The sequence below is a fragment of the Leuciscus leuciscus genome (genome assembly GCF_965113295.1).
Source record: "Leuciscus leuciscus genome assembly, chromosome: 15".
In the NCBI taxonomy this organism is placed as follows: domain Eukaryota; kingdom Metazoa; phylum Chordata; class Actinopteri; order Cypriniformes; family Leuciscidae; genus Leuciscus; species Leuciscus leuciscus.
In genome coordinates, this window is record NC_138739.1 from 17,547,932 (window position 1) to 17,669,827 (window position 121,896).

The 121,896-nt window shown below is 38.5% G+C and overlaps 5 protein-coding genes and 1 long non-coding RNA gene across 11 annotated transcripts in view; 4 read left to right on the forward strand and 2 right to left on the reverse strand.

Annotated features, from left to right (window-relative positions):
* The window catches only part of LOC309476376, a 4,622-nt gene extending 848 nt beyond the window's left edge, over positions 1-3,774 (forward strand). The window contains exons 1-2 of the long non-coding RNA XR_014198078.1: positions 1-1,206; positions 1,364-3,774. The exon at positions 1-1,206 is cut by the window's left edge and continues 848 nt beyond it. This is a non-coding gene — a long non-coding RNA (uncharacterized lncRNA). The remainder of the gene's footprint in view (positions 1,207-1,363) is intronic.
* The window catches only part of LOC309475967 (uncharacterized protein), a 136,940-nt gene extending 103,382 nt beyond the window's left edge, over positions 1-33,558 (reverse strand). The window contains exons 1-11 of one of the 2 annotated variants that reach the window (XM_082138996.1): positions 32,914-33,523; positions 21,170-21,490; positions 20,098-20,256; positions 19,375-19,404; positions 15,381-15,431; positions 14,274-14,588; positions 10,774-11,076; positions 6,666-6,971; positions 5,969-6,265; positions 4,512-4,820; positions 3,924-4,187 (exon numbers count right to left, since the gene is read on the reverse strand). In XM_082138996.1, the coding sequence (XP_081995122.1) occupies positions 4,090-4,187; positions 4,512-4,820; positions 5,969-6,265; positions 6,666-6,971; positions 10,774-11,076; positions 14,274-14,588; positions 15,381-15,431; positions 19,375-19,404; positions 20,098-20,256; positions 21,170-21,490; positions 32,914-32,959 (2,235 nt within the window). In that variant the 5' untranslated portion in view covers positions 32,960-33,523 and the 3' untranslated portion in view covers positions 3,924-4,089. Of the gene's footprint in view, positions 1-3,923; positions 4,188-4,511; positions 4,821-5,968; positions 6,266-6,665; positions 6,972-10,773; positions 11,077-14,273; positions 14,589-15,380; positions 15,432-19,374; positions 19,405-20,097; positions 20,257-21,169; positions 21,491-32,913 lie in introns of those variants that run through there. The other variant, XM_082138995.1, reaches the window with a different exon arrangement.
* A 5,093-nt stretch (positions 33,559-38,651) lies between these two features.
* LOC309476184 (SLAM family member 5-like) lies at positions 38,652-93,297 on the forward strand. 3 transcript variants are annotated; one of them, XM_082139431.1, is made up of 4 exons: positions 38,652-39,712; positions 40,356-40,688; positions 92,237-92,545; positions 92,637-93,297. In XM_082139431.1, exons 1-4 carry the CDS (start codon positions 39,667-39,669, stop codon positions 92,777-92,779), a joined length of 831 nt encoding a protein of 276 aa, XP_081995557.1. In that variant the 5' UTR covers positions 38,652-39,666; the 3' UTR covers positions 92,780-93,297. The 3 variants fall into 3 exon arrangements, with proteins under 3 accessions (XP_081995557.1, XP_081995559.1, XP_081995558.1); XM_082139433.1 differs by lacking the exons at positions 38,652-39,712; positions 40,356-40,688 and adding exons at positions 77,493-78,246; positions 91,576-91,890; XM_082139432.1 differs by lacking the exons at positions 38,652-39,712; positions 40,356-40,688 and adding exons at positions 90,903-91,252; positions 91,576-91,890.
* On the forward strand, positions 60,921-71,215 carry LOC309476226 (uncharacterized protein). Its single transcript, XM_082139496.1, has 5 exons — positions 60,921-61,139; positions 65,720-66,052; positions 66,148-66,471; positions 69,700-69,736; positions 69,839-71,215. Exons 1-5 carry the CDS (start codon positions 61,103-61,105, stop codon positions 69,843-69,845), a joined length of 738 nt encoding a protein of 245 aa, XP_081995622.1. The 5' UTR covers positions 60,921-61,102; the 3' UTR covers positions 69,846-71,215.
* An 8,793-nt stretch (positions 93,298-102,090) lies between the features above and the next one.
* LOC309476237 (uncharacterized protein) lies at positions 102,091-105,332 on the forward strand. The gene is made up of 4 exons (XM_082139507.1): positions 102,091-102,249; positions 103,780-104,088; positions 104,276-104,410; positions 104,998-105,332. Exons 1-4 carry the CDS (start codon positions 102,201-102,203, stop codon positions 105,216-105,218), a joined length of 714 nt encoding a protein of 237 aa, XP_081995633.1. The 5' UTR covers positions 102,091-102,200; the 3' UTR covers positions 105,219-105,332.
* A 2,685-nt stretch (positions 105,333-108,017) lies between these two features.
* On the reverse strand, positions 108,018-121,664 carry LOC309476025 (uncharacterized protein). Of its 3 annotated transcripts, XR_014197907.1 has the most exons (9): positions 120,539-121,664; positions 118,670-118,738; positions 117,308-117,637; positions 116,891-117,217; positions 114,693-114,821; positions 113,873-114,175; positions 113,302-113,583; positions 110,263-111,681; positions 109,159-110,189 (listed from the first exon to the last, which is right to left on the reverse strand). XR_014197907.1 is itself a non-coding variant. In XM_082139126.1 (8 exons), exons 1-8 carry the CDS (start codon positions 120,573-120,575, stop codon positions 111,602-111,604), a joined length of 1,557 nt encoding a protein of 518 aa, XP_081995252.1. In that variant the 5' UTR covers positions 120,576-121,664; the 3' UTR covers positions 108,018-111,601. The 3 variants fall into 3 exon arrangements, 2 of the variants coding, with proteins under 2 accessions (XP_081995252.1, XP_081995253.1); XM_082139126.1 differs by having other exon boundaries at positions 108,018-111,681; XM_082139127.1 differs by lacking the exon at positions 118,670-118,738 and having other exon boundaries at positions 109,159-111,681; positions 120,539-121,662.
* Between the last annotated feature and the right edge of the window lie 232 nt (positions 121,665-121,896).

Here is a 121,896-nt window from a genome sequence, read left to right on the forward strand (position 1 = left end):
GACTCCTTTTCACTTCTTAACCTCCATTTCCATTTTACAAGACTAGACATATCCTTAAACACAGAGCAATATAATGCACTGTGATGTCAGGTCAAATTGATTCCCGCGTCTCACCTGAAGATGGTGCCCACTGCCTAATCATCCATCCATCTTCCAAACTGCTGGTCTAATGTGGCTAACAGTGTAATATCATGCAGGCATAAATTGCTTTTTAATTGATTATTGAATTGTTTAATTAAGGTTTATACATGCATTTCCATGATAGAGATCAATATATATCTTTTCATCTTACTAGAGCTGCCAGTTTGATAGTTTGCTAAGTTTCAGATTATTATTAATAAGCAAGCACTAACTTTCAGAAAACTGTTGCTACGGCGATAGAGACCTTTGCCTCCGAATTAAAAATGAAGGAAGACGGATAAGTTGAGTAGAGCAATAATCTTCATTAACACGCTATTTTAACACAGATATTTAAAAGGACAGGATGGATTTCTTCAGTTGAGTGAAATTCTTTATTGTCATTCATACACAAATTAATATCTTTACATGAACGTTTATTTAAATGACTTACAAATGGGCATAATACTAATTCACAATAGTGAATAATCAAAGGCACAACACACATTTCTTTTAAGTACAAGAGTTGAGCAAGTGCAAACAAGCTTCTTTTTTTTTAAGTGCAATAAGGCGGTTTATCAGGCAAATACTTAATGAATACAAAGGCACTTCAGATCACATTTACAAATTTACATTCAGATTTAATGACAAAAACATGAGCATAAATATGAGCCTGAGCATTAACCCAATACTGGTGTTAAAGGTATTGTAGGGCTGAACAAATATGGGCAGAACTCTTTACTGCCCTAATACTTCAGAAAGCATTTTAAAGGTAAACATTTGAATTAAACAAGGCACAATGGCCTTCATAATCACAGTATGCTAATGCCTATGTAGTGCAAGGGTTTCATCAATATGCTGATTGAGCGCTGTTGGGACACTCCAGGCACAGGATGGTTCTGTCGGGAGAGACAGAGTCGTTTGCACCTCAATGACACGTCTATACCATTCGCTTCACAGGACATACAGTACTGTAGATGCTTTCAACTACATACTGTTTATTTACTAGTGTGTTCTAATATGTAACTATGCCATGTTTGGTCTCATCTGACAGCTTATAAACTGAAATGAATGGTGGTGAACTTAAAGGTATAGCGGAGGATGTTTTACTTCCTGGTGGGTAACCTATACTATTGGTCCTCCTAATTGTCAATCATTCTGGTGAATCAATCAAACTTTTCAAAAAGTGGAGAGAGCGGGTCTTATCTAAAATTTGGAAAGATCCTCCGCTATACCTTTAATAGAGATATTAAAGTATCCTAATGTACAATCTACTATTGGTTAAACATGTATTGAGGAGAATATGTTAATGTTCTTCTCCCCCTCTTGATCACTACCCATTTGCCTCATCTTTTGGTTTCGGTATTCCACTCATGTTTAACAATGCTTTGCTCAGGGTATAAGAAGGAATCTTTCCTTTTATCACTGATTATGTTGAAAGCTAAAGTGATTACAACTTTCGTTATTAAAACGTTCAGGTTAAATCCTACGTTTTCCTATCAGTTCTAAGAAACACTTTTACCTTTAAAGAATAAGAGGTTAAAGAATAACAACAACTTTAATGGAGTCAGATTAATTATATTGGAGTCAGATAAATATTTGAATTATACACGTCATCCTTCAACTGCCTTTTGTTCCGATTATTGGTTCAAAATAGCAGCGTAAGCTTCCAGCCTTACAGTATAGTTCACACAATAATTACATTCTGTCATCATTTACAACATAACAGGCTGCTGTCACTTTAACCCTTAAAGCAACACCAAGGAACTTTTCCTCCTCGGTCGCCCTACAGGTTGGAAGCGGAATTGTCCATTACTGCTGTCGTAAATAATTTCGCCGCCCGCCGCCTACTGTCACACGCACGCTCGCACTCGCTGTTTATCCAGCAGCTGGCATCCACAGACAAGGTAGAGTATGTTGCATGATTTTATGAAAGTATGATGTATTGCGACATCAGAAACGAAGAAAAACTAAATAATGACTATTGTAACGCTTGACGTAAAGCAAGTCAAATTTGTAGTTTTCTTATGTCTCATTAGAACTACAGAAACGCGACCCGATCATCTGGCAATCTTACATAGTGTGGTTATAGCAGATATAGGGCTGCAAAGTGGAGGCATAAGTGCCTTTCACCCTGTTACGACTTGATGACCCACTGATACGATTTTGGAAACATTATTTTAAGGTAAAACATGTTACATAGTGTTGCTTTAAAGACCTAGAACATTTTTGGGCCACCTGACTCGTCTGTACTCTTTTGTTTTTCTAATCCATTATAGCAGTCAGCATCAAGTGCCATATATCATTTTAAACAGGAGAACTTGAAATTTCAATCTAGCTCATTCAAATTCCCAATTTTAAATGAATTTTGTCTAAATGTATTTTACTTTTCTTAATTATTAAGAAAAACATAGAAAGTTATAACATATATAGAAAGTTATACTTGGATATTCTAGATGTCAAGATGAAATTATGTCGACATTTAACGATCCCTAAGCAAGGTTTGCTTTTATTACAATATTATTATAATTATAGGCACTTTTCAGTGAAATTTCAGTTATTTACTGACAATGTAGATTTGTCCAAAGAAGCTCAGAAAGTAAAGTAAATGGAAACATTGTTATATAATAATTGTAATAATAATAATAATAATAATAATAATATATATATATATATATATATATATATATGTAGTGTAAACACTTGTGAAAACTGTCTTGTGCAACAAAAATACAAACAAGTATAAAATATTTTCACAAACTATATAAGTATTATTTAAATTTAGAAACGGAACTCTTGGCTGCGCCAGTTATCTCCATTGGACGCAATTCCACTGGTTCACTGTGTAGCGACTCGTTTGAAAACATACATTTCAGTGCCTCATTCGATGTGTAAAGCAGTTGTATAATTGTTTTTGATTTGTGTTATGCTGTGTCAAAGAGTGCAGTTAAAACGTCCAAATAAAGATTCTAATTGGTGGTGCAAAAGACCAAAACCTATGTTCATTGGGCGAGTAGATGAAAGTTAAAACCAATCTGGGGACGGGGTGAGATTAAGCATTAACAATTGTTCATATTTGGCTCAGAGGAACAAAACGCACGTGATTCTTTGACAATGCTGATCAAAACTTGATGACGCAATCACGTTAACTACTCTTCAACGAATCTCCTTTACAATACTTTTTTAAAACATACAGATTGGATTAGCAGTTCAAAAGTTAAAACGTTTAAGAACAATGGTTATTTGACACCACATGTGGCTGTTTCTATCTTTAAGGATGTCAGTTTAACTGTAAAATTTGCGGTCCAACTGTGCCTCATTTCAGTCCTCATAATTAGCAGTTGAATTAACGATGACCCAGCGCTGAGGGAGAAACTTTCTCAATTTTACTGCCTGTCATGATTCCTGTCTGTGTTCCCTTGTCTTTTTCCATGTTTGATAGTTCCCCGTCATGTTTAATGTTTAACTAGTCTCCTCAGGTGTTTTAGATTGGCCACGCCCCCTTGTCATCTTGTTTAGCTTGTTTTCCTGTGTATTTAAGCCCTGTGTCTTGTTCAGTCTTTATGAGTTCATGATGTTGTATGTAGGTTGTCCTGTTCCCTAGTCTGTGTCTGTCAAGTTGAGTTTATTTAATAAAAGATTTCTGCTGCACGTGAATCCTGTTTCCTCCTATGTTTCAACCTCATCGTTACACTGCCACTTTGTCTTAGTATATATATTACGAATATGATGGGAGTTACAGAGTTAACCAATAAGAGTACATACCTTCCATCATATAGGAATACGATACATTGAATAACAAGTCCATATATGGTCAGTTTCTGTCTAGCTTACCACTAGTAAATCTGCAGCTAAGAGGACCTTAGTCTGTATTATAATAGGGAAAAATAGGAGACCATTACCCATCATAATGAAGAACAGATGTGTCCCCAAGCACAAAAGTGAAATGCCTATCATGCTAGTGTCTTCTGATCAAACTGGACTCGTGACCTGCTGCATATTCACTCCAACAGGAACCTCTCCATTTATCTGTACAATTGCCGAATTATTCAATCGGTTTCCTCTAGAATCTGAAATACAAAGACATAAAAAAAAGGAAGATCTGTAGTCAGATATCAAAACTTATGACATCTCACACCAAGTAACATGACTTTAATAGACTTGGTATTTAGTGCATATGGACTTCCTGGTCCTTTTTGGAGACTGACACTAAACGGAAGAATATACTTTCATTATTTAGAAAAAAGTAGAAAGAAGATACTTCCACAGAATAAATAAAGTTAAGTTTAGCACAACATAAGAGCAAGTAAACGATGACAAAATGTTTATTTTTCAAAGAAATGGCTGAAGTCACTTTCTTTAACTGATAAAAAAAGTCATATTGATTTACTCACCACTGACAGTAACACTGAATTCCCAGCAAATGTTCCTTCCACTGCAAATGTTTAGATGATAAACTCCAGTGTCGCTGGTTCTGGTGTCTTTGATGGTGAGAGATCCAGTTTGATGGTGCAGCTCCAGTCTGCCTCTGAATCTCACATCAGCACCGTAAAAAGTCTTACTGATGTCTCCATTCATTCCAGTTGTGAGAATTTTATCTTCAAATCTCCACTCCACCTTTTCATCTCTTTCTATGTTCAAATCAGTGATTAAAACTAAACATTCTCCCGCCATCACTGACACTGTCTTGGGACCGGACTCACCTGGAGAACAAACAGAGTTACTTGTACAGACACTGATATAAAATTGTCAGGTTCAACTGATATATCACTTGATATTAGGGCTGGGTATCGTTCAAAAAATTTCGATACCAATACCGATACCGATACCTTGATTTCAATACCGGTTCCTGAACGATACTTTTTACGATACCAATTTTATGAAATCCATTTGAACAAGATTACATAACACATTACCTCAGAAAAACTTTGGTTTTATTTTTTCAGTTTGACTCATGCTCCTTAGTCAGTCCAGAAAGGAACAAAAAAAAAGCACAAAGGAACAAAATATTTTTTTATAAAGAGCTCATGCTCAACAAACCTGAATTTGTTTGATCAAAAATACAGTAAAACTTGTAATATTGTGGAATAGTATTACAATTTAAAATAGTATTTGAATATATTTCAAAATGTAATTTATTCCTGTGTTGTCAAAGCTGAATTTTCAAAATCATTACTTCAGTGTCACATGATCCTTCAGAAATATGAAAACAGTTTTTGGAAACTATGATACATTTTTTCATGATTCTTTGATGAATAAAATAATTCAAAAGAACAGCATTTATTTGAAACAGAAATCTTTAGTAACATTACACATGTTTTAAGGTCATTTTTGATAACTTTAATGCATCCTTACTGAAAAAAAAATTTTTTGAACGGCAGTGTACATTCAGTAGGTCATTATTGCAATATAAACACTGTCAGAGTGATCAACAGGTATCTCTTCAGTTACCAGTCGAAGACGGAGCAACTTTCTGTTCTTATGTTTACTCTGTGCACTGTCAAGGGCTTCATCATATCTGTCGCGGTACCGTCTTTGCAGCCATTATTTTACCGCAAATACTGCATCGCACGCTTGGCATCGAGAATGGAGAAATGTTGCCACACTTTTGATCGGCTTTTCCACATCTTTAAGGTATTGTGAGTGTGTGTTCACTGTATGCAGACCTGATTAACTGATAATCAAAATTGTTGTAGATCGGTTCGTTCAGTTGTTTTTGCAGAGCTTTTCATGTTTTAATTTAATTAAGTGCAAGGATGGGACATACATTTAGCTCATTTATTTAGCAATTATGTATTGCAATAATAATAGTACTAATAAAACTTTCTTAAAAGGAAATGGAAAGACTCACAACACTTGAAAACTCTGAATTTCCTGTATGACATCCTCTTGCTGCTGATGATCTGTAGATTATAAGGTCCAGATGTGATGTTAGTGATGGTCAGAGATCCAGTGTTCTTGTTCAGCCTCAGTTTGTCTCTGAATCTCTCGTCTGCATCAGCATATGTCGTCTCTCCGGTCTCTCCGATCAGTTGAGCGATGAGATTGTCTTGATCTCCAAACATCCACAGGATCAGATCATCTCTCTGTACTTCAGTATCAGGGTATAGAGTCACATTCTTTCCCCTCATCCCTATTGTCTTCAACACTGTCACATTTGTGACAGCAGCACAAAGAACAAGAGAAATATAGAGAAAAAGTTTCCATTATAAGTTCCTGTACATGTGAACATCAGAGTTTGACAGTACTTCACAAAGATTATTCAGATAGGGATTTAAAATCAGCTTGAAAATTAACCTTACATATTTACTTTGCTGCCTCAAAGACCATTAATCCAGATGGGAAGACAGTAAAGTTTAGCTTTATTTACAGAATTCTGCTCTAAATAATAACTGACTGAAATACTCATGGAGGAACAGAACTGTTTATTTGACAATGCAGTTCAGTGGGAGATTTTGAAACTTCAATCTTAGGGTGTGTGTTCACACTTGGCAGGGTTTGGTTCAAATTAACAAATCAAATTAAAAAGAAAGACTTGAGATACTCACCTCTGACAGTAACATTGCATCTCTTGATTTTGGTCAATTTACTGCTGAAGATCCTCAGAGTATAAACTCCTGCATGTTCAGTTGTGATGTTTCTGATGGTCAGTGATCCAGTTTTCTCGAGCTCCAGTCTGTCTCTGAATCTCCCATCAGCAACGTCAAATGTGGAGATCTTTACAATCCCTCCTTTGATTTCTGCAATGAGAGTGTTTTCATCTCCAAACAGCCACAGCAACTCATCTTTTTTCCGTATTGCAGCATTAGTCTTCAGAGTGACAGACTCTCCCTCCTTGACTGACACTTTCTTCACTTTATATCATGGTAGCAAATAGAAACAAAGAAATTAGGAGATTGTGTGACATGTGAGTCAGTAAAGCTTCATTGAGGATGTGTGTGTGTGTACTGGTAGAAAAAACTACAAAAATATATATTTTTAACAAATAAAACATACAGGGCCCTATTTTAACGATCTGAAACGCAAGTATCAAGCGCAAAACGCAAGTAACTATGTGGGCGGGTCTTGGGCGCTGTTGCTATTATACCGGTGGGATAAATGACTCTTGCGCCCGACGCAAATCTAAAATGGGTTAGTCTGAAGTAGCTTCATTATTCATAGGTGTGGTTTGGGCGTAACGTGAAATAAACCAATCAGAGCGACATCTCACATTCCCTTTAAGAGCAGGCGCTCTTGTTCTATAGCGGATTCTTATTATAATGGCGGATTTGCCAGGCGCGCGCCAGGAGCGGTTCACAGCCGAGGAGACCAACGTTCTCGTCAGGGCGGTAAAACACAGAGAAGTGACATTGGGGATGGAGAAACACACCCAAATTAGCTTTGGTTAAACAGGCGTATGATCATTTGGGTAAATGTGTAAGCTAGATGTATGCTTTTATAATAATCTATCTATCTATCTATCTATCTATCTATCTATCTATCTATCTATCTATCTATCTATCTATCTATCGTAATAATGTATGATTTGCAAAAATGAAAACGGCTGCTTCTGTGTGAGAGAATCAAAGTGTATGCGCGTTGTGCACACGCTACATTGATTATGGCCAAGCATGCGCCCTTAAAAATTTTTTCGGTTAATGGCGGAATTGTTTTCTAAACCTGCAAAATAGCATGAGGGAATGTTTGCGCCGGAACACGCCTCCTCTTTGCGCTGAACCGCCCCCGGGAGCGCAAGTGTATTTCTTAGTTAACCGACGTGCGTCTGTGGAGGGAAAAGTCCGCTGTGCGCGGGTGCAAAATAGGAATGATACATGCGTCAGTGTACAAAGTCAATTGCGCTGGGTGCAAGATAGGGCCCATACACTGATGAGCCAAAATATAAATGACAGGTCACTGGTGAAGCAAATATCTTTGATAAACTCCTAACAAGACCACATATTAAGGTCTGGGTAGATTAGATGGTAAGCAAACAATCAGTTCCCGGGCAGCAATAAAGATCTGAGTGACTTTGCCCATATAGAAAAAAAAAATATTGAAATATATTTTAAAGTGTCAAAAATATATGTGGCATATATTCCAAATACATTGAAATATATTTGCATTGTTGTCCACTTATATTTATCATTTTGAAATATATTCTGAAATATAACAAAAATATATGATGTTAAGTGTGAAATATATTTACATTTATAACATGTAATGTAAAATATATGACAAAATATATGGTCATAAAATGTTTAGCTTGCTAAAGAAGGGTCGAAAATGTATTTTGATCATAGTAATTCCTCTACCTTTTCCCCTATACACAACAGTAGGCTACCATATTTCACTACAGTATTATGACACACAGCTATAATAAATACTGTACTTAAATTTAAATGACTGCAATGTAAAATGACAGATAGTTGCTTTCCTAGGACTATTAGGCCATATTAGGTGGCACGTACCTAACACTAAGTGCAATTATTAGATTTATTGTTGTGTTTTATTGACATCTTTCCTGAAGTCATTTAAATATTGAAAATATGCACAATATTTATGATGCAAGTATAACAGTGACACTCCAACAGTGAAGTGCACTTAAACAATAGATAGAACTCAGTGTCTAACACTGTATACACACACTATTAAATAACTGTATTCAATTCTGTAAAAATAGGGGAAAAAACTCTGCATTCTGTGTGTTATTTCCTACATAAAATTGTCATTTTAGGCCAATAAAGTCAGTAAAGGGGCAGCCTTGGCCTACTGGTTAGGGCTTCCGGCTTGTAACCGAAGGGTTGCCAGTTCGATCACTGACCAGTAGGAAAAATGTGAGCAGGGGAAGTGGTAGAGCACTGCTCTCTCATGCCCACATCCACAGCTGAAGTGGTCTATCTAAAAAATAAATTGAAAATGTGTTTGTTTGTGAAAATGTTAACTTTTTACATTTCAAAATATATTTCAAATGAAACAATTTGCAAAAGTTAAAACATATATGAACATATGTAAACATATATGAAAATATATTTACATATATTTAACTAAAATATATTTATTGGGCCAATTTTGAATATTTGCATACAGTATATTACAAAAATATATTTTGAAAATATATTTCAAATATATTTCTTTTGTGTATGGGTGACAAGGGCCTTATTGTTATGGCAAGGCGAATAGGTCAGAGTATTTCTGAAACGGCAAGAAACAAATGCGTGTTCTCACGATCAGCAGTGGAGAGAATTTTCCAAGAGAGTGTCCAAGGAGGGACAAACCATAAACTGGCGAGGTTGTGCGTCAGGGGATCATACCACTTGAGCCTCTGGTGAATAAAAGCAGTAGCCTGACTGCTATGTTAAAAGCAAACTTGAGAAAAAGAAAGTATTAGGCCATGGTTTAACTGCACTATAGGCAGAGTCCTAGTTTACCTTACATGTGCACTTTGTAATTTTATTTTGTATCGCCTCTTTTGATCCCTTAGAAAGGGCTGTTGAAGGGGCCGTTTGTGTGACAAAGTTTTCCCTTTTATTGATGGACAGTGGTACATTGTGTGAGAAATGATTTGCTCCAAGTGAGAATGTTAGTGTGAAATTGAACACTACAGTATATGCCAAAGTTGTTTTCAATAAAAAAAACACATTTGCAGAAAGCAAGCTGATCCACTTTTCCATGTTGATAAGAGCATTAAAATGAGAAAAAATTATGAGACCAAAATAAATCAAGGGACATTTAGAATAGATAATGTGCGATTAATTGCGAGCTAACTATGACATTAATGCGATTAATCGCGATTGAATATTTTAATCATTTGACAGCACTAGTTATTAGTTAGAACTGTTTATACATAGAAAGTAGACAGTAATGAAAAGTTATTAGTGTTTGCCGTGTGGTTGATGTCCAGTGTTGCTAGCTGAGCATAAATACACAATCATGTTTCTCCTTGTCCCCTCAAAGTTGCATTGGATTTTCTCATCAGTGTAAAGATTGAGAGGTCCATCTATCAGTTTTCCATGTTCGTAGAGTTAGTATCTGGAGTAAGTATATAGGCTATAATCTGTGTGTTTACACAGCTTCTTTTTTTTTTTTTTTTAAATGGCGGGTACTAGTGTTTCGTGTGCGTTCGGCTAATCAGCGTACACCAACGTCACTGATAGTTCCAATTGTGCTGGTTTAGACCCTACCCTGAAGTAGGAGCTAAATTTGTTCCTCCAAAAGAGTTCCTAGAATTAAAATCGCTCCTATTTCCTGCGGTGCGAACACGGCAAAAACCGGGAACTTCCCCCAATAGTTCTAGGAACTATGAAAAGATTCCTCTGGTGCGAAAGCCCCTTATTATGACCGCTGTCCACCGTCAAAAGCACTAACAATGGGCATGTGAAAGTTGGAACTGGACCTTGTCAAATAGGTCAGAGTAGTTTTGGCAACAAATGGAGGGCCAGCCATTTCAGGAAGATGATCATAATGTTTTGGCTCATTATTTATGATTAACTGGGCCAGTAATTTCCTATACTGCATCAATTCATCATTTTGTACACCATAACTTTTAATAAATTGAGGAAAATACAAAAGGAATGACACATTACAGTAACTCAATGTGCACTTTAACTATTAAAATTCAGTTGTGTTCATTTCGATGAATCACACAAAGATAAATAAACTAAATAAACAACTACTCACAATTCATGGCAACTTTGAATCTCTTGTTTGTGGTTCCTCTTTTGCTGCTGATCTGTAGCTTGTAAAGTCCAGAGTGTTCAGTTCTCGTGCTGATGATGGTCAGAGATCCAGTCCTCTTGTCCAGCTTCAGTCTGTCTTTGAATCTCCCATCAGGACCTTCATGTGTTTCTCTGGTCTTTCCAGTCATTTGAGCAATGAGATTGTCTTCATCTCCAAACATCCACACTATCAGATCGTCTTTCTGTATTTCAGTATCAGGGTATAAAGTGACCGGTTCTCCCTCCACCACTGATATACATGCGACTTAAAATTTGTGACACATAGAAAGAGAAAAATACAAAGAAAATTTTTCTATTAGATCAAGTTTGCCAAGTGTAACCAGCTAGTCTATTTGAAGTCAAATATAGTGCAGAAAAATATATACTCGAAAACATTACCCCCCACATCTTGCCCAGTCCTTTCAATAAAGGTTTACATAAACTGACTCGTTCTTAATTATGGCATTTTCTACTCATTAGCATCTAGGAGTATTCATAAAATATACATATTCTTTTATCACTCCGTATTAAAACTGGCTTAACTCCCAAAAGTGATATTAAGGAGTCTCTGAACAAACTACCTCGAAAAATGTTATTCATGAGCAAAAATACAGTTCAATAGGGATCTAGAATGGGACCATGGAAAAAGATATGAGAATGTGTAGCTATTTGTTTTCTGAATTTTTTGTGAGAAGTTCAAATGTGCATATAAATACGAATAGTGTACACAATTACTCGTGAATAAGACCCAATGTTCCTTCGCAAGTACTGTACCTTGTAGTTACAGCATATCCTTCAACCGCTAGAGAGACACAAGTTACATAAGACCTGTCCAAAATACACACATTTGCAGTCTTAGCCATTTGAGAGCGTGTGCACGTGACAGGAAGTAAGTGTGAAAGACTCTCCCATGTCTTAAAATTGCCAAAGCGCAGTGCCCTAAACACACACTAAACCCACACACAGGCTAAGCGTATCCCATTATGCATCATGTTCGTGAACTCGCATGCCCAGAAATCATGAGATGCCGAGGAAAACATTTCACTGCAAGTTAAATTAATTAGACAATACATATAATTTGGTAGTAAAACAACGTTTTTCACATTTTATTGGTGGTTTTTACAACACTATACTGTAAGTGTGTCCCATTGGGTAATCAAAAGTTATATACACACTTGCAGTCTTTACGCCTACTTGAACACTTGGGCCAAATACATGAAATACGTCAAGTAGACAAGTGGTGAAGTTTGGTTATTTGGACAGGCCCATAGTGTGTCTCAAGTCTGCCTTCCATTCATCAGAGCTGTGCCTCTCCTCTCTCTCTCTCTCTCTCTCTCTATATATATATATATATGTGCTATACACAAATCAACTCAACAGGTGGAAAACTCAATCTGGCAATTTTACAGTAATTTATCAAGCTTAAGGCGAGACAGCGCAGGCAAAAACATAGATTTTTCATGCAGTGGTCAGTTTTGAGATTTTGGGCTAGTTTACTCCTTCAATATGTGTTCTTTCAAGCTGCTATAAAGAAAACGTTGAAAATATACATTAAGATGTTCATTTTATTACATTGTAGTCAAGTTTCTCCCGAATTTACCAAGAAGTTAGCATTCCAAGGCGACATGCCGAGTTCCGTCCGTTTACCGAAGTCTGTCATGACCAGTATCGTTGTAAAGCTCTGAGTCTCCTGCACAACGCTATGTAACCCAAATATGGGCATTTCCTTTCTATCAGTAACCAATCGTGAATGTCCAAAGGGGGATTTAAAGCTAATGACGAAATCTCATTTAGAGCTATTTAAATCTTTAAATGCCATTTTCTCAAAATGAGTTTTTTGTCATTCTCCAGTACAAACATCTCAGCCTATGTACACCAAACTTTCCAGTTATACACTTAGCAGTATTCTGAAGATATTTTCAGAGGGATTTGTTAATAAATCATTCCTGGCCTGATTTATATGACATTTTAATAAAAAAAAATATGGCGAAAATCGATTTTTTTAAGGCTATGGACAGTATATTTTGATTTCATAGGTAATGAAAGCATATATCCTGAAATCCCTCTGAATTTTTTTTTTTTCATCTTGTGTGTTAACAAAATGAAAAAAGAATTTTGCACCTGGCATTCTCATATGTTCAGATCTATCTACAAAATATATGCAAAATCTCGCATATTTAATGAGATAATGACTAATTTGCCTAATTAAACATACAAATTTCAAAAACTTGTAATATTTTTTTTTATATACTTGTGTAAGTAATCAACTGAGCAGGTTTCATGGCGATATCTATTACTTAAAAATGTTACCCTATTCACCTGTAGTCAGGGATGTAGTGGAGGCTAAACGCACGTAAACGCCGTTTACGCACCTCCCAAAATTTGGAAATAGCGTTTGCCCACCTCTACATTGCGTTTGCCCACCTCTACATTGCGTTTATCCACCTCTACATTGCGTTTATCCACCTCTACATTGCGTTTATCCACCTCTACATTGCGTTTATCCACCTCTAAATTTCACGTTATTTGAGCGGACTTTGCTTTTCCAGTGCGTGATCGCCGATCGGTACATGATTCGAGCATTTGGGCCGTTAACTACAGAGCAGAACGCGCAGCGCGCAAACACGGAGCAGAGAGCGCTGCGCGCCGACACACACACACACACACACACGGAACAAAGAGAACGGCGCACACACGTAGCAGAAAACACACGCTCGTGAAGTTATTAAACAAGCTGCGCGAGAATGAAAATTTTTCATTTTTTAAAATGAAATTTGTATTCATTACAGGCAGCTGGTTTAATGTAGAGAGCATGTCAAAACCCAACTGTACAAGAGATTCAGAGGGAATCAAGCCTGCACCAGGTTAAAGACTTTTCCCTCTACAGGGAAACACTGATCCACATTTTTCTGATAGACCAAACAACTAATCAATTAATCGAGGAAATATTCAACAGATTAATCAACTATGAAAATAATCCCAAATCCCTAATCATTATGCACAAGTGCATTGCATTGGAAGCCCTGGGTATAAGCCTCCCTCTCTATCTCTCTTAAATAATTTTGTTCTCTCTGTTTTGTCATTTAGTAAACTTGATAGATTTCAACCATATTATTCCAACCATATTATTCCTTTTTGAGTCTCTTTAACAATAACTTCGATTAATGTATGAATTGAATAGTGATTGTGTGACCTATGATGAGGGAACAACCAGTGATACCATCATACCCTTGGTAGTACCATCAAATGATAGCCTATAGTGATGTCATCAGGATACACATACACCGTAGGCAGTGGCCCACCTTACCGGGTGATCAAGTTGTGGTCCACCAGAATTTATAGTTTACCCACCTCTTTTTTTACCACTACACCACTGCCTGTAGTGTCTCACCTTAATGAGTGAAATAACTGCCAATAAAGACATGTGATCATTATTATACTGAAAAACCTTGAGCTACTCACTTTTGACAGTCACAATGAATCTTTGATATAAGGTTCCTCTGCTGCTGATGGTCTGTAGTTTATAGACTCCAATGTGTTCAGCTGTGATGTTTGTGATGGTCAGAGATCCAGTCTTCGTGTCCAGCTTCAGTCTGTCTCTGAATCTCCCACCAGCAACATCATATGTAGAGATTTCTCTGGTCTCTCCTTTGATTTCAGCTATGAGATTCTCTTGAGGTGCAAACATCCATTGTATCTGATCATCTTTTTGTATTTCAGCATCAGTATTTAGATTGACAGACTCTCCCTCCTTTACTGATACGGTCTTATCTTCATCTGTCACAACAGCACATAGAAACAGAGAAATGAGGAGATTTTTAAAACTGGGGATTCTTGCCTTCTCTAAAATGGCTTTTGTTATTGTAAAATTGTTATTGCTTTGAAAGCTGTAATTCTCAGTATTTTAAATAAGTATAACTCATCTTTATTAAGTAGCATTGGTCCTATAACCAAAACTATATTTTGTATCTTTATTATATTTAATTTCTTAATTTCTACCATTACCTGAATGACTTCAGTCCAAAACTGTTTTATTATTTAACAAGTATAAAATATATGAGAGTAATGGGCTTTAAGTTCACCGCAGCTTCTCCAACATCCAAAAGATAAATGATCACACTTAGAAGAAATTTCTGGTGTCATAAAATATCACACATTAATTTTCCAAGCATATTCTTGCCAATCTGAAGAATGCGTGATTCTTAATTTTTCTTTACAAATTTGTTTCCAATCTCCTTCTGTTATTTTATTGTCTAATACATTTTCCCATGTTATTTTAATATTATGTAAACCCATACACTTAATTATCTACTCTATTCATTTTACTAACTTTAATCAAAGCACAAAATAGGGTGAATATCATCCAAAGTTTTTACTTTAATTTCATCCTTTAAATAACTTCTTATTTGAATATATTTGTAAAATAGTATTCTAGACAATACATATTTTACCCCTATGTTCTCAAATGTCTCCATCTCATTGTCTTCATACATTTAATAAAATCTTATAAGCAATAAGAAACTCGGGAGTACACTCATTTTAATTTTTTTAAAGAGTTGAAATACTTACATGTTTTACTTGGCTGTTTAGGTATCATGTCTTCCTCGTTCACATCAGTGGCTAGAAACAGGGAAATTAGAAGATTTTAAGTGAGTTTAATGATGAAGATAATGTTTGGTTCACCACAAGTGCTTTTAATAATAAAGAATTTACGTGTTAACATTAGCTTTCATTAATGTGAATTAACAATAAACAACACATAAAAACAATGTATACATGTATATATTGTTAAATGGCCATGTATACATTTTTAATATTAGCAGTATTTAAGGATATGTCCATCATACTGTTAAGTATGTTAAGTGTCCAGGTTGCACCACAAGGTGTATTCAAGTAAATATTTCTTCGTTAATTAAAAAATTAGTACCTAAAAATGTCAATTTTGTCATCATTTACTTGACCTAATGTCATTCCAAACCTGTTTGAATTTCTTCTGTGGGACACAAAAGAAGATTAATCAATATCTTTCCTTTGGTGTTCCATAGAAAAAAAATAACAGCATACAGCATACATTGAAATGACATGAGGGCGAATAAATAATCTGCTATTCATTTAAAGGTGCAGTAAGCGATTTCTGAGAAATATCATTGATATTTGAAATCGACACCCAATCAAAACACTACTATTAAAGTGGGACATAGTTCTTTTTTTAAAGGCGACATTTATGTGATGAAAGTTTAGTCAACTAGTCGCTGATGCCATCTTTAATGTACTAATGAGCCTGAACCATTAATAAGCGCTGCTCACAAGGCTATTGCTCTAACAGCTTATTTTTATCAGTTCTTTAGGGTCATTATATTTCTCACAGATTTCTTCTCATTCTAAATCAGATACAGATAAAGTTGCCCAGAAATATTACATTTACCTAAATGGATTAGTGAGAGCGCGATTGGGTGTGAATTAATTCTCCCTGACAGCGTCTCTCTACTAATTTTGCAGCTGTGGGTTTAAGTTACTAACAAATGCTAGAACTTTTCAGTTAAAAAAAAAAATTTTTTTTTTTTATTAATAAATCACAGAACAGTGTTGACAATACATTTCTTCACAACTGAATGATTCTGAGCGTGTGCAATCTGCACGTGATGTGCTATGTGTGTGCGTTACAATGCAGCCTTCTGAAGCTAAGTGATGAGTTTGTGTAAGAACAATATTCATATTTAACATGTTACAAAGTGTTACGTTCCAAGTGTGTTTGTGTATTTTTCTTTTTCTTTTGTGTTTGTGTTTCTATTCGTTATTCCTAGGTGGTGTTCATTGGTTGCCCATAAGAGATGTGACGTCACGACGTTAAAATCAGAACTGACGTTCCACCAATCCACAGACGTTCTGCTGGTTTAAAAGGCCCAGTGACCAAGAGTGAGGAAGATCAGCGCCAGGTCTCAGCCAACTTCCCATGCCTTGAGTTGTTTATCGAAACCATGATCATGATCACGTTTACGACTGTTTATGGTTATGTTTTTGTTTTTGCTTATGCAAGGGTTCAGAGAGTAACATTCCTTTGGGGGTTTGTTAGTATTGCTGCCGATGGAATGCAGCCTGGGAAAACCCAGACAACTTCCGGCAAATTTAGATTTGCTCTGCAAGTAGTCTGGCAAAGAGCTCATTCGAGCCCATTTCTAATCCGTCAAAATCGCGGCACCAATCAGAAACGTTGAGGCGGGCTTTACACAATGACGATCGTTCTGATTGGTTTTAGGTCTATCCAATTGCGCCCAGAGGTATTTGAGTGACGTCTGTTGGTGAAGCGCACCAACTTTTAAATGCATTATTATATTCAAATTGCAAACACATGAGGACAGTCTCCATGAAAGACCCACTGGCAGATGAACGTGCTACTACATTTCTCTCCGAAACGGTAGGAAATTAAATTAGATTTAATAGAGGATTTTAACTGTGACAAGATGATTGACAGGGCAGTTTACGTGACAGGATGCACACGACAGATCCGTCCGATAAAGATGACGAAGTAGTATGTCCCAAAGCTTGCCTACTTTTTTGCTACACATTCAAAAGTAAATACCTTTTCTTCACAAAAAGAGTACATACTTTTATGGCGTAGTGTAACTTAGGCGAATTGGGACGCAGCATATGGCTTTACACGATGACGATCGCTCTGATTGGTTTTAGGTCTATCCAATTGCGCCCAGAGCCATCTGAGCGACGTCCGTTGGTGATGCCCCTTTGGAAATGAGTTATTAATGGAGCTTTGCCAGACCATAACTATAACTCAGTTACTACTGAGAATGGTCTGGTGTTAACCAGGCTAGATGGAATGCACTGTTTAGAGTTAGAACACTAGAAGTGTGTAGTGCGTGTGACCTATGCGTGCGTGTTCCATCTTTAAAGACCACGGTAGTTAGAATTGTTTTCTGTTATTTAGTTGGAGAGTGATCGCCACGCATTGAATTTTTTAATTTTTTTTATTTAGTCAGCGTAGTTTAAGGCGGCGTATACGCTGAAGATTTCAGGTTTTGTTTCTGCATTTTTCTTTTGGTAGGTAGTTTTAGAGGTTTGGGTAAAATAGTTATGGGAATTATGTTTTGATTATTTCATGTGATTTGGCGACACTTGTTTTCTTACGTTACGTTTTCCTTTTAGATTTTATAATTTTTCATGTTTTGTAACGTCATTCATACCTTTTTTCAAATTAAACGTTTTCAACGTTAACTTTGGTATTCCTGGTTGTTTCTGCTACTTGCACACATGGCAACAGTATCTCACGTAAGTGTTGCGCAATCATCCCGTTTACATCTTAAACTCGTAACACAAAGTAAAATTTGGTCCCATTGACTTCCATAGTATATATTTTTTCCTACTATGGAAGTCAATGGGACCAGAAACTGTCTGGTTACTGATATTCTTCTAAATATCTACCTTTCTGTTCAGCAGAAGAAATAAATTCTTACAGGTTTGAAACAACATGAGGGTGAGTAAATGATGACAGAATTTTCATTTTAAAGTGGAGTATCCCTTTAAATATGGATATTTTTCTTACACAAACTCATCGCTTTGCTTCAGAATACCCTTTATTAAGCACTTTTACGATGGATAGATGCACTTTTATGGACTTCAAAACTGAAACGGCCATTCGCTGCCAGTATAAAGCTTGGAAGAGCCAGGACATTTTTTTTTATAAAACTCTGATTGTATTCGTCTGAAAGAAGAATGTCAAATACACCTAGGATGAATTGAGGGTGAGTAAATCATGGGCTAATTTTCTTTTTTGGGTGAACTATATATTTAACAGTTTGACTACCAATATTTATTATCCTGTTGTGCTTTATATAGGCCATGACCAGCGACTAGTCGAAGTCAAGCTTAAGCGTCATGGCTGTGCATTGGCACACACACAGAACAGACATCTGGCAAAAATTCACTTAACTGTTTTTTTGGCCGTTGATTTCAATTTTCAACAGTATTTCTCAGAAATCGCTTGCTTAAAAAATGGCATATTGCTTAAATATTGATAATTAATACTACTAACCAGATATGATGAGATAAACCAACTCACTTAGTATTAACCGGAAGTATCAAATCATAAAAAAAACAAAAAAAGTGCAGCGCCATCTTCATGGTTTCTGTGTTAAAGTCTGAAAGAATAAGCCAAATGAAGCCACACACAATGAACAGCCACAGCAGTTTAGGGTTTCATGTTAAACATTTCTCAAACTTAGATTTAGTTCTGTGAGCTTCATAAGCAGTAGTACAAACATTACATGGATGTTAACATGCTCTGCCTCTAGAAACACATGCAGGCACAATCAAACAGTCTTAATGTATTTGTGGTTAATTTTGCATTCTATAACAGAAATTCAGTAATTAGTATATTAATATCATGCAACTCAATATTGGACAAGCACATGCTTCATTGATTATTGCACTAAACTAATCACAAACAGAACATGTGGTAAAAAGATGTAGAAATGCTGAATATGAAAACTACATTAGAACTCTACTGTCAGAAAATAATCAAATTTTTCTCACTATCAGGTTTAATACTTACACGGTTCTGATTTCAGTTTAGATAACTCATCTTCGTGTCAGTCAGCACATAGAAACAGAGAAAATAGGAGATAATATTGAGCAGATGTCAATTACACTGGAGAACTGAGAAGATATGGTGTGATTTTTCATCTTATTTCTTTCTTCATCATCATCACCATTTTTGAACTAATTTGATAGCTTTATGTGCAGTGGTTATTTGCTGAAAATATTTCACTTTGTTGCAACAATTAAATATTATTCTTCAAACTCAAACTTCTGTTGTGATTCACTATAAAAACATGTGACAACCAATGCAATTTACCATGAAAATGACTTATTTTCCTTTTTGACAGAAATGGTTTCTATCAACTATCGTGGCATTAAAAAGAAAGGTGATTCTTTTTGGCAGATTTTTTTCTTGAACAATCCCTTTAAGTATGGATGATGAACAACTCAAACTAATGACCAGATAAGAGGTGATAGATTCACTGACTCAAGACATATATCAGTGTCATTTACACAACACTCTCAATATCATTCTCTTAGTTTTCAAATACATCTGTGAGGCACTAGAGACTAGACCATCCAGATAAAATTCAAAATGGCCAAAAAAGACAGCAGGATTATGATTTTAGGCCAACTTGTGCAATCACAATCACAAGTAGCAGAACTTGTGGTAAAAAAAAAAATATATATAACTATTGACTTTGGAAAATCTTTTGTTGTATGAGTTGTTACTTACCCAATAAAGGGTTTGGAGAACAGATTATGTGGCGATAGTAAAAAACACCAGCAGCTGCAACTGCAAACACCAGCAGCAGAACAACAACTATTCCTGCTTTAGCACCTGAAGACAGACCTTCAGCATCTGGAGACAGATCTTTAGCACCTGAAGACAGACCTGGATATGTAATGATAAAGAGAGACCGTCAGTAACAAACACTCGAAACATGAGCAGGACTATATAACCTGAGAGAAGATCTGGTAAATAGATCTTTATGTTGATGATAGTTAATTAATTACATGTAAACATTAAAATCAAATCAGTGATGGATATTAAAGTTTATGTAGTCAGTATTTATCACAGATTTATTTACAGGTGTCAGTAATTTAAAACCATTCAAGCTTGTGGCCCAAGCTCAGCTGTGATAATATTCAGAACAGCATGAGGGTAATATTGTGAGCCTAAAATTCTGTAACAATGTCGAACACATTATTTATAATATTCGTTGGCTGCACTTGCAGTTTAATTCCGTTTCATCTGTGAAACAAAAATAATTCCTTCTTTTTTAACACTATGCAATGGTGAATATATTTTATAGCTATTGAGAAATAAATAAGTTTTAGTTTTATAAAAAGTAAACAATAATATTTATGAATTATTTTTTCTAAAAACCTTAAGACCACATTTTTGTTTGCTTGGTTGAATTTTTTTCAAACGCATCCACAGAATAAAACATGTTCCTCAGAGCAACAGAAGCATTACAGTCCAGTAAAATATGTTTAAATGACAGTTGATTCTTTCTGGGGGATTTTCACCTGATTTTTTGATTGATGACAAGTCTGTAATTGTGTGTAAAGGACTTGATCCCAGTGATTATTAAAATGAAATACATGTCTTGTCCCAACAACATCAAGATTTATTTCAGGTCATTTGTTGTTTAAGCACTGATCCCATTCTGACTGCCATTTATTTTGGTATATGCATTAATTGTTGGTTTTAGATCTGTTGAAGGTATAGAGCATTTTACTGGTTCTGTAGAAATACCTCTATTGAAAACAACTTATTCAAAAAATAATAAATGTGTCCTCACCAGAGACAGAAACACTGAATGTCATAAGTAAGTTCCCAGAGTTGTGGCTGATCTCTAGTTTATACAGTCCAGTGTCATTGATTCTCGTATTCTTGATGGTCAGAGATCCATTCTGATGATCCAGCTGCAGTCTGTCTCCGAATCTCTCAGTGAGATGGGGATATGAGATCTTATTTCCATTGAATTGAGCGATAATGGAACCTTCAAACCTCCACAGTATATCATTAATTCCCTGTATTTTAGTAGGATCAGGTTTTAGAGTGACAGATTCTCCCTCCGTCACTGACACTGTCACTGCATCTGCATCAACACCAAACACTCCTGCAAAACAAACAGAAACAGTTTCTCAGAGATTAAACCCATATAACACTGCTGCTGATATTAGTGAACAGATTTAACAGATCCTTTAGTCTTGTCTTATAGATAATTCATTTAGATAATTCATCTAAATGAATTATTCAAAACAATGAATTATTCAGCTGTAAATGAAGAACAGACAGTCTTCCTGCCAAACTAATGAGAGAAAACACTTATCTTATTGTTCACCTTCATCAACATGTGCTTTCAATACATTCCTGTTATCTCTCGGCAACGTCCGTTCATCACGCGCAATAGGCAGCGCCAGCCTGGATTCGTCCAGAAGACTCAGCAACCCCTGCTGCTCTCTCTAGCAATTTCTCCTTCTCCCACTCCCCTCGCCAGTCTGGGAGAGGTGGGGGTACAGGGCTTCTCGTTTCTAACAATTGCAAATACTCCGCGCTCTCTTCTCTATGCAACAACAACTCATTTGAATATCATGCTATTACACTTACAACTCCCATTAAGATCCATTTTGTAGTCATTTATCGCCCCCCAGGTCAGCTGGGTAACTTTGTAGATGAGCTGGATGTGCTGCTGTCCACTTTCCCTGAGGACGGCACCCCACTTCTAGTCTTCGGTGACTTCAACATTCATCTCGAAAAGCCACATGCAACAGACTTCACCTCTCTCCTAGCCTCTTTCGATCTCAAACGACTCATCACCGCAGGTACTCACAAATCAGGCAACCAACTGGACCTGGTTTACACACGCAACTGCACCACAGACAACATCTTGGTGAGACCTCTCCACGTTTCAGATAATTTCCTCATTACTTTCAGTCTACAACTCTCTACCCCTGCACCACCACCCCCACCACCAGTCACTTTCAGACGAAACCTGCGCTCACTTTCCCCCTCCCATCTTGCCTCTGCCGTGTCATCCTCTCTTCCCCCACCCTCACAATTCTCATCTCTGGATGTGAATACCGCAACGGACACCTTATGCTCCACTCTAATCTCTTCTCTAGACATTATCTGCCCTCTCTCCTCCAGGCCAGCACGCGCTACTCCCTCTAACCCCTGGTTATCTGAGGTTCTTCGGGAACACCGGACCGAACTCAGGGCAGCAGAGAGGAAATGGCACAAATCAAAAGACGCATCTGACCTGAGTATGTATCAATCTCTCCTCTCTTCCTTTTCTGTTGATGTTCATGCTGCAAAATCTTCAAATTCCACAACAAGATCAACAGCTCCTCCAACACACGATTACTCTTCAAGACATTCAACTCTCTCCTCTGTCCACCTCCACCACCACCCGCCTCCTCCTTAACTGCCGACGATTTTGCGAACTTCTTCACCAACAAAACAACAGCTATCAGCAGTCAGTTCTCAGCTCCACACACACAGGAACCCAGACCGACCCATTCCATAGCCAATATCCCTCTGTCCTCCTTTTCTTCGCTAACCGAGGAAGAAGTATCTACACTTCTCCTCTCCAGTCACCCTACCACCTGCCCTCTTGACCCCATCCCCTCACACCTTCTACAAGCCATCTCTCCCACACTTCTACCATCACTCACACACATCGTCAACTCATCCCTCCATACTGGCACCTTCCCTACAGCATTCAAGCAGGCTCGGGTTACTCCACTGCTCAAAAAAACAACGCTAAACACATCATTTGTAGAGAATTACAGACCTATCTCTCTCCTACCATTCATTGCGAAGACACTTGAAAGAGCTGTCTTCAACCAACTAACATCCTTCTTGTCTCTAAACAACCAGCTGGATGTCAACCAATCTGGCTTCAAGAAAGGGCATTCAACTGAGACTGCATTACTGTCAGTCACAGAAGCCCTACGGATCGCAAAAGCTGCTTCCAAATCTTCAGTCCTCATTCTCCTGGATCTGTCTGCTGCCTTCGACACTGTGAATCATCAGATCCTTCTGTCCACCCTCTCATCACTGGGCATCACAGGAACTTCACTCCACTGGTTTGAGTCCTATCTCACAGGTAGGTCCTTCAAGGTCGCATGGAGAGGTGAGGTATCCAGAGCACATCAGCTGACCACAGGTGTTCCCCAGGGTTCAGTTCTTGGTCCCCTCCTCTTCTCCATCTACACCACATCACTGGGACACATCATACAGGCACACGGTTTTTCCTACCACTGCTATGCTGATGACACGCAGCTCTTCCTCTCATTTCAACCAGATGATCCCACAGTAGCTGCACGGGTCTCAAGCTGTCTGGCGGACATCTCCACATGGATGAAGGAACATCACCTGCAGCTCAACCTGGCAAAGACTGAGCTTCTCGTCCTCCCTGCCAATCCGTCTCTACAGCACGACTTCACCATCCAGCTAGAGTCATCATTAATCACCCCATCAAGATCGGTCAGAAATCTTGGAGTAACGTTTGATGACCAGCTGACCTTCACTGATCACATTTCAAAGACAGCTCGATCATGCAGGTTTGCACTGCACAACATCAGGAAGATCAGGCCTTTCCTAATGCTGGGTACACACCAAAAGATTTTTTACATCTTATAAGATTTTCAAAATGTGACAGACCACAAACATGAGGACAAAAAATCCTAGATTTAAGCGTTTTGCTCCTATAGTGTGTGGTGTGCCATGATGTGACAAAGACAGCACACCACACACAAACAGATTTTCAACCAGAGTCTCGACTATGAACACAGGAAATCTCGCAAAATATCGTGAGACTTCAGAATAAGCATGACGGACGATATGCAGGAAGAAATTGCGATAGTGTTTGGAATGATTTTCACAGAAAATTCACGTGAAAAAACCATTGTACCTACCATTATATATAACCTTTTATACGGAAATATATTCATTCTTTATTGTCTTTATTTATTCTTTATTGGATTTATTGTCTCTTTAGAAAAAGTTATTTAATCCCTCTAGTCTATAGAACCTCACTGAACCCTTAACACTCAGCTTCTTTTTTTTTTCTTTTTTTTTTTATTGATTTTAAGAATTATACAATTACAGTCAGGGGGGTACAAAGAGTAAAGCCGATAAACAAACATAAAAATACATATACATAAACAGTGACAAACTTAAAAGTTAAACAAAAATTTGAAAATGTTTACAGATTGTAAACATTGTATTTGTTTATTGTAAAATTGTAAAATTTCTGCTCTTAAAATGAAAAACAAAGGCTTGTTTCCTCGAATTTTACACTTATGAATACTAAATCTTAACATTAAGCTTCCTGCAAGTGTGTGTGTGTGTGTGTGTGTGTGTCTGTGTGTGTGTGTGTGTGTGTGTGTGTGTGTGTGTGTGTGTGTGTGTGTGTGTGTGAGAGAGAATGACCGTGTCTTCCATCATCTCGCTTTCTGATTGGATATTGTTTCGTTTCACGTGATAATCTCCAGAGCGTGCGCGTGTTTGTCCTCGGAGTTCCCCCCACACATCAGGATTTCTGATCGTAAATATTAAACATGTTTAATATTTACGATTCGCGATCGGAGCGGCTCCGACGTTCTTCCGAGCAGGTTCGGACACTCTTAACACACCTCACACCAAGGGAAAATCTGATAAAATAATCTGTTAAACCATCAAGATAATCGGGACATAGCTAGGATTGTCGGAAGGGGAGAAATCGGCCCAAAATCAGCCCGATTATCTTTTGGTGTGTACCCAGCATAACTGAGCATGCAACGCAACTTATCGTCCAGGCCCTGGTCATCTCTAGGCTCGACTACTGCAATGCTCTTCTGGCTGGACTTCCAGCATGTGCAACCAAACCCCTACAGATGATCCAGAATGCTGCAGCTCGTCTTGTCTTCAACGAGCCCAAGAGGGCCCACGTCACTCCTCTGTTCATCTCTCTGCACTGGCTACCTCTCGCTGCTCGCATCAAGTTCAAGGCACTGACGCTTGCTTACAGATCTATCACAGGCTCAGCTCCCTCCTACTTTCACTCACTCCTACGAGTCTACATCCCTACCAGACACCTACGATCGGTCAACGAGCGACGTCTCGTGGTTCCATCACAGAAAGCCACAAAATCACTTTCCAGAACATTCTCATTCACAGTTCCATGCTGGTGGAACGCTCTCCCCACCCTCATCCGGAATGCAGAATCCCTGACAACATTCAAAAGACAGCTGAAAACCCATCTCTTCCGTGAGCACTTAACCTTATAAAAAAAATAATAAAAAAAAAATAATAAAAAAAAAAATAATAAAAAAAACCTTTCCCTTTGAAACATCACTTATCAGGCTTATGCTACTCTGAATAATACCTGAACTTCGTATTTTGAGCACTTCTTGCGTTGTTGTTGTTTTTGCCTCTTTATGATGACTCGCTGAATTTTTGTCCTAATTTGTAAGTCGCTTTGGATAAAGGCGTCTGCTAAATGACTAAATGTAAATGTAAATGTAAAACACTCTTCATCTACAATCTACAGATGTGCTACATTCATTCATTCATTCATTCATTCAGCTTTTATACAAAGCTAATTAAAATGATAAATTAAATACATTTAGCTGAGTGAATATCTGTAACTCTTTACTGCCCAAATACAACAGCAATACCTTTAATATTAGTAGCATATCTGCAAAAATCAGAGTCTGATTGGAGAAACTAGTTAGTGCAAAACAAATCACAATATTTTATATTGGGTTACACTGTAAAAAGGACATTGAAGAATCTTATAATATTAACATAAGCATGTTTGATGATGATAAACTGATAATTTATCATTTTAAAATGTATCACTGTTTGTACAAGTTTCTTTTTCAATAGTGAAGCAGACATGAATATTTGACATACAAAACACGTGACACTCAACAAGTTAAAAATATATAAAAAAAGCTATAACAAAATAGACCAACAACACATACTGCTAAAAGATAACTAAAAAATAAGTTCAGCAGCACAGATAAAACCAACCAGTAAAAACTACACCACAGCACAATCTATTCATGCTGCATTGCATGCTGGGTACCTTCACATATACACTGTAGAAATAAGAGTACGATACTGTTTACAGTCATTCGTGTTACCCAGAGTAAAACTAAGCTTTTTATAGAACAATTGTGAAAATTATTTGTAAACGTTATATATGATTACTTTGCAGTAATGCAATTGTTAACATAATCGTGAAAACTAATGTATATCCTGGGACCCAGAAATAGACTTTTGTCTACTGTAGTGGACATCATATTTTAGTGAATTTCTCTGACAGGATACATGTCACATCCTGGGTGTCCTGTAAAGAGCAGATTCAGGACTTTTCAGAGGTACCAAATATTTGGAGGTTTCACCATGAAAACAATTTTTACTTGGTCTTTAAAAATGCCTGACATTAATTTAGTGATCAAATCTAGCACTCTTATGGAAATATGATAATATATTGTACTTATAATTTAAATCGGACTAATTTTCAAATCGTATTTAAACCAACATCTCAGGAAAATGTTATGGGCTTTCAAATAAAAAAAAATGTAACAGGATCTTGATTTCATACGTGTCCACTGTTGCTACATATTACTCTAATTATTATGTATTACTTCTTTTTACATTAGCCTAAATGTTGCTCCAAGAACACATTAATGTGCAGATTAGATACAGTGTATAGATGCATTGCATTGAATGAGAATATTAATTCATGGCCATTTTACACACATATTGCTTATAGTAAAATGGTGTTTCAATTAATTCGGTTATATATTTCATAACATAGTTGAGAATCATCTTTATACAAATTTTAGTTAAAATAAATTCTGAAACCCCAAAATGTATGAGTAGGGGGAGGCTGCAGACCTGGAGCCGGTAGATCTACGCCCCAAGCAGTTTTACGCCCCTGCTGTTCCTGATGCGTCCAGTAGGGGGAGGCTGTACAGCGACACGAATTGAGGTATATTAAATAATCCGCTGAAGTTATTGTTTTTTAGCAATGATGCAACATTTATTATTTATAAACGATTAACTTGATAGAGCTAGGTAGATATCAATTCATTTTTATATATCAATGGATGGGTCTATAATTTATTTCGAGAGACAAAAAGTTCTGGACGGTCAGGTTGATGTTCTGTCTGGCTTAAATTTATAAGTTTAGCTGCCCCTAGTCTTCTCTACTCACTTTCAAAGTTAATTTTCTTTTGAATTTTCTTTTGTTGCCTGTCTTGATCTTGCCTCTTCTGGTAAGACCCTTTACTCCTTTCTGGTTTGAGTTGTTTCTTATAAAATGAGATGATCTAACTAGTATATCTAAATTTTCTTAAAATAGCTTACTGATCTGGATTAAAATGTAGGCTGTGTGCACTTAATGTGGGATTTATCATACTCTGTATTTGCCAAGTAACTTGCATGATGCATCCCATAAAGGTGTGTGTTTGCTTTAGCTACTTAAGGAAATTAAAATCTCTCTCTCTCTCTATCTCGAAACTTGTATAAACTATAAACAACCATCTCTTTTTTTAACTGCATTCCAAACCAATTCATGGGTTTCATCAGGTCCCTTTCCACAGGTGTCTAAAATCAAGCACCTAGATTATGAATGCAGACTGCATTGTGCTTGATTAATACACCTGTGGAAAGGGACCTGATGAAATCCATGAATAGCTTCTCTAGTAAATAAATGACTTACAGAGAGAGACATAAGGACATGTTTTTAATGTCATTTTCAATTTTATAGTTTATCTCAGTTGCTTTGGTGCATTTCTCAGATCACACCTGAAATCACATCATCTTTCACTTGTGCACATCATAAAAGCAATTTCTCATTTTATACAAATTGCAAATGCTTCGGTACATTCATGCAATTGATAATGTACAACTGTCTGCTGTTTCCTACATTATCAACTCTTTATGTCATGTTGATCAAAATATAGGCCTATTATACTAGTTCCTTGCATAAGTCATTAAATGCAAAATGGCTGACTAGTTGTCATAAACTGTTAAGCATGTTTTCAATACATTTCTATTACACTTTATTTTGTAAATGCGTCCTGAATTGATCAATTGCGGAGGTGTATTTAGAATTTCACTAATGAAGGAAATAATGAATTGATATAATGAATAATGATGAAATGTACCAAAGCAACTGTGATAAAAAATTAAGGATTCAGGAATTTTATACAAAATTTAACAGTGAGTCCTGCTGCTTGTGAATTTGACAAGATCAAATTCACCATGGATGTCCTTTTTACATTTTTTTATGTTTAATTTTTTTGTTTTTGTATCGGTGAGCAGAAGAACTTTGACAGGAGGATAGAAAAACAGTTAAAGAAGAGTGGCAAGCCATAGGGGAGCTGTATGTAGCTGTTTTGCTGTTTTGTAGCTGTATGATGACTAAGTGAATAGTACAGCAGATATTTAATCGAGAATCCATATGATTACACAGTGCTGTCTAATGGGCTAAATATGGTTAAAATCTAATTGTAACTTTATATAAATTCACAACAACATATTTCACTCAGTCTCCTGTATAAAAACATACAGTGAATATTCTATTATTAATTATTATTATTATTATTATTTATTCAATATTAATATATTCAATATTCAATGAACTATTCTACAGTAGGTCATATATAACTATTCTACAGTAGGTCATGTATCATTACTTGTCATCTGATCCAACTATGTGTGTTATTTTTTAATTCATAAAAACAAATAGTCTTCTGTATAGGCTGAGTGAAGCCCAACCTAATATCTACAGATATTTTAATCCATAGTGCAGATTTATACTAAAACGTTTATATTTAAATTAACAAAAAACACAATTTCGGGCAAAATCTATGAACGGGACGATTATTAATGTCTGTGTAAGTTTTGAGCGTCGATTTAATGGTGTTATTTCGCAGTATATCCCCCTACTGGACGCATCAGGAACAGGTAAAATCTTTCCGTGGCAGGGGCAGCTGCCACCGGCGCCTGTCACTCAACCTGCCACCGCTATATGCGCCTGTCACTCGACCTGCCACCGCTATATGTGCCTGTCACTCGACCTGCCACCGCTATATGCGCCTGTCACTCGACCTGTCACGGGTATACTCGACAGTCACTCAACCTGCCATCGCTATATGCGCCTGTCACTCGACCTGCCACCGCTATATGCGCCTGTCACTCGACCTGTCACGGGTATACTCGACTGTCCCGCGACCTGTCACTGGTATACTCGCCTGTCCCGCGAACTGTCACGGGTATATGCGGCTGTCCCGCGACCTGTCACGGGTATATGCGGCTGTCCCGCGATCTGTCACGGCTATAGGCCTACTCGTCTGTCACTCGACCCGTCACGGCCAGGGGCGGCGCCAGAGATTTTTTAACGCATGTGCTGGGGGTGCTAGATCATTGACAGGGGAGCTGTAGCCTATATAAATGAGCAAAACTTGCCCACTAAATATTTAATATTCAATTATTTTAATGACCACAAACAAAGTTTTAATTGTATTAAATTGAACAAGCGCAACATTCTGCATTCAATCAAATATAAAATATGTATTAATAATAATAATAATGTTATTTCAACATAATATCTCGTTATTCCGACATAATATGTGTGCGTGCAACAAGCGAGATTTTTATTAATAAACTAGTGCTGCAAATATGAAGTTGACGATCGCCATATTCGTAGTGAACGCGCCAATTAGGCCTAGAGAGAAATGCACATAATGGATTACATAATCATAGAGGATCGAGCCTTCTTTTCCTTTTGAATTATTTCGTTTAAAGACATTTCAAGCTTTGTGTATTTGATGTATTTCTCATGTCTGTGTGAGGCATACACTGAGTTTCGTTAAGTTAGGATGAGATGCGCTCCAGTTAACGTGCAATGCAAGTGACCGCGCGGGCGCCTCCATGATAATAGTGTCCGTTATATTTGCTTCTATTACTTATTAAATCCAGGCACGGTTGATGAAAAATTGATTAAAATTAAGATACAATTTATACAAAACGAAATTCACTTTAAAGAAAGGCTTTCTACAAAACAAAATTTAATGAAGTCAAAATCATGTCTGACCCGTTCCATGTCTCTCGATATATTGCGCATATCTTACTCGTGCTGTTCACTTTTCTTAAATCAACATAAATGAAAAAAAAAAAAAATAATACTATAATAGTTGAACAAATATGAAACTAAATCCGCTTATTTAATGGCTACAACAGTATATATAGACTCTCTATTTGTACAAATTGCTGTACATTCATTTAGCCTAATTCTGAATTTTGCACGTCAAGTTGAAAGACATTTGTTCAAATCAAGTTCATGGATAATTGTGCGTGCATTTATTAATCATTATGATACTAAAATCATAACAGTAGGCTATGCTATGTACAAAAATCAGATATGAACGCAACGTTTAATTACACGTTAAGCATTTTCCTCCCATAGAAAACCATTATAAGAACGCTTAATGTGGCTTAATGCAGATTAGAATGTCCCCATTATGTCGAAATAACGATTTATTATGTCAAAATAAGACTTAAATGTCGAAATAACGAGATATTATTTCTTAAAAATGCGGTTCAGGGCTTCCATAGAATACAGCCAAAATATAATTGCTTCCAGAAATTATTTTTGGGGGTGCTATCGGGGTGCTTTGGTCTTTCTTGGGGGTGCTGAAGCACCTGCTAGCCTACCACCCACGGTCACGGGTATGCGGCTGTCCCGCGACCCGTCACCTACTCCTGTCACTCGACCTGTCACAACTTTACTCACCTGTCACGGCTATATTCGCCTGTCACTCGACCTGTCACATATACGCGCCTGTCCCGCGACCCGCCATCACGGCTATGGTCCCGCGAGTCCGCGACCCGTCACGGCTATGCGCGCCTAGTCACTCACGGTTAAATAAAGATGTCTTGGGCTAGTTGTAATTCTACATGTAGCCTACACAATATAGTAGTAGGCTAGGCTTAGCCTAATAATAATTATAATAATACCAATAATAATATTGATAATGATGATAATAATAATAATAAATAATAATAAATCATATAGGCTATATCAAGCCAACCTCGCATGCTATCTTAAGGTAAACTTGCACTAGCTACTGTTGGACTGAGACGTAAGTCACGGCCAAGCTATTGTAGCCTATTTTGTTATTCAAAGGATATTCAAAAGATTTCAAGTCAGAAAGATTTCAAAATCACATCGATTTCGTAACTGCGCCACCTATTGGTCGAAAGTGATAGCCTACCATTTACCATCTTATAAGTTAGGCTACTGTATGATTTTTCAGCCATTTGCCCAAAATCCTCTAATTGCTGGTTGCAGTTGGTCTGTTGGCATGTCTTCTCGTCTGCTTTTCAAATCTTGCCTAAACAGTGTTACATTTTAATGACAAAAAAAAAAAAAAAAAAAAAAAAAACATTCAGAATCGGGATGCGGTTTCCAGGTCAACTTTGTTTTTTTAACAGTAACTTTGGGTCACGTGACACACACAAACAGTGGTTCGACTTCGAGTGAGAGGCGCATTTAACGCTCATGGGACGCAAGGCAGATGCATACAGCTGTGACGGGTCAAGTGGTAAGCGCTTATAGCCGTGACGGGTCGCGGGACAGCCGCGTATAGCTGTGACGGGTCGCTGGACAGGCGAGTATAGCCGTGACGGGTCGCGGGACAGCCGCGTATAGCTGTGACGGGTCGCTGGACAGGCTAGTATAGCTGTGACGGGTCGCTGGACAGGCGAGTATAGCCGTGACGGGTCGCGGGACAGCCGCGTATAGCTGTGACGGGTCGCTGGACAGGCTAGTATAGCTGTGACGGGTCGCTGGACAGGCTAGTATAGCTGTGACGGGTCGCTGGACAGGCTAGTATAGCTGTGACGGGTCGCTGGACAGGCGAGTATAGCCGTGACGGGTCGCGGGACAGCCGCGTATAGCCGTGACGGGTCGTGGGACAGCCGCGTATAGCCGTGACAGGTCGAGTGACAGGCGCATATAGCGGTGGCAGGTCGAGTGACAGGCGCATATAGCGGTGGCAGGTTGAGTGACAGGCGCATATAGCGGTGGCAGGTTGAGTGACAGGCGTCGGTGGCAGCTGCCCCTGCCACGTCTGCAGCCTCCCCATATAGAAATTTATTGGTGATGAAAAAAAAAAATGAAAAAAAAAATCCCATTGGTTTTGCCTATACATAGGCTATAATTTCATGTCACTTTATTTTAGTCCTGGGATATTTATTTATTTTTTTAAACCATTTGTTTCTTATGCTCTAAACAATGTGATGAGATGAAAAAAAAAAAACGATTTTTCTTTTTCTTTTTTTTCTGGGTCTCAGGAGGGTATGACAGGTCAGATACACAAAAACTATCCATGAATGCTTGATTTGTTGTTGCTTGCCACACTCCTTATAGTTCACATGCCAAACTATAAATAACTTTATAATTCCGCCACTGAAACACTCAAATACTTCTGCTGTGTCAAAGTAAAAACTGAAATTAACATAAGTCACACTTACCGCACAGTAGTAATAAAAACAAAACGGGATTTAAAGTGCTCTTCATACTGTTGTAGATTCCAGATCCAAAATCTGATTTCGATGGAAATTAATACATAATCCACGTTGTGTTATCACCCACCAGACTGACAGCGACGACTGTTAACAAAACCCACTAAACCGAGAGATTTTAAAACCGAATGTGACTTTCTATTGAATCAACTGATGATTTGCAACGAAAGAAAAACCGTAAGTTATCACTTTCACAGACACTGGAGTCTTCTTCTTCTTCTTCTAATGGAGTTTTATGGCGGTTGGCAAAGCAACTTTTTGTGCATTACCGCCACCAACTGGACTGGAGTGTGAAGCACTAATAAGCGTGTAGATAATGTTCTTTGGGGTATCTCTCTCATTTTTGATTTTCATTTGAATTTCATTTGAATACGTCAATTATTGGCATTGGAAATATCCACGGTGGTATACTGGCTATTATAACGTTTGGGCTAACATCACAATCTGCAATATCAGCTTCTTGTGCTTCCCTGTGAACACTCCATCCCAAGATTTTAATGTTTTTGTTCCCATGTTCCCAGCATTCTTCTATCACTCCCTTTACTGGATGACTCTCTTTATGACCTTTTATATTAACCCAATAATTCAGTCTTATTTTATCTCAATCTTATTTTTAAAGATACAATGGGAGATGTTCTGAACGCACTACAGCATTAAAGCTTGATTTTGTATTTCTTCAATCTTTTTAAGTTTCGATTGCAAATCCGTAAATTATACTTCCATAATCCAAACTTGATCTGATTAATATACTATATATTCTTTTCAACGATAATCTACAAGCTCCCCATTCAACCCCTGATAAACATCTTAAAATATTTACTCCTATTTTACATTTATTGATCAGTTTTTTAGTATAGCAAATGTCACCCTAGGTTCCATCCATACACCGAGATATTTGACTAGATCCTTCCATCATATTTACCAGTATCATTCAAAAATCTGAATAATTCCTCATTGAATTCTACTGTCATGAACTGCTCCGAGACACGAAGGTTAAGATCCAAGTGCAGCTTTTATTGAAGGGGTAATCCAAAGGCGTAATCCAAAGTACAGGCAAAAGGTCAAAACACAGGTAGGCAGTCCAAACAAACAAATAAAGAAACAAACTAACAAAACAGGCAGGGACCAGAGGCAAGAGAGTAATCCAGGGACCAGGGCGAGATATTCAAAAACCAGACAAGAAACCAGGGAAAATGCTCGGAAATGCAGACTAACAGTACAACAAGACTTCGCAGTGAGTGAATGAATGAACATGGTATAAATAGACAGACTAACAGGATGAGACAGGTGAATGCAATCAGTGAATGAGGTACAGGTGAATGTGATCAGTGATAAGTGATGAGTCCAGGCAGTGAGTTATGGGAACTGTAGTTTGTGAGTGAATAGGAGAGTCTTATGTGGAGTGCCCTCTGGTGGCTCTCAAGGGCACTCCAGCTGGTGATCGTTACATAGCCCCCCCTTTAAGGAGCGGATTCCAGACGCTCCTAAACTGTCCAGGAGGGAGGTGGAGCGGAGGCGGACCCGGGGGCGGGATGGAGGGCCAGGCCCGTGGAGCGGCAGAGGACCTGGATACTGCAGCAGGATGGGAGGCCAGGGCGGATCAGGCTGTGCAGGTGACCAGGGCGGATCAGGCTGTGCAGGCGACCAGGGCGGAGCAGGCTGTGCAGGCGACCAGGGCGGAGCAGGCTGTGCAGGCGACCAGGGCGGAGCAGGCTGTGCAGGCGACCAGGGCGGAGCAGGCTGTGCAGGCGACCAGGGCGGAGCAGGCTGTGCAGGCGACCAGGGCGGAGCAGGCTGTGCAGGCGACCAGGGCGGAGCAGGCTGTGCAGGCGACCAGGGCGAAGACCCTTCGGGCAGCCACGGCGGTGAAGACCCCTCGGGCGGCCAGGGTGGAGACGACCACTTGGGAGGCGACGACCCTTCGGGCAGCCACGGCGGTGAAGACCCCTCGGGCGGCCAGGGTGGAGACGACCACTTGGGAGGCGACGACCCTTCAGGAGGCGACGACCCTTCGGGCAGCCACTGTGGTGAAGACCCCTCGGGCGGCCAGGGTGGAGACGACCACTTGGGAGGCGACGACCCTTCAGGAGGCCAGGGAGGTGACCATGGCACAGGAACAGACATTGGTTCAGGAACAGGAACAGACACCGGCTCAGGGACAGACACCGGCTCAGCGGCGGCCATCTTGTCCGAAGACACTGGCTCGTTGGAGACCATCTTGTCCTGAGACACTGGCTCGGTGGAGACCATCTTGTCCTGAGACACTGGCTCGGTGGTGGCCATCTTGTCCGAAAACACAGGCGTGGAGTCGGCCATCTTGTCCGAAGACACAGGCGTGGAGTCGGCCATCTTGTCCGAAGACACAGGCGTGGAGTCGGCCATCTTGTCCGAAGACACAGGCGTGGAGTCGGCCATCTTGTCCGAAGACACAGGCGTGGAGTCGGCCATCTTGTCCGAAGACACAGGCGTGGAGTCGGCCATCTTGTCCGAAGACACAGGCGTGGAGTCGGCCATCTTGTCCGAAGACACAGGCGTGGAGTCGGCCATCTTGTCCGAAGACACAGGCGTGGAAAGAGGAAGAAGAACAGATTCAGGCTCAGGATCAGTATCAGGCTCAGGAACAGATTCAGTCTCGGCGGGACGAGACTCTGGACGGGCGGACGTGACGTGAAGCTCTGGCTCTGGCTCGGCAGGACTGACGTGAAGCTCTGGCTCTGGGTCGGCAGGACTGACGGGAAGCTCTGGCTCTGGCTCGGCAGGACTGACGTGAAGCTCTGGCTCTGGCTCGGCAGGACTGACGTGAAGCTCTGGCTCGGCAGGACTGACGTGAAGCTCTGGCTCGGCAGGACTGACGTGAAGCTCTGGCTCGGCAGGACTGACGTGAAGCTCTGGCTCGGCAGGACTGACGTGAAGCTCTGGCTCGGCAGGACTGACGTGAAGCTCTGGCTCAGGATCAGTGCGCTCTGAGCTTGACGGGACCAGCGGCAGCGAGGGCTTTGAACTGGGTAGGACCAGCGGCGAAGAGGACTTTGAACTGGACAGGGCCAGCAGCGAAGAGGGCTCTGAGCTGGGCAGGACCAGCGGCGAAGAGGGCTCTGAGCTGAGCAGGACCAGCGGCGAAGAGGGCTCTGAGCTGGGCAGGACCAGCGGCAAAGAGGGCTCTGAGCTGGGCAGGACCAGCGGCAAAGAGGGCTCTGAGCTGGGCAGGACCAGCGGCAAAGAGGGCTCTGAGCTGGGCAGGACCAGCGGCAAAGAGGGCTCTGAGCTGGGCAGGACCAGCGGCAAAGAGGGCTCTGAGCTGGGCAGGACCAGCGGCAAAGAGGGCTCTGAGCTGGGCGGCAGGACCAGCGGTGAAGGCTTTGTGCTGGGCAGGACCAGCGGTGAAGGCTTTGTGCTGGGCAGGAACAGCGGTGAAGGCTTTGTGCTGGGCAGGAACAGCGGTGAAGGCTTTGTGCTGGGCAGGAACAGCGGTGAGGGCTTTGTGCTGGGCAGGACCTGCGATGAACACAGCTCTGGACTGGCGTGAAGTGCAGGCTCGACTGGACTGGCGTGAAGTGCAGGCTCAGCTGGACTGGCGTGAAGTGCAGGCTCGGCAGGAAGATACTCAGGCAGGAAGGTCTCGGTGAAACATGATTTATGCAGGATAGTCTCAGCGGGACGAGACTCCTGCACGATGGCCCTTATGGCAACACGTACTGACCTCAGCGGGGAATCGGCCACACTGGATACCAGTCCTGGACGATAATAGACCGATCCGGTGACTAGCTTGATGGCTGGCGTGACGGGAACAGTCTCTGGAAATGCCCCCTCAACAGTAGAAGGCTCGGGGAATTCTGCTAAGACGTAACGAGGCTCTGGGCGGTCTGCTGAGACGTGACGGGGCTCTGGAAAATCTGCTGAGAAGTGACGGGGCTCTGGAAGATCTGCTGAGAAGTGACGGGACTCTGGAAGAACTGCTGAGAAGTGACGGGGCTCTGGAAGATCTGCTGAGAAGTGACGGGGCTCTGGAAGATCTGCTGAGAAGTGACGGGGCTCTGGAAGATCTGCTGGGAAGCGACAGGGCTCTGGAAATTCTGCTAAGACATAACGAGAGTACGGGGAGGTATAGCAGAATTCCGGTTCAACGGGTGTGGTAAGTTCATGGGAACCCTCATCCACAGGGCCCACAGAAGAGGATGAGCCGCTTATCCTCAGGGCGAATTCAATATATTGACCTAAAGTCCATTGAGGGGTGTTGTCAGGCATGAGATAATTTAACATGTCCTCAAGCCCATATCGGAAACTATCCTTTAAGACTGCATCGTCCAAGTCTACCCCATGGCAGAGCTCACAAAATTCGTCAACATATTCCTCAATGGATCGGTTACCTTGGCTGAGGCGGAAGAGACTGATTAGTGGGTCCATGGTGGGTCTCGGTTCTTTCTCGGCTGCTGGATCTGAAGTGGCGAAGTCTTCTGTCATGAACTGCTCCGAGACACGAAGGTTAAGATCCAAGTGCAGCTTTTATTGAAGGGGTAATCCAAAGGCGTAATCCAAAGTACAGGCAAAAGGTCAAAACACAGGTAGGCAGTCCAAACAAACAAATAAAGAAACAAACTAACAAAACAGGCAGGGACCAGAGGCAAGAGAGTAATCCAGGGACCAGGGCGAGATATTCAAAAACCAGACAAGAAACCAGGGAAAATGCTCGGAAATGCAGACTAACAGTACAACAAGACTTCGCAGTGAGTGAATGAATGAACATGGTATAAATAGACAGACTAACAGGATGAGACAGGTGAATGCAATCAGTGAATGAGGTACAGGTGAATGTGATCAGTGATAAGTGATGAGTCCAGGCAGTGAGTTATGGGAACTGTAGTTTGTGAGTGAATAGGAGAGTCTTATGTGGAGTGCCCTCTGGTGGCTCTCAAGGGCACTCCAGCTGGTGATCGTTACATATTTGTTTCTTTTCCTTATATTTCCTTAAGTGAATAATTGCTCACGCCCCTTTCCTTAAGTGACTGAACAAACTTTAATCTTTCTCTATTGGGTATGCTGTACATTCCAGCAATGTATCCACATTTATCACAATTACCAGTTTCATGTTTCCCTATTTTATCTAAACTTTGATTTAGTGTTGTATAATCTTGTCATTATCACATCCTTTTTAATGTTATCAACAGTTCTTCTTTTCACCCCATATTTCTGTGTATAGGCCTACTGATGTCTTCCTCATATTTCATAGTGCCATATCCTCTCAGTCTCTTTTCACTTCAGTTCCCATCAACCCCTTCATTTCCTGTTTACTCATCTACACTCTGATGTTGATCTCAAGATCCTTAACAACGTCTTTGCCAGTTTATCATTCGCCTTTACTCCGACATGGACTGGAAGGGCTGGAACCCACAAACAACTCACCCTTACACCTAACTGTTTTATGCCATATCATTTCTGTAATGTTTCACATACAATATCTTGTCTTGCTGAGGATGTTCCACTTGCTAAACTTTCCAGAGCTGATTGTGATTCTGTACGTCTGCTGTTTGCATAGACCAAATACTTAAATTTCTCTGTTTTTCAAAGGTTTATAAAATATAATTTAAATATATATATATATATATATATATATATATATAATATAATATAAATAAATAATAAAAATAAAAATAATATAAATATAATATATTCAGAATATAAAAACAAAGGTAAAAAAGATGAGAAAAAAGAAATAAAGAGACAGAACAGAGTTTGCATTTGATTTCTCCTGTTGCAGTATTGCATTTTAATGGGACTGAATCCAAAATAAGTTCATTTTGTTTATGTTTAATGGCCAAGTGTGCAGTGACAACAATTAATTAAAGGGATTTTCACCCAAAAATGAAAATTCTGTCTAGATTTATTCACCCTCATGTCGTTCCAACCATGTTTTTGCGGGGGAGGGACACGTCATGTCATGTCAATGGAGGGACACAAAGCTCTCAGATTTCATCAAAAATATATTAATTTGTGTTCCAAAGATGAACGAAAGTCATACGGGTTTGGTACGACACGAAGGTGAATAAATGTTGACAGAATTTTTATTTTTAGGTTTATTTCTTTAATGAAAACATTTTGCATCCACACTATAGATTTGATGAAGCTGCTTTGTGTGTATGAGATGAGACGTGAAGTGTGTATAACTTGCACAAGAGAATGTGGGTATGTAACACTTTATTTTACAGTGTCCTTGTTACATGTATTTACCATAGTAATAACAGTAAAGTATGCATAGTTACACACAAATACCCCTCAACCAAATACTAATCCTACCCGAACCCTATAGCAAATACCTTGTTAATTAATATTACTCAGTACTTACACTGTAACAATGACACCTTATAATAAAGTGTAGCCAGAATGTGCCAGGTCTGAGGTCAAATTTGCTAGGTCAACATCACATCATACTAATATACTAATAGATACACATATCAATAAGCCCTAGCATAAAGAGGAAGTCAAACCAATCTTAAAATATCTCATGGGAGGAAGTCTGCAGCATCTTCATTTCTAAATAAGTCCATGCGAGAAGGCGTACATACTCTGAAAGGAGAAGCAGAGGTATTTATTCACACTGAGCACTTCCACTCAGACTGACATCTCTCTCATCTTTAGCTCTTCTGACGGTAGAATTGAAGTCTTTCGTTATTTGAAACGGTTCTGACGTTCAAACTGCTGAAGAAAATGATTCACCCGATTTTCCTCCATTTGTGCCTGTGGTGTTTAGTTGGTAAGTTATTGTTTTATGATGCACAGTGTACTATTTAAATCAGTATAGATTATGCATTAATATGCTGTTAATGTCATAAATTATGATGACTGTAAATCAATCAATCTGATAATCTGAAAATAAATCTTTACCTTTATCTTACTTGTAAGAAAATGTGAACTTATTTCAATTATGCATTCAATAGTGTCAAATGTTTGTGTTGCACTATTAAAAAAAAAAAAAAAATGTAGATATATATGTCACGGTGTGGGTTTTGTGTCTTGTTCCTTGTTCTTGTCTGTCATGTGATTCCCTGCTTGTCATGTGATCCTGCCATGTTTCTTGTCCCATGTTCAGCTGTTCCCCGTTATGTTGATTAGTCTTCCCAGGTGTTTCAGTTTACCACGCCCCTTGTTATCTTGTTTAGCTTGTGTTCCCTTGTATTTAAGCCCTCATGTTTGCCCTGTGTCTTTGTCTAGTATTGTATGTTTTGAGTTGTGTTTATGCCATGTCCTGGTTCTTGTTTTGAGTTACTAGTTTATAGTCTTTATGTTTATTATAATTAAAGTTGCATTTGGGTCCGCTCCATCTTGCCTCCAGAGGATTCATTCGTTACAATATATATCAAATTAGTTTGAAGCAATCATTTCTGTTTGTTCGGCAGGTGTTTTTGGCGTTGCAGATGAAGTGAAGTCAGTGTCAGGGATGGAGGGAGAATCTGTCACCATACAGCCTAATGTTACTAAAATACAGAAAGATGATCAGATAAGATGGACTTTTGGACATAAAGACATTCTCATTGCTCAAATCAATAGACAGGACAATAATCCAATATTTTATAATGGTAGTGCTGATGGGAGATTCAGAGGCAGACTGGAACTGGATCAGAATGGATCTCTGACCATCACAAACATCAGAACCACGGACTCTGGACTTTATCAAGTCAAAACCACCAGATCAGAGACGCCGCTCAACATATTCAATCTTATTGTCTGTGGTGAGTATACCAGCTGGATTATTCGATATATAGGATATGCCCAGACAGCAACGTCGGCTCACGGCCCAGATCCGGCCCACATCTGGTACGCGTTGAGTCCACAAGTACCAGATGTGGGCCGGATCTGGGCCGACACTATTTTTCTGTCTGGGTATTAACCTTTTAACACGTAAAACAAGGTCATAATTAGTCTGATAATGAAACAAGTGGTTTTGTGGTGACAGAATTTTTGCATGATTTTACAACATTTCTTTCTTTAAGAATTTGATTCAAATTAAATTCAAAGAAACGTAATCTGCTCTTTGCATCGTACATCTGAACAATACCCAGGCAGCAACACAGTTTTGGCCCAGATCCGACCCACATCTGGGACGCGTTGAATTCACATGCAGATGTGGGTCGGATATGTTGCTGCCTGGGTAAATATAGCTATCTGAATCACACTCTCTAAGACTGTTGACATATTATTTTTGGGCCTAAATGTGTGTGTGGCTGAATTTAAGTCTCTCCTTAAATTCACTGTCATGTTTTGACAAACTCAGTTTTCACTGGATTGCAATAGGAGCTTCATTTCCATAAAGTTAAACTTTTCACGACTTTCTCTCTGTCCTTTTTATATTGTGCCGAACAGTTTTTTTTTTTAAATAAAAAGTGAGCAGGTTACACCTAGCTTACACTGAGAGCATCCAAAAGCATCCAGCAACTTTATGCAAATTATTTGCAGAAAATAAATAGCCCTACAGCTGTGAGGCTCAGGTATGACGCTTGAAAAATGTAGATGAAAAAATGCAGATAATGATCGAGTTTTCTCTGGTTCTCTTACGAGAGTCCTCTCGTACTGCGTTTTGTAAAAACGCTACGGGAAAAGTCTCTTTTCACGAAATACTGAAGCAAAAAATTATCCTTAATTTTCATACATGTAAAGCGCGTTGCGGCAGTGCTTAGCTATGGCGAGACGGCTCGCTCGCTCATTGGCTGCTCTGCAGCAACTGCATAAGCCTATCGAGCGAGGCCTGAGGTGACGTCAGGCCAATGAGGACGCTTCGCGCCCTCCTAGCCATTTCCCGCCGAGATGGGTGTGGCTAGCCTCTATATAAGGAGCTCGAGAAGGCTGATTCACTTGATTTTCATCTCTTCAGCGAAGCTCACGCATCGCTGGATCACGAGGAAGCAAGCGTCGTTTGAGGCAAGCATTTCAGCGGGACGAGCCACTCGAAGCTGCTGGCAACGCCGCCTTCTACAGCCGTACCTGCTGCGCTTTCCGGCGCTATATATCCTTTATCACTCTGTTTGTGTGTGTGTGTGTGTGTTCGCCGCCGCGACACTCACCCCCTAAAAGAGCTGCGTCTTTTTAAAGATGCCTTCATGTGGCTCGTGCCGAGCCCCACTCGCCCAGGGAGACCAACACGTCATCTGCGTTTCCTGTTTGGGTGAGAACCATGCAGCACTCGCGCTCGCTGACGGCGGCTGCCCTCACTGCGACCTTTTGCCGATGGTGACTCTGCGGACTCGCCTGGCATCCTTCTCAGAGTCTGCACTCCCCGCCGCGCTGCCGCGCCGTAAGAAGCGCCGCTCGCAGCGGGCCCCGGAACCCGCTCCAGCTCGACCAAGCTCGCCGGTTTGCCCGCCTGCTTCACCGGCTTCTCCTGTTTCACTTCCTGATGCTCAGCGCCCGCAGTCTGCCGCCGCTTCATCAGAGGAAGTCATTTCTGAGGCCGCGTCGAGAGAGAAGGATTCCTGCTCTCTGCTAGCTTCAGGCAGCGAGGACTGGGCGAGCTCTGAGGACCTCGCGCCTCCTGCCCGCAAGCCCACTACGAGAGCCAACATAGAGAAGGAGCTCATGCGAGTACTCGCGCTGGCCGCGGCGAGCCTCGGCCTCGAGTGGTCTGCACCGGAACTCCCTTCTCGTACCCGGCTGGATGGTAGCTTCCTCCCTGGTGAGCGCACTTCTCCGGAATCTAAGCCCGCCCCCTTTCTTCCTGAGCTTCACGAAGAAGTGGCGAAGGCTTGGAATGCGCCCTACTCTGCGCGAACGCGCTCGTCTGTGTCGCCAGCATTTTCCTCCCTGGATAATGCGAAAGACCGAGGCTACCTTTCACTTCCGCCGGTGGAACAGGCGATAGCGACCCACCTTTGCCCGCCCTCTGCTGGACGGCGGACTAAACCGGTGTTGCCTTCTAAAGCCTGCCGCATGACGTCGACGCTGCTCGCGCGAATCTTCTCCGCCGCTGGGCAGGCTGCGTCAGCGCTACACACCATGGCTACACTGCAGATTTTCCAAGGTGATCTCCTCCGTAAGCTGGACGAGATGGGACCGGAGGCTATCTGCATCGCGGATCTGAGGAGCGCTTCGGATCTAACACTCCGCGCTACCAAGTCTGCTGCACAGGCCATGGGAAGATGTATGGCTTCCGCCACTGTTGCTGAGAGGCACCTATGGCTTACGCTCACGGAAATGGCTGATTCCGAGCGCAACGCGTTTCTCGACGCCCCGCTGTCTTCCGCTGGTCTTTTCGGTTCTTCTCTCTCCGAGTTCGTGGAGAGATTTACCGAGGCCCAGAAAGCGTCCCAAGCCTTTAAGCACTTCCTGCCGAAGCGCTCCGGTTCTGCAGCGAATCGCGATAAACAGAATCCGCGAAGCTCTCAGCATCAGCCCCAGCCTTCCGCCACACCTTCTCAGCAGCGACAGCAGCGACAGCAGCACAGCTCTAGGTCCCGCTCTCGCTCTACCAGCCGACGCCCTGCTCAGCGCGGGCCTCGGCCGAGGGTTGTGGTGAAGCCGGAAGCCCCGAAGAAGTCCTAGCACTCCTAGGGAAGCGCAGGTGTGTGAGCCCCGCTGCGGCCGGTCTCTCACCCAAGCGCACCGCTGTTTCAGTCCCAAGACTTGCGACTGTTCCAGCGTTTTCTGCAAGACGCAAGCCTGCACAGTTGCCCGCTCGCCTGCACACAAAAGCCGTTTTCACGGCTACCCAGATATATCCCGAAAAGAGTGTATTTTCTGGTGTCCCGGCCACGGCCGTTGGTGCTATAAATGTAGTGTCGATGCCCACTCCTCAGTGCCCATCCCTACACACAAGCACAGCCCTACACTTAGGGCTCGCGCACATAAAATCGACTCAGGTCGATTGCGCTTCCAATATAGTGAAAGTGCCCACTCCCCAGTGCCCACACACACTATGTCTCACAGACCACAGGCTCTCTGTAAAAACGAAACCTGTGCGCGCTCGCTCTGCTCAGACAGGCAGCGCGGCCAAAGCAGTAAATGTGCCCGCTTCCCGCCCACGTTTACTCGCAGACATGAGTCCCGCGGGGCTCGCTCAGACCTCCCTCACTCAGTTAAGCACTGTAGTAAGGTCGAGGACGAGCGCTCTGCCCGCTGTATTAAGCGCGCCCCCCGCCTCGAATGCCACAGGCATAACGCCTATGTTATCGCACCTCGAAGCACCTCTGTCGCACGGCGAACAGAGCGCGCTTCGCATCCAGCCCTTAGCCAGCCATGCAGAAGCATGGGCAGCGCTTCCAGGGGTTTCGGACTGGGTGCTAGGCATTATAAAGAGAGGCTTCTCGCTACAGTTTTGTCGACGCCCTCCCCGCTTCACAGCGCGCGTCGAGACTACGGTGAATTTAGAAGTAGCACACCTACTTCGCGCCGAAATATCAAAACTGATATGCAAAGGGGCGATAGAGCATGTACCCCTGGCTCAAAGCGAAGGGGGGCTATACAGCAGATACTTTCTAGTCCCCAAAAAGGACGGTGGTATCAGACCCATACTGGATCTAAGACGGCTGAACAAAGCATTAGTGAAACGCAGTTTCAAAATGCTCACGACCAGGAAAATTCTCGCGCAGGTTCGCCGAGGAGACTGGTTCATGTCAATAGATCTGAAGGACGCGTATTTTCAAATACAGATAGCGTCACGTCACAGGCGATACTTGAGATTCGCCTTCGAGGGTCAGATATACCAGTATACAGTCCTTCCGTTCGGCTTGTCCCTGGCACCTCGTACATTTACGAAATGCATGGACGCGGCGCTCGCTCCTCTCAGACTCAGAGGCATGCGAGTGCTGAACTATTTGGACGACTGGCTGATCCTAGCTCAATCACGATCACAGCTCGTGGAGCACAAAACCATTTTACTCGACCACCTCGAGAATCTTGGTATCACGGTCAATTGGACGAAGAGTTCACTGAACCCCAGTCAAACGATTTCGTTTCTGGGTACCATTCTGGACTCACAGTCTATGACAGCGCGGCTGTCGCCACAGCGCGTGCTGCACATTCAGCGCGTGGCGAGATCTTTCCGCTGCGGCGCGTCTACCCCGCTCAAAACGTTTCAAAGGATGCTAGGTCTCATGGCCTCAGCATCAACGGTTCTCCAGCTGGGCTTGCTCCGCATGCGCCCTCTGCAGTTCTGGTTGAAAGCGCGAGTACCGCGCGGAGCGTGGGTGTCCGGCCGGTTGCGTCTCAAGGTCGATCAGAGCTGTGTCACAGCCCTGACACCTTGGTTGGCAGACGACTGGTACCGATCAGGTGTAAGCCTGGGGACTTCCTCGAGAGTGAGGATGGTGTCGACCGACGCATCCACCTCGGGATGGGGAGCGCTGCTCGAGGGCAGACCGTTCTTCGGCCTGTGGTCGAAACGAGAAAAGCTCCAACACATCAACTGCCTGGAAATGCTGGCAGTGCACAACGCGCTAACGCGCTTTTATCCCCACATCAAGGACCAACACGTCGTAGTCCGTTCGGACAACACGGCCGTGGTGTCCTATATAAATCGCCAGGGCGGTCTGAGATCCACATCCCTGTACAGGCTGGCGAAACGCCTCCTGATATGGGCTCAGCACAGTTTGCGCTCGCTGAGAGCAGTGCATGTGCCTGGGCTCCAGAATGTGGGCCCAGACAGACTGTCCAGGAACAACATTCCCCTGGGCGAATGGTCTCTACACCCACAAACAGCCCGGCTGTTGTGGGAGAGATTCGGCAGAGCGGAGGTGGACCTATTCGCGTCCCGCGAAAACGCTCATTGCCCCGTGTTCTTTTCCAAGAACGACAGCGCGCTGTCCCACGTGTGGCCGCGCTGCCCGCTTTATGCTTTTCCCCCCGTCTCCCTCCTGCCTCAGGTGTTAGAGCGGGTCAAGGAAACGAAATGCTCAATACTGCTTGTAGCACCGTTCTGGAAGAACCAAGCATGGTTCCCAGTCCTGATGCAGCTAGCAGACATCGCTCCATGGCCAGTGCCATTGAGGAGAGATCTCCTCTCGCAGGCCGGGGGCTCGATTTGGCATCCGCACCCGGAGCTGTGGTCGCTTCACGTGTGGGCGCTCAACGGTTATCCGTTAACCTCGCAGAGGGAGTGATAAACACCATCACTCAGGCCAGAGCGCCGTCGACTCGGCGGCTTTATGCCTCGAAGTGGTCGGTTTTCTCCGGCTGGTGTACAGCTCGGAGCATATCACCTCTCAATTGTGAGGTGACGGAGGTTCTCTCCTTCCTACAGGAGCTGTTGGATAAGGGCAGATCCCCTTCCACGCTCAAAGTTTATGTGGCGGCTATTACAGCGTTTTCCAGAACAACGCTGGGGCAGTCTCTAGGAAGGAACGATTTAGTCATCCGCTTCCTCAGGGGAGCTAGGAGGCTAAATCCTCCCAGACCTCCTTCAGTTCCTATGTGGGACCTTTCTACGGTTTTGGCGGCCATGAAAGGTGCCCCTTTCGAGCCTATCCAATCTATTAGCCTCAAGCATTTGTCTTTCAAAACAGTGTTTTTGATGGCTCTCGCTTCAGTGAAGCGCATAGGCGACCTGCACGCGCTCTCTGTGAGCCCAACGTGCTTAGAGTTTGGACCTAATGACTCTAAAGTCATACTCAAACCTAAGCATGGATATGTGCCAAAATCCCTCAACACACCATTTCGGGCTCAGGTCATCTCCCTGTCTGCCCTGCCGGGATCAAGTGAGGAAGGGGACTCAAGTTTTCTCTGCCCCATTAGGGCTTTAAGAGCTTACGTGTCCCGCTCTGCTGTCTTCAGACAGACTGAGCAGCTCTTTGTCTCGTTCAGTGGACGTTCCAAGGGAATGGCTGTTTCGAAACAGAGCCTATCCAGATGGATAGTTGATGCCATAGCGCTGGCTTATACTGCCAAGGGCCTCCAGTGCCCGTTGGGAGTTAGAGCGCACTCCACGAGGGGTGTTGCCTCCTCGTGGGCTTGGTCCAGCGGGATTTCCTTACAGGATATATGTACGGCGGCGGGCTGGGCCTCGCCGTCTACATTTATTAGGTTTTACAACCTAGAGGTTCCCGCCTTGCAGGCTAAGCTACTATCGGTGTAGCCGATTCAGCTGTCTAACTAGAACACTGAAATCGCATGCGCAATGCGCTGCCGACTGTCTTATGGGCAGAATTGTGTAAGACCCACATTTCCCGCATTTAGCTCAGGTTTCCCCACCCTGTCTATGCTATGTCATATTCGCGTCTGCTGACGCAACCTTATAAGGACAGAGGAATCCCCTCTTGTCTCTAGACTCTCTCTGTGAGGTCATGTTTTACGTCCGTGGACGTTGCAATATGGGGAATTATGTAATCAGACTCTTTGTGAGTCTATCTGGTGATTATGCACTGTACACCTGGTTTGCTCCAGTGATTGGTGTCTTTATCCCAGCACGCACGGCGCTTTACAAGGGGTTCCCGTAGCGTTTTTACAAAACGCAGTACGAGAGGACTCTCGTAAGAGAACGTACTCGGTTACTAACGTAACCTCGGTTCTCTCTAGAAGAGGGAACGAGTACTGCGTTCTCTGCCGTGCGTACGGTTCACTCTGGTTCGCTTCGGCGATGAAAATCAAGTGAATCAGCCTTCTCGAGCTCCTTATATAGAGGCTAGCCACACCCATCTCGGCGGGAAATGGCTAGGAGGGCGCGAAGCGTCCTCATTGGCCTGACGTCACCTCAGGCCTCGCTCGATAGGCTTATGCAGTTGCTGCAGAGCAGCCAATGAGCGAGCGAGCCGTCTCGCCATAGCTAAGCACTGCCGCAACGCGCTTTACATGTATGAAAATTAAGGATAATTTTTTGCTTCAGTATTTCGTGAAAAGAGACTTTTCCCGTAGCGTTTTTACAAAACGCAGTACTCGTTCCCTCTTCTAGAGAGAACCGAGGTTACGTTAGTAACCGAGTACGTTTTAGTGCGTAAATCATATTCTATACAAAATGGATGAATTTGTTAGATATAGGCAATGCTAAATATTGCTGTTTGGTTATTTTTTTACGGAGACCCTAAACTTGGAACATGGTGATGGAAAAAATATTAGATGGGAGAAAAAAATATGTCAATACTTTGATCAATTATATGTCATAACTCTTCGAGTTTTTTGCACATTTTCTTAGAGGTACGTACAAGTTTTGTGAGGGAGCGCAAATTTCTCTTTGCGAGAGAATGCAATCTTCCATTGTCATATTTATTTTTTATATTCAATTGAATTTTTTTTTTTTTGAAGATAGTTTGTAGTTTCATCAGGCAGAAGTCGGCAGAAGTCGGCTTCAAGACTTCCAGTTTGTAGGCCGCTCTCTGTATATTGGGATGTGCACACCAGCTTTGTTTTTGGCTCTCTGTATATTCACATTTCTACAACAATTATACCCTACACCTACGTCATTACTTCAGGTTGAAGGATTCTGATTGGCTAAGAAATAGATAAACATAGAAACTGTCCACACATGGATTGATATGCAGGTGCATATCCACACTGATTATCAGGCTGACCCTGAGTTAGATATATGTTTTAACACATGTTGGGTGCCTTTCTCAAAAACATGGAGAGCACATTCCATTAAACTGACATGTAATTCTACAAATATCATATGCTTAAAGAAGTCGTTCAAATTGTTTAATATGTAGAAGGAAAAATATTGATTAATACCTTGATGATATTCACTTAATAGATAGGCTATACATTGAAGCAGCAGTGGATTCCAGAATCCAGGCCTTAACTGTACAGAGGACTTGTCTGATTATGTTGACGAGGCCCTCACAGGGAATTCTCTAGTAGACAGGATCTCTTGTTTTGGTCGTGTCTAGGTACAGGTCCAGCATCTGATCTGGATATGGTCTGGGTACGGCTGACTACGGTAACCTCGGGATAGACAGAGAGACTAATATCCACGTGGATGCCATTCGTCTTAATATGTGACAGTACATTGGGTGTTATGGGAAGTGTTCACGGTTCTGATTGATCTAATTTATGCAACCTAACAATCTTTTAACAAATGGGCATTACAGAAATCTGATAATGTGTTACGTGTATGCCAGTGTTGACAGAACCGGGCTAATACTGTGTTTCAAACATGAATCATATTTATGTTTTCTAATGTTGCTCTTTTCTTCTCTCTTAAGAAAGTCGCTGTTGTAATTTCACAGCTGTGATCCGATTGGCTCTCTCATCTCTGGTGGGCGTGGCTGCGGTGGTCGTTCTGATTTATGAATACAGAACCAGAAATCTTCCACGGCTGAAAACTTTGAAGAACGCAGCAACAAACACTGATCGACCAGATGAAGATGTCCGTGAATGTCTGGTGCCATTATATGACAAGAACTCCTTTGAGTAACTATCATTTCAAAGATTCTTTCTTTTTTTCAAAAGCAAAAAAAATTTTCATGCTGTTTGTTTCACACTCTTAAATCTCTCCATATGTGGTGATGTTTTACAGACATTAAAGGGTGCAAATCACATAACCGCAACTGCATTAATTTCACTTCTACCGACTGCAGGTGCTTATATGTCGTGTCTCATCAAGCAGATTAATATCACATTTAGCTTAATGTTAACTATCAATTAAAGGGACAGTTCACCCAAAAATAAAATTTCTTTCATTAATTACTCACCCTCCTGTCGTTCCCAGAAAGGTAGTAAAGACATCGTTAAAATAGTCCATGTGACTCCATTGGTTGAACGTTAATGATATGTAGCGACCCCAAAAATAACGACTTTATTCAACAATCTCTTCTCTTCTGTGTCATTCTCCTACACTGTTGACGTAGTGTAAATGTGTCGCATGTGTCGTGGTGCTCACGTGACTAGCGTCGCCCAATAGTGAGCCGGCGTTCTTACGTAGAACCCAGAGATTCTACGTCAACAGCGTTGGAGAATGACGTGGAAGAGACGAGATTGTTGAATAAAGTCGAAAATTGAATTTTTAGGGTCGCTTCATAACATTAAGGTTGAACCACTGGAGTCACATGGACTATTTTAAGAATGTCTTTACTACCTTTCAGGGCCTTGAAAGTTGTAATGACGTTGCTGCAATGGCTGGTTCAGAAACTTCTCGGATTTCATCAAAAATATCTTTATTTCTGTTCTGAAGATGTACGAAGGTCTTACAGGTTTGGAACGTCATAAGGGTGAGTAATTAATGACAGAATTTTCATTTTTGAGTGAACTTACCCTTTGATATACAGTATGTTTCTGTTAATATACAGTAGTTGCTGAAGCTCCACCTAGTGGTCTTTTAACTGACATCTCTAATCTCTCTCTCGCTGTGATATTTTAGTGAATTAAATCTTGAAAGTTGATAAACAAGATATTCAAAAATTGATTTGCAGTTTTTGATCATGCTGTTTTTGTAACGTTATGCCTGTTTTTTTTTTTTGTTTTTTTTTTTACCATATCAAATAAACATATCATCTTTAAATGATTTGGCCTCATTCTTGACCTGGAAAAAAGAACAACACAACACCATCATTCAGCTGTGATCATACATCTTTAGTCTGTTAGTCTCAATAATTTCAAGATCAAATATATCCATGAACAGTTTTCCTTTGTAAAGTGTTCTGCATGACTAGTGAAATCTAATATAAAAAGTGATAAAAAAAAACAAAAAAACACTTCAGCATGTGGTGTCAGGTTGCACACCCAATAATAACAGATCTATACACAATTCACTGGCAATTAAATTATTATTATTATTTTAGTAAAACAAAATCACTTCATATTGCTTCTTGATTACAATTTAGCAGACACTTTTATGGAGAATATACAAGAGACACTACCAGGTTATTCACAAGAAAACGGCGGCATACCTTAAATACATTATGGACGTGGGTGTTGCCATTAAAAACACTGTTCTGAGAAGTTTCGGAATAAAACACTGAGTGTGAAATGAGAAGACGGGAAAAAGACATGAGCAGCGCTGTCACACAAATAAATGTGTGAACATTTATCTTTATTTCTCATCATGATTATTTTAGTGCATATTTGCATTCAGGGCTGTTAAACCCCGTGAGTTTCCTGACATAGGCCTACTGATCTTCAGATGTTTGTCCTGATCAAGTCTCTTATTGTCCTTCAGCTGTTAAAGTCATTGTTTGATTTAGTTCGGTTTTGGTCCAGTGGTTTTCTGCTCCTTACAACCATAATGAAACTCCACAGAGCAACTAACCCAGCAACATCAGCTGCATTAGTCACTGAATCACTACAGCAAACGCTTTTCAGCAAGAGATGAGTTTAATATGACAATCTGAATGCTTTACATGTATTAAAACATATTTTGTGCAAATAAGTAATCAACTGAGAGCAGACTGAGAGAAATGTTTTGTAGTTTATAGATCAGGCTGCTCTATTTAACATATATCATATGTGGAGACAAATTAATTCTGAATTAATGTGATTCTTTTCTGCAGTATTACTATTTTAAATATGACAACTTGCCTTTTGTGCTGTGTATGTGTTTATCGTGAATACATTTTGAGCTTCAGATTTACTCACTTTAACTCAGATTAATGGTAGACAGTGTATCTCTCCTAAAGACCCCGCTGGAGCGCCAACTAGTGACTAAACTTAAAAACAACAGTGTAGAATCCTTTTGACTAATCTGTAGGCCCTATTTATGTTTGTTAAGTTCTCCTTCAAAAAGGCCTTTCAAACATATCCATAATCCATCTGTTTAAATAAAATGATTTGCAAGCTCCATATACACATTTTAAGAAAATATTACTTTATATTAAAGGCTTGTCTTCATTTAAAAGCTTTTACCAGTCAGTGACAGATATTTTTTTCTAATTAAACATCCTCTGTGGGCAGTTGTGGTGTAATTGTTAGATAGACAGACATGTAATCTACATTTCCGGCAGGGGAAGAGAATGAACATCGCTCTCTTACACTCTCATTACTCACAACTGAGGTGCCCTTGATCAAGACACAGAACTCCCAATCGCTCCCCAGGCGACGCAGCAAAAATGGCTGCCCACTGCTCCGGGTGTGTGTTCATGGCGTGTGTGTGTGCACTAGGATGGGTGAAATTCAGAGCATGGGACATCATACTTGGCTCCACATCACTTTCACTTTCTTCCAACCACTAGATGGAGCTAGATATCTCTAGATCAGGGGGGAGCAATCCTGCTCCTGTAGGGTCGCCTTCCTGCAGACTCCAGTTCAACCTGCTCCAACACACTCACTGTTAACACATTGATTTGCTGCTTCAAGTGTGTTTGATTGGGGTTGAAGCTGAACTGGTTGCCCTCGAGGAGCAGGAGTTATAGACCTCCGATCCAGATGGAGAGACGTCTGAATTATTATGGTGGAGTAATTAGACATTTTATTGAACAAAGCAGTGAATAATTATAAGTTTTTACTGTTTTATCTCTGAACATATTTAGTCAGATGGTTATTTAAAGTGAAAACATGTACTGTACTTTTTGTACATCAGTTATTGAATATACCAGTGGTTCTCAAACTCTTTCAGTCTGTAGGACGCATGATGCATCTCCTTATACTCTTGTCTGCAGCAGCCACGTTACACTTACGATTTTAATTAAACTAAACACATTCAATTATACAACGCTAGAACATCAATTCTGCTGGTTGGTAGAAAGTTAGCACTTTCATCGGAAACAACCAGTCCTATTATTGTAGAAGTTAGTGCAGCACCTGGACACATGATGAAATGTGTAATGACCCTAAAACGGATGATGTGTGAACGGTTTATTTTTCAGTGCATTAACAAACTCTTTTCAAACTTTTACTTTATCTGTCCAAAATAGTGGCAGCAATTGTAATGAAAAGAAACAAAAGTTGTTACTGCCTTTGTGTGGAAAAACTGATTGTGTTTAATGTTGTTTTTCTCATTTGTCCTCTGGCTTTCTCATGCTCAGTGTCATCATAAAGATTTAGACCTACTGTACAAGTCTTTGTTGTTTAATGAGATTCTTCTTACAGCCACTAGATGGAGATATAGATATCTCTAGATGGAGTGACAGCTGAATAATTATGCTGGACTAATTAGCCATTTTATTGAACTAAACTAAGCTTGGTTTCTTCTGTAAGTTTATAGAGCAGCACCTCCAGTTCACTCCTCCTGCAATGTCTGACTCAATTTTGACTTCTTAGACAAGCAGTGGCTTCATGTTATTTCCTTTATTTCCTGGGGACTTACTGACTGTACATCTGTATGTCTAGCATTCTTGTTGTGAACGGGCCTAAACACTTATTAACACCATACAAGTTAATGTTTGAGTTCAAACAAAGACTAAAAAATTAAAATAAAAATAAAAACAGAAATGGTTTGCTTTGTTATTTTGTTGTATTGTGCACCATGTTGCATTTGCAGTAAGACATTCATTGAATAGTTCAAACCTTTTCACACAAACAAACACACACACACACACACACACACACACACACACACAATGTTTAGTGTTCTGCAGAAGAAGAAATTCTTCTAATAAGAAAAAATGATGTAGACTTTTATTGAGCTGAGCAGGGAGACCCTGGTGTGCTGCTGGACTGGGATGGGCTGCCACAATAGAGACCCTGGTGGCCTTCTGCTGGTGGGACATCATCTGGGATGGTCTCCAGAGTGTTTGAGTGCATATTTCCACTATCCACTAAGTTGTCTACCAACAGGTTTGCAGGGCTGACTCAATAGACCGCTGCCACGTCACTGAGTTTTTTTTAAATGTATTTATTTTTAAAAGAGTATATTTCTGAAAAAAATACTTTTAATAACTACTAATACTGCATTGGAGAAAAACTACTAAAACCCAGGCCAGGATATTGTCATTTAAAAGCGAAGTTGCAGCCCTCAACTGATGTTGATGTTGTCATGTTGTGTTTTGGCCTGATGCCACACCCTCCACCTAGCCTATCTACTAATCACGAAGTCAGTATACTGTACTAAATTAAAGTAACAAAATGTAGGTCTATTGTCACAATATTAACAAATTGTTGCTAACTACAGCTGCGTCCCATATCAAAGGGTGCATCTGAAGCGCTCGGACCGGTCTAGCCTACGGAGGATTATTCTTGTCGCCTGGCAAGTGTGACAGCGCGATAAATACTGGACTTTTTTATATTCAATTGGGTTTTATATTCTAACAGGGCTAAACCGAAAATACATGACCTGGCAGCGCCGGGGCTGAAACATCCTCACCTTGTCCTCCAGTAAAATATAAAACATGAAAATGACAATAGCCAATTCTGTCTCCAGCTGTTTACACAATTATATCAAATTAATTATCAGGATGGCAGCTGTCCTCTCGCACCGTTTCTTGGCGCCAGGAGCGGTGATCGTTAACACCTTGTGCAATTAGGAAATCCTACGAAGGCTAGTCTACATGATGCGTCCTTCGAAGGACTCATAGGCTGCATCCTTGAACTTTTGCCGAGCCCGCGCTGATGCGGACTCCGCAGCAGACTTCTTCCCAACAGTCAAAGCGGCATTACGTCACGAAAGTGCGGTCTCAGAGGAAGGCCCTGTCCCAAATGGCACACTCCGGACTTGTGGACTTCCTCAGAGTCCACACTTTGGTGACGTCATGTAGTGCAGACCTATAGGGCCCTTGGCGCGAGTCCACGAGGGCGCATTTTTGGGACAGACTCGATCGGCACGCCGGAAATAACGGCCTGGTTGTTGTTGGACAGGAGAAATCACATTTTTGCGCTCTGACGTCTTATCTCCATGTCAACTACACAGCCTGCTTTTACAGTTCTATATTTTGATATTGTGCATATCACCTGGGCATTAAACAATAGATATATCATGCTTATTTAAATGATGTATACAGTTGTACATAATAATAGGCTACAATGTTCCATTTGAACTAAGATTACAATTTTAAAACATAATTTAAACATAATTTTTTTCAATTTACAGGATTCCTTTAGAGTTAACACGGGTGAATCTGACTGCAGTAGATGTGAAAGATATGAATAAAGTTAATTCGGCCAGCGCTCATACCTGTGTTTACATCCTGTTTTCGGTTGAAGTCCAAAGTAGTCGATTGTCGACTAAAGGTGCATATGTTTAGTTACCTATGATCACGCGCGTGAACTCGACAATCGACTACTTTGGACTTCAACCGAAAACAGGATGTAAACAGGTATGAGCGCTGGCCGAATTAACTTCATTTTAACGGATGGTGTAGCAATATTGTTGTCCAGGTGGAAATCGGGAGAAATTCGGGAGAAAGGTCGGTCCGGGAGATTTTCGGGAGGGGCTTTGAAATTCGGGAGTCTCCCGGAAAAATCGGGAGGGTTGGCATGTATGTGCGATCGTATTATTAAACGCGCTATTATTATGTTTGAGACATCAACCACTGGTCGATGACCATAATGTTTGTATAAACTGTAGGTAACAACTGGTAAAATGTACATTTAGGTAATAAAAAACGTAATATTTTCTTCTCAGCCATGTCAACAATTATCCGTGAGTGAAATCTCCTCCCATCTGTTGTCTGATTGGCCTTTCGCAAGGATTCCTGGGTAGTTAAAGTGCGTGGAGCCTGCTTCCATGGCCCTGTCCCAAATGGCGCACTTCATGCGGACTTTCGGTCTCGTGGACTTGAATTGCGCGTGCTCGCTGAGTCTACGAGTCCGTAGGCTGTCCCATTCAGCATTTTAGCGCTCTGAAGTGTGCTCAGCAGCGCCCCCTTTGTACCCTTGAAGCGGTCTTCCGCGAAGCCCGCATAGAAGCAGGCTCCACGCACTTTAACTACCCAGGAATCCTTGCGAAAGGCCAATCAGACAACAGATGGGAGGAGATTTCACTCACGGACAATTGTTGACATGACTGAGAAGAAAATATTACGGTTTTTATGACCTAAATGTACATTTTACCAGTTGTTACCTACAGTTTATACAAACATTATGGTCATCGACCAGTGGTTGATGTCTCAAACATAATAATAGCGCGTTTAATAATACGATCGCATTATGATTCATTAAATAAATAGAACCGAATGTCAGGGCTTTACTGAGTCATATGTAAACATAGTATGAATATTGAAACCTGTAAATAAATAAAAATATGTTTAAATTATGTTTTAAAATTGTAATCTTAGTTCAAATGGAACATTATGTAGCCTATTATTATGTACCACTGTATACATCATTTAAATAAGCATGATATATCTATTGTTTAATGCCCAGGTGATATGCACAATATCAAAATATAGAACTGTAAAATTAGGCTGAGTAGTTGACATGGAGATAAGACGTCGGAGCGCAAAAATGTGATTTCTCCTGTCCAACAACAACCAGGCCGTTATTTCCGGCGTGCTGATCGAGTCTGTCCCAAAAATACCTCTCAATGCGCACTCGTGGACTCGCGCCAAGGGCCCTATAGGTCTGTACTACATGACGTCACCAAAGTGTGGACTCTGAGGAAGTCCACAAGTCCGGAGTGTGCCATTTGGGACAGGGCCCATAGCGGGCTTCGTGGAAGACCGCTTCAAGGGTACAAAGGAGGCGCTGCTGAGCACACTTCAGAGCGGTAAAATGCTGAATGGTACGGCCTACGGACTCGTAGACTCAGTGAGCACACGCAATTCAAGTCCACGAGACCGAAAGTCTGCATGAAGTGCGCCATTTGGGACAGGGCCGAAGTCCGCGAGTGCTTAGGGTTCCATTTGGGACAGGGCAATAGTTTTCTGAAACATTGGCCCCCTGTTCAGTGCATGTCTCTTCTTCTTCTCCTTTTGCCGGTTTGTGAAACCAACTTAAAGAGTGCCGTTCTGCCACCCACTGGTCTGGAGTGTGAAGACAGCTTAATGAGGGGATAATGAAGAGAGAAAAAGTGAGAGAGAGAAAATGAGAAAACAGATCGAACACTTTTATTTACTCCTGATTGTCTTTCCATTAGACCTCTTTTTTTGGTATAGCTGAAGTCTTTCTCTTTCACATGCATTTTAGAAGCTTTATTGGGTGTCCACATTTGTCACAGGTACTTTTTATTTGTTTTATTTGTTTTAGAAATGTATATAAATCACTCAAGATTTATATAAATCATTAGAAAAAAAAATCCAAATTCCCATTCTAAGTATAAAAAAAGAATCAAATACACACATTTCTATCTTAGACCTCAGATTTTTATTAATATAGGATTCTAAATCTTTCCAAAACATTCTTGAGTAAATAAAAAAATAAAATAATAATTGGACATGTTAATTAAACATTTGTATAGGAGAAATGAATAGAATTTGTCTTTCATTGGCCTGATTTGTGTTAAATACAAAACAGAACATACAACTTAATAAACTAACATACATTATACAAAAATTAAGTGTGGGCTAATTTAATTATGGAGTGTGGGCTCCCACCAGAAACATAAATCAGTGCCTATACAGATTGTTTCAAGTAACTTTACATTGATAAAAGGAAAAGTATGAATTGCGGCTGTTGTTCTGAAGTCACGTTAAGTGTTTATGCAAAGTTGGTTGATAGCATAACTGCAATAAAGTAAAAGCCTAGTTAACAATTACTTGTTTTCATAGGATATATGATGTATTTTTATATTATTTAAGCATCTATAAAATCAGTTTGATATAATTGTACTATTTTTTCTTATATTGAAAATGTTATATTTCGTGCTTGCTTTGTTTTTGGTTATTGTTGTCTTAATTACAACAATTAAGGTAGTCAGTCTCATAATGAATATTGAAAAAATCAAACATTTGAAAATATTACAAAGAAATAAAAAAATGGTTAGTGTAAATTATGCCACAATGGTCAACTCACCATAGACTGTAACATTTAAACTCTTGTATTTGGTCTCTCGGCTGACAATTGTTACCTTATAAAGTCCAGAGTCTGTGGTTCTGATGTTTGTGATGGTCAGAGATCCGGTTTGATCCAGTTTCAGTCTGTCTGTGAATCTCCCATCAGCACTATCATAAGTTGAGATGGTTTGTGTGAGTCTGTTGGATTCAGCGATTCTTGTGCTCCCAAACATTCACTGTATCAACAGATATTGCTGTGTTTCAGTAACATCACAGTGACAGAATCTCCCTCCATCACTGACACTGACTTCACTGCATATGTCACATCTAGAGAACAAATACATGTTTTAATTAAGATTATTATGTTGATTAGTAATGACCAAAATACAATTTAAATCTGTATTATGCAGAAGTTTTCCTATAGCGTGAATGCCGAACGATTTCCAATACGTAAAATCAAAACTTTAAATTAAGATCTTAAAAGAGATGAATAACAATGAAAGTTCAAGGGCCCTATTTTAACGATCTGAAACGCAAGTGTCAAGCGCCAAACGCAAGTAACTTTGTGGGCAGGTCTCAGGCGCTGTTGCTATTATACCGGCGGGATAAATGACTATTGCGCCCGACGCAAATCTAAAATGGGTTGGTCTGAAGTAGCTTCATTATTTGGTTTGGGCGTAACGTGAAATAAACCAATCAGAGCGACATCTCACATTCCCTTTAAGAGCAGGCGCGCTTGTTCTATAGCGGATTCCTATTATAACGGCGGATTTGCCAGGCGCGCGCCAGGAGCGGTTCACAGCCAAGGGACCAATCTATCTATCTATCTATCTATCTATCTATCTATCTATCTATCTATCTATCTATTAGGGGTGTTAGGGTTTTTTAAACACTTTTTAATAAAATATAATAAAATATATATATAAAATAAAAAAAAGAATAAGAAATAAAATACTGCTGCAAAGTTCTCCACTAAATAAAATACTCTCAGTCTCAAACCAATATCACATAATAAAATACAATGAAAAATAAATAAATAACTATGATTACAGTGCAGCATTACCAATCCCAGCTTGTAGGCCTGCTCATATTTAAAATATGTGGCTCTTCAAGCTCCGGCTTGTCCATACTGTCTATGCGCTTGTCTGCATTCGCCATGACGCTAGCTAGCAAGAGGCTGGGCTAAAGCGTGCCGTGTATGTTGTTGTACAGCGCGCGGTGTGTGATTTTTATTTATTTATTTTTGTCCCGCCCTGCAGTCGATTTCATTGGTTTAGGTTACAGTGACGACGGGTAAAACTTTTAGAATCAGCTGCAGGGCGGGATTTGCGCTGAACGCGGAGACTTCCGGCACTTAATATGTTTGTTTGGAAACACGAAAATGTACGTATGTTCCGCATACAAAATATTGCATTCGGTGCACCGTACCAAAAGCCCTTTACCGAAACGGTCCGGTACGAATACACGTACCGTTACACCCCTACTATCTATCTATCTATCTATCTATCTATCTATCTATCTATCGTAATAATGTATGATTTGCAAAAATGATTTGCACACGCAACATTGATTATGACCAAGCATGCGCCCTTAAAATAGCATATGAATAACATGCGCAACGCGCCACTGACTTTAAACAATTTTTCCTTGTTCAGTGGCGGAATTGTTTTCTAAACCTGCAAAATAGCATCAGGGAACGTTTGCACCGGAACACGCCTTCTCTTTGTGCTGAACCGCCCCCGGGAGCGCAAATGCATTTGCTAGTTTACCGACGTGCGTCTGTGGAGGGAAAAGTCCACTGTGCACGGGTGCAAAATAGGAATGATACATGCGTTGGTGTTCAAAGTCAATTGCGCTGGGTGCAAGATAGAGCCCCAAGAGTTCAGTGTCAGGTGATGTTTCTTTGGTTTCATGCGGAAACAGAAGTGAAACATAATATCTGTGGATTAGGCTGTTATAACTATTACAGTTTTTCTCAGTCGCTTTGGTGCATTTCTCACATCACTATTTACATTTGCACAACAGTTCAATCTCCACAACATTTAGTTATTTGTGCACATCATAGTAGCAGTTTCTCATTCCTTCCAACAAATTGCAAATGCTTTTGGACATGCATCAATTGCTTTCATACAACTCTCTGCTGTTTTATAACATTATCATTTGCTTATGTCATGTCAGTCAAAATTAACTATACTTGTGAATGCTGAATAGTCATTCCATATAAAACTAATAGTCCTCATTTCATTGCTTGAGTCATTACATACAAAAATGTTGAACTAGTTGTCAAAATCTGTCAAGCAAAATCTGGCAGCAAGAGATGATATTCGCTGTGATGTAGATGAAATTATGTGGCCAGACAGAGAGGAATGTCTGGTTGTGCATGAATGATTACAGTACTATGTATGTTGTATGTTCAGTTCCAATATGTACTGCAATATTGTGTACAGTTGTGCACAGCTCTACCCAAAGGGAGTTTATGTTTGTTGTAAATAAGGGTGTATTTTTTCTTTTGCACATTGCTGTGAACAAATTAGAATTGCAAAGAGCATATGCAGTAAAAATGTGAAACATACATATTCAGTGTATTGTACTCAGTTACCTCACTAAATACAGTAATGTGTAACTGTATTTTTCAAATAGCTGTACAAATAGTATATATTGCTGTCTTGAGCATTTTCAGGTAGTGTCATCTGACTTTTTTAAATTGGAAAACATTTACAGAGTAAACTGTCGAAAACATGACAAAGCCAGTCGACTATCTTGTTCATAAACAATGGTGTCAGGACTTTTCATATTGTCGACACTGACACTTTCATTGACATGAATACTTGCTTTTGAGGAATGAGCTATCCATTTTGAGCAAGTGACACGCTTTTGCAGGTTATCAACTAGGTTTTGCAGTTTGTACTAATTGTTTTGAGAACTGCATTAACTGTTGTGCAAATGTAAATAGTGATGTGAGAAATGCACCAAAGCGACTGAGAAAAACTGTAAGTGGACCAGTTATTGTTAGACTAAATAAAACACCTTTGATTGATCGCTGATTTTAGATGGGATAAATGCAGAGCACAAATTCCTACACTTGCCACATGTCAGATCACTTTCACCCCTTCTACCATTGTCAATAAGGGGTGCTGCCATTGTTACACGTTTGTACACGGTCTCAGTTTCTCCGAGTGGTGCATACTCACTGCAGAGTCAAATGACATCCAGCTCCTCCTCTCTGGAGGTCCAATGGGGTGGAGGGATAGAGTTGTGGGTAGGGTTAGTGTGTGTATATTTGAAGCTGTAGCCACTTGGGTGCAGCTCATGTATGATGAGCGCAGTGGAGATTAAGAGAAACCAAATTATATCTAGCCTAAATAATCTCCATTTAAAACCTGTATTAGCAACATTCAGAATCTACACAGCTCTACAAAAACATAGAGAGGATGTTACTGCTGTCTCTTTTCCAGTTGCTTTTGGGCGGTAAGTGGATTTCTGTCTTGGCTGTTGAAATGATTTGTTGGTTTCATTTTAGACATCAGCTGTGCAACTAATGCATTGCCGTTATGTGCATTCAAATCCCACTTCAATCAGTCGAGTCAACATCTGCTGAATTTTTTTTTTGTGATATATGTGTTCATCTTTATCCAGTGTTCACTGCAGCAGGACTCAGTAGAAAACGTTTAAGGTGAAAGTGTTTAACGTGGTTAATGTACCAAGACTCATGCAGAATGTGCCTGTATTAAGACTTTTGATTATAAAGTGGAGAGGTGTTGTTGTTTATTTGTGTTACGAGACCATCAAATAAACTGAAATGGTACAACATAACATACAAAAAACATAGAGACGCAGTGACAGTGCATATCAACTTAATTTAATGAAATATAATGATTTGACATAAACAGAGCATGGTGGTAAGAAAGTAACATAAAACAAACAGAAAGAAAACCCTTACCACACATACAAGGAAAGTGAAACTTGCCTAACTCCCGACCAAGAACAAAAGACAAGTCTTCCGGGTCCTCTAACTGCTGCACTAAACTAACCCTAAACTAAACAACATGAAAACCCATCACCAAAATACCACCAGCTCTAAATATACATTTTAAACTAAAAACAACACAATTCAATCCCATGCCGGGAATGTGCTTGTCAAACAAAATCATTAAATCAACACAAAAACCTCAACAAATAACATAATGAGCCGTGCCAGCAAGACACCACAGAGCTGCGCTCCGTCTGCCGGCAGGAGCGGATGGGAAGTGAGAGCGAGAGAGCCCGGACGTCAAACAGGGCATCTTTATAGAGGTTGCCCAACCCACAATCGGCAGCCAGCGAAACACCACGGAGCCTCTAGGGGAAACAGAAGGGACAGCAGGAGCATCAACGCAACAAAGCAGCACAGACACTCAAACACTGTTCACTTCACTCTTAATAGTGTAACAATTTGCATTATGACTTACAGGCTGGAAGAGTGTGCGGACTGAATAAAGTGCATCATAGATATCTTATGTATATCATATAATGAATACATAATTAGGTTATCTATATAGATAAAATGTTCTTTTCGTTTGCACTGTTCTTACAGCAAAACTCAGCAACACCCCATTTTTAATTCTTAAAGTGAACTTTTTGCCTGTATGGTGGTCCATTGTTCCAATAGATCCATTGTTTTGCACTTCAGCCTTAAACTTGAAAACGTGATGCGTGTGTTGTACTTCAAGCCTTTTATCCACCTTTTCCCTACGCCCCATGAAGATTTAGAATTATGGGTGTAACTTATGTTAAACTGTAAACAAAAAGGAAAAGGCTCCAACTATTAATGAAATAATATGCTTTAAAAAAAACTTGGTACAAAGAGATGACATTATTCTACCCTTCATCCACCGAACATTAAAGGAACACTCCACCGTTTTTTTTTTTTTTAAATAGGGCTTATTCATCTTCTTTCCTACATTTAGATAGGTGGGCAAATGCATTTTTGTCTCAGTGCATGCATTGTTTTAGTTTGACAGGGTCGGCACGAGCTTAGCTTAGCTTAATGAATGGAATCCTTTGTTGCCAGCTAGCATGTCCTGTGTAAAAGTGATAAAAAAATAAATAAAAAACCCCCCACCTAATTACTTCTTGTGGCCTGCATAATCACAACGAGTACAAATAGCGATGCAGATTAACACTAGGCGAAGTTTATATGGACAGACCCTCATTCCCTTGATTTTGACAGAGGGAGCGATTCTTCTCCATATGTACACGGGTACACTTCAGGCACCTATATGTCCCACAGTGCAGTATGACTGAGACGTCACCACAGATCTCTAATAATCACCACCACAACAAACAACTCTATGATATATTTAATTATATATATTTTTTTATTTAAAACAACCCAAACACACCCATACATTTGGATGCTGCATTAAACAAATTCTTAAAGGAAAAATAAAATAAATAAAAGAGCAGGAGATGGTTGTTGAGAGCATAGAAGTCCAGTCCTCAGAGCCCTCGCGTATGAAGAGCTGTTGGGGGTTATGGAGCGTGCTTCAGACAGACTCATAACCGTCCAGATCCCGTGAGCCTTCCATTCCTTTCCGACATGCTGAGGGAAGACCCCGTATTCATTCAACTTCAAATGTCGAGGGGGAGCGTGAGCATGGATACGTGGTGATGCCCCGATCGACTTGGGAGGGCATCGACTCTAAAAGCTCCGGCCCTGCCTACAAATCTGCTTAAGAACAGCAGGGCATACGCGGCAGCAGGTCAGGCTGGCGCTTCACTGCACACCATGGCAGTGCTTCAAGCTTTCCAGGCTGACCTGCTGAAAGACTTAGATCCAGCTCAGGGTCTTTCTCCTGATGGAGGCTGCCTTGATTATCAGTCTATTAGGTGAGTTGGTTTCGTCTCTCTAGAGAGTCTCTCTAAGCTGAGGTCACCGGTCTACTTGAGCTCATTGTGGCATGATAGCTCGGGCAATGGCCATAGGGAGTACTGTCTAATGTGTGACCAGAAGGGGTTAGGTGTTTTGGCATTTCTGCTTGAAATAACCATTATTGTGCTATATTCTCAGCCATTGTTTTGGCATGCACTCCCTTCAACATGGCGGCGTGGGTATTTCGTTCCCCATAAGCGTCTCAGGACGCAATGCGAGTTCCCTTTTGAAAGATGTTCTTTTCTCAGAATTGCGGGATATACAGTAACCTCGCAATTGCGAAAATAAAGTCAAAATTTTAATACATAACCTCACAATTCTGAGTTTATATCAAGCAATTCTGACTTTTTTCTTGCAATTGCAAGTTTATCTTGTAATTCTGACTTTCTCAGAACTGCGGGATATAAACTTGCAATTGTGAAAAAGAAAGTGTAGTGGATTTTTCCCTAAACCTGACTATCCTGCATCTGCAAATCAACACTTAATAAATAAATCTGGCGTCTTCAAATCGACAATTAATAACCTTTATACTCTAGCTCTCTGCGTCTTCCGTCGACAACTGGCCGAGTCTCATACTCTAACTTACTTGCTTCCCTAAACTGACCTGCTGCGCAGCAGTAATAATAACAGACAGACTTTCAGCAAATGTCCTTTAAATGCCTTTATTAACGGCTGGGAGAGTGTTCGAGCAGTTCTCAGAGAAACTCTCCCAAGAAGAATCAAGGCCGGAGGATCTCAGACACATTCCATTGAGAAAATAAGTACTCAATGGAACACCGAGTACACAAGAATGCAACAGTTTTTATACTATAGAGGTATGGCATAAATGTCATGCTGCATTACATAATTTCCCCACTATTTGATTGGTTCTTCATATGCAGACCCCTCTGTTACTAGGTAAAGCAAACTTTGTTTTAATGATGACTTCATTTGTTAATCACAAGATTCTAACAGACTGTCTAGTTTAATTTCCCAAACTATGTTATTTACACACACACACACACACACACACACACACACACACACACACACACATTTTCTCATAATTGCACATTTATCTCGCAGTTCTGACTCATTTTCTCAGAATTTCAAAATATAAACTTGCAATTATGGAAATTATATCAGAATTATACACTGTACAAAATTTCTAACCCTCCCAAATCAAAAATTTCAAGTGACCGATAACATCTACATTTTTCAATTGGCCCAAGTGAAATTCTTGTTGCAATAGTCTGTTAACATTGGCTCAATGAGAAATAATACGTCAGACTAATTGAAAAATGTAGATGTTATCGGTCACTTGAAATTTTTGACTTGGGGATGTAATTTTTTTTTTTACAGTGTACAGTTTTTCTCGATGGCTAACACACTATAACTAATTCATTTGGCACAATTTCCCAAACCATTTTTTTTTTTTTCTCAAACGCCTCAAAACAAAGACACGTTTCTCAAAACGAAACACATTTCACTCTTCTGTGTCCAGTAAACGGTAGCATGTACACCCTCAAATTCGTGATTGTCAAATTTATTTGTGGCAAGGTTTTTTTGGGTGTTGTATGTTCTGTATTTTTGCAGAACTGAGTTACGAAATTGTCTATATAGTTGTGAGAAAATGGTGATCTGTTTCATGAATTGTGTGTTAGCAATCGAGAAAAACTGTATGACAAACTTGCAGGTCTGACTTTTTTACTCGTAACTAAGATAAAATATATATTTTTTTATTACTTTTTTTTTTTTATTCAGTGGCCCAAACAAGCTTTCAGAGATTTCTTAAATTACTGTTTAAGTTTAACATGCTTTTTTTCCTCCAGACAGTTGATGAGAGAAGTGAAATAAGAGATTTCCAAATTTAGCCTAATTTACACAATGTTTACATCTGTGCTGTTAATAAAAACAGTACAGTCATGTCGAAGGTTACAGTAATGTTCAAGTTATTTTTTTGGACCACAATTTCTGCCACATTGAAGAACTCATGGTTACGTTAATTAAAACTAATTTTCTAATTTTTTTCATTTACATTCTGAACAGTAATGCTGTATCTGTCTCAGACAGTGTTCGTTTGAATCATCTGAAACTGAGGTTACTAGTGTGTTTTCAGATTAAGCTATATCTATAACTGATCATTTATGTTCTGCAGGAGTGCTTGGTGCAAAAACAGAGGAGACAATGACGGTGATGGAGGGAGATTCTATCACTCTACACACTGATCTCTCTGACATACGGAATGATGATACCATACTGTGGCTGTTTGGACCTAAAGACTCTCTCATATCTCAAATAAGGAGAAAGGGCGACTTGACTTCATTTTCTGTCACCAATGAGGATGTGGGATTCAGAGGCAGATTACAGGTGGACGAAAACACTGGATCTCTCACCATCAGAAACACCAGAATCAGACATTCAGGACAATATAAACTCTCTATCTCTAGAGAAAAGACTACAATAAAGATATTTGATGTTACTGTCTTTGGTAAGTATCTCACGAGTATCTTTTCTATGTAATGCAACACTGCAAACTGTAAAAGCAGTATTATAATATTTCAGCTCTGATCTGATTTTTCCCAGGTGTGGTTGGTGAAACTGATGGAGTGAAGTCAGTGTCAGTGATGGAGGGAGAGTCTGTCACTCTAAACACTGATGTTGAAGTACAGAGAGAGGATCTGATCGTGTGGAGGTTTGGAGATAAAGGCATTCTCCTGGCTACAATAGATGTAGAAACTAACGAGTCCTCACTAAACGAAGCTGATGAGAGATTCAGAGACCGACTGAAGCTGGATCATCAAACTGGATCTCTGACCATCACAAACATCAGAACCGAACACAGTGGACTTTATGAACTACAGATCAGAGGCCGTGAGAGCTCACAGCGATTCCTTCTTTCTGTCTCTGGTGAGTAAAGTCTAAGTATTTACAGACTTTAGTTAGGTCCTATTTAGGAATGGACCAATTAGGAATAGTTGGTGTTTTCATAGTTGAAATAAAGCTGAAATAAAATAAATTGTATATTTGTATATATATATAACGGAAAATAAATAAAAAAAACAAAATTTGTGTAGAAACGATATTCACTCAGTAAATTTCACAAACAAAATACGGCAAGTATCATATTGAATCATACATGAAAATTTGACCAGATGTGGGCCGGATCTGGGCAGACACTATTTTTCTGTCTATTAACCTTTTAACACGTAAAACAAGGTCATTATTAGTCTGATAATGAAATAAATGGTTTTGTGATGACAGAATCATTTGTGTAATTTTTTTTGCATGATTTTACAACATTTATTTCTTTAAGAATTTGATTCAAATTAAATTCAAAGAAACATAATCTGCTCTTTGCATCGTACAGCTGAACAATACCCAGGCAGCAACACAGTTTTGGCCCAGATCCGGCCCACATCTGGTACGCGTTGAATTCACATGCAGATGTGGGTCGGATACTATGTTGCTGCCTGGGTAAATATAGCTATCTGAATCACACTCACTAAGACTGTTGACATATTATTTTTGGGCCTAAACATGTGTGTGGTGGAATTTAAGTCTCTCCTTAAATTCACTGTCCTATTTATATTGTGCTTAACAGTTTTTTTTAAAGAAAAAGTAAAGCAGGTTACAGAAAGCTTACACTGGGAGCATCCAAAAGCATCCAGCAACTTAATAAAAAATAAATAGGCCTACAGCTGTGGCGCTCAGGTATGAAGTTTGTCATGAGCATTGAAAAATGCAGATAATGATCAAGTTTCCTCTGGTTTTAGTGCGTACCGGTAAATCATATTCTATACAAAATGGACAAATTGCAGTTGTTAGATATATGCTAAATATTGCTGTTTTTTGTTGTTGTTGTTTTTTTTTACGGAGCCCCTAAACTTGGAACATGGTGATGGAAAAAATATAAAAATTATGTCAATGCTTTTATCAATTATATGTCATAACTTTTAGAATTTTTCGCAAATTTTCTTGGAGGTAGGCTACGTAAAAGTTTTGTGAGGGAGCGCAACATTTCTTGCAGGGAATGCAACACCTTTGCGAGAGAATGCAAAAGCATTGACTTTTTTTTAGTTTTTTTTTTTTTTTTTTTTTAAATTGAACATTTTTCTTCCAATGTCATATTTTTTCCATCACCATGTCCATTTAGGGATTCCATAGTAATTAGACTGTCTGTGTTCACATATGTATTTTTTTTTTCTTCACACTGTCTTTACATTCAGGTCATTAAAAAAAACAAGGCTTGCACCTTTCCACTTAATTGTGTGTATATATGACTATGTTGGACCTGTGCTGAAAAAATCCCAATCAATCTGTTCAGGTACACAGAGATCTTCTGAGCTTATCTATGGTAATTTATTAGGGGTTTAACAGTTCACAAAATTCACGGTTCGGTTCAATAAGATACAGTGGTGACACGGTTCGGTACGGTTCGGTACGTTTTCGATACAGCAAAAAGAAAGAAATGCCAGAGAAATTCCCTTGATTTTTTTTTATTACTTTTTTTATTATTAAAACTAACATCATAAAGTATGATATTTTTTTTACTTTGAACAATGATGGAGCTATACTTGACCCATCTTCTGGGCCAATCACATTATGAAATAAATGTTTTTCTCCAAAACACGTTGGCCACAATTATTCATACCCTTTTAGTAAATACCTTTTTGCAATCTCCTTTTGCCAAGATAACAGCTCTGAGTCTTCTCCTATAATGCCTGATGAGTTTGGAGAACACCTGACAAGAGATCATTGATCATTCCTTCATACAGAATCTCTCCAGATCCTTCAGAATCAGATTCCCAGATCCATGTTGGTGCTTCTTCTCTTCAGTTCACTCCACTCATCAGGTCAGGGAACTGTGACCGTCATGGCAGAAGCTTCATTTTGTGCTCCCTAACACATTTTTGTATTGATTTTGATGTTTGTTTTGGATCGTTGTCCTGATGGAAGATACAACCACGGCCCATTATAAGATTTTTAGCAGAAGCCGCCCGGTTTGGATTTTTTTATCCGTTGATATTTGATAGAATCCACGATGCCATGTATCTGAATAAGAAGTCCAGAACCTCCAGCAGAAAAATAGGCCCACAACATTAAAGATCCAATGGTATATTAAATTGTACACATGGGGTACTTTTTATCCTTGTGTGCTCTAAACCCATCTAGCGTGTTTGCTGTCAAAAAGCTCTTTTTTTAGTTTCATCTGACCACAGAACCCTGTGCCGTTTGAAGTTCCAGTCGTGTCTGACCACTGAATAAGCTGGAGTTTGTTCTTGGAAGAGCGAGGAGCATTTTTCTTGAAACCCTCCCAAACAACATGTAGGGATGTAGGGGTTGTTTTAAAAAAAATGTATAGGCTTTCTAGCCCCAAGACTCAACTAATCTCTGCAATTCTCCATCTTTGATCCTTGAAGAGTCTTTGGCCACTCAAACCATCCTCCTCACAGTGCATTAAGATAATATAGACACACGTCCTCTTCCTGGCAGATTTGTAAAATTTTTACCTGATTATAACTTCTTAATTATTGCCCTAATGGTCAATTATTTAGCTATTTTCTTACAGCCACTTTCTATTTTGTGACGCTCAACAATCTTTTGCTGCAAATCAGAACTGTATTATTTGGTTTTACTCATTGTGATGGATGATTAAGGGAATTTGGCCTTTGTGTTTCCTCCTATTTGAACTCCTGTGAAACAAGAAGTCATGGCTGGACAATTTCATGTTCCTAGTCACCCTGGTGTGCTGAAAAAAGGTAAATAGTAATGGGAATATACTTCAGAGATATTTTATTCATAAAACATTCTAGGGGTATGAATAATTGTGGCTAACGTGTTTTGGAGAAAAACATTTATTTCATAATGTGATCTTGATCAAGCGACACTGTTACTACACAGTACACAGTAGGACCTCAGTACCACATACGTGGACAGCACCATGAACATAGTCAAGTAAAAAAAATTAAATATTGCCAACCAGGGTAAAAATAGTTTCAGGTTTGATATTTTCTGCGTATTCACCTAGACTGCTTTAGTGTACTTTTGTGTAGGCTACTGTACATACAGTACGCAAATATGTTTTATGTAAAAGTTACAGTAATTCACCAAAGGGATTTTTTTCATGTTCCAAAGGTAGTGCTTTCCTATTGACCAGACTGACTTACTACAGGTGAAATTTTGACAATACCTCCTTTACTGTACGTACAATAAACAAATACGTTTAAGAAAAAATTACTGTAATTCACCTAAAGTATTTTTTCATGTTCCAAAGGCTGTAGTGCTTTCCTAGTGACCACACTGACTTACTACAGGTGAAATTTTGACAATACCTCCCTTACTGTAAGTATAGTACAAACATTATTATTTCAACAAATACTGTAATTTCTCCTTTTTTCATGTTCCAATGGTTATAGTATGTTCCTAGTGATCACTCAATTAACTTTGATAAATGTATTAGGTAAAAGTATGTATTAGAACTGCTGTTCCTTGTACAACACAATTCTTTCATTGATTAAAAAAATGCAGATATTTTAGGTTAATCATATTTTCAACGTTATAAATAAGCAACACCCTTATTGTAATGATTCAAGTTAAGTTTTTGTTATGAAGTCCTGAAGAAGTGGATTCTGGAACACACTGCTGCTTCAATGTATATCTAATGAGTGATTATAATCAAGCTATTAATCAATAGTTTTCCTTCTATATATCAAATGAGTTGAATGACTTCTCTAGGCTTATGAGATTTTACTTTGTTATAGAAATTATCAGTGTGATTATCGAAAATGTTATTTCATGTATCCTTTAAATGTCTGTATTTGATATCTGAGGTGTAACGTAAGGGTCTGGCCCATGCCAGGAATGCAGTAACAGTGCTTGCTCATTTAGCCTGGCTTCCAGAGATGAAATGATGAAGATGACGTATTTAACAGGTGTCACTACATCCATCTGCTTTTCTAGGCTACCCTGATAGCAATGGTCTCAGGAGTCATTGAAACCTAGTTGAGAGACCATTTCTTAGTTAAAGTCTTTACTTTACAGTTAGATTTAAAGTATCCTCTCCTTGAGAGAAAGAACATGTTATCTTAATGTTTTGAGAAGACTCTCCTCCTCACCAAATCCAATCTTGAAGAAACTGTGTCTGTGTGTGTTAGTATTCTTGGTTACAGGTTAAGGAACAAGTGGAAATATAGCTGCAAGCAGCGATACGGGGCCAAGCCCCTGAAGCAGCAGCAAGAGCAGGAATAGTAAAAACAGCAGAAATTGAAGAAAAAAGAGCTGGTTTAGAAGTATAGGTGAAAATGAACTCAAAATGAACAGAAGTTCAGATGAGAATGAACATAGAATGAACAAGACATACATTAATCCAAGAGGAAGAAAGATTAGTACAACGTTGAATAATAAAGGAATCGACATGACACAACATTACACACAATTTTTTTAAATCATGCCACGTGGGGCTCGAACCCATTATCTCTGGGTCAGATACCTGTCACTCATATCATTGCGCCACTGGGAACTTGTGTTTTTGGCAAGATGAAGAAGGTCCAATAGTTCAAGTGAGAAGCAATTCAAAATGAATAATTTTTGTATAAATTTGCTGCATGTTGTATTTATCGAGTTTGTTCACATATTGGCACCATGTCTGGAACAGAAGCAACTTTTCCACCACTTAAGGCCACAATACCTCTTGCGATCTGGGAATGTGCACACACAGCATTCAAACCCACAACTGGAATGGTTCATGGTTCATGCTAACCAATTAGCATGCTAAGCTAACTACCATAAGGCAAAAAAATACAGGTCAAATTTGAAGAAAAATATCGGGAACGGTAGCAAAAATCAAAAATCTGTTCAGTCACTTCTGTGTGGCTCGGCCCAAAGATCAACTGAGCCAATTTTCAGAAAAATGTAACAAAATTTGAATGAGGAGTAGCACAAAAAATTGAACACTGTACTTTTCAAAATGGCCACTAATGTAATGGGCAGAGTCTTATTGTAAGATATTGATTGTGATTACCATAATGAGTGGAATCAGATGTACTAAGTTTCATTTTACATCTGTTTACATTCACATATACATCAAAGGGTTCAAAAGCTATAACCCTTTTAATGTTGCATTTTTGAACTGGTGGTGGCGCTATAGAGTTGGTCCTACAGACTCAAAAATTGGTCCAATTACTATTCATTACAATCACTACAAGTGTGGAAGGTCACGACGTGCCTAAATTCAGGGTCCGAATGTCAGAACAACTTAAACCAAGAGAGGATCAACAACAGCAACATTTTGAAGAGGTGAAATTGAAATATTACTCTAACCACGAGGAATTAATTACAACTTTTATGTATAATCCCAGTGGTATTCCATGAACAATGAGAAAGATAATAGAAATAAAACAGTGCTCTGTACAGTATCTTGAATGCCTCCATGATCTTGCTGTTCATTATCTGTCAGATTTGCTGCACCAATGCGTACAGGTTCAGTCACTACTGTTAATAATAATGTAGCCCCTATTAATGTACTACAACCTTAAAAAAAAAAAAAAAAAAAAAAAAAGTATTATATTATTATGTAAAGCAGTATTATTAGGTATTGTCAAAATTTCACCTGTAGTAAGTCAGTTTGGTCACTAGGAAAGCACTACACCCTTTGGAACATGACAAAATACTTTAGGTGAATTACAGTAATTTTTTCATAAACTTATTTGATAATTGTATGTACAGTAAGGGAGTTATAGTCAGAATTTCACCTGTAGTAAGTCACTCTGGTCATTAGGAAAGTACTACAACCTTTGGGAAATATATAAAAAAAAACACTATAGGTGATTTACAGTTTATTTCATAAACATATGTAATAAACATATGTAATAATATGCTCATTACATAAACATATTTGATAATTGTACAGTAAGGGAGGTATTGTCAAAATTTCACCTGTAGTAAGTCAGTCTGGTCATTAGGAAAGTACTACAACCTTTGGGATATATATATAAAAACACTATAGGTGATTTACAGTTTATTTCATAAACATATATAAACATATGTAATAATATGCTCAGTACATAAACATGTTTGATAATTGTACAGTAAGGGAGGTATTGTCAAAATTTCACCTGTAGTAAGTCAGACTGGTCACTAGGAAAGCACTACGCCCTTTGGAACACGAAAAAATACTTAGGGTGAATTACAGTAATTTTTTAAAAAACATATTTGTCAACTGTACGTACAGTAAAGGAGTTTTAGTCAAAATTTCACCTGTAGTAAGTCAGTGTGGTCTCTAGGAACATGCTACAACCTTCGGATAGTAAAAAATCCCTTTGGTGAATTAATGTAATTTTATTCTAAAAATATTTATGTACATTATGTACAGTGAGGCAGGTTTCCTAAATACAATCATTATAATGCACTTTTTATTGTTGCTAAAGTACAATCAATAGCATTAGAACACATAATATGAGAGAGATTTGCTGGTACATCTGTACTTTGCAAAAATGTAGTTGTCTGTTTGCACACAATGGAAAAAAATAGAACTTTTTAGACGGTCCATATCTTCTTTACCACACACATTGAATGTTCAACTGAATTCGTATGCCATTAAAACAATATTTGCCCATTTTGATCGATTGTGGAGAGTGTTGTAGTTCACCATCTATGTCCTAAAGATCATGTAGCTGCTTTTATTTTGCAAAAATGTGCTTTATTGCGCTTGTTATTGAGACAGTTTTTAAGCAAAAAAGTGCAAATGTGCGAATATAAAACCAACTTTACCTAAGTGGCAGGATGGGAAGTCCGGTTCTTTTCCGCGAACCGGTTCTTTCGGACAGTTCGTTTCAATGAACCGGTTCAAAAAAACGGTTCACCAGTTCTTTTACGTCGTCACGTAATGACGTCAATTCTATCATCCCGGCGGATAAAAATACATTCAAATAAAGGCATTTGTAATCATAACTTCAGTTAAATAATAGTACTCATCGTCATAATCATCTTGGATAGGTTTCTTACATTTACGTTTTGAAAATGAACCCTGTAGTAGGCCTATAGGCGATGCGCAAACGCGGATGTTTTACATGTCTTGAAGTGAATAAACTGGTCTTCATCATTTTTATTTTATTTGTAATTAAATAAACTTACATTTCGCAGAATTCGGCCCCTCATTCAAGTCCTTGGTTCACCCGTGCTCATGTATCAGCACAGCACATAGACAGTATAAACAGCATCAGTTGGCCAAAAGAAAGTTCGGTTCAGAGACGCATGCGCAGTCTCTCCAGCTCGTCGGTTCTGTATCGAACGCGTCCGAAAGAAACAGTTCTGTTCTGTACTGGTGATCCGAGAACTGCTGCAACAACCAGTTCTTGACTCGAGAACCGTAGCATATGTCTGTGTGTGAGCTGAGAACTACTGAAACCTTAGGCTACTAGGCTATAGCCTTCAGTCGACAAAACTAAAAACTCGATGCATGTCTTCAGTATGTTTAATACGTTATGTTTTGATTAACACATTATAAACATTTACTTTGCACCCTTTAAAGCCTTGCAGGGGCGTGTCTAGAGCATTTTCAGTGGGGGTGCCATGCTGGGGCACTGCCTCCAAACGGGGTGGCCGCCAGTGACCAAAAAAAAAAGAGCTAAATTCTACAATATATTACGTAAATCCTATTGATTTTATTATTTTTTTAACTTGAATAAAGTTACTTGTAAACAAATGTAGTAATAAAGCACATTTTTATTAATTTAGTTTTTTGTCATCCCTGTATATCCATTAAGTTAAATTTGAGAGCCAGTGTTTAATTTTTTTTTTTGTGTTTTCATAAAACTAACAAGTTTATAAAATATTTTTTTTTTTTATAATGAGCATACATGTTAATAATTTAATAATTTGAATAATAATTTAACAACATGTTACAATGTTTACATGGTACAATTTCTGGTAAGCTACGCTTTTTTATTATTTCAATTCAATTAAATTATTGTGATTTGATTTAATATTGACTCATTTGGATAAATATTAGGTAGGCTACACAAGATAGGCGTTATTTTTCCTCAAGAAAAAAACAACTCACCCAATGCTGTAAACATACTGCCCTATCAGCTGGTAGTAGGCTATTATTTAAGGTTAAAAATAACTCAAATTAAATATAATGTGTTTTTTTATTTTATTATAATAACAACTTTATTTAATGATACAAGTAAAAATATAATAAATATGTAATATAGAACACATATTTAGCTAAATACTCTCTATAGCTATTTTTTTTTTCTTGCCAACTATGTGCTATAGCCTATATTATGTTCATTAAATGGCTTTCCTGAGGTAAATGTGACAATTGTTCTGCTATGTTATTGACCTCTTCACACTGATGAAAAACACTGATTGATCGATATTATGTATGAGGAATATACATTTCGGTAAGTTGTACTGTATCTTTCAGTGTTCATTCATGTTTTTTTACTATTAGCTATTACTATCTGTCACGTAACATTTACAAGCGCCAAAACGGTATTTATTGTTTGAATTTCGTAATAAAATTGACAGAATCTGAGAGCTGAGATTTTTGTATATCATAAGTAACCTGCTCTGTCTAGTCTGTCGGTCTCCGTGTACTCTTTGCTTCGCGATTTTTCTGTGCGTGAGAAAATGGATGTGTGGCGTGAGAGAGTATGAAAATTGCGTGTCTCACGGTGAATGCGTGAGAGTTGGCAGCACTGTAAAAACAGTAGCAGAAATAGAGGAAAACAGTCGAAAAAGGCAGACCTCAACTAAAACAGCTGGAACTAAAACTTCTGTTTCGGTGGTGACTGGCAGCTCTTTGTTTGGTGTCTTGACTTCCCACTCTTGATTGATAAAGTAAAAGTCCAAGTCTGCGACGACCGTTGTTTATCTGGCGCTTCACTTCTTTGAAGCAAACTTCAGTAGAGTCTATAAAACTGATTGGTTGTAAAATGAACCAATCACAAGACATCTTATAGGGGGGGCACCTGGGGTGGCCAATCGAATTTCAGGGGGGGCCAGTGCCCCCCCTGGCCACCACGTAGACCCGCCCCTGAAGCCTTGGCAAGAGTTTACGTCAAAAATGTATATCAACTTACTTACAAATTAAATGATCTGTTCCAGAAAATAATGTTTTAGTAGGCTATAATAATAAATGTTTAGTTTTACAATCCATTCATTGTGTTTCCAATCTTTAAAATAATACAGTGAAAAGGCAGTAGCCTATGTGATAAACATGTTTCTAACATGTTTTATTTTGTTACACTTATTGATGTTCAATAAAATACTTAAGAAACATGCATTTCGTCCCTCTGAAAGAATTGCACGCATGCTCAGCTCATCAGCTCATCGGTTCTCCGTATCGAACGCGTCCGAAAGAAACAGTTCTCTGTTCTGTACTGGTGGTCCGAGAACCGCTGTACCTGTACGTTCGGTAGTGCGCGCATGCTCAGTATCAACTGCTCGTGCTCATCATCACTTCTCTCAGCACAACATGTCTCAGTTCAGTGAACTGTTGGATTTACTGGAGTAACATATATGCCTACTCCGGGATATTGGTTTATTTTGAGTCGAAGGGACTGTCAGGACTCAGGCATGTCTGAAAGTGAGTAACTTTAGTAACTTGTTGTGGATCAGTGCTGACGCAAGACGCGAACTGTTTCGAACGATTCAGTCCGATTTAGTGTACTGGTTCGACCAGTTCACTAAAAAGAACCGGTTCAAAAGAACGATTCGTTCACGAACCGGACATCACTAATGGTCCAATGAACCGTTCGGTTTGAAAATGCGTACCGAACACCGAACCGAATTCGGCTAGGTATACATCCGCGCTAAAATATCAAGGTGAAAGTCATCATAGCTTGCGTAGTATAGACCCAGCTCCCAACCCAACTTTGAGAATAGATTAACGGCAATATTTTTTTTTATCGTCCGATAAGAGTCTCACGTTAACGCAGCACGTTAACGCCGATAACGGAACACCACTAGTTTTAAAGGGGTGGTATAATGCCTTTTTCACAAGATGTAAAATATATCTATGATGTCCCCAGAGTGTGTGTGTGAAGTTTTAGCGCAAAATACCCCACAGATATTTTTATATAGCAAGTTAAAGTTGTCACTTTTTGAGGGCGAGCAAAAACGCTCCGTTTTGTGCCTGGCCCTTTAAATGCAAATGAGCTGCTGCAGAGGGCGGGGTTTCAAGAGCTTGTGTCTGTTAGCAGCTGCTATTACCTCACGCAGACGCACTAAAATGACAGAAACTGTTCTGCCTTTAATGTTAAACGGAGTCAGATAAGGATGGAGAGACTCAAGAAGAAGTGACAACATGTAGAATGCAACAGGACGTCTCTGAATGGTTAGTTGATGAATTTATGTTGCTGATGTGGAGTTAACTATCTTCAATTAGGATATTCTGTCATGATAAATCTATAAATTGCTCATATATGAACTGTTGTGAGATGCACACAGAGTGAGTGACTTTCTATTGCATGTGAAAAGATGGATGCTAAAGTTTGAGCTGACTCACAAATGTACACTAATACAACTACTTTTCCTCTTCTCAACATGGACTGCATGTTCCCGGGGGCGGGGTTTATGTAAATTCTAGGGTTAGTGATGTCACTAACCCGAGAGGAATGTCATGTAGTCCCAACCAGCCGTTTGTTGTAGTCCTTTTCTTTAAAAGCAAATATCTTCCTTTGCTTTGAACTTTGAGCGTTGTAACTTTGCAGATGTTGTTTATGCTCAAACAGCAACATTACACACTAACTAAAGTTAGAAAAGTGAAATCACACTCAACCACCCCTTTAACACATGTTGGGTGCCTTTCTCAAAAACATGGAGAGAGCACATTCCATTAAACTGACATGTAATTCTATAACTACACAAATCTCATAAGCTTAAAGAAGTCGTTAAAATTGTTTAATATGTAGAAGGAAAAAATATTGATTAATACCTTGATTATATTCACTTATTAGATATACATTGAAGCAGCAGTGGATTCCAGAATCCAGCCCTTAACTGTACAGAGGACTTGTCTGATTATGTCGACGAGGCCCTCACAGGGAATTCTCTAGTAGACAGGATCTCTTGTTTTGGTCGTGTCTAGGTGCAGGTCCAGCATCTGATCTAGATATGGACTGGATACGGCTGACAACGGTAACCTCGGGCTAGACAGAGAGACTAATATCCACGTGGATGCCATTCTTCTTAAGATGTAACAAGTACATTGGGTGTTATGGGAAGTGTTCACGGTTCCACTCATTAGAGCATTACAATAATCTAGCCTTGAAGTCAAGAACGCATGAGCTAACTTTTCTGAATTTGCCATTGAGAGCATATCATCACAGTTTATATATATTTTTAAGATGGAAAAATGCAGTTTTACAGATGCTAAAAATGTGTTTTTAAAATGACTGATCAAATAATCCAAATATTGTTCTCTCTTACTGTATTCCAGAGACACTGTGTTTCTAATATTGCTCTTTTCTTCTCTCTTAAGAAAGTTGTTGTTGTAGTTTCACCGAAGCTGTGATCCGATTGGCTCTCTCATCTCTGGTGGGCGTGGCTGCGGTGGTCATTCTGATTTATGAATTCAGAACCAGAAATCTTCCACGGAAGAAGACAGAACGCAGCAACAAACACTGATCGACCAGATGAAGATGTCCGTGAATTATTTGATGAGAACTCCTTTAAGTAACTATCATTTCAAAGATTCTTTCTTTTTTTTTCAAAAGCAAACAAAAATTTTCATGCTGTTTGTTTCACACTCTTAAATCTCTCCATATGTGGTGATGTTTTACAGACATTAAAGGGTGCAAATCACATAACCGCAACTGCATTAATTTCACTTCTACCGACTGCAGGTGCTTATATGTCGTGTCTCAGCAAGCAGATTAATATCACATTTAGCTTAATGTTAACTATCAATTAAAGGGACAGTTCACCCAAAAATAAAATTTCTTTCATTAATTACTCACCCTCATGTCGTTCCCAGAAAGGTAGTAAAGACATCGTTAAAATAGTCCATGTGACTCCATTGGTTGAACATTAATGATATGTAGCAACCCCAAAAATAATGACTTATTTCAACCATCTCTTCTCTTCTGTGTCATTCTCCTACACTGTTGAAATAGTGTAAACAGTGCAGCGCTTCCAGTTTCTACTTAAGAAGGCCAGCTCACTATTGGCCAGCCCCTGCGTCAGCATCACACGCATGTGTCGTGGTGCTCACATGACTAGCGTCGGCCAATAGTGAGCCGGCGTTCTTACGTAGAACCCAGAGATTCTACGTCAATTGCGTTGGAGAATGACGTGGAGGAGAAGAGATTGATGAAGAAAGTCATTATTTTTAGGGTCGCTTCATAACATTAAGGTTGAACCACTGGAGTCACATGGACTATTTTAAGAATGTCTTTACTACCTTTCAGGGCCTTGAAAGTTGCAATGACTGGTTCAGAAACCTCTCGGATTTCATCAAAAATATCTTCATTTGTGTTCTGAAGATTCACGAAGGTCTTACAGGTTTGGAACGTCATAAGGGTGAGTAATTAATGACAGAATTTTAATGTTTGAGTGAACTAACCCTTTGATATACACAGTATGTTTCTGTTAATATACAGTAGTTGCTGAAGCTCCACCTAGTGGTCTTTTTTTTTACTGACCTCTCTAATCTCTCTCTCTCACTGTGATATTTTAGTGTAATAAATCTTGAAAGTTGATAAACAAGATATTCAAAAATTGATTTGTAGTTTTTGATCATGCTGTTTTTGTAACATCATGCCTGTTTTTTTACCATATCAAGTAAACATATAATCTTTAAATGATTTGGCCTCATTCTTGACCTGGAAAACAGAACAACACAACACAACACCATCATTCAGCTGTGATCATACATCTTTAGTCGGTTAGTGTGTTGCTATTAAAAACACTGTTCTGAGAAGTCTCGGAATAAAACACTGAGTGTGAAATGAGAAGACGAGAAAAAGACATGAGCAGCGCTGTCACACAAATAAATGTGTGAACATTAGATCATTAGAACATTAGAACATTTCTGCTCCTTACAACCATAATGAAACTCCACAGAGCAACTAACCCAGCAACATCAGCTGCATTAGTCACTGAATCACTACAGCAAATGCTTTTCAGCAAGAGATGAGTTTAATATGACAATCTGAATGCTTTACATGTATTAAAACATATTTATTGTGCAAATAAGTGATCAACTAAGAGCAGACTGAGATAATTTTTTTGTAGTTTATAGATCAGGCTACTCTATTTAATATATATCATATGAGGAGACAAATGAATTCTGAATTACTGTGATTCTTTTCTGCAGTATTACTATTTTAAATATGACTCAACTTGCCTTTTGTGCTGTGTATGTGTTTATTGTGAATGTTACTGTGTGATTAATTTAGACAAAAGGTAAAAATGTATACTTATTAGGGGTTTATGATCCATCCACTGTAAAAACGAACTTTTTGGTATAGTAATATATATTAAATTAACCTTCATAATTTTTACTTTATAAAATTAAAATTCAATGAGAACTAGAATTTTCTAAGTAAAATTTTAAATATCTACACATTTAATTCATGTAATAAATTAACTGGTTGGAAAGAGTAAATCTTATTATATATTTGCTTGTAATATTTAAACATTTTATAGTCACTTCACATTAACATAGTAATTTTAAGTAAATTTTAATCGAAAAGTATAGCGCGTTTGAATCCGCACATGCGTGTTTGGACAAGACAGTCTTAACTGCCACTTTGGGTCAGACGGATTGGCGAGCTGCTGCGTGGCTGCTTTTTGTCGTGTTTGAGGTAAGTTTGTCTTTCTGTTTTACATTTAATAAAACATGGGTCTGTGTGGATTTTGATGATTCTTACTTGACTCAATAAACATTAATGCTCATCTTATAACATGACCTCATTACTGTAAGTTGTAAGTTAACGCGTCTGGGTTATCCATTGTACATTAAAGGTATAGCGGAGGATCTTTCCAAATTTTAGATAAGACCCGCCCTCTCCACTTTTTGAAAAGTTTGATTGATTCACCAGAATGATTGACAATTAGGAGGACCAATAGTATAGGTTACCCACCAGGAAGTAAAACATCCTCCACTATACCTTTAACGTTATAACCCTTACGTTTCACTTCCTACATTAGTTAACTTATATTTAATCGGAAAAGTTTTCAATAGTTTTATAGATTCGGAAAGCACTGTTTTTCGTGTAAAATTTTCAAACTGATTGGATACCGTTGTAACTGCCAAGTTAGCTTGCTAACATTACAGGCCTTAAAATTAACGTTAACTGCTTTCCTGCTGAAGTAACGTTATACTGTTGACTATGGAAAAGTTTTAATTTTCTTACTGAATATTGCCCAGGAACGTCTACACATAAAGCTACAATATTTCAATCGCACTAAATCGTGCATAAATGAGGTCTCAAAATAAGCAGGGCTGCGTTTCTAAAAGCATCGTGCGATAAGTTGATCCATGGGCCAAGTAGCAGTAATCATGTTATTTGGGCATCGCCATGTTAGTATGCACTGGAATTTAGAGAATAGGATCTGTTGGATTTACAACACGTAAATTCATCCACTTCTCCCAAAATACGTGAAAGTAAGAGGCCGGTGAAGTGGGAGAAAGAAAAAAAAAGTAAACTTTATAGTTAACGTTACTTACACAATGTGTGTGGTAACTTAGGTGTATGTAACTTAAATGCCTGAAAAATGCACTATATTATCACACCGGTTTAATCGTACGCATCTTAATCGAAACCATATGGTCTTTTTTTAGTATGTGTATGTGTTCATTCTGTTGTGATAATGAAGTCACTTTCTATTTTTGTTTCTCAAAATAATTATATTTTTTCTTCTAAACTGTTTGCAGGAGGACAGCTACAGTGACATCACTCAGCACATCATTAAAATACTGGTCGTCCATGGTGCTGATGGAGAACTTCCAATCCAAGATCCAATCGATGTATCCATCCTTCTTAAACTCTCCCCAAAAGTCCAAAGATTAAAGGGATAGTTCACCCAAAAATGAAAATTCTGTCATCATTTACTCTCCCTCAAGTTGTTCCAAACCTATATGATTTCCTTTCTTCTGCTGAACACAAAAGAAGATATTTTAAAGAAGGCTGGTAATTAAATAGTTGCTGGTCCCCATTGACATCCATAGTATTTTTTTTTTCCTACTATGGAAGTCAATGGGGTCCATCAGTTGTTTGGTTACCGACTTTCTTCAAAATATCTTCTTTTGTGTTCAGCAGAAGAAAGAAAGTCATACATGTTTGGAACAACTTGAGGGAGAGTAAATGATGACAGAATTTTCATTTTTGGGTGAACTATTCCTTTAAAGATGAAGTTGTAGTAAATGCTATGGTATGATAGCCTGGTTAAAACCAGACCCTTCTCAGTTGAAACTGAGTATAGGGTCTGGCGAAGCTATGTAGACAAATCATTTCCAAAGGGGCGTCACCAACCGATGTAGCTCAAATTCCTCTGGGCGCAATTGGATAGTCATAAAACCAATCAGATCGATGAAGGAGATGACGTATGCTTCGAGCTATGCTGTGTATAAGAGCTAAAAACGATATAAATACTGTTCGTTTTCTCACACAAACCGCTCGTTTCGTGTCTTAGGCCATCAATGTGTACTTACGATGGGGAATTGTTTAATGTCTACTGTCTATGATTCGAACGAGTGATGTTCCACGGCGGCATCCATCTTTGTAATGAAATCTCCTTCAGCGTCGCTGCGCTGTCGTCATCATGTAAATCCCTCCCCAAACGTTTCTGATTGGTGCCGCGATTTCGGCGGCACAGAAATTAGTTTGAATGGGCTCTTCTCCAGACTATCCTGGAGAGAGAATTAAAATTCGACGGAAGTAGTATGGGTTTTCCCAGGCTAATGGTATGATAGAATTGTTTAAACATTCAGCTGTTGATGTTTTAATACATTAAAGTTGTAATGGTATTCTTTAAGGGTTAGTTCACCCAAAAATGAAAATTCTGTCAGTAATTACTCTCCCTCATGCTTGTTCCAACCCCGTAAGACCTTCGTTCATCTTCGGAACACAAATTAAGATATTTTTTATTAAATCTGAGAGCTGGATATGGAGCTTATAATATGACAAAATGATTTGAATTTGAATTGTGTAAATTTGAATTATTTGCAAGTGTAATCTAACTAAATTGAATTTTAGGTGGTAGTTTAAATAGTTCTGAATTTGATTTTTTTTAAACGAATATTGAACGTTTGAAATTTAACAAATTGAAATGTTTTTATGGCTGAATTTTATAGACATGTATTTTCAAACAGCTAGTTTTTTTGTTCTGAATTCGTATAGTGCAAATATTCAGTTTAAAAAAATACAGATTCAAGTTTTCAAGATGAAGAAATTCAGAACTTCAAATTCAGTTTTCTAAAATTCAAGTTCAAAAATTCAAGTTCAAAAATTCAAGTTCTAAAATTCAAGTTCTAAAATTCAAGTTCAAAAATTCAGATCTTACAGAAAGTAGGTCACAGGTCATCCACAGGGAAGAGTAAAGGATCTCAGATAAGTCGAACAGAGCATTTTGGCTGCACTGCAGTAGTTTTCTGCCGCAAACGCGGTGGTGGTTCAAGAGAATCCGTGTATCTTTCGTTCAGTCGTTTTTTTATTTAATATTAAGAGTAGAAAAATGAGAAAACAGCTTGAGTATTAGATTTCTTCTAATATTCTAGTAATAATAGTCCGCTGCAGCAGTTGCACGGAGCTTACAAAACGCGTGTATTGCAACTATAGGCTACATTTAATTTTCTCATCAAACAACTAGACTAACGAATGGCTCGGCACATCAGAAGAGCTTAGACAGGGCTTTCTCTCTGTGTAGACCAGCAGTTGGTCTGAATTTGCCTATTTTCTCGACTGTATAGGCTAAGTCACGTTTTATCATGAAACACGCTCTGATTTATTCCAAAGTGACTCAGGCATAGGCTATATCATGCATTTAATGTTAAATAATCTAAATGTTGACTTTCAAAAGTAGGCGCGCCAAGAAGGCTATTCTCTGTATTTTGGTTCATTTTTGGTGAGCGCCAGAAAGATCTAAAGAGACCGAGACGCGCATCATGTTGTTTTATTTATTTTTCAATGGCATGATATTTTGTAGTCATTTTGAATGTACACAAATAAAAATATACATTTTACTGTTTCGGATGATGTCATATTATCTGTATGACTAAATAACAGAGTATTAAGTTATTTCCCAGCAGTGGAACAAATCCAAGTGATGGCGCTCGCGCATCGCGCTCTCACACAACATAGTAGGATATCAGTTCTGGCGTTGCTTCATATCGCAGACTGTTCATTATCAAAATGAAACACAGTCAACCAAACATATAAAAAGTTATTCTGCATAATTTAATTGGTCTGTTGTACAATATAAAGGGCAAGCTGTGCCACACACAGTCCCACTCCAAACATTTCCCTTGCTGTGAAGACGCTGATTTAGCCTATAGGCCTACGTGTATTTTGGGACTCGACTGAAGTATGAAGCCTTCTTTATATTAATAGTTAGCATCCACATGTTACATTGCAATGAAAACTTTTGACTGAATGAGAGATGCGCGACCGTTTCGATTTAAATAAATTTGTTTAGGCTTGGCGTTTATAAAGGGCACAATAGGCTATTTTTAGAGTCTGTAGCCAATATATTATTTTATTATAGCCTAGCCTACATACTTATTTTTCATTCTTGTTGTTTTTTGCATTCATTTGTCATAAGGGAAAGTAAAATAGGCAACACATAGCCTACATGTTAATAGTGTTTATCATGTAAATGCTGTATTTTATTTACAGGTCTTTTACACTATTGCTGAATAGGCTAATATAAAAAAAATACAAATAATTATGACGCCTTTCTCTCTCAACATGATCCGGTGTGACTTGCACTCATGTGCATGCGACTTATTTTCTGGCAAATACGGTCAGTTAAAAAATGTTGCTGTATTATTACAAAATGCATAGAGTGGAGACCATTTGGGCAAAAAAACGAATAAACAAAAAAAAAAACATATTGTGTTCATTACCCCCACCCACATTTGGGCTTAATCACTGTTATTATTAGGAAATGTATTTAGGTGTAGACAAAATCAGTTATGTTTATTTATAAATATGAACGTACCTCGCATTTCCCGGACACTAGCCGTTAGTCTACTTCTTTGGCCTATTTTTTTTAGCTGGCCAGTTCTCAAAATCTGTGTGGAAAAGCTGCGGAGCGAGGAGAGAACGCACAATGGCTTTGCTTTGGAAGTTTTTTTTTGGAAGTTTTTTTTTTTAAGTTTAGTTGCCAGAGAAAATAACACACCGTTTTGTTTAACATCAATTGATACTCAATATTAAATAAATAAATAAATATAATGTCAGAGAATGCACAAAGCGCATCCTTTTGAGATGTAAATTATAATACATTTTAATAAAACACACAAGGCCTACATCATAAAACTCAGAAGATTATGTATTTTAATATATTATATTATAATACAAATAAAAAGGCGTCATACTTCAGTCGAGTCCCAAAATACACGTAGGCCTATAGGCTAAATCAGCGTCTTCACAGCAAGGGAAATGTTTGGAGTGGGACTGTGTGTGGCACAGCTTGCCCTTTATATTGTACAACAGACCAATTAAATTATGCAGAATAACTTTTTATATGTTTGGTTGACTGTGTTTCATTTTGATAATGAGCAGTCTGCGATATGAAGCAACGCCAGAACTGATATCCTACTATGTTGTGTGAGAGCGCGATGCGCGAGCGCCATCACTTGGATTTGTTCCACTGCTGGGAAATAACTTAATACTCTGTTATTTAGTCATACAGATAATATGACATCATCCGAAACAGTAAAATGTATATTTTTATTTGTGTACATTCAAAATGACTACAAAATATCATGCCATTGAAAAATAAATAAAACAACATGATGCGCGTCTCGGTCTCTTTAGATCTTTCTGGCGCTCACCAAAAATGAACCAAAATACAGAGAATAGCCTTCTTGGCGCGCCTACTTTTGAAAGTCAACATTTAGATTATTTAACATTAAATGCATGATATAGCCTATGCCTGAGTCACTTTGGAATAAATCAGAGCGTGTTTCATGATAAAACGTGACTTAGCCTATACAGTCGAGAAAATAGGCAAATTCAGACCAACTGCTGGTCTACACAGAGAGAAAGCCCTGTCTAAGCTCTTCTGATGTGCCGAGCCATTCGTTAGTCTAGTTGTTTGATGAGAAAATTAAATGTAGCCTATAGTTGCAATACACGCGTTTTGTAAGCTCCGTACAACTGCTGCAGCGGACTATTATTACTAGAATATTAGAAGAAATCTAATACTCAAGCTGTTTTCTCATTTTTCTACTCTTAATATTAAATAAAAAAACGACTGAACGAAAGATACACGGATTCTCTTGAACCACCACCACGTTTGCGGCAGAAAACTACTGCAGTGCAGCCAAAATGCTCTGTTCGACTTATCTGAGATCCTTTACTCTTCCCTGTGGATGACCTGTGACCTACTTTCTGTAAGATCTGAATTTTTGAACTTGAATTTTTGAACTTGAATTTTAGAACTTGAATTTTTGAACTTGAATTTTTGAACTTGAATTTTTGAACTTGAATTTTTGAACTTGAATTTTAGAAAACTGAATTTGAAGTTCTGAATTTCTTCATCTTGAAAACTCGAATCTGTATTTTTTTAAACTGAATATTTGCACTATACGAATTCAGAACAAAAAAACTAGCTGTTTGAAAATACATGTCAATAAAATTCAGCCATAAAAACATTTCAATTTGTTAAATTTCAAACGTTCAATATTCGTTTAAAAAAAATCAAATTCAGAACTATTTAAACTACCACCTTAAATTCAATTTAGTTAGATTACACTTGCAAATAATTCAAATTTACACAATTCAAATTCAAATCATTTTGTCATATTATAAGCTCCATAGCTGGATCACTCCTCCATAGGCTTCTAAGACATTATAACTTGCTGGCCCAGAAAATGCATTAAAGACATCGTTAATATAGTCCAAGTAACTACAGTGGCTCAATCTTAAGTTTATAAAGCGACGAGAATACTTTTTTTGCGCAAAAACAAAACAAAAATAACGACTTTATTCCACTATTCATTTCCTTCTCTCTGGGCCTCGAGTTTTTTCACGTAGTGAAACAGCGCAGCACATCTGTGTTATACGCCACACGCATCACACACATGACCAGCGTCGGCCAATAGTGAGCCTACGTGTGACGTACAACACAGAAGCGCTGCGCTGTTACACTACGTGAACTCACTGTTTTTTTTTTTGCGCACAAAAAGTTTTCTCGTCGCTTTATAAACTTAAGATTGAGCCACTGTAGTCACTTGGACTATATTAACAATGTCTTTAATACATTTTCTGGGCCAGCAAGTTCCAATCCCTTAGAAGCCTATGGAGAAGTGATCCAGCTGTCAGATTTAATCAAAAATATCTTAATTTGTGTTCCGAAGATGAACGAAGGTCTGACAGGGTTGGAACAGTAATTACTGACAGAATTTTCATTTTTGGGTGAACTAACCCTTTAAAGGTCACTATTTCAGAGTGCTCTTTTGAATGTTGAATGTTTTGCATGAATTTGTTTTTAAATAAATTTTTATGTTTAAAACAAGGGTTACAGTATAAATTCTGAAGTTTTACTGAATGCACCTGTGTCAAGAGATGACTGTAAATGTCCATTTTTGTATGAAGAACAATTTTTGATGACTGAAATAAACTGTTTAATTGTATTTTAATTGTGTGATTTGTGAAAAATATAGAGAAAATGGTCATTTATTTATGTTCAGGATTATTTATAAAAAAGAAATTAGCAATGTTTACATAATTATAAGGAGTATTATAATTTCATAAAACTAAGTAAATGAAAACAAAAAAACTTCATAATTTCATAAAAGCAAGCTTCCTAATTATAAAACAATAAATAAACTTTACTTAATTACTTTAATTAAATATAGCTTCTAAATGAAATGTAAATAGGTAATTTTTACTTAATTTCTTCATGAGCGTTACATTCATTACTAAGTAGATTTTACTTGATAATGACACTTAAGTTGTACTTGATATTATAGCAGTAAAATTTACTTAAAATATACTTGTGCAAATTGTTACGAGGATTTTATTAAGTAAATCTTACAAGTAGTTTTTTTCAGTGCATGTTTTCTTGTAATCTATCAGTGATAATACATTTTGAGCTCCAGATTTACTCATTTTAACTCAGATTAATGGTGTAGACAGTATATCTCTCCTAAAGACCCCGCTGGAGCGCCAACTAGTGACTAAACTTAAAAACAACAGTGTAGAATCCTTTTGACTAATCTGTAGGCCCTATTTATTGTCCTGTTCACCCCTGCTGGTGGATGTTGTAACTTCAGTATCTGGAAGCAAGTTCTCCTTCAAAAAGTCCTTTCAAACATATCCATAATCCGTCTGTTTCTAATAAATAAAATGATTTGCAAGCTACATGTACACATTTTAATAAAATCCGCAGCAAAAATGGCTGCCCACTGCTCCGGGTGTGTGTTCATGGCGTGTGTGTGTGCACTTGGATGGGTGAAATGCAGAGCATGGGACATCATACTTGGCTTCACATCACTTTCACTTTCACTTTCTTCCAACCACTAGATGGAGCTATCTCTCAGTCTAGATCATGGGGGCCAACCCTGCTCCTGTAGGGCCACCTTCCTGCAGACTCCAGTTCAACCTGCTCCAACACACTTACTGGACCTGTTACACCTTTAACACCTTGATTTGCTGCTTCAAGTGTGTTTGATTAGGGTTTGAGCTGAACTCTGGATGGTTGCCCTCGAGGAGCAGGAGTTATAGACCTCCGATCCAGATGGAGAGACGTCTGAATAATTATGGTGGAGTAATTAGACATTTTATTGAACTAAGCAGTGAATAATTAAGTTTACTGTTTTATCTCTGAACATATCAGATGGTTATTTATAGTGGAAACTGTCTCTGATCTTGTACATGAGTTATTGAATATATCAGTGGTTCTCAAACTCTTTCAGTCTGTAGGATGCATGATGACTCTTGTCTGCAGCAGCCACGTTACACTTACAATTTTAATTCAACTAAACACATATTTAATTATACAATGCTGGGACATCAATTCTGCTGGTTGGTAGAAAGTTAGCACTTTCATCGGAAACAACCAGTCCTTTTATTGTAGAAGTTAGTGCAGCACCTGGACACATGATGAAATGTGTAGTAATGACCCTAAAATGGATGATGTGCGAACGGTTTATTTTTCAGTGCATTAACAAACTCTTTTCAACCTTTTTCTTTAGCCGTCAAAAATAGTGGCACCAATTGTAATGAAGTGAAACAAAAGTTGTTACTGCCTTTGTGAGGAAATGTTGTTTTTCTCATTTGTCCTCTGGGTTTGTCATGCTCAGTGTCATCATAAAGATTTAGACCTACAAGTCTTTTTTTGTGTAATGAGATTCTTCTTACAGCCACTAGATGGAGACATAGATATCTCTAGATGGAGAGACAGCTTAATAATTATGATGGACTAATTAGCCATTTTGTTGACCTAAGCTAGCAAATAATTAGATTGTATCTGTCTTGGTTTCTTCTGTAAGTTTATAGAGCAGCTCCTACGGTTCACTCCTCCTGCGATGTGTAATATACATTTTAAACTGTATATTAAACTAACCATGTTTCTAACATCTAACCTTATCTAACATTCTAAGAGACCTTACTACCAAGTGATAGTGTTTGATAGGGGGCGAGACGTCGTTTGACTCTTTGTGAGACGCTTAGGCGTCGACTCATGCATTCAGAGGTAACTCAACTGAGTGTAATATTGTCAGGTGTCAAGGACACCAGGTGCAACCTAAGTCAACCTAACCTAAATCTACCACAGATGTCTGACTTAATTTTGACTTCTTAGACTAGCAGTGGCTTCATGTTATTTCCTTTATTTCATGGGGATTTACTGTGTTGTGTCAAAAATTCATTAAACAATCATCAACTGCGTAAGAGACACGCTGAAATTCAAATAATCATTAAAAAGTATTGTATTCTTGCAAGAAGGCCCAGTTGCCACACAGAAGTCACCAGTACAGTCTGTGAAACAAGTGCGACGACGAGAGGGAGGGCAGAGGAGTCTTTATACTGCTTTCAAGGTCTTCTGCTTACAGGCCCTTATCTAAACAAGGGAAGGTTTCTCTGCTAGTGATCTAATCCTGCTGAGTTTATTCTTACAAACTCACAAGTTCTAAATTGGACGGCCTCTGACCCTAGGGGTCAGACCCTTTTCAATCTGCCTCCTCCTGACGTCTCACCTGTTTCCCAGTGTTTAAAAACACACACACATTAGTCATATGTTGGCAGACCACGTACAGTCCAGCAAGGATCATTTCAATGTCTTACTGAAATAAATGAAAATCAATACTGTAAATCAATTGTTTTATGGTGTCTCATTTAACCTTTACACCTTTTACCTATTTATTTATTATTCTCAGGTAGGTAAGGAAAGTCGAATCTGGACAAAACTATAAGCATTCAAAAATACTTACAATTAGTTCAGCAGACTTCCCTGTGGTCAGTTCTTGCTTAAGGTTCTTAAATTATTACTCAGTTGGACAATATCTTGCCAATAATATAATATAAGTTTTATTAAAGTTAACAAAGTTATATCAAAGTTACAGTTAGGTTACAATAATAAGTTTCAACAATCAGCTGGTTACAGATGTCGAGAGACACTGCGCTATTCAGTCTCCAAAATCCTTCAGTCTCTTCCTCAGCCTTTTATATGCAGGCTTCGAAATGCAGGTTCCAGACTCTCCTCTGACGTCATCAAATGGAGTTCTGCCAACTCCTTCGACACGGCCCTCAGTTGTTTACGGCGTATCCCTTCAAGGCGCCTCCGTCTTCTCTTTCTCTGCTTTCTTCTCTTAATCGTCTGCAACACATACTTTATCTAGTACATTTTCCATTTATCATAAAAAACTATTTCTAATACATAAGTGCTTTCTACTCTAAATCAATCAATACATACATTTCATGCAAGTAAGTAGTTTTCATCATAACAGTGAAATCACACAATACATCTTGTTCAGCATCATTAATAGGGTTACATACATCTATCTAGGCAATAGCATTATTATTATTTAGGTTACATCACTTCAAAGCAAATCAAGCATTAATCAAGGCAGTTTAATTTCAAAATCATCCTCTATATTAACACAATGAAAATCTAAAATTTCCATTACAACTGACTGTATGTCTACTGACACACTCAGTTCAATTCATGGTCCTCTCTTTAGAACCACTGGCCTAGAGATTCATGTTGGTTTTAATAATAGAAAATGTGAACATTTGAATCATATCACGTTCTCTGTTCTTCTTTCTCATTTTGAGAAGTCATATAGGCTTGTACAGTCTGTTGTGGGCGGTGCTACTGCAGGAGTTCATTGACACTGAGTGTAGAGTTTCATTAAACCACTTCACTACAGACCGGCAGCACATTTAACATCTCAAGAGCGCCAGAACTGGTTATTATAAGATTTCTATTGTGAAACTCTTTTGCACACTTCTGAAAAAAATGTCTGAGGTGTTTATTTTCTTTTGTTTGTGCTCATGGAGTCTGTCTGGTAAGTATTTTTATGGCTTTATTTCAGTTTATATTATTTGTCCACACATTCTTCTGCTCCTTATTATTTTCATCATCAATGTTTCCCATAAAATCTATGTTTTATTAGACTAAAATACTTTGGTGTTCATATTGCTGTTCTGAATGGTGCCGATTTTCCCTTCCAGTAAGAAAGGTTTTATTTATTGTGAATTATAGAATTGTACATTGAAATGAGTGCAGTGAAAATGTGTTTTTCCCTGACAAATGGTTAATAGTTTAGTTCAAATAGTTTCAAAATTGCTAAACCCTCTTTCCGAGTAACTGTTTCTGTTTGTTCTTCAGGAGTGTTTGGTGTTGATGAAGTGAAGTCAGTGTCAGTGATGGAAAGACAATCTGTCACTCTAAACACTGGTGAAACTGAAACACAGACAGATGATCTGATAATGTGGAGTTTTGGACACAACAGTCTCATAGCTAAAATCAACAGACAGAAGAATAAGAGAGATTTTCCTGATGAGAGATTCAGAGACAGACTGGAACTGGATCAAACCGGTTCTCTGACCATCACAAACACCAGAACCACAGACTCTGGACTTTATAGAGTCAGAAGCACCAGATCAGTGACGCCGCTCAACACATTCAATCTTACCGTCTATGGTAAGTTAAAACACTTTTCACAATTTCAGTAATTTAACAATGTCTGTACATCATCATTGTCATTCTTGTCTTTTGTCAAAATGTCATGACCATTTCCAGCATGGTTAATATGATTTATTGTGTTTGATAATGTTCTGTGTCAGTGACTGTTATAGAATTTTAGACATTTTAGAAATGTATTTGCAGTACATTTCTATGTAATGAATTTTGTGACACTTAAACTTTAATGTCAGTGTAGCATGAATCCTTTATGTTGAGAGAGACTCTCAGATCAAATAAAGACCAATAAAATGATGAAAATGTTCTTACTGTAAATTAGAGCTATCATGTTTGTTTTTGTCCTCAGCTCGTCTGCCTGTTCCTGTCATCAGCATATACTGTTCTTCTTCTTCATCATCATCATCATCATTATCATTATCATCATCAAATTGTTCACTGGTGTGTTCAGTGTTGAATGTGTGTGATGCGACTCTCTCCTGGTACAAAGGAATCAGTGTATTGTCCAGCATCAGTGTGTGTGATCTCAGCATCAGTCTCTCTCTACCTCTGGAGGTGGAATATCAGGATAAAAACACCTACAGCTGTGTGCTGAACAATCCCATCAGCAACCAGACCACACATCTGGACATCAACACACTCTGCCACACATGTGCAGGTACATCTATGACACTATATATGTGTATTGTTCACAAGTTAAATTAAATTGTATTTCTTATTATTACCCTGCCCATTTCTTCTCTCATAAGACTGCACCCGCTGTTGTGGTTTCACTGAAGCTGTGATCCAATTGGCTCTCTCTGCTCTGGTGGGCGTGGCTACTGTTGCTGTGCTGGTTTATGAATTCAGATCAAAAAAGAAGAGAGAGCAAACACCATCAAACTCTGATTAATCAGATACTCAGGAAGATGGAGATGTTCTTGAACTGCTTTGAGTATATCATTTTCTTGAGTAAATATAATTTATTATAAATGTCATTTAAGTGATGTTTTATTCCATTAAAATAAAATAACAAATATTTTTAATTACAGTTGTGTTTCTATATTACTTTTAACAATACAAATATTCTAAATCAAAAATAGTGCCTTACCCACTGTGATTAATGACAATCAATATATAATGATCGTATTGTTTTGTATTATTATAAGCCTTGGAATAACAAGATAAGGAAAATGATTGGATTGGGATAAGATATACAGCTAAGAGTTTTAGCAGTGTTGTGCAGTAAACCAATCCATGTTTCATTTGTATTGTGCTTTATACAACTTCACTTCGATCAAAGGTAAAAAAAAACATAAAAAAAAAAAAACGTTCTACTCTCTCGCATGTAACACTGGAAAATACCATTCATTCTAGTAAATCTGTTCGGTTTGTTTGAATGTTTCTTTTAAATAAACAGATTCCAAAAGATTCAGTGACTTTGTTTTTTCAGAACTTATCACTGTGCAACTTTGAATCAGTCCCTCCCTATAAATGAGTATTCATGTTTTTAGTTAGTTATTTAGTGTAACATTACCTGTCATCACCTTAATTGGAGTTGTTCATTCAAACCCTCATTGATAGGCCTATAATTATAAATTATATAATTAAATAGATTAGTTATTGCTATAAAAAAAATATATTTGGCCATTCAATGGCTTCAGTGCAGTAACTCAGCATGAGTCCAATTGCACTGTCAAGTTTTCTGCATGACTGATCAATTATTTTGCTTTCCAAAATACAATATCCAACCAACCTTCAGAAGAGACATCCCTCATTTCTTTGTTCTTTGTTCTCATTTATCTTTTGAATGTATTTTTACTTACACTTCTCTATTTAGCAGACATTTTTATCTAAAATACCAGAGATACAATAGGGCACTCTCTGCGATAAAAATATATAAAAATACATATGACTTGGATATAACTATTACATGAAAAGAAGGAAAATGCACATTCAAACCTCTAAAAATTTATTTTAAAAGTTGACAAACATTAATCTGATCATGGCTGCTGGTGTTTCTGTTGAAAACACACTGTTAAACAGTTCTAAGAAGATGTTGACTACTAGAATAGGAACTTGAGAAGCTGAGAAGTAAAACAAATGACCACAGTCACGAACACAATAATAAATGTGTGAACTTTAGTCAGTTCTTTAGTTTATGTTTCTCCCTTCTCTTAATTTGATATTTATCTCACAACTATATATGACTATATACACAATTTGACACTCATGTCTGTTGTGAATCCCATGACTCACAGATGTTTGACCTGATCAAATGTCTCCATTGTTAAATTCATTACCAAATTTAGTCTGTGTTTTTCTGCTCTTCACAAACCAACATCAGCTGCATCTGTCACTGAATCAAATGCCTTTCAGCAAGAGATGAGTTTAATACAACAATCTGAATGCTTTACATCAACTAAAGACGTATTTTGTCCAAGTGATCAATTGAGATCAGATGAGAGAGAAGAACTGTGCAGACACTTTAAGCTCTAAACACACTGCGGTTTAATGCACTTCTGGTAAGATACAAAATGCTGATAAGCAGTTATTCACAGAAATATCAAGAGCTTAAAGTGTCAAAATATATTCAGTAACTCCTGTATTGTTTTATTTATTTTTTTACATGTGAATGTACAATGTGTGTTCATGGCATTTAAATTTTCGTCTGAAATAATCTAAACATCCATGTTAACTGGAGACAAATAAACACCGATAAATCAAAATGACTGATTACTGCAGTCTTTATGTGACTGTGTTTAACATTAAACACATTACTGTCACATTAAACACAGTAACACCAACTATTACTGTGTTTAATGTGATCCTGAATGCCACAGTGTGAATGATTTAGACTAAAGGTCAAAAGGTCAGACATTACACACAGTTAATCTTCATGGTGTATTAAATGCATTTTTATCAGGGGTTTATGTCCAACATGTCAGAATTTTCACAAACTACTGACTGAACATGGAAAAACAACACTGTTAAAGGCATTAAAACTGCAAAATCTTTTTGAATATATAATTCACCCCTGTTGGTGGACGTTGTAACTTCAGTATCTGGAGGCACATTCTCCTTTGAAACCCTCCTTTCAATTTCACTTTCTTCCAACCACTAGATGGAGCTAGATATACCTAGATCATGGGGCCAACCCTGCTCCTGTAGGGCCACCTTCCTGCAGACTCCAGTTCAACCTGCTCCAACACACTCACTGGACCTGTTACACCTTTAACACCTTGATTTGCTGCTTCAAGTGTGTTTGATTGGGGTTGAAGCTGAACTCTGGATGGTTGCCCTCGAGGAGCAGGAGTTATAGACCTCCGATCCAGATGGAGAGACGTCTGAATAATTATGGTGGAGTAATTAGACATTTTATTGAACTAAGCCAGTGAATAATTATGTTTTTACTGTTTTATCTCTGATGTAATAGAGTTAGTATTTTATTCTGTTTTTATTGTGAATTCCTCCTAAATTCAGCAGCGGTTGTTAATGTCATGTTGTAGTGGTGCCCTCAAATAAAGAAATGATCATGCAAACCATTGGTTTTGTGAGTTTTTTTTAACATTTATTTATTTTTAAGTTTAGAGTATTTAAGTTAATCCATAAAAAGGAATTCATGTATGAGGTAAAATAACAAAAAAAAAGTTGGCACTATAGTAAAAATGAATCAGCCCAATAATTAAACAACCCACTTTGCTGTGTAAAATTAACCCAACATGTGTTCTGTCCTATATTTACCCAGCCCTTGAGTTGAAAACATCCCATATTGGCTCTCTCAAAAAAAGATTCCTGAACACAGTCAAGACCAGGCTAAGTCAAGACCATTGCTTGAATATAATGGGGGGAAAAAAGGTGTTTTCATATTCAGTCACAAGGTGGCGCTAAAGCAGTGTCATCTGCATTGGGCCTAAGACATTTTCCTGGCAAGGATTTCCAAATTGCATGAAATATCTGGGATTTGGCTTTAGTTCCCTATTGATGTCTATAGCCCTCATACATTGCTTTTTTTATTTTTTTTTATTGTAGATCCCAGGCCATGATTGGTCAAGTATGTACTATGCCTGCGTCAAACCAGCCTTCTTTTCAGTCATTACCTTCAGCAAGTATTAAAACAATAGGAAAAAAAGAAAAGCCCTAGGAAAAAATTGGAAAAATCTCAGCCAGAATATCTGTCTGTTAGTCATAGTCACTGGCAAAATATCTAATATCATTTAAAGAAATATATCTTGAAAATATGTATATGCCGCTTACAAATAATCAGGCCATTTTATGATTCAGCTAGTTTTGGGGGAAAACGGACATAACATTTTTAGTGGCAGAGACAAAAGACATTCATCAGTGACAAATGCAATGCAAATGTTTTAACGCCGATAAAGAGATACTTTAGCGCCACCTTGTGACTGAATATGAAAAAATATTTTTTTTTAACTTTCCTGTAGCTCAAACTGTAGAGCTTTGGCGCTTGCAACGCCAAGGTCATGGATTCGATTCCCAGGGAAAGCAAGAATTGATAAGAATGTAAATGTGTATTTCAATACAATGTAATACACTTTGGATAAAAGCGTCTGCCAAATGCATAAATGTCAAATGTAAATGCAAAAGCAAACGTCTGTCATGGTATATTAATGCATCAGTCTCATCCGGCATGTGCTACAAAAGAGTGGACGTCTGCAGTCCAGATCTGTCTCTTTTTCAAAATGTATGGCCAACATGAAAAGAAGAAACAGACAATGACAACACACTGTCTAGCAGAAAAAAGAAAGAAAAAAAAAATCACTTGAAAAATGGAAATGGCAACCCTGCAAAATTCGATAAGATGTGGGAACCAGTTTTTACTTTTTTGTCAAACCAGAAGGACTAATTATTTATTTATGTTTTCCTGATCTGTAATAATCACTTTCTGTAATTATTGTGATTACACTTTGTAACAGAGGTTGGCTTTGTGTACATCTTCCTTTTCTATAGTACTTTTGTTTCATTTTACACATTGCACAGATTTCTGTTTTATGAAGGGTCTTTTTGTCTGTTATTTTTGGTTTTTGATGTTTGAAAACCTCAATAAAAATAATATACGAAAAATGGAAATGGTAGCAATTGGTATCCTTCTTTCCCAAATAATTACAAAGCGTATTAAAAGGAGGTGATGTGACACAGTGATAAACATTTCTCTGTCCCAACATTTTTGGAGTATGTTGTAGACATCAAATTCTAAATGTGCTTACATTTATAAAATATATTTAAGATGGTCAGTGAAAAGACCACATTGGAGATCTTTTCTTCTTTTGTTAATTAAATAAAGTATCAAGAGAATTAACAAATCTCATATTCTTGATTTCATTGCATTTTCCAAATTGTTCAAACTTTTCTGGAAATGGGGATGTATGTAAAACAGAAAATAAAAATAAACAAAGAAGAGTTCCCTTTCGAGAGGTCTCTCCTATATTGCACAATAGCTTACGCTAAGGGAAAACTCATCTCAGGGAACTGAGGTTATGTTAGTAACCGAGACGTTTCTGCAAGCTGCTGCCATGGAATTGCAAAAGCCCGTCTGGACTTTGCCCTTCTGAAACACTTACAGTAGGATTTCACTTTTGTGACATCATCATGAGTGCTGAAGTGAGATTGGGGGTTCAATCTTCAGCTGGTTTGCAGGAGCAGCCACTGGCATGTCACGTGACCTGTCAGTGGCTGGCTGGCAGCTGCCAGTCGTGATCACGGTCATATTTGACTGGTTTAATTGGGATAACCGTCCCCAATCATACTAAAGAACACATGCATGAAATTATATTCGTAACAAGAAAACAATTTATTTCCTTACAGCGAGAGTGTCAGGCAACGCGTTATACTCGCAGTTCAGCCGGGGCTTACTGGATTGAGCGTCCAGCAAAGTGTCAGTCAGCTGCCTGATCACAGCCATTTGACTGCTTTAATTGGGATAAAATTCTCTAAAACGCCAAACATGCAAAAGAACATAGGAGAGCGGGGCACAACCTAACGCTTTTTGACTTTCTCAGTTTGTGTAAATCTACTTATGGTTCAGAGTTATTTTTTCCCACATTAATTTCCCACATGTCTAGTACAATTATGTGGTTTTGTTTTATTAATACAGTATATACTTTTTTCTTGACATACCCCGAAAGAATGGAAGTGAAATGTGACAACATGCCCCATAGGTGGGGTACATTGTAACATGTGTGGGGCACATTGTAACACAACATAAGACAGCTTAAAAATTTTATCTGATCTAATAAAAAATATATACAAAACAAACTAAAATATTTTCTAAATAAAATACAATTAAAAAACTTTATCATAATTCATAATTCAATAATCATAATTTTTTTTCAAAAATATTACCTGGATCAACTTAAAATAGATGTCATTTGAAAGCTTAGAGTCTGAAATTTACAATGAATGTAGCCAATTTGATAAACTCCAATGTAGTGCTGAGTTATTTGCTGATAAATAGAAAAAAAATGTTTTCATAATTTATAAACTACTTTTTTGTACCACATACTGCAATATGTCAAAAACATCATACAGCTCAGATAGTCCTGTGTCATATGTCATTTGAAAGGTCTCAATGAGTAGAATACATCAAGCATAATTGTTCCAGGGTTTTTAATAAACTTGAGCAAGGTTTTTGTAAAATAACCCCTTAAGAGACCCATGTGTAAACCATATATGGATGCTGCATTTTAGACACATTTCCGCTTGTAACTTCATGAAACATGCTCCAATTGTGGAAAATTACACATCATTATTTACAGCAGATGCTTACAATTAAAAAGAGTCCAAACTCAACATAATCCATCACTCAGAACTAAAGATATTCCTCATGGAGTTCTAAAACACAAAAAATCCACTGATTCACGTAGCCTAGCAAGGTAGCTTAGACTTGGCCTTTTTACTCGTATCTTCATGAAATATACGCCGATCATGAAAAATTATACATCGTTATTTACAGCAGGAGCTCACGATTACAAAGAGCCCAAACTTAATATATTCCATCAATCAGATCTAAAGATATTCCTCATGGCGTTCTAAAACAAACAATACCTCAGACGCGCCTATCCTAGTATACACTCATGAAGCACTCGCGTTTGGTTTTCAATTATAACTTCACAAAGCATGCACAGATCGTAGAAAAATGCACATCATTATTTTCAGCAGACTCTCACGATTAAAAAGAGCCCAAACTCAGCAAAATCCATCACTCAGATCTAAAGATATTCCTCGTGGGAGTTGTAACACACGAACCACCACCGGCGAGCATAGAGCATTTATTATAGATTTAGCACTTGTCGCGTTTTAACTCAGAACTCAATGAAGCATGCATCAATTGTGGAAAATGGCACATCATTATTTACAGCAGATTGTTAAGATTAAAAAGAGCCCAAACTCATCATAATCCATCACTCAGATCTAAAGATATTCCTTATGGCGTTCTAACACAAAAAATAGCACAGGCGGATCTATGAAGTAGCAATAGCAGTGATGCGATGTTGTTTTGATGTGACGTTTCAGCTCATAACTCAATGAAACATGCATGGATTGTGAAAAATCACACATCTTTATTGACAGCAGATTCTCACGATTACAAAGAGCCCAAACACAACATAATCCATTGCTTTGATCACGAGATATTCCTCACGAAGTGATGCATACTTGGCTAAAAAACAAGTCTCTCATCCTCCCGGGGTGCAAAGTGTTTTCAAGTTTTCCCGGAACCATCCGTGCTCGATTTCAAACGTGGAATAACACAAAATAAGTATCATATTAAAGCTTAGAATCTCAGCTTTTTAATGCATCCAACCACTTCGATCAACTCTGAACGAGTGCTGACTAGTCTCTCTCAACTGTAGTGTACCGCCCGCAGACGCCCCACAGACGCCACCTAGCTGCGAAAATATTAATTATCATATTTTTCAAAAATATTGCCTTGATTCAAACAAAATTGGTGTCATTTGAAAGCTTAGAGTCTGAACTTTACAGTGAATGTAGCCAATTCGAAAAACTCCTAAGTACTGCTGAGTTATTTGTTGATAAATAGAATATTTTTTTTCATAATCTATAAAATAGTTTTTTGTACTATGTACTGCAATGTGTCAAAAACATCATACATCTCATGAAACATTCAAAAATCGTTGAAAATTGCACTTCATTTTTTACAGCATATTAATACAATTAAAATGAGCCCAAAATTAACTTAATCTATTGCTTTTATGACAAGATATTCTTCATGGTGAAACAATTTTAAAAATGCCCATGAGGGGGCGTCAAGGTCTCAACAAAAAGGCTATCTTGGTTCCAAATGCTATAACTTTTGATTGCTTTATCCAATCACCACAACATTTTATCCAGATGCAGCTCATATGTAGAGGGACTTCCCCAAAAAAGAATTTTCCTTCTACCTTATTTCCTTCCTGAGTTATTCCATGTCAAATAAGAAAGATATGCATTATCATTATAAAAATTATATATATTTTTTGTCTTTTATCAGCAGTTTCTCGGCAGGAGAATGTCCAAATGTAATGTAATGTATATTTTCAAAAAATTTGAAAAGTGTTCTTTCAAACGATACCTACCTTTAGAATCTCCTTGCTATAGTTTTGAAGTTATGAGTCTTTAGTTTTGTGTATGTCACTAAGAAAACTAATTTTTTTTATTGCCTTCCAAGTGTGTGAGGACTAAACAAAAAGGCTCCCTTTGTTCCAAGTGCTGTAACTTTGGATTACTTTATGCTATCATCATAAAATAACGATCCAGACGCAGACCACACATAGGGGAACATCACAAAAAAATAATTATTTTGCCACCGTATTTCCTTCCTGAATTATTGCATTTCAAATAAGAAAGATATGTAAATTATTAAAAAATAATATTAATATTTTTGTCTTTTATCAGCATTTTCTCAGCATTAGATTGTCCAAAAGTAATAAAAATGTATATTTTCTAAAAATATAAAAAGTTTCCTAACAAATGATATCTACCTTTTGACTCTCCTCTCTATAGTTTTTAAGTTATGAGTCTTTACTTTTTTGTGTGTCACTCAGACAAAAAACTCCAAAAATGGCCTCAGGGTTTAAGGGGTTAATAAATGTCTATGGATATCTTCCAAAAAGTTTCGTCATCCAAGCATGTGCGGAAGTATTTAAACCAAGCGTGTTACAACTAGCCCAGCGTTAGGTTGTGCCCCGCGCTCCCCTAATCATATCAACAGATGCATAAAACATTACAAAACATAAAAACTGACTAGCCAGCCAATGACAGTTCACGTGACATGCCAGTGGCGGCTCCTGCCAGCCAGCTGAAGATTGAACCCCCTCTGAACAGTGTGGAATTCCCACAATTGGGAGGGGTGCTTCTTAACAGAGGGTGGTAGTGGGTGGCTGGAACTGAAACCGGGAGGTTTTAGGGTTTTTGGATGTGTATGAGGTTGAGGTTTTAAATGAGTTTGTGCCACTATCTGTAATTGATTCTGGGGTATGTCACCAATGGAGTGAGTAAATTCGCGTAGTGCTCTGTGTAGTTCTATGGCTTTCCAGGTTGTGTTTAGTCTGTCCCTGTAGTCCCCTCTAATAATAAAACAACATATTTTGATTGAAGTTGTGGATGGTGTGTTGTGTGTATACTGGCTTAAATAATTAAAGGTGGTGGCAGCAACCGAGTAAGCAAAAGTTATTCCAATATTGTACTACATTAATCTGTGTTATTTGAGAGTTTAATCACGTAGACTATGTCTTAACTGAAATCTAGCTGATTTTTGAATATTGTAATAATAATAATAATAATAATAATAAACCTAAAATGTTTCTATTGGCTATTGCATTTAATAGGGACTTCCCTTAATTTCCCCACTAAGATTTCTATTTATGGTTCCAAAACGCAGCTAAATTTGTCTCATTCATCTATCATCATTTGATTGTTACATATAGTATGTTCATATTGTTTATTTACAGTAGTAGTTATGCCAAACTCCTCTACAATGATCGACTCATGTTTCGTCTGGAATAAAAATCTTTAAAGAGCATGCAAATTCTAGTTCATGTTTGATATTAAGCGTTTATGGACTTATTTCATTTATATACGATATTCCCCTTTCAAAATGTTCATTTTTAGCGGTGAGAAAACGTAATCAATGTCAACAACATTGTCATTGACAGCCACTTCTGTCACTCATAAACGTTACTAGGCAACCAGCATTGGGAATTGGGAACGCCTACTAGCGACCGATCTCCGGGATCTGACGACATGATGCAGCTACAAAAATCGGGATCATTTCAGTTTCAGACATTTACATCGTGGTTAACAAACTGACAGGGAAGATGGTTAACGCTTTTGTTTTGTTCTGTTTGAGCTTGTGTCGTCTGGTTGGTAAGTTATGAATGTGTTTTTCATTTCTTCATTTATTCTTGTTAGCATGTTATTTTACTGCTTTCGAAAATTAATCATGTTTTTATTATAGTAAAACCATGTTTTTTTGGTGCACTGATTGCACTTTGTATAATCAAAAAAAATATCATAGTTAATATGTTTGTTTGTTTTTTGTAACGAATCATGGTTAATTTGTGGTTACCATGGAATAACCATGCTTTTTTCGTAAAGGAAGTTTTGTCAGATAGCCTATATGTTTACAAGAGTAGGCATTTTTTTTTATTAGTTTTGGAGTGTGGTTAGTAATTTGGAATTCAACTAGAAACATGCCAAAACAAAGTTTATCTTGTAAAACACTGAAAATGGACAAATTCGAAATAAATTGATGGACATTTTAGTGAATTTCTCTGACACTATACATGTCACAACCTGGGTGTCCTGTAAAGAGCACATTCAGGGCTTTTCAGAGATACCAAATGTTTGGAGGTTTCACCCTGAAAACAACTTCTCCTTAAGAATGCTTGACATTAATTTAGTGATCAAATGTAGGAAATATGATAATATATTGTAATTATAATTTAAATCGGACTAATTTTCTAATTGTATTTCATACACCAACATCTCAGGAAAATGTTATGGGGTTTAAAAAAAAAAAGAAAAAGACTTTCTGTTACATAATTTAAGGCCATTTTACCCACATATTGCTTATAGTAAAATGGTGTATCAGTTCATTCCGTTAGGCCTATATCTTTCATAACATAGTTTGGGGTCATGAAACCCCCAAATTTATTGGTGATAAAAAAAAATAAATAAAAAAAAATCCTATTGTTTTTGCCTATACATATAATTTCATGTCATTTTATTTTATTTTTTAAACAACTGAGTCCTGGTTAGTCACTACAAAGGACATAGCATAACGTATGAATAAAATATTATTTTTAAAAAACGATTTTTTTCTGGGTCTCAGGAGGATATTATTAACATGTTTTCAAAAGGCATTTAGCTAATTTAGACTAAATTAGTCCATGAACTATCAGTGAACTGAATTAGATTGAATCAGCTGAGTGAGTGTTTTATGTTTCACTTCTGTTAGCACGCAAAAACAAGTGCTGAAGAAATATCACGTGCCACTCAAAAAGGAGAATTGATTGTTTCCATTAATGAGGAACAAATCCTTTCAGAACCACAAAAACAGCTTGACCTGTCGATGTATGAGTTCTGCAGTCTTGCAAATACTCTTCAAAAGCACAGACCTTGTGTAAATTATATTGTACATAGGGATGTATTTTAGAGTGGGGCCAGAGCCCAGGGGCCCTTGACTATGGGCTTTGTTGTCCTTTGTGTGCCTCAGAGCATCATTATGTGTCTATATTTTATTAAAGTTGTCGATAAAAGGTTTTCCTCAATTATACTGAACAGCCTAATTGTGTAATTTTATGTATTTGTAATATAGTTATTGTTAAATCTTTGTTGATATCATCAACAGACCTTTAGCATGTGACAAAATATATTTCTTTCTTTTTTTTCCAGATGTGACGGATGCAGTGAAGTCAGTGTCAGTGATGGAGGGAGATTCTGTCACTCTAAACTCTGATGTTACTGAAATACAGAAATATTTGATGATACAGTGGACGTTTGGAAGCGCAAGAATAGCTGAATTTAACAGACTCACGCAAACCAGCACAACCAACTATGATAATAGATTCACAGACAGACTGAACCTGGATCAAACCGGATCTCTGACCATCACAAACACCAGAAACACAGACTCTGGACTTTATCAAATAACACTTGTCGGCGAAGAGACCAAATACAAGAGTTTCAGTGTTACTGTCAATGGTGAGTTTACCATTATGGCTTAATTTGCACTAACCTTCATTTGAATTATAAATTTGTCATTGCATAATTCTTAAATGTTTCTTCTCTATTATTTTCAATATTCTTTACATCCACTTTTTATAATATTGGCTGAATAAAAGTGTGTGTGTGATGAGACTAACGTCACAGTATCATCTGTCATTTCCAGAATCTCCACGAAGTACTTCATCACCAGAAAGATCGCCAAGCTCAAATTATGTGACGTCCAGCTTTGTGATGAACAATTCAACAGTCAATCAAATGGAAAATAACAGCAATACTGAACTCCATAAGCCAAGTTCAGGTACATCACTGGTGATTAGCTTTTATTTACAAAGCAGAACTCTGTTAGATGTGTTCAGTTAAATCAGTGTGATATTAGTTTTTCACTCTGAAATCCACTGTTAGTTCATAGTGGCCTGATTGAAGTCAAAACCCAACACATTTTAATTGGCGTAATACATAATATTCATATTTCTGCTGGTGATTGGCCTATAATCGACTGCATAAACCAATTAAACCTTGCCTTTATGCATTTGGAAGATGCTTTTACCCAACGTGAATTTACATTGCATTCAAGGTTTTCGTTTGATCAGCTCATGTATTCCCTGGGGTTTACAGTTAATGGATATTGGGTGTTTGAAGCATTTGCTTGCTTTCTTTTTCGGAGTTTATAGGAATGGAGAACAGACAGCAGACAAGCGTTAGGGAAGTGTTGTGTGTATCTAAGAGCTGGGGGGGGGGGGGGGGGGGTTGCAAAACAAATTTGCACACATTGTCAACCTACTGGATATTGGAACTCCTAATAATAACCCACAAAACTGTCACCTGTAATTCGGTTTAAAAAAGACTTAATGCACGGTTCTGATTCTGTGTTTTTACGTTTTTCAGATCACATCCACTGTTGTAGTTTTACTGAAGCTGTGATTCGATTGGCTCTCTCTTTTCTGCTGGCCGTGGCTACCGTTGCTGTGCTGCTTTATGACATCAGATCTACCAGAAGACAGCTGATCAGAATAGGAGAGACTAAACGTTACCACCAGGCTGATGAGGAATCAGACCATCATTATGAATTGTGCAGAACATTAAGTTCCGGGTATGTTGAGAATTAAAGCAAACCACACATCAATGCGTTGCACATTTCCTATTCCTTTCACAGCTATTTATTAACAGATTTTAAATTTTATTTTTCCACATGACTTTAATAAAGATTTGGTTTTACAATACCGTGGAGCTTGTTTTTTGTTATATCTGTTCTGTATTTTTATAATGTCATAAAATGATAGAGCATTGATCATATTTTACAACTGCTAAATGATTCAGATAGCACACAGCATTGTGTGGATATGTGACTGACTGATTTCACGTGATTTACTTGAAGGTAAGTTTGCGAGTGGAAGTGAAACTTGCTGTGGTCTCAGTTGTTTACATCTTTACAGAAGGGCATTCGTGAGCTGCGAATTCGAAAGCAAAGAGCGAGTGCACACTCGAAAGCTAAATGCATCCCGCCTGCAACCCTAACACAATTTCAGCAGATTTCCCCCCTTGAGAGACTGTCTGTGTTTATACACCATGACACGGCGTTTTGTTGTCTTCTCCGTGAACAGGAGTTACATACGTAATCCTAATACTTTTTGCTACCACACTCCTTTACACTGCTAATCCTACCATGCAGATTATTGGATAATGATTGCTCCCATGGTTCACTGATCTAGTATTTCCCTTCTGTCACAGTGGGGCTCTGTGACTAGAGACTCTTATTTTGTGAAAGGACTTTTATTATGACACTGGATTGAGAACATACTATGCATACATACACTTTTCATACTAACATTACACATTATCTGTTTTGCGCAAATTTTAACACCAGTTAACGCAGATATGTCTGTGTCAATGATTGTGTATTGTTTAAGTGTTGTTCCTGTCCTCATCATGTCCTTTTTCTTTAGCTGAGCATTTACTGAGGCATTAATTTCACTATGTTGATTTATGTATTGTATCAAGAACTTAAACAAGACCGGTTACCATGTTAAATGTTTATTGTTTTCAATTATCCACTTGCATAATATAAATTGTCATACTTGCGTACTGGAACATATTCCCATACCAAACAGACGAAACCTGGTCACAGTAACCATAGACATGTATAGAAAGGCTAGATGGCTCAAGGCGGAGTCAGCTGTGTCGTCACTTGGCGGCCATCTTAGGTCAGGAGACTGCGCTGCTGCTCCCTGCTGCTGTGGACGGAAGGTGAGTGACATACGCCAACTAAAATGCTCGTAACTTGCTGAATTCTTGACGGATTTACAAACGGTTTGGTTTATTACAAACCTTATTAACGTGGCTATGATTTGTGCTGATGCCGTTTGTGGCTATAATTTTTCACAAGTATGCAGTTAAATAGCCGCATCCCTGACGTTTATGACACACCAAGCCGTTTGAAAATCGGTTGAAAATTGAGTAAAATATAGTTATTTCAGCACTACATGCACAATAGACTTTAATGTTATAACTGGACGAGCGGTCCTGTCCTAAGATGGCCGCCGTGTGACGTCGTCGGGTCCCATTGGAACTTCTAACTTCAGACCGCCGCCCTGCTTTTCACTTGTGGATGAAAAATAACCTGTCCATTAACAATCAGTGTACAATTCTGAGATCATTTTTTAACTTTCTAAGTTTCCATCAAGCGAAAAGACAGACGCCACACATGTTTAGGTGACCCACATTGCGCCCCTGTATGTTACTTTGCATAAAATTAAACGATATAGGCTACAGAACAATAAAAAAAAGTATAGATTAAATAAAATGTACACAAACCTGTATTTTACCAAAGACCAAACCAATTTGACGGAATGCACTCCTCTCTCCTGAAGAGGTCACAAAAAGCATGCGATAAATAACTCAATCCCTGGGTTGTTACGTCTGCCTCAGGATCTGGGTATACCACAAAAACTACCCAAACATTGGGTTGTTATGTCAGACTCAGGAGCTGGGTAAAACAAAAACAAACGAAACACTGAAAAAATAACCCAAAACATTTTCCCAAAAGGCTCAACCCAGGATTTGGGTAGAAAAATAACCCAAGATTTTTTAGAGTGCACAAATGTATTATTACACTACAACAATAAACAGACTGGGACAACAATGCTACAGTACATACTGTACACCACTCTATGCCGGCTAAGCTGAAAGTTCCATGGGCCACAAGAATACACATCAGTTTAAGGCTTACCCTGTCTCTGTTCAGTAAATGTGACCCTGGACCACAAAACCAAATTGAGATTTATACATCATATGAAAGAAAGCTGAATAAATAAGCTTTCCATTGATGTATGGTTTGCTAGGATAGGACAATATTTGGTCGAGATACAACAGATTTTAAAATCTGGAATCTGAGGGTGCAAAAAATGTAAAGATTGAGAAAATTGCCTTTAAAGCAGCACTCAGTAGCTTTGGGACTTCTTCACTGTATTCTCGCTTTTTGCTCGCAGGTTTCTCTCTAGAGCTCCCCCCACAGCTTCGGAATAGATATTTGACAACACTGTTGTAAAAACTCGTTGTTGATTCTCAGACACCAGAGGCTATAGATCAACGACATCAAAGCAGATGGGACGTTCTTTAAAACGTCTTCTTCATTCGGGTTCGGACAGCGTGAGGGAGCGCAATAATGACAGCATTTTAGCAGATTTCTTTTGGCCGTAAAGCAATTGTTTACATCGCGAGACCTGATTTCACGCGAGACTTCCTGACGCAGCGGCCGGCGGCCCGCCGGCTCAAAGTTGCAAGTGCGTATTTTCCGCTCACGGGCACCAGGGGGGTGCGAAACGACCACCATTCAACCCGAAATAAGTAATAACCATTCCAATGACTCCGAAGCTGTTCAGTTAAGGTAAAAAAAGTTACTTAGTTCACCTTTAAAGTTGTCCATTTATGTTCGCAATTGTGCATGCATTCAAAATAAATAGCAGACAAAAGAAATGTTTTATACATTTACGGTAGTCAATTTACAAAATGTCTTCATGGAAAATGATAGTTACTTAATATACTAATGATTTTTGGCATAAAAGAAAAATATTTTTTTTGACCCATTTAATGTATTGTTGGCTATTGCCACAAATATACCGTGCGACTTGTTACTGGTTTTGTGATCCAGGGTCACATATGTGTTCTTCTCTAAAAATGTCAGATGCCTTGTTTGATTTTCTGATGTTTTGGCTTTGTTGCTGACTTCCGCTTGCTGCTGCTTGTACAGCTGCTCTCTCTCTCTCTCTCTCCATTTTTATAATCGCATATTAACTACATTTGTGCACGTCACTTCTACTTGCGTTAACGTATTTCCTGCTTGTGTTAAATGTTACATTACTTGTGTCAATTGCTTTATTTGCCATGCGTCAATACATTGTTTTGCTTGCATTAAGGGCATTTAGCAATACACATTTTTTATTTTATTTCACATTCTATCTGATTTCTATCTTTCTAGACTTTTCATTCCTAACTGTCTTAAAATATTTGGCAGTTATACACAACAATGCTCTTGTCTGCCTGAAACCGTGTTCGCCCACACACATAATGCAACATACTGTCTGTCATCATTGCAGGATGTGGTATATGTGTGTGCACAGTATGTGTTTTTGTCACCTTATGAAAACTTCATGGCCCCAAGAGAATCTCCAAGATCTTTCCTTATAATTTAGATCTTTGTCTGATTGTTTGGAAGAGCTCACTCCATTTCTCTTGAGAAGTATTGACAAGTTAATACAGTTTTTATCGATTGCTTAGAAACAATTCTGGGAACAACTCAACATTTTCTCTTATCTTCACATAGTTTTAAAAACTCACACCCAAAGGTAAAAACGGCTCACTTTTGAATCCCAATTCAAACTTTGCCCTCAGACAATACACTCAAAATGTCAAAAACAAAGACTAAATGAAAGTTTGTAAATATTTTGGAATATTTTGGAACCCTGACAAAAGAGATGCAAAACAGTACTGTAACAAATACCAGTTACAAAAGTGGATAAAACAATGGTGCTGTACGTGCTGTTTTGGACAGCCTGATCTTTGAAAGGAAGGGTCCATGCAGGATACATGTGTCTTATCTGAGTTCGCATTGTGACACTTGAGGTAATTATATTATGTGTTTGCATTTCCTGAATGAGAACAGGGTTAAACATGTGCAAGATGAGGACATTTTTGTGTAGAATTTTTGCAGAAAACATTGAAAAAAATTGGAACGTGTGTGAAATGCGTTAAACGTTTTGAGAAACGTGTCTTTGTTTCGAGAAATGAAAGCTTTACATTTACATTTATGCATTTGGCAGACGCTTTTATCCAAAGCGACTTGCATTGCATTTCAAGGATGACATTTACAGCCTTATCAGTTCTTGCTTTCCCTGGGAACCGAACCCAGTTATGGACCCCAGTTACTTTATTAATTTAACGTAAATTCTGGCAGGAAGAATCAATTGTTACATTACCTTCTCATCTAACCAATCGTGATCTAATACTCATACACATAGTATAAAAGTTCGGTACTTAAGGCCCTTTCACACTGGACGCGATTTTGACGCACGAATCATTCGCGCGATGGTTTTATTTTTCGATCAGCTGTTTGTGTAATGAGTGCTTCCACACCGAACGCGAATGCGCAGCGGCGAAAAAACGACTTTTATTTTATTCGCTTCGATGTCGATTTTTTTTTTACTTTTGCGGCGACAGAATAGGCTTCAGCCAATCACATACTACAAGGACAACGATTTGAAAGACAATGTGTGGCGTAGCATTGCCAACCAACTCGGTTATCTTGACTGTGAGTTTGTTGTGTGATAGTTTTAGTCATATAGTCCTGTGCTGTGTAGGCTAGCAGGCCAAACTACATTTGGGATACAAAGCTAACACTATTATCGTCAAAGATAGAGACAGAGACCGTGTTTACTTTGAACACGTAACAAAATGTAGTGAGACTATTTAGGGCTGCTTTTAGTATACTATACATTCTTTGTGTGATATCTACAGTTTCTAGTCGAATGATTTTTAACTTACTTACTTCGTGTGTAACATGTAATGTGTAGTTACATTATAAACTCACTGTGTTTAGTTGAAGACGCAAAAAAAAAAAAAAAAAAACTGTGCACATAAGCATACTCCCCTTCAGACTCTCTGTTCTGTAAGATTGGGTGCACCCAAAACCTTCTTTTCTGTCTTTTAAATAAAATGAAAAGCTCGTCTTCACTGGATGCTATGACTGGATGATGATTATGATGATGATGATGATGATGATGAAGTGTCCATGTTTTCTCAGCTGTCGGCGCGAAAGTTTGGGAATGTTGAAGCTCTCTGAACGTCACAGACGTCGCAAATTCGCGTCGCGGCTGATGTGAATGGTTTTGATGCGAACTATTCGCACACGAACTATTCGCTTTTTCGTTTCGCTTTTTCGTTACGCATCCGGTGTGAAAGGGCCTTTACACATGTCTGAGTTTGCAGATACTGACTCCAACATTAGGGTGACCATATTTTAGTTTTCAGAAAAGAGGACGGGGGCGTGGTTGATGGGCAGGGCGTGGTTTGGGGTGGCGCCGTGTTTTGGGGGTGAACCTTGCAACTATGTTATTGTACTTTAATAAATAAAGTAATACATCCTTTCCATCAATGTTTGGCCCGCAACAAAGTTTCGCTTTTAACACCTTTTACCATAGGTTAAAAATCTACTACTAACATAAAAAAAATCGACTACACTATTTCAGTAAAAAAACAATTTCAATCCTCCTGATGTTCTCCTGTAGCCTATACTTTATTTATGTGGGCTTCAGGGTCGATAGCACCTTTATTTGACACTGACACGTACGTGCCAGCTTTGCAGTTCATGCATTCTGCTTTACACGGATCCCGACCGAAACGAAAACACTGGAATTTTCTCTGTAAATCATCTGTGAATTTACATTTGGGCTTTTTTTGTTTTACGCTGTTAGCTACTTACTTCTTATCTCGCTCTTGACCGTAAACTGAAGTGCCGTCGAGTCACGCTGCTAAAATTCTGTGAACGTAAAGTCCGCCTACTCTGATTTGATTGGTCATTTCAAAATATCTGACATTGACGAGTAGTGACAGACCAATGAGGCTGAGATTGAGACACACACACACACACACACACACACACACACACACACACACACACACACACACACACACACAGGCCTCTGTATTCTGACGTGCTCTCTGCTTGCCGCTTCGGATTGAGGAACGTGCTGATTATAACAAGACAGGCCGAAGTGAATCAGTTATAGAAAAACTGTAAAGTAAGTGGGATGCGTATCCAGTTGCTATTAAATTATGAAAGAGTTTCATACACGTTTCCCTGGTCATCTAAAAATGTTTTACATGTTGGTGAGTTTACCAGCTCAACAACACACATTTTTCCCTTTCTTAAAATCTGGAAAATGTTGTTGAGCTCGCTGATGATGTCACAGTGATTGACATTGGCGGGCGTGGCTTATCACTCATTGATTTCATCCACTTCGTCCAACAGCGGATCCTCTGCAGTCATTGAATCATTCAGGTGTTCTCCTGTGGGACCTGAATGAAAATACAGAGAGAATTACAGAAACTGAAGAGAGAAAGAAACAATTGTGCAAGTACATCTTTACACTGTAAAAATGTTTTTTCATGTTTTGTTATCACAACTGTTTTTCTTGTCATAATGACTAAAGAAAATTTATGTTGTTCAGATAACACAACAAAGTTTCTATTGTTGAAACTAAACTTTTTGACGTATTAACTCAAATTTTTAGTTTCAATGAACTCAAAATTAATACTTTTTTTTTTTTTTTACAATGAGTTTTTATGATGTTACATCTACACAATAAGAGCTCATAATTATTCTGATTCATATTCAAAATATGAAATCTTAGTCAATTATTTACAAAAAAATATTGGGACTTTCATTTTCTACTTCGCATCAGAAGATGGGATGATTCTGTTCCTCACAAAAGGCATTTTAAGACTTAAAGGCCAATTTATACTTCTGCGTCGAGTGTACGCCGTATTGTACGTCGTAGGGTACGCACGTAGGCGACGCCGTCGTGAGCATTTATACTTCTGCGAATGTCTGTGTTGCTCTGCAGTTACACCGCCGAAACGCTAGTTGGCGCGGGTGGGTTTTAATGTTCCACTGTGTTTACATTCCTCGCGGCTGTTTTGAGTTTAGGTTTCTACGAGCAATGGCGACTGAAGGAGTCATACAGATGGCTGTATTTCTGCACTTCTTCAAGCAATCTCTCGGTCACTTGGTCTATTTCCATGGCTCTTCACTGATCTTCGGAATTTAAAAATGGCGGGCGGGCGGTGCAGAGTGCAGAAGATCATTCCGGAAATGCGTAGGAGGAAACGCGATGCTATCCAGCCGACCAATCACAGATCTTGCGGTCCGCGTCGCCGCGACGCGTAGTTACATTTTTGAGGAGGTGCGCGTCAGGGTACGGCGAAGGGTACGACGTATGGTACACGTCAATGCGTTTGCTACGCCGTACCTTCTACGCGAACCCGACGCAGAAGTATAAATTGGCCTTAAGGCGGCCGCACACCGGACGCGCAGCTCAGCGCCGCGTCGCGCCACGTCTAGGACAACTGTCACCTGAAAATCCGATAACATCAGCAATTTTCTGATTTCTGTAAATAAATATAAAACTAAATGTATATTGCAGCACAGGGTGAAGTCCGTATATACATTAACAACGATTTGAGACACACACATGTAAATTTTATATAAAACTATGTAAATGGCGCTCTGTGGCGCGGCAGGATTTTGAACACGGTCCTGAGCCGCCGCGGACAGACGCCGAAAGGCGCCGCCGGTGTGTGTACTCTCATAGAGAATAATGTGTTCGAATTTAAAAGACCGAGCTGCGCGTCCGGTGTGCGACCCCCTTTAAGCACAACTGAATTATAATACTATGGTGTTTTGTCTTCCTGTTGATTGGCAAACTTGGTCACTGATCATGAACTGTTCCTGTTGGGATTAACTTATAATGCTGTAATGTGACATTTCATGGAACCTTTCTACTCTATACAGAACCTTTTGTCCAATGGAAATAATCCATTTATGTTAAAAGTTCTGCAACATCAGTGCCAATAAAGGAATTTATTTTTAACAGTGTATTGTGTAAATAAATATATAGTTGTTAGAATTCTACTCACCAGTGACAGTCACATTGAATCTCTTGAATGTGGTCTGTTCGCTGTTGATGAGCTGTAGTTTAAAATGTCCAGAGTTTTGGATGTCTTTGATGGTCAGAGATCCAGTCTTATGATCCAGCTCCAGTCTGTCTTTGAATCTCTCACCAACAGAAGTCGGTGAATCAGCTTTAACAACGAGACGGTTTTCAGGTCCAAACGTCCACAGTATTAGATCACCTGGCTGTTTCATGTTTTCAATTTCCAGAGTGACAGCTTCTCCCTTCTTCACTGGCACTGTCCTCACTTCATGTCAAACAGCACACAGAAATACAACAGAAAAAAATGTGGCTTATTTAAGTTTGCATTTTCAATATTACTTACATTTAGATAACATTTTAATCAAGTTTGCATGTTTCAGATTTATTTTCATTTTGGTTTGTTAGATAACTTAATTAGACAAAGGCACATAGTCAACTAATGTTTAGTCAGCCTAATAAAAAAAATCTAAAAGTAATTCAAATTTCACTGCACTTTGTCTTATATTGAGAGTATCTTATATGTGCACACAGTGCAGGATCATTGATCTACTCACTTTCGACAGTAAGAATAAATCTCTTCTTGATGGTTCTTCTGGTTTTGCTACTGATTTCTAGTATATAGAGTCCAGAGTGAATAGGCATGGTGTTACTGATGGTGAGAGATCCAGCCTTATCCAGCTCCAGTTTGCTTCTGAATCTTTTTTCCAAACCATCATATGTCTCTTTGGTCTCTCCATTGATTTCAGCAATGAGATCGTTGTCATGTTGATACCACCACTTTATCTTATCATCCTTCTGTAGGACAGTTCCAGTCTCTAAAATGACATAATCTCCATCTGCCACGGACACTTTGTTCACTATAAAAAGAGATTATGCATTTTCACTTTGTGACAAAAGATACATTTATACTGTGTACATACATGTGTATACATGTGTAATAATAATATTCAAAAATATACTTTTTTTTTTATAATTTTTTTTTTTGTAAATCAAGCAAGTATGTTTTTTGTTGAGAATCATATTAAATTATTAAAAGCCTTAAAAATGTTTGGAAATCAAATATGAATGCATTTATACAAAATTTGCAATTACACAAGTAATGTTATGAAATTATTTAAATACAAACTGTACGAAGACATGTTGTGAGTCATTGTGGGAAATCTGTCATTATTTGTATTGCAAATGAATTTATTCACTCAGAATCAGGATGGTACGATAAAACAAATATTTGTATATAAATTCAAAAAGTGTGTAAATTTTCATGCAGAAATTTTGATTTACCAATAAAATTGACAAATTTAGAACCAACTGAAAACACACATGTGCAAAAATCATACACTCTTTTCATTTTGCCGCATCAGCTGTAATACTCACCCACTTCTAGCTCAGAGATCTTGCGGCGATAGTAAATCACAACAGAGGATAAAACAGCAGCCACAAGCAGAGCAGCAAAAACCACAATCCCTGCTATAGCACCTGGAGACAGACCCGGATCCGGAACAGCTAAAGAGAGACAGTGAATGTGATCAAAAACACTGTTCATAAAAGTTCATAAATAGGCTTAAATGAGGTCCTTTGGTCACTACAGTGAAAGTGAAATGGACCAATGCGATTTTTAGTATTTGTAGTATTCACTAATATAAATATTAGAATTTATTTAATATTTTTAATTCGCTTTTATTTTTATATTTGCTAATAATGTTTATTATTATTAATTATAAGTAATTTTGTTATGTGCTATTGTAAGTTTTATTAGTTTTTGTATATGTACAGTAGCTATGAATTATTTTAAGATCAGATCAGTCATTTTAAGACTTAAGCTTAAACTTATTTCAGATACACTATTGTAAAAGTTGTAAATAAAACAAAGATTAATGGAGTACTCTTTAAGTTTTTCCAAATTTCATGTATGATTAGATGCGATACTTGCCGTATTTTGTAAGTTTTGTGAAATTTACTGAGTGAATATTGTTTATACACCAATTTTGTGTTTTTGATTTATTTTCCATTATATATAAAAATATACAATTTAATTTATTTCAGCTTTATTTCAACTACGAAAACACCAGCTATTCCTAACTGGTCCTGGGGCCTGTACCATGAAGGTAGCTGAACAAACTCGAGGTTACAGGATTAGTTTTGAGTTGACAAAACCAGACCGATGCAATCAGGCTTTATTGGTACCATGATGCAGCTCATCAACTTTCTCTGTCAACTCAGGCTTTGATCCTCAAGCTATGATTACTCCACGCGCGCGTGCACATAAAAGAGTGACGTCGACACTGAACAACCAATCGCGGGTAGAGCGAGAGCGATATATTTTTCCGCGGAGGAGCAAGAGATAATCATTCAGAATTACGATGAATTTAAATATATATTTCAAGCTCGAAACAATACGGTCTCTGCTGCCAAAGCAAGAGAAGACTGTTGGAGAAAGATTGCTGATTGTTAATGTGTAAGTTAAACGTTCTATATTTATGTAAAATTATGTATGTATGTGTAGCCTATGTGTGTAATATAGCCTATTTTTATAATATATAAAAAATGATACATGCACATTTTTTATATATTATAAAAATAGGCTATATTACACATGGGCTACACATACATATATACATAATTTTACATAAATATAGAACGTATTTGTACTACTAAGAAAGCTAGGGAATCCTATCATAAGATTAACAGAATAATAATAAAGATTTAAAATAATTCTTAACATGTATTATATTGTATAGTACATTTGTGCAATTTGCTTTTTAAAAAAAAATTACAACAAATGTGTTCATGTGATGTCACCCTATCAATATATCTTACCGGCAATTTTATAAAAGCCCTCTTTTATGGACATGGCCGATAAATGTCCGGGGAACACTATTAATGAAACTATTCATGTACTCCTGCAGAGCGAGGACCACCTTACAAATGGTTCGACAAACCGTGTTTTCCCCTATAGCTTCTGTGCGTCACCCACCGTACAAGAATGTACCACTTGCAACAAAAAGCAACGCAAAACCATTTGCGGTACAGTAAGTGCATGAATTCGACGTGTTAAATTCTTTATGTGCGGCTCAAGAAGTTTGCAAAGATAAGACATTCCTTCCGTGGAAAATCTGTATCTTTCATACAAGTAACTATCAGGAAAGGCAAGGGGATTTTGTCATGCTAAAAACTCTTTCTCTACGAAGTGCTCGTCAAACAATTTGCGCTGAGATGTCCACCGGATTTGGAAGAAAAGGTGAAGTCATTGTAACAGACACTGGGAATAAGTTACGTCACCTATATGTTTCTTTGCTCTCAGCTGATTGGTCAAACTTCAGTCTGAGATCTTGAATCCAGAACATAACCTGCCCCGGAGCAGGTTAGCCGTGCGACGTAAGATACCAAGGCAACGAACACCGATTAAAGCCAAGCTACTTTCATAGTACCTAAAACCCAGGGTTGGCGGAAACTAAACTGAAACATAGCTGGCTAGCCACCTAAACCGGCTTCATGGTACAGGCCCCAAGTATCTAAGCGCTGACCAAACTAAAGTCTGTGAATACTTTGAAAGACTTGTTTTATAGACTCACCATTGACAGAAAGAAGGAATCGCTGTGAGTTCTCACGGCCTATGATCTGTAGTTCATAAAGTCCAGAGTCTGTGGTTCTGGTGTTGTTGATGGTCAGGGATCCAGTTTGTTGATCCAGCTTCAGTCGGTCTCTGAATCTCTCATCAGCTTTGTTTAATGAGGTCTTGTTAGTTTCTACATCAATTTTAGCCAGGAGAATTCCTTTATCTCCAAACCTCCACACGATCAGATCCTCTCTCTGTACTTCAGTAACATCAGTGTTTAGAGTGACAGACTCTCCCTCCATCACTGACACTGACTGAACTCCATCCGTTTCACCAACCACATCTGGGAAAAATCAGAGCTGGAATATTATAATACTGCTTTTACAGTTTGCAGTGTTGCATTACATAGAAAAGATACTCGCGAGATACTCACCAAAAACAGTAACATTAAATATCTTTATCGTAGTCTTTTTTCTAGAGATAGAGAGTTTATATTGTCCTGAATGTCTGATTCTGGTGTTTCTGACGGTGAGAGATCCAGTGTTTTGATCCACCTGTAATCTGCCTCTGAATCCCACATCGTCTGTGAAATAAATTGAGTTCAAGTCGCCCTTTCTCGTTATTTGAGATATGACGGATTCTTTAGGTCCAAACAGCCACAGTATGGTATCATCGTTCAGTACTTCAGTAAGATTTGTGTGTAGAGTGACAGAATCTCCCTCCATCACCATCATTGTCTCATATGTTTCTGCACCAACCACTCCTGCAGAACATAAATGAACAGTTATAGATATAGCTTAATCTGAAAACACACTAGTAACCTCAGTTTCAGACGATTCAAACGAACACTGTCTGAGACAGATACAGCATTACTGTTCAGAATGTAAATGAAAAAATTTGAAAATTAAGTAGTTTTAATTAATGTAATCATGAGTTCTTCAATGTGGCAGAAATTGTGGTCCAAAACAGTTACTTCACGTTAGCTGAAGATTACTGTAAACTTTGACATGACTGTACTGGTTTCATTAACAGCACAGATGTAAACATTGTGTAAATTATTTGCAAATCTCTTATTTCACTTCTCTCATCAACTGTCTGGAGAAAAAAAAAAGCATGTTAACTTAAACAGTAATGTAGTTTAGGAAATATCTGAAAGCTTGTTTGGGCCACAGAATAAACATTTATTTTTAATAATTTTGTTTTATTTTAACTTAGTTATGAGTAAAAAAGTCAGAATTGCAAGTTTGTCCTAAGTTTTTCTCGATTGCTAACACACAATTCATGAATCAGATCACCATTTTCTCACAACTATATAAACAATTTCGTAAATACAATACAATATAAACCTCAAACTTCCAAGTCAAAATCAAATATTTCAGTCAAAAACTTATTTACTTCTGTCAAAATCAAACTTTGGCCTCAGGTGACACATAACCTGCAAATACACAGACTACTTCCTGGCCAATGAACACTAGTGAGATCAATTCACACCACTGTAACAAAAATACCTCTTATTGGGATTCAAGAATAATTTAGCAGCTCAGTGTCAATTACTGTATACAACAGAAATGAAAGATTGCAGACAGAATTAAATGCAACAATGAGCTTTATGACATTTTTTTTTTCATTTCACTACAGTAATGTGATCTTACAGTAGATGAAAGTAGATGGAAGTACTTGATCTTACAAGAGAAGAAAAGTTCACAAATCAAAGAATGGTGAATGCAACACAGTACAGTATACTGTAAATCAAAGTAATACAAAAATAAAGAAATTAATTCGCCATCCTCTGCACCTTCAGTAATATGAGTTTCCTGGTCTTCTGACAAAAGACTTTCTGTACCTAGGCAGTCATCTCTCAGTTCTGCAAAATTACAGAACATACAACACACTTGCTAAAAATAAATTTGACAATCACAAATTTGAGGGTGTACATGCTACAGTTTACTGGACACAGAATAGTGAAATGTGTTTCGTTTTGAGAAACGTGTCTTTGTTTTGAGAATTTTGAGAAAAAAAAAAAATGGTTTGGGAAATTGTGCTAAATGAATTAGTTATAGTGTGTTAGCCATCGAGCAAAACTGTATAATTCTGATATAATTTCCACAATTGCAAGTTTATATTTTGAAATTAGTTTTAAATTTTCTTTCAATGTTCGATGGTTGAAGGGTAGAATAATGTCATCTCTTTGTACCCAGTTTTTTTTTTAAAGCAAATTATTTCATTAATAGATGGAGCCTTTCCCTGTTTGTTTATAGTTTAACGGAAGTTACAGGAAAGAGGTGGATAAAACAGGCTTGAGGTACAACACATACGTCACGTTTTCAAGTTTAAAGGAGAACTCCGGTCAATTTTAACATTGAGCTCATTTTTTTGTAAATTTGGAGTGCTGTCAATACAGAGAACAACGACAAAAATCGGTGTTGCCTACACCGTGTTATCTTCTTTTTAAAATTTGCACTCTGTTGACTTCAATGGGGCATATTTTAAACCGGCTTTTACCCTCTTAACATCCTTGATGTGTCATTACAAGTGCCCAGCCAATGTGAGTGATTCCTTTAGAGTTAACACGGGTGAATCTGACTGCAGTAGATGTGAAAGATATGAAGAAAAATGAAGTTAATTCGGCCAGCGCACATACCTGCATTTACATCCTGTTTTTGGTTGAAGTCCAAAGTAGTCGATTGTCGAGTTCACGCGCATATGTTTAGTTACCTATGATCACGCGCGTGAACTCGACAATCGACTACTTTGGACTTCAACCGAAAACAGGATGTAAATGCAGGTATGTGCGCTGGCCGAATTAACTTCATTTTTCTTCATATCTTTCACATCTACTGCAGTCAGATTCACCCGTGTTAACTCTAAAGGAATCACTCACATTGGCTGGGCACTTGTAATGACACATCAAGGATGTTAAGAGGGTAAAAGCAGGTTTAAAACATGCCCCATTGAAGTCAACAGAGTGCAAATTTTAAAAAGAGGATAACACGGTGTAGGCAACACCAATTTTTGTTGTTGTTCTCTGTATTGACAGCACTCCAAATTTACAAAAAAAAAAAAATGAGCTCAATGTTAAAATTGACCGGAGTTCTCCTTTAAGGCTGAAGTGCAAAACAATGGATCTGTTGGAACAATGGAAAAATGGACCACCATACAGGCAAAAAGTTCACTTTAAGAATTAAACATGTGGCCTTGCTGAGTTTTGCTGTAAGAACAGTGCAAACGAAAAGAAAAGTTTATATAATTAGATATGATATACATATTATATTTATGATGTACTTTATTCAGTCAAATTTATCTCAAAATTATCTATACACACTCTTCCAGCATGTAAGTCATAATGCAAATAAACAACAACACCTCTCCACTGCATAATCAAAAGTCTTATTACAGGCACATTCTACATTAAACCACTTGGGTTGGTACATTAAACCACGTTAAACACTTTCCCTTTAAACGTTTTTAAGTCCTGCTGCAGTGAACACAGGATAAAGATGAACACACAGGCTATAGGCTATATCACAAAATAATTCATCAGATGTTGACGTGACTGATTGAAGTGGGATTTGAATGCACATAACGGCAATGCATTAGTTGCACAGTTGATGTCTAAAATGAAACCAAAAAATCATTTCAACAGCCAAAACAGAAATCTACCTACCGCCCAAAAGCAACAAGGAAAGAGACAGCAGTAACATCCTCTCTATGTTTTCGCAGAGCTGTGTAGATTCCGAATGTTGCTAATACAGGTGATCAATGGAGATTATTTAGGCTAGATATAATTCGGTTCCTCTTAATTTCCACTGCGCTCATCATACATGAGCTGCACCCAAGTGGCTATACAGCTTCAAATACTAGGGAAGAGCTGGATGTCATTTGATCTGCAGTGAGTATGCACCACTTGGAGAAACTGAGACCGTGTAAAAACGTGTAACAGTAGGCTTGTTTGAGATGAGCAAAATCTGCGCAGAATCGATCACCGGTGATCAGCGCGAGATGCATGCCGGTTAGAAATGTGTCCGAGTGCGGTCCGCCTTACTCTGATGTCATGCTGACGTATGTCAAAAATCTCTCGCGAGCGCAAGGCGCACGTGTCGGATTCTGCAGTCGAGCGCAGTTGCTCTCCACTGACTGCGCTGATCAAAAGCATGATGGGAAACGACTTGCTGACGACACAGCTTAATGTTCATTGGTTTAAACAACCGTGATGTATGACTCTGTCTGTGTGTTCCTACTTCCTACTACTTGTATCGCAATGATTTAATAAAGATAAAAGATAAAATAAAATAAAATAAAAAATAAAAAAACAACAACCGTGATGTATTGTTCTCTTTTAAAATGTTTGATTTTAAAACTCTGATATCATGTTTTATGTATGTGTGAATATTCCCAAACTATCTAACAGTGCGATCTCTATGGATTATGCAATGTATTTTTTATAAAAAAAAAAAAAAAAAAAAAAACACATGTCTGTATTAAAGAAAAAAGACTGATAAACATGTATTTGGAATGGAATTAAATAATAGGCTACTTTGGGTGTCTTGTTCATTATATTTATTTTCATATAAAAGCAACAGAACTTAAATTCCATCCAGTTTATTAGCAACACTGTGCACGAGCGTGAATCCCGCGAATCCCGCGATATCCATCTTTGATCTCACAGGTGTCAGATCCACTGCGAGAAGAGAGAACTGTCCGGCTTGCCTGCGCTTTTTTCACTCCTCCTCTCACTGCAGCCGCCTACTCTCGACTACATTTCAGGCGAGGCGAGGCGCATCTCAAACAAGCCTAATATCCCAGCCCCTTATTGACACAGCTTAGGCTTGTTTGAGATGCGCCTCGCCTCGCCTGAAATGTAGTCGAGAGTAGGCGGCTGCAGTGAGAGGAGGAGTGAAAAAAGCGCAGGCAAGCCGGACAGATCTCTCTTCTCGTAGTGGATCTGACACCTGCGAGATCAAAGATGGATATCGCGGCACTCACGGGATTCACGCTCGTGCACAGTGTTGCTTATAAACTGGA

Bases quoted from the DNA above. Each gene is read 5' to 3' on its own strand.
- LOC309476184 (XM_082139431.1), top strand. From the start codon at position 39,667: ATGATTCACCCGATTTTCCTCCATTTGTGCCTGTGGTGTTTAGTTG. The intron at 40,689-92,236 runs GTGAGTATACCA...TTTTGTCCTCAG, and splicing joins ATTCAATCTTATTGTCTGTG to CTCGTCTGCCTGTTCCTGTC. The intron at 92,546-92,636 runs GTACATCTATGA...TTCTCTCATAAG, and splicing joins ACTCTGCCACACATGTGCAG to ACTGCACCCGCTGTTGTGGT.
- LOC309476226 (XM_082139496.1), top strand. From the start codon at position 61,103: ATGTTACTGCTGTCTCTTTTCCAGTTGCTTTTGGGCG. The intron at 66,053-66,147 runs GTAAGTATCTCA...GATTTTTCCCAG, and splicing joins ATTTGATGTTACTGTCTTTG to GTGTGGTTGGTGAAACTGAT. The intron at 66,472-69,699 runs GTGAGTAAAGTC...CATGTTCCAAAG, and splicing joins ATTCCTTCTTTCTGTCTCTG to GTAGTGCTTTCCTATTGACC.
- LOC309476237 (XM_082139507.1), top strand. From the start codon at position 102,201: ATGGTTAACGCTTTTGTTTTGTTCTGTTTGAGCTTGTGTCGTCTGGTT. The intron at 102,250-103,779 runs GTAAGTTATGAA...TTTTTTTTCCAG, and splicing joins GAGCTTGTGTCGTCTGGTTG to ATGTGACGGATGCAGTGAAG. The intron at 104,411-104,997 runs GTACATCACTGG...TACGTTTTTCAG, and splicing joins ACTCCATAAGCCAAGTTCAG to ATCACATCCACTGTTGTAGT.
- LOC309476025 (XM_082139126.1), bottom strand. From the start codon at position 120,575: ATGTTACTGCTGTCTCTTTCCTTGTTGCTTTTGGGCG. The intron at 118,739-120,538 runs GTAGGTAGATTT...GTAATTTTGCAG, and splicing joins TTCCTTGTTGCTTTTGGGCG to AACTGAGAGATGACTGCCTA. The intron at 114,822-116,890 runs GTGAGTCTATAA...GTCTCTCTTTAG, and splicing joins ATTCCTTCTTTCTGTCAATG to CTGTTCCGGATCCGGGTCTG.